Here is a 144,179-nt window from a genome sequence, read left to right as displayed (position 1 = left end):
GGCAAAAGTGCCAATTTATTCATGTCATCAGTCACGGAGCGGGCATTTATGCCTGACGCAAAATGTGACCCACGTACATGCCATCCCACCACCAGTTCTGGCAAGGTGGGTAGCAATAAGAAAGGGGCAGATATGGACAAATGTACGAGGTCCAGTGGACAGGACAGAAGTTTCAGAGACAGTGAGGGAGACTGAGGCTCTGGGCTAGGATCATAGGCGTGATGCATTGAAAAGAAAATCAAGAGGCAGGTCTGCCAGGGCTGAAATGGGGGAAAAATAGCTGGAGCCCTGCACGGGAGCAGCTGCGCTCAAGGTGGACCCCAGGACAGAGGTAAGGAGGTAAGGAGATGGATTTGCAAGTGGCCTCAGTCTGCACAATGACCCAAAGGTGTGGACAGAGAAAAGCGCGTGCCAACGGCCAAGGAGGGATGCTGGTGCCCAGTTTGTGCACGCGCATGTCCTGAGAGGAGGCTCTGCTGTGAGGTTCCTTATTCGCAAGGAGCCTGTGTTGGGATGGGGGTTGAAAACTGCTCTTCTCAGAGAAGGACTTGCTGGTGTCTGGGTGTCTGTGCCACCCAGGCGTCGTGTCAAGATTTTGAAAACTCAAAGGAGCCAAGTTAGGAACTGCAGGTGCTGGGGACTGGGCACTCCTATCACAAACTCTGTGGTTCCTAAGGGGAGATTCTCCCTGTTTTCAAGACTTCATCAGGGCCATTGCGATGCGGCCCCCAGGATGCAGCCCCATGACTGTGGTAGGTGGAGAGCCCCTTCTTTTTTCACCCTCCACAGAGACAGCAGGATTCCTGGACAGGATCTGGGGGTCCTCGTTGTCATAGTCCTCCTCGTCCTTCTCCTCCTCCTCCTCTTCTTCTTCCTCCCCATCCCCCCTCCTCCTCCCTGTTAATATAATTTTGGGGGCCCACACCCAGAACTCCTAGCTCAGAATTCAAGGATCACTCCTAGAAAGGCTTGGGGGACCATCTGGGATGCTGGGGTAACAAACATGTTAGGCCCTGAGGGGTGTTGGGATCAAATCAGGATAGCCATGTGCAAGGAATGTGTCCTACCCACTGTCCTAGCTACTACTGCCTGCTGGGCTTTCTTCAAAGCCAGGTTGTTCCCTGAAAAGTTGAGACATCACAAGACTAACCTGCCTGATTTAGCTGCATCACACCCAGGCACCTTCCTCTTTCTACACCAAATCACAGCACGACCTCAAATTGCTATTTGTATACAGATAATACAAAACGGCTGAACCTTAGGAATCACTTCGCGTGCCACGCTCCGTAGCGGAACACCCTGATTAATTTAGGAAAGCATTTTAACCCAACTCAGTTATAAATGGCTGAAAATGTGCCTTTCCATCTGTTTAGGATGACATTTCATGGGCATCTCGCGCTACATAACAATTTCCATGACAATAAACACATCGACGTGTCATCTGATAGTTGCATAATTGTGGTTTTCTTTGGCTTATTCTCACAGAGGTGGAGTGCTGCCTATGTACTTTTTTGTCACCCCCCCCCTTCTTCATTGCTCTCCCTCTAGGGAAAAAAATGTAAAACAGACCAAACCAGAGGGAAAGAAATAGTCAATATACCATTGCCACATGTAAAAAGCCTTTTGCCAGTTCGCTCTGGGAATTCCGTGAAGCGCAGTGCCTTGCGGGTTCAGCTCCGTGCACGCTGAGTGGCAATGCTCCTCAATGACCACCAGATGGCAGTCACGGCCTCGCAATACACCCGGAAGGCGCTCCCAAGCACACAAGGAGCACTGGAAGCCAAGGTTCTTGCTGCGGTAACTTCCACCAACTCCGTTGACCGCTGGATAAATAGCAGACCCAATGCGAAACAAGGTGCTTGGTCTTTGCAGTCAAACTGCTAGGATTCAATTCCTTCGATGCCACTGACTGCCTAGCTGTGCGACTTGGAACAACTTCCTTAACCTTTCTGGCACTCATGGCATCTTGTGAGCCTTCAGTGCCCGCTCACAATACAGCTTCCCACATGCTGTTATATTTATTGTTATTACTAATGCGATCCCATCCAACCTGTTTATTTTCTCTTTCGGGACTCCAGTTGAAAGGTCTGAAGGGATGGGCCATGACTCAGGGGGAAAGAGGGAGAAGGCTTTGATGAGTCTCAAGTCATGCCAGGAATCTCTGAGTGATGGTCACAGAGACGCCCGAGACCTTTGCACTCTAGCAGGAGAGCAGGGCAGCGGCTGGAAGGGCAGGTGGTGAAAGGCAAAGCCTGGTTTCTTCCCCCCAAAGTTGAAGGGGTGACACAAGCTTGGACAGGAAGGTCGGCAGGCGTCAGAGACTAGGAGGATTCTGGGGCCTTGGGGCACTTGCTGTTCTTCCTAGGAGCATCCAAGTGTGGCACAATTATCTGCAACCCCCCGGGATGCAAAGCCCCACCCCCTCCAGGTTGTGGCATCTAGTAAAAGTCAAAAGGGGGCCCCTGAAGCTTGGGAAGATTTGGGGGGCAGGGGTTGTTTCCCAGCCAGCTCATTAGAGACTAAGAACAGGTGGGTATTATCAACTGTCTCCAGTAAAGGCATTAAAGCAATTGAAATTAGTGCTATCCTTTTGCAGGCAGGGTGCCCTGAGGGGATACAGGACTGAAATTGAGGGTACACTCTGCTGGGAATGCTCAGAAACCTCTGGGAGTAGTTCGGAGGTGGGTTCTCATCAGAAGGGCAGGGAAGGCGGGGAACCTGTGAGGAGTTGGACAGGGTTCTCTATCACGTGATTGCATCGGCTCTCCTTGTCCACTGGTTGTCAATGGGGTCACGTGTTTTCCTTGGGGTCTTGAAATATAATCAGTGGCATGCAATCGATGCCAACTTTCCTAGGTTCGGTTGCCGCCCTCTGACCTGGAGTGCTGGCTGCCCCCTCAGCTGTGTCCCAGATTGACCAGGCTGGGTGAAATGCCCCCTGAAGGAATCCTGGGGTAAGATGTGCAGTATCCGAATCAATTTCTCAGTTGCTCGAAGATGGGTCAGTTCTTGGTTGACTCTGTTGGGGCAGCAATCGGCCTGTCCTGACAGGGCCACTAGCTTCCTCAGCCATCATGGCCATCATCTCACACCATCATCTGGAAAGGAGGTCTGTTACCCCAGTTTTCCAAATGATGAAACTAAAACCCTGTAAGTTCAACTTGTCATGGTCCCAGGGCAAGCAGGATCCTCCTCAGTCAATGGACAGAAAAGCTCAGACACCTGAAAACCTCTTTCCTGAATCTCCAGCAGAGGTGGATTCTAGAGCTCATTTTCAGAAGAGTCAAGGTCAGGAGCAGGAGAGAGAGCACAGCCGGGAAGGCACTCGCCTAGCATGCAGCCAGCCTGTGTTCAACCAACCCCTGGCACCCCAGACAGTCCCCTGAGCCCCGCCAGGAGTGATCCCTGAGCTTCAGCAGGTGTAACCCAAGCTTCCCCTACCCCACCAAAGAAAGAGGAATCCAGAGCAGCAGAAACTTCTATTTCACGGAGAACAGACCTCATCCCCTAGCACCCTGGGAAGAAGCATCTCCTGTTCCTAATGACCTAAGACTGGCACTTTTCAAACCTGTTTCTGCCACCTCATAACTCTGCCATGCAAAACCCTGTGGTTCCTGGGACATGGGTCCCTACGTCCAGCTCAGTACTGAGGACGCCGGCGATGACTGTTACTCTGAGCTCACGCTCAGATCTGAATGGGCCCTCACAGTGCATTGGGGCCGGTGGGATGGGGGGCAGGGGTGCAGCAGCTCAGTCCCGCCAACTTGCCTCGGGTCCTCGATTCACATCCTGTCAAGGGCAACCAGGGCCAGCCCGTCCCCGCCTGCTTTCTGCCTCCCTGCACCCTTCCCAGGGCCTGACTTGAAGGGATCAAAAGAGGCCTGTGTGTTTTCTTAATCTCCCCTAATCCCTGGAACAATCCCCGGAGGATGCAGGGCTCATCACCACTATTTTTCAGATGAAACGAAGGGCCAGAACGTTTTAGTGACAGGCCCAAGGTCACTGCCCGCCCCGGGGGGCTGGTGGTGGAGACGGGAACAGAACTCAGCACGGCTGATCTCCCGGGCCATCCGTCTCCATTAGCCCCTGCTGTCTCACTGAATTCCCCCTGTCGTTTTAATTGAATATCATGTTCTTCTTCACTTCCTGCCGTGAACAGAACAACAGCTGCCACTTACCCTCCCGGCTGGCGGTGCTTCAGTGTGGGTGAAGCTATCCCAGGAGATAAAGCGCCTGTTGCGGATAAAAGTGCCCGAGCAAACGGAAGATACTCACCAAGGTAGAGAAGGGAGGTCCCCACGTGACCGCACTCCCTGACTTTCAAATGACATTGCGTGGGGTTCTTGGAGCCTGGACAGGGACAGCTATGGGGGAAGGTGAACAGGGCAGGCAGGAGGAGTGAGGGGTGCGCGTGGAACTGCATGGACATGAGGTGTCTGGGGACAGGCCCAGGGCGCAGCCTAGCTGCTCAGCCCCGGGTGTCCTTCTGGGAAGGATGCTTCTGGAACTCAGGAAGACAAGCAGAAGAGGACTGAGATTCGTACCATCCCCTTGTACCTCCCGGGCCATTTCAACCCTGTGAGGTTCAGTTTTGGGGGGCGTCAGAATCATTGGGACAGTTAGGCCAGGGCCAAGTCTCCTTGACTGTCAGTCTCTCCCTGCCCCTTGCTGACACTGAGGACCAACCTGATGCCAACCACTGCTGCAAAGCGAGCTCCAGCTCCCAAACTTGGGGCCCAGTGGATCTCCCAGCAGCCCACTCCTCAGCAAAGCCTTTGCCCAGGCCTGGCCTCGGGCAGAGGGAGGCGCCTGTGAGACTTAGGGCCCCCTCTCAACTCCTGGCATGGGCGCGTGCAGGGGAGATGGACAAAGGGGGAAATTAGAGCAGTTTGGTCCAGACCAGGAGGAAATTGGGAAACTTCCCAAGCAGAACGGTGACTTCCTGACAAGATACAAAGCAGCTCAGGGCCATAAATCTGCGGGAACTCCCTGCGACTATCCCCATCCCAGGTCAGACTGGAGGCCAAACGGGGTCAGCGCTGTCTGGATGATCCCCAGGAGGATCAAATGGGCACCAGCAGGCACCCTGAGGCAGAGCTCTGGGGCCAAGGATCCTAGGAGAGTGTTGGCTCTGGCCTTCTTCCCAGAGAACGAGCTGAACCCCGAGGCAGCTGCACCCCAGAGCCGGACCTCGGTAAAGAGCTCAGGACCTGCGGGAAAGGGTGAGTTGGGAGTGTCATGGCAAGGATACTGCTGTGTGCCCCCTTGAGCAGGGAACTCCCATTTCAGGGCCTTTGTATTTCCACAAGCTACTGGATACCCCAAAGTCCTGCTCATTCCTCCCCACCCCCCTTTTTTTTTTTTAAATGAATCACTGTGAGATACAGTTACAGACTTACAAACTTTCATGCTTACATTTCAGTCTTACAATGATCGAGTGCCCATCCCTTCTCCATTACCAATGATCCCAGTATCCCTCCCATCATTCCCACCCCATCCCCCCACCCCACTCCGCCTCTGTGGCAGGGCTTTCCCTTTTGTGCTCTCTCTCTCTCCTTATGGGTATTGTGGTCATCATTCGGTGGTCATCATTTGGTCTATATCTACTTTCAGCATGCATCTCCCATCCCAAGCTGGTCCTCCAAGCACCCCATACTTGGTGGTGCCTTCTCTATCTGAGCTGCCTTTCCCCCCAGCATGTGAGGAGGCCGGCTTCCAAGCTGTGGAGCAATCCTCCTGGTATTCATCTCTACTATTCTTGGGTGTAAGTCTCCCATTCTGTTACTTTATATTCCACAAATGAGTGCAATCTTTCTGTCTGACCCTCTCTTTCTGACTTATTTCACTTAACATGATACTCTCCATGTTGATCCACTTATACGCAAATTTCATGACTTCATCCTTTCTAACAGCTGCATAGTATTCCCCTTTGAAAGTTTCAGTCACCTCCACACTACCTAAACATCCGCAGAAAGTTGTCCTCAGGATCAAGAAATGCTTGATATAGGGTTCTGCCCCATCCTTGAAGTTTGAACATTACAGACTTGGGTGCAGAGGTCATTTCCAGGGGCACAAGGTGAACTTGCTGGTATTTGGGGGTGGGGTAGGGGGTCACACCTAGTAAAGGGCCTTTCTCAGGAGTGGCTCCTGGTGGTGAAGAGACCCATGTGGTGTCAGGAATAAAATCTGGACATGTACGCAGCATGCATAAGATCAGCTGAGTTCATCTGGTTTCACCTCTGGCGCCTCGTAGTGAAACTTCTCTGTTTTGATTACTTTGCCCTGGTAAAGAATGAGGCACACAGGCATCTTCTGTCAGGAAGGTGGTATGGGAGAAGACAGAGAAGATTTAGAGCATTTGAAACTAAAATAAAGCTGGTTGTCCTCAGGGATGGCACTGTGATAGGGGAGAAGTGCTTCAGCCTTTCACACATTTCTCTCCTTAATATCACAGTCATTCCACCCAGGAAGCAAGTCATGATTCCTAATGACCTTGGAAGGATGTTGTACCTCTGACAGAAAGGGAACAAGATCCAGGCCTGCTTACTTCCAATAAAGCAGGAGCCCTGGGCACAAGCTTGGAGGAGTTTGACTCCTCCAAGTAAACGTGAGAAATGGAGATTCCCCATGCAACAGAGAATGGACTCTCTGACTATCTTCAGAACTATCATCACCTGAGGTTGGCTTATATTTATGAAATGATATTAGCTACAAAACAACTGGCAAGCTGAACAGGGCAGGGAGCAGGCCAGCGATGTACAGGAGGCCAGTTGGTCCCAGTACCACACGATCACCGGCAAGCCTTTCCCCAAAATGGGGCCCTTTCTTGCTTCCTGATTTTATTTTTCTTTAGATTGGTTTTCCATTTTGGTTTTCCAAATGTAAAAACTAAATAAAACAAACTATATTTTTACCCTCTTAATGTTTATGGGAATGGGGCATAGTGTAAACCCTAAGGGGTAAGGCAGTTGCCTTGCATGTGGCAGACCCCAGTTCTATCCCTGGCTCCACATACCTGATCACTGCCAAGAGTGTGCCCCCTCAAAAAAAGAGCAAGCCCTGAACACCATTAGGTGTGACCCAACCTCTACCAACATAACCCAACAGTATGCCATGTGCATTGTTGCACAACAGACGATCCAACTTTTCCATCTTCTGTGACCAAACCCATTGAACAACAACTATTTCCCCTGCATCCTCCTCCAAACACTCTCAGTCACTCACAGATATTATTCTTCCTACTCCTAATGGTTTGATTCCTTTGGGTATTTCACATAAATGAAGTCATGCTCTAGTTGTCCTTTTGTGAGGTGTTTGTTTAAGTTCGTGGTATTTAAGTTAGTTCATTTGATTTAGCATAACTTAATATGCTACAACGTGGATGAATAATGCAAAGATTTACTTATGTTGTAGTTTATTTAGGAGTCTCTTAATTTTTTTTAAATGTAGGAGTACTGCTATTTATTCAGCCATTGATTAGCTGATTGAATTTGGCATGAACTCCACAGAGTCTCTTAATTTTTTAAGGCTAAACATCATTCCGTTAAGTGTGTACAATTTCCTTTATTATGATCTTCTCTATTCTCTATCATAACACTTTTAACCACAAAGATATTTTGAATTATGTCACTGTATCACTGTCATCCTGTTGTTCATCGATTTCCTTGAGCAGGCACCAGTAACGTCTCCTTCGTTGTAGCCCTGAGATTTTAGAAAGTGCCACATTCGAGGCTCTTTCAGGGTGAGGAGAATGAGACCCATCATTGTTACTGGTTTTTGGCATATTGAATATGCCATGGGGAGTTTGCCAGACTCTGCCATGCGAGCAGGATACTTTTGGTAGCCTGACAGGTTCTCCAGAGAAAGAACTAGATAATAAGATTTGCGGCTGCGTGCTTCCAGGAGCTGTTTCTTTTTTTTTTTTTTTTTAATTTTTATTAGTGAAACACCGTGAGGTACAGTTGTTGACTTACAAATTTTTGTGCTTGGGTTTCAGTTATACAATGATTGAGTACTCATCCCTCCACCAGTGCCCATTTTCCATCACCACTAATCCCAGTATCCCTCCCACCCCTCATCCCCCCATCTCACCCTGCCTCTTTGGCAGGGCATTTCCTTTTGTTCTCTCTCTCCTTTTGGGTGCTTGGTTTGCAAAAGAGGAATTGAGTGGCAATCATGTTTGGTCTATAGTCTACTTTCAGCATGCATCTCCCATCCTGGGTGGTTCTTCTCAACACCCTTTATTTGGTGCTCCCTTCTCTATCTGAGCTGCCTTTTCCCCTAGAGTGTGCAGCTGGCCTCCAAGCCATGGAGTAAACCCAGGAGCTGGGTTTTATAGTCTCTGGGTCTTGGCTGTTGATAGGATTACATGGCCGGGGGCACTGGGGGCAGTTGGTGGGTGTAACGCTTACATATTGGAAGATGGGGGATCTGGGTGAAGGAGGCCCAGTCTCAATCCAAGCGGGCTTGGAGATCTAAGCCCTGGGTCCTGCACACCTGGGTTCCTCTGCCAGTTCCTTCATGCGTGAGGCTCGTCCAAACGTGTGGTAGGGAAAGTGTGGGAAAATGGTCTCTGCCCATGAAAACTTCTTACAAAAATAATCATAAAATGGGGTGGCTTTTAGGAAAACTTCAGTGGGGTTACTTGCCTGGTAATTGCAAATGCCCTCTCCAGTCTGTCTTCTTAGCACAAAACCCAGGGAGAGAAGAGGATTCTTGAGACATGTGTCTGTGTGTGACCAGAAAGGTTTTCTAAGAGAGCCCTAGAGGGGAACACTAATCCTGCAGTGGCAGTGTTGACTTTAGGGCAGTGGTCTTCAACCAACATGCCACAGACTGGTGTAACTCCACAGATGGGGAAATGTTGAAGAACTCTGTCTTCATGGGCCACCTGAAGGAATATTGTTAGATGCAAGCTTTCACTCACCCCCTTTTAAAAACTGAGGATTCACATTTTTTCTAAACAAATTCCTTAGAGTGGAACGCAGATTTTAAACAGATGAAGGTGACATGACAGTTTACACTACCCCAAGCCTATAGGCAGCATGAAACCAAGAGAGAACGCAAATGTCAACTTTGAATTGGGGAGACACAGGGTCAGTGTGGGTTTGTCTGCTGAAAGTACATCTGCTTCTCTGGTAGGATGTGGTGACAGGCTTTGCATGTGTGGGGGCTGGGAGTAACTGGAAAGCATCAGCTTTCTCAGGGCTGCTCTGAGAAACAAAAGCTTAAACTCATTAGGAAGGTGAGTTTCATTTGTGTTATTTGATTCAATTGGTACTGACCAATTGATTTGTCTTTAATTTAATGGGGAAGATGATAACAAGTGGATTCATTTTTGGCTTTAGGGTTATACCTGGCTCAATGTCCAGGCATTCTGAGGTACTAGGGCTTGAACTGGGGATGCCCACATGCAGTCAGCCCTTTATCCATCTCCTGTCCTAGCTCAAATCAACAAATTCTGAACTAAGATCTAGTTAGAACCTCTGTCCATAGGAAGCAGATGATTCGGAAATTATAATAGGTGCATAAAATAAGTGACTTGTTTTACTTGGCTTTAAAGTAACTACTGAGATGAATTATGTCAAATGCTATTATTTCCTTGAGGTGATAATTTATTACTGTCCCCTTATGGTGTTTTACAATGATCAGTTTTTGTATGCTGAATAATTCTTACATTTGAAAAGGACTGATATTCTTTAAATGTTTGGTAGGGCAAGAGAGATTATATAGGAGGTAGGTTGCTTGCCTTGTATGTGGCAGACCCTGGCTTCATGTGGGCACCACATATGGTGCCCCAAGCATTGCTGGGTTTGACCCTTTAAAAAAATTGGTAGAAGAATTTTTTATAAAGCCTGGACTTTTCATTTCTTAGAGATTTTTGATTATTGATATAAACTTTATTAGTAAGTAATTAGTTCATTCAAATTCTATTTCATAATGATTTAGTCCTAATTAATTGTGCATTTTAGGAATGTATCTATTTCTTTTTGATGATTTGCCAGCATATGATTACTCAGATCAATATTTTTTATTTCTTTTCATTTCTGTGCCATCAGTCTCAATGTTGCTTTTTAAATATCTCACTTCAGTTCTTTGTCGTTATATTCAATTTAGTAGATATGCAACCTCTTTATAGTTTTGAAATTCTTTGACATATCGAAGAAACATATAAGTTGTATTATGAAATACTTAAGACATACTAAATGACACAGGGAAGATGATGAACACCCACCCCACTTAAGAAATGAAGGCATCAGTGTAACAGGATCTCAGGGCTGCTCTGAGAAACAAAAGCTTAAACTCATTAGGAAGGTGAGTTTCATTTGTGTTATTCGATTCAATTGGTACTGACCAATTGAGTTGTCTTTAATTTAATGGGGAAGATGATAACAAGCGGATTCATTTTTGGCTTAAACTCAAAGGCAAAATCTTCTGAAGATCCTCCTGCAAGTGTGTTCTCTTTCCCAGAAGAAACCAGGATCCTAAAGGCAGTGCTTTCACTCAGAATCATTTTATTATACTTTTATTAGTGAGTTCTTAAGAAATATGTTACTCTGTCTGCTTTGTCTTTGTATTAGTTGTACCATAATCTATTTATTGGTATACATGTGACTTTCTTCCCAGAACATTTCATTTGTGACCTTCATTATGTTGAAGAATAGAGGAGTTTCTCATTTTCACCTCTGCACAGGGTTGAACATTTTCACTGATTTTCACTTTATTAAGGAAAGGGGATACCACTGATTTATATTACATTTGTTATATTACATATGTACAGTAGGTGGTTTCCATGATTTTGTATGGATTTAGATTTTTTTCTTTTGTTTGATTTTTGGTTTTGGAGCCACACTCCTGGCTCTGCACTCAGGAATTACTCCTGGTAGTGTTTGGGGGACCATGTGGGATGCTGAGAATCAAACTGGGTTAGCTGTAAGCAAGGCAGACACCTTACTTCCTGTACTATTGCTCCAGCCACAACTTTGTATTCTCCTCCTTGTATTCTTCTGTGAGACATGCTCTAATAGGGCAAAGTGGATGCATCTCTCCACCTAGATATAATGCTGAATCTTCCTTTAAAGTAACCGAACCAATGGATAGTCCTCATAGTAAGGAATACAACATCCCATTTTCAACATCCCTTTTATCACTTGGTAGTATCAGACATTTTATGGTTTATCCCATGGGTAGAAACAGGGGCTTGTTGGAACTTTCACTTGCAATTCCTTAATTGTTAATACACTCAAACTGTATTTGTTTCCCATGCCAGGCAACTCATAGATTGCATGACCAGATCTCACCAGAGTGAACAGCACTATTGGATAGTTTATACTTCTACTCTCACTTGGACCACAAAATGTGTGTGAGCATTATTTTTCTTTGGGTTCATCATTGTGTATTTTTCACACCGGCCATTGGAGATGGAGAATTGTGAGCCTCCCACTAGACAATTAAAACACATTTATCACAGTGGTTGTTGCTGTGCTGATGTGATTTTATCCAGATGGACACTCAATACCCTCTATTGGAAGAGGTCTACCCTGAAGGGAAGTCATGCTCACTAATTCTCATCCTAAAACATCATGCAGTTATAATTCAGGTTTGGTAGAGAAATGTTATTCCTAGTATTTTTCAAAGTTAAAAATGCTAACTTCTACTTAGATATGTGCTATCAGCATAGCCTAAAGAAGCATGCCCAAGGTTGAATTTGAGATTTCTCTAACTGCAGGTTTAGAGCAGAGTGTTTGCCCAAGAAGAGTCAGTAGTGAAGAGGCAAATATAAAACCTCTTTTTTGTGCTAAAAGTTTCTGTGCTAAAACTTCCTACGAAAAATAAATTTTGTCCACAACTGTTGGTTTAAACAAGCCAAGATACAGGAGGCTCTGGGAACCTAGCATGAATTGAATCCACCTTGTCAATATGACTCAATTCTGATATATGTGACTTATTACCAATCTCTGGGAAATTGGTTGTCCCAGCTGTAGTCCAGGTAGATGGGTCTGCAAAATGGAGTCTGGTGTAGATAGGAAGGTTCAGTTTGGGTACATCCCCACTAGAGTAGACTCAGCTTTTGTCATCAAAGTCAAAGTCAAAAGTAGAAATGTGGCATTGGAGAAGTTCATATAACACTCAGGTGGCATAGAATACTTATTTTCCTTCAGCAACTCTTTTGCTTATTTTGATATTTCCTTTTATGCGTCTAAGTAGGGAAAAAAAGCTAAAAGAGGAATGAATAATTGTAAAAAGCAAGAGAAAATCAGTGAACTAATGCAGAAGTACTGAGTTCAAGGACCTTTGTATATTCACCCATATGGGGGCCGTGTGGTTGCCTCATGGCCCTTTGAAAGATTTAATAGGAATATCTCACAGTTGTTTCAGATGTCAATCAGTATCCTAGACACATTCAACATAAGAAATAGAGAAAAGATACCACTAACTAGAGAATTAATAGAAGACTATGAAAAGATCTGGGCAAAGGAAACATTTTAAATACTTGAACCTTGACTAATCAACTCACTTGCAAATATTTGTTAGTATATGCTGTTCAAATTTATATTCTATTGCCAGTTGAATACTCTTTATCTGTGCCTCAGTTTTCTCAACTGCTAATTGGGAGTAATCATATTACTGACCCTGAAATATTGTGGTAGATATTAAATAATACATTTAAAGCATTTTGTATGCTTGCCATATGCTAATTATACAGCCAATAGGACTGAAGAAGACAAATCACAGGCGCATTAAAAACTGAACAACTATAAAGACATCAGTACAAGAGATGTCACGGGTGCTGCTTTCATAATTGCCAAACAAGTACTTCTCACCTTTGAATGTCAAAACCGAGGGCAAAGAGCTAAGAGAGAGCCAAGAGTTTGGTTTCTCTCACTAGCCAAGCACCTGCCTTTTGCACGTGTCTGAGAAACTGTAAACTTGGTCCCTTCAGAGACATTATGGATCATGATGGGCTTTTGGAAAAGGACCCAGAGCTGCCCCTTAGCACAGACGTGGTGTGGCAGAGAACTAGGGTGCATAGCCACAGTGCCAATGAGCCCAGAGTCAAAGCCTAGCTTTGGCACTTACTACTTGCAGACTCCTGTGAAAGTTATTTCACTCTTCAGAGTCTCAGCACACAGAAGAATTATCGAATCTTTCACAGGCTGACATAAGAAGTAAATGAGAGAATTTATATGACAGTCAGAAGATGCTTGAGCACATGCACACTCAAATCACACTTCTCAGATGGATGCTAAGCTAGCTACTTCTTCAGGATCCCTCACCAAAGTGTTGAAAACATCCTGTTGTTAGGAAACTTTAGAGAGTCATTAGAAACTTATGTAAGTCAACATTTAGAGATGAAGAAAGGGAAGTCTAGGAAACCGAAGCAATTTTCCCAAGATTACTTAGCTGGCCAGAGGAAGCAGGGCTGGACAGGATCTTGTCTTCTTGACTCCTGGATCCATGCTCTCCCCACTAATGACTGAATTTTTTGTTTTGTTGCTGGTCTCTTGTCCCATGATCATTGTTAAAGAGGCCATCCAATCTTATAGGCAGATATTCTCAGCCCTACATGGTGTAAATTTCACCAACTGGTAAGTCACCCAACACACACCATCCATCTAACCAACACGGGTTCTAGCTAAATTGTAAAATAAAACAAAAGGTCCTGACATGGCCAGAACATCCCCCTTAAAACCAATGAGAACTGAATCCAGAGAACACAGCTGAGCATGACACGCATTGACCTGTCAACCTGAGTTAGGCAGGCTGCTCCAGACTGCCCCAAGTATATGGACATCACAGAAAAACACCTCTGTGGGGGGGAGACATTCCCTGTCTCCAGAACGAGGACAAGACTGAACAGAACATAGTCAAGTATTCTGTTCCTGTTTGCCAATCTGAGAAACTACTGCCTCCCCAAAGAGTGAGGGGAAGTCAGGAGCATGTGTGTTAAGGGGGGTGGGGTGGAAAAAAGAATTCCCAGTCTTGTTTGTAAATGAAACAGCTAAAGACTTCTTTTTCAAGTTCCACTTCTTTGTAACCTACCCCCCAACCTCCAGCTGTCTACTCATTGCCTCTTCAAACCACTTGAAACCTTTGGCCCCTCTCTATGCTGTTCCTCCTCTCATTATTCCTCCTGAACTGTGCCCTGGGTCCCCTAGACCTGCAACCTGAGAGTGCTCCCTGAACTTTCAAACTGTAGCTTATGCCACTGTGTGGAGCACTTCCTTCCTCACTTCACTTCCACCCTTAACACCCTGTGGGGCAGATTTGTGTGTGTAGTTCATACTTTCCTCTTAGTCCACTGGCACTTATGTTTCCTGAAGGCAATAGTCAGATAAGATTTATTCTGTTGAAGTCTTTTCCATATCTTTGAACATGGCTGGGCTTCTGTGTACATTAAATGACATGTTTTTCATTAAACATTTGACTTGACTTGTTATTGGAGACTTATTCTTTCATTTACCAAACAAGTGCCAGTAGATATAAGGTACTGTGTTAGCTACTGCAGAGATACACCTTTTGCAACCTCTTCTTTGCTGTATCTGAAAGTCTACTTGGAAAGAGAAGGTCTATTCATAAGGCACAGTCTCAGAGGTGCTTATTGATGCTAATGCTTCTCTGCTCTCTTAAAACACCCTACAATGTACAAAGCTAAATCTGGCACTGAAACTTTGGAAATAGGTGTGGTGAGTCCAGAACACATATAGAGGTATAAAGATAACCTGAAATCTTACAGTATTGTAAAAAATTGGTAAGTAAAAAGGCTAAGTGTGCACAATCTTCGATTTGACCTAACATTTACTCCATCTGTGTGTTTGACTAACTCACTAGCCCCGAAAGACTGGGGAATTGGGTTTGGGAAGGGACTTACCCAAACATGCCTAGCTAGTCAATAACAGAGCTGGAACATGACCCCAGGCATTTAACTCCTAACCCAGTGTGGTATTTCATATCAATAATCCAATAGATGCTATAAAACGGAAGGTATTTCCTGAGGGGAGAATGACGTGAACACCCTGTTAGTGCCCCATCAACATCTATCAGTTGTGTGTCTGTGTACCTGAATTTCAATACCTCATGTTTTGGCCCAAGTCTGCCAGTTGATGAAGCCCTGGTCTTTTCTGCCAAAGCATTGGAGAAAGTTAGTGGGAGGTTAGTGACTAAGACAAATATTACTGGACTTAGTAATATTACTCTAATTAATAAACTTAGAGATAGTACAGCAGGTTTGGTGCTTGCCTTGCACACAGCCAACCCTGTTATCCCATTCAGTCCTCTATGTACTACCTGGAGTAATTCCTGAGTGTGGGACCAAGAGTAACCTCTGATCATCACTGGGTATGGCTCAAAGACCAAAAGAAAGCAAAAAGAAAGCAAGCAATGACAAAAGAGAGAAAGGAAGAAAGGGAGGAAAAATGAAGGAAGGAAGGAAGGAAGGAAGGAAGGAAGGAAGGAAGGAAGGAAGGAAGGAAGGAAAACAGACAGGGAGAAAGAAATAAAGAAATTACCTAAGGGGGCGTGTTAGTTATCCATTCATAGTAAGACCTGAATTAGAAAGAAATGTAAAGGTAGCTATGTAATGTTAATGTTTTTGTGGATTCCTGCTGTTCTACCTCTGAAGCTTCAAGTGTTCATACAAATGTTTATATCAAAAACGTCTCTTGAAGACAAAGTGGGATGATAGTAAGATGAGCAAATCTGAGTGGAAATGATCATTTTTTTTTGTTTTAGCCAAAATGAAATTCAAAGAAATGTCATTTGTTTAGATCTGAGAGAATTTGTTCTGTCATCTTAACAAGTGACTTCCACTTCACATCTTAAACAGACTATATTGGGCTATAGAAGTGGGGGGGCACCTTCAGATATCTAAAATTCTATTCTAGGAGAAAAGGTAGTGACAATGCCTCGAGTGCCTCAGTGGGTGACCCAAGAATTCAGAGCAGATATTTCAGGAAACAGACTTAAAGAACTTTCTTAGAATGTTTTTCCAGAAGGTTAAGCCAGTGGTCTTTAACTACTGCTGGTGCTCAGGTATAAAATGGCTAAAGAAGCTGTTGGAGTCTGCCTTACCCTAAAAAAGTGAGTTCTCTGTCATCAAAAGACATCTTCCTTCCTAGCTGGAGAGCCCCATTCTAAAGGGCATAGACAGGAAGACCAACGTGGAGGAACTACAACACTGAGACCAAGATGATGAAACCTGGGTTATTAGAACAGCTTAAACATGGTGGAAGACTGGAGTGATAGCACAGCAATAGGGTGTTTGCCTTGCACGCAGCCAGCCTGACCGAGCCAGGTTCGATTCCTCTGCCCCTCTCGAAGAGCCTGGCAAGCTACTGAGAGTATTCAATATGCCAAACACAGTAACAAGAAAGTCTCACAATGGAGATGTTACTGGGCCCGCTCGAGCAAATTGATGAACAACGGGAGGACAGTGACAGAAACATGGTGGAAAATAAGACCTGAAGAATAGTTGGAAGTGGGGAAAAAGGAGCAGTGTCAAAGGGAAAGTGTGTTCTTATCTCTAGGACAATTTGTTTGGATTTGTCCTTTTACATGTAAGTTTTGAAACAAATGCTATACTTCATAAACAACATTTTCCACCAGAGACAGGCTATGTTCTTTTTCATGGACCTGTTTCTTCTCCCCCCTGGTTCTTTAATTTTCTGATGATGAAGACAGAATTAGTGGTTTGTTACCATGGTCACTCAGATCAGTACTCCTTTGCATTATATGACTCAGTCATGGCCACTCACTTCATTTAATTTTCACAAAAAAGATAAGACCATCATTATCACAGTCAAAGAATCGAGGATTGAGAAAAATTTATTTTTAATGTCTAAAGATAAAGAATACTACTTGGGCCAGAGAGATAGTATGGAGGTTAATGTTCTTGTATTGCATGCAGCTGACCCTGGTTTGATCCCTGATACTAGACGGTTCTCTTAATATACTGGGTGTGAGAACCTCCAGGTTGACCCCAAGTAATTCTTTGCACTGCAGGACGTGGGAAGTATCACATCTTTGGGCATGGAAGTTCTGACCAAGAATCTCTGGGAGGGTCTTCTGAGAATAGCTTGGGGAAAATATCCAGAAAGTAAATATATAATGAACAAATAAAAACTCAACAGTATATCAAATACATCAAATACCAGAAGCTCTGAACTGAGAGATAGTTCTAATGTCCTGAGTCGTCTTGAGGGATTGTGTACACATATGGGAGGGTGGAGTGGGAAATGCCAATAGGCATCCCATCCTAGCTGCTTTGTTCCCCCACTATCCTGAGATACATCTTGATGACAGCTGACACTCAAACTAGGGATTTTCACAGAATCAAAGTTATGGGGTTGAAAGAATTTGTAGTAGCATTAGTATAGTGGTCTGAGAAGAGAGCAGCATTTATTGAAACGGTATACTGCACTGTAGCACTGTAGCATTGTTCTCCCTCTGTCCATCGATTTGCTCGAGCGGGCACCAGTAATGTCTCCATTGTGAGACTTATTTCTGATTTTGATGTATCAAATAGCCACGGGGAGCTTGCGATGCTCTGCCTTGCGGGCAGGATATTCTCTGGGCTCTCTGAGAGGAACTGAGGAATCAAATCCAGGTCGGCCTCGCGCAATGCAAATGCCCTACCCGCTGTGCTATCACTCCATCCCATATACTGCATTGATTTAATGCTGTATACCACATTGTATTAAAATTATAGCTCAGACACCTTGGGGGCTAACCAACTACTGGTGCGTATGCTTGGGAATTAAGCACTATTTTTCTCTCTGCAGAGTTCAGTCTGCTCTAGCTGCTCTGGAAATTTCTGTTGAGCAATTTGTTCAACTTTAACATAGCAAGTTCATTCTTGTCTTGACTCTGGGATTGCTAGGTTACCCAACTTATCACCCCAACTCCAACCATCCTCCATATTCTTTCGTATTTTATTCTTTTCCATGGCACTTAAGATCAGCCAACACACACTAGTTGGTGTGTGCAAATTTGTCCTCCCCTGACCTGGCTATCTATTTCTTGAAGACTGGATATTTTATCTGCTTTCTACCCTGCAGGGTCCCAGATCTGAAGAGTACTCAACATGTATTTATGGGATGAATAAATGAACAAATGCTCTTATAGCATTGTTTCTGTGGACTCTCCCAGGTTCAAACAGTTTACCACCTGACTTTTGGAACACAGGCCCATTCATTTACAGGGACTTTTCTTGACCTTCCTTGTGCATTAATAATAAGATACAGAAGGTCTTTTTTATGAAGTCATTTAAACCTGGTCTCAACTCAGGAATGCCAAGGACACTGTAAATCTTGAGATAGGTCCGTGGAAGGAGACTCATAGAGTCTCTCAGAGCAACATGAAGCTATGTGAAGATTGAGCAAGGCTGTCCAGGGCCTAGGTAGAGAGGCCAGGCACCAACCCCACTGCCTCAACTTGTAAACTAAGACCCTGCATCATATCCAAGGCTAAGACTCAGTTAAGCAGCATGGACCAATGGAATCCAGGGGAGGGCTTGCAAGAGTCAACAATGAGAGTGCAAGAATGAGAGGGGCAGGAGCACAGATGTGCACACGCAGAAGGATGTGCTCAACCCTAGGCCCAGAAAGAATTCCAAGTGGAGAGGAGTGGGACCTCCTCAGAAGTTCTCAGATCAGACTCCTCAGAGGAGGTGAACCAGCAGAGGGTGGGCCTAGCTGACTGGATGGGGCCTTTGAATAGGGACAGAGCCTACAACCAGGGAGCAAGGGTTGCAACCTGGGCCCTCAGCCCGTGCTGCTTCAGAGAGGATCCAGGCCCTGGGAGCTCAAAGCTCTGTGCTAGCCAATCTAAAAATACCCACCCTCTCTATTTTTTTCTTTTCCTCTTAGCCTCTTGCTTTTCTTCTCACTCTACTTCCTATTTTCTTCCTCCGCTGATGATCCTTTCTGGCAACCCTAGGCCTCATTTGCTCATCGCCCCAGGGGTAATCTCCGACAAGCTGGGTGGGCCAAGCCTTGCCTGAGTCCCTCTGTTCAGGTACAGGTTGGCAGCGGCTCCAAAGGCCCCCCACCCGCCTCCAGTGGGTTCTTTCAAATGCCACTTAACAGGTGTGAGCCACGCTGGCCCCGACTAAGAGACCCGTGTCTGCATAACAAGGCAACTATTTTGGCTATCTGTCCCCCGGGGAGCATAAATATCATGGTGTTTGAGCCCTTGGGGCCTGTGGAGTTTACAAGTATGCTGTCAAGATCTCTTCACTGGGCTAGTGCTTGAAGTGCTGCCAAAAGGCCAGGGGATTCCTTTGCTTTCATGTGCTCCCAAGCGCAGGCGGCCCTGGCTCCAGGAGGAGCCCTCTGGGGACGAGTGTCGGTGTGAATCTCACACAGCAAGCTGACATTCCGGTTGGGAGTGTGACAGTGCATGCCTGCGTGATGATGCCAGGGCGGCAGGTGACATGGGTCCACCGCAGAGGGGGAGAGTGACTGGAGTGGCTTCCAGTTACATGTCCTCAGAGTGCTCAAGGATGGCTCAGGGGTCGGGGGTGGGAGGGGGGGGACGGTTATAAAATGAGGTGACAAAATCTGATGTCACATGGGGATGTAACATACAAAAATCCCGAGCGAAGGGAGACCCCTGAGATGAGGTCTTGGAGTCCAAACATTATTAAACAGGGTGGTCAAAAATGGTCCACACCTGGACTAATCAAGAACAGTGACTTTTGGGTGGGAGACCGCTGTCCATCAGGGAAAACACACCCACCCTCAGTCAGATGCACAGAGGAAGAGTCGGCTTCCAACCCATATGTCCGAGATGGTTCTGAAAGCATTGCTCTTCCCGCTGCCCTTCCCCCAGGCCTTATGCAGGCCACTGAGGACCTAACTCGGGGTAAACATCTGAAAACAGTGAGGCTGCCAAGGAGGAGAGAGAGAAGGCCAGGGAGGAATGAGATGGGGTGGGGCATGGCGACAGGAAGGGCTCAAAAGATTCTCAAGTTGGGTGACTACCAAAGGTTGGCTTGTCCCTGAGGGCACTTGGCTGCCCCTTACCCCCACCTCCACCCGCAGGAAAGCTTGGGAGGGGAGCAGGTGTACTGTGAGCTCCTGCCAGGGAGGGCAGCATCTCCTTTGCTTTACCCTTTGCTCCGCTCAGGGTTCAGATGTAGGTGTTCATGGAACCTTTGGTAAAGTTGGTTCCACTGTGACAAGACCCATATCAGAAGGCTGGGACAAAGTTTGTCTCCTCTGGGGATCAGGAGAGAAAGTAGGAAAATCTACAGTAAGAAGACTGATTTGTGGGGGACAGGGGTCCACTCTGATGCTCCCAAATGTTAAGCTTGTGTCATCTTTGCTCTTCAAACTGTTGAGGAAGGCTTTCCTGTTTTCACTAGATTTTTTTTTCTGTTTCTTGTCATAGAAGCCCAGACTATGAGAGGTTTTTACAACTGTGACTGTCCTGTGCATATAGGTATCAGAGAGAGGCAGTGGAGTATACAAAGTCATATATATCCTTAGCTGAGCCAAGCCCATTGGTTCCTTAATAACATTTCTACTCTTCCTGGTCCTCTCAGTCTTGTTTGTATCTTAGTATTCAAGATGACAAATTACCATAAGGAAATAGAGAATATTCCCTCTCTTCTGAAAGGAACTACAAAACTTTGTGATCAGAGAAAGATGCCTTTTCCCTTTGCTGCCTGCTCCTGATTTAGCTTTCGGAGCACCCGTCCATGCCTACTCACTGAATTACCCTGAGAAATGCCCAGATGAGTCTGACAAGATGACCAAAGATGACTAGGAGTCCTGGAACCTCAAATGTCAGGATTTGGGAGAAGCCAGCTTCTCTGCAAAAGCCAGATGCTTGTGGAGGTGAAATAGGAACCTTTCAAAAGGATGATGTCAGTTCTGTAAAGGAGAACTGTCGATGGAGACAGAAAACAAATAATTTCATCCAACCCAAGGAAACAATTTATTTCACTGCTCCTTGGCGGCCTGAGACCACCAAGCTGTATGATCTGAAGGTAGTGTACGTTTCCGAAGGTTCTGGCTGGGATTGTTTTATTGTGCATTGCGTGGCCTCTACGTGACCTAGGGGGGGAGAGTGGAATCTTTGTCCTTTGTGGGGAAGGCCGCTGCAGACAGACTTTTTTGCTGATCATGACCACTTTGATATGTAACTGGACCTTAATTCATCTGGTGCTGGTTGCTGCGGAAGGGCGGCACAGATTAGAGAGCTATGTCTGTACCTGACGAAATCTGCGCCTGGCATGCATTTGTGGGGGAAATTAAAAATAAAATGAAGCTCATCTGAAAAATGCGTGGACTGGAATTAGCCGTCTCCTGACCGGTCACGCATGGAACTTGTCAGAGATGACCAGGACAGAAAAGTGAGACCTGGACAGCAAGTCGGGCTGCATTGCCCGCCAGCCTCTCAGGAGCCTGTCATAATTTATACTGGATTATTTTAGGAAATAGATGAGGACAGCTTGTGTCCAGGAGCTAAAAAGATGACTTTGGTTTAAACAAAAAAGGGGCCCAGAAAACATGTCTCTGAAATGCATGATCTATTGTTATCTGTTCTAGAAGAGAGTGAATACCTTGATTTGATTCAAATTGATTCATCAAGAGTTGGACTATGACTATGGCATTTGATGGGACTTAATATCACCAGGGATTTGGTACCCTTTTGAAGTATGATTAGTGTTTGAGGCTCCTGTTTGCACCCATTGGTATAAGAAATCTGGGTTCTCTCTGTCTCTGACTCTCTATGACTCTCTATGACTCTCTCTCTCTCTCTCTCTCTCTCTCTCACACACACACACACACACACACACACACACATCAGACACAGATCTTCCCTCTCTGACTTTATATACCTTCTGACATTGTTCTTAATGCCATTTTATTTGAGTTCATCAAATGTGATTTCACTGGAGCAACTCGCTCTGACTGCTTGGAGAGGAGAAAGGACCATGGTGGGCACTGACTCTTCTCTGGGCATTGTGTGTGTTCCTTCCATGCATTCTCATTGTTCACCTTCACAAACCCCCTTGGAGTTGCTGTCATCTTACTGATTTTCCTGATGAGGCCAATGAGACACAGATCTATTAGGTGACCTAACAAGGTCTAACATCTGCTCAGTGGCCCTGCTAGGCTTCAAACCCTGATCCTGGAGGCTTCTGTCCTGGAACTGATACTCATGGTGAAGTTAGACTCCTACTGTAACTGGGCAGGCTCTGAAACCCCCATGGAGCCTTGATGCATCAGCCAGCTCCATCTCCATCTTTGGCTCACCCAGCCTTGATGCAGCACCCAGCTTCATTTCAGTCCCCTAATCTATGTGTCTGTTCCTGGAACATTTGTAGGGGGGAAATGCACTTCAAATTTGCAGAGGTAAAGGCAATTAAATATCTCACTTCCCATTGTCAGCCTGCTTTCTCTGTCTTAGTAGAAAGTCTAATGGGATGTTTCACAGGGTTGACAAAGACAGATAATGAAAGTCACGCTTGTGCACAAAGCTTCCTTGAAAGCTTGGTAATTAAAGGCTTTGCATTGTTCTTTAATAATTGTCACCTTTATAATGCCTTTAAATAAAGGCACAAACTCCTCAACCTTTTTGCATTTCAGCCACACTGTGTGAACCGCCTCAAGTTTTTCATTGAAAGGAACTGCATTTCAGCTTGCATTGAAAGAAACACCAAGCGGTTCTTCTTGAAGGCAAGCACTTAGTGTGTCAGACATGAGATATAATCCTTCACAACTAGGCTTCCAGGGAAGCCATGGGGTTGAAAATAAGAGCTGACAAGAAGCCTGGATGTGAAATGTAGTCACCACTTTTCTTCCTTTGTGGCTCTCTATGTCACAAGGGAATGGAGTGCATATGTGTGCATTCCTACAACTCATTGGGGAAATGTCTCATGTCTTCCTCAATAAGACCTTATACAGTCTTTTGAAAGAAGGAAAAGGAGATGATCTTCTACGAGAGATCAGAAACCAAGAACTAAACAACATATTCCAAGGAACTTTTATTCCTGTTAACAAGTGGTCTGAATCCTGTCATTGATGGGGAGAGGAACAGGCAATGGACATCTCGCAGGTGCCCACAGCATGCAGGCACAGTGCTAGGCACACACTCAAAGCTTCTTAATCCTCCTCACCACCCTCTGAGGTACTATTCCCTTTTTAGAGATGAGGAAATTGAAACGAAGAGAGGTTAGGTTACTTGCCAAATGTTACATAACGAGTCTGCAGCCTGAGTCAAGTCCACGTGTGTGAGACTTCCACGCTGAACTTTTTGTCCTCTGCTAAAATATGCCTGCCCCCAGGAAGAAAGGGGGCGGGGGGTAATCTGGCGCCCTTTTACACTCATTTCCACTTAAGTGTAGTGAATTTATTGAAAAATTTTCTGAGAGAGCATGTTGCTTTAAAAACCTGAAGAATCTAGATTCCACAAAAGAGGAGGAAAAGAACCGAAGGAGAGATGGGTGATAACAGACACATGTCAGACTCTTCCTGGTTGTACCAGATCCTACATATCTGTAGGAGGCCTGATAGAGCAGGAAACAGGGGAAGGAAGGGGTGAAGTGCCATGTCTTCAACTCTCATTTCTGAAGAGAGGAGAGAGAGGAAAAGCTCCTACATTGATGTCTGGGAGGGAAGAAGGGGCTTAGTTTACATCTACTTTAGCCCAGTTCAAGATACAAAAGCAACGACCTCATTAGACCACCACACGCACATGTGTCTGCAGAGCTTCTGGCTGAGGGGAGTCTGGAGGTCCTTCCTCCTGCTCCAGTCTTTTCAGCACCACACTCCTGGTGTTGTGTGCTAGAGCACAGTTGAGCTCCAGCACACTCATTTCCAAGCTTCATGGTTTTTATTGCATTACATATTCCCCCTACATTGTTCATCTGCAGGACGACAGTGAGAAGAAATCAGTCAGGGAATATGCGGGTAGCACATAGAAAACAGCAATCAATTGCAACCCTCCATGCTGCAGTCCACATACAAGAACTTGGTTTCATTTGGTGTTTGGGCCACACCTGGGCTATCCTCCTCCTCATTGCTTGGGGTCATTCATAGTGGTGCTTAAGAGATGAGTGGTGCGTGGGCTTCCTGCATGCAAATACTCACTCCTGTCCTTTGAACTATATTCAGCCTCACAAGAATTTTGATCGGAAAGCTTTGGGGTCAAGCTGACCTTAGCCACCAACAAAGCTTTCCGTTGGTATTGGGTCTGAGTGAAGGGGTAAAGGGAAGAACTTTCAGCTTGAAAGTATCTACAGTCCATTATCTCTAAGGAACGTAGTGTCTAAAATTCCACCTTAGGATTTTTTCCCTTGACAGCGGTCATAAACATTCTCTTATTAATTTCTTCCATGGGTGACACATTAAATCAGTGCTGATCAGTCCTAGATGTCCACTGGGATTGTCTAAGTGTTTTTAGTAAATGCTGATGATGCCTTACCCATAGCCCTCATGTGAGAATTTCTGGGAGAGTCTCGGGCATTTAAAAACTCTTTGCCAAGTGTTTCTTTTTTTTTTCCTTTTTTTCCCCTTTATTTTATTTTATTTTTTTTTAAAGTTGTAGATTTACAATTTTTTGTGCTTTGGTTTCAATTATACAATGATCAGATACCCATCCCTCCACCAAGCCAAGTGTTTCTAACTTGCCTGGTGTTCAGCCAAGGTTAGGAGCCCTTGAGTTATTTCACTCCACTAAAATATAAACACCAAGTAACTAAAGAAGACAGAAAACAGTATTCCCCGAGCCATAGCACAGCGGGTAGGGCGTTCACCTTACAAGCGGCCAACATGGCCGACCCGAGTTCGATTCCTCCACCCCTCTCGGAGAGCCCGGCAAGCTACCGAGAGTATTCAATATGCCAGACACAGTAACAACAAAGTCTCCAATGGAGACGTTACTGGGCCCGCTCGAGCAAAATCGACGATCAACGGGAGGGCCTTTACCTTTACCTTTACCTATCATTGCCTTTGGTCTCCAAATAGATAATTTACAAGTTCATTCATCATTGCTATTGTTGAGTAAAATTAATGGTGTTATTAACCCTAAACTCCACTTCACTGAGTGCCAGAGACAAGTTGAGGCAGTTAAAAAGCACAGAGTCTAGCTTATGACAGAAGAGCAAATCACACATCTTAGCAAACAAGTAATTCTCTAATGACATTTCCAACAGGGAAGGACAGCTCTTACAAAAGAAGGCTAAGGGTATAGTGCCGCCAGCAGGCCAACCTGTACCTGCAGGGCAAGTGCATCAGCAGCCTGATGGTGCCTTCAGACTTCCTGAGACTCCCAAATTGCCACTGTGCCTTTGGCCAGACCCCAATAACTTGGGGCCATGTTTACCAAGAAATTAAACAGCCAAAAGTTAGGTATGTGGGAGCCACACCAACAAGCTACCTCCAGCTCAGCTATACAAGCTCATTTATTGGCCTTATTTCAGAGACCCATAAATCTCGAAAGAGATCAAAAACCAAATTAGGGCCAGTGGCACAGCGTGCTGGGGGCTAGCGGGTGCACTCTGCAGGGCATATATCAATAGTTTACTTCTCTGAAAAAGACAGAAACAAGGGCTATGATTCAGAGACACATAAAAGAATCTCCCAACCGAGTATCTTGCTGCAGAAATGCCTCCGGACTTTAAGCCAGGCCAACTTAACTGGGATGCCTCAGAACGGCAGGCGTCATCCCTCCACCTGACCTCTAAAAACTCCAACAGCTGCCAACTTCCAGAACCCAATGATAAGTGCAGGTATGCAGGTTCAGTGACAAGCAAACTTCAGGCCTCAAGGGATAAGGGACCGGCTGGTTCCTCTCACCCACTCCCTCCCCATGGGACCCTGGAGGTCACACCCACAACCTACTTCTGGCTGCTACTTAAGCTCTTAAGGGCCATGATCCAGAGACACACAAAAAAAATCTCCTCAGAAGTTCGCTGCAGTGACTTCTCCAGACCCTAATTATCTGGAATTTTGGAGTTCCAGGAGCCCACAGCCACTCTTAAGGCTGCATGACATCTTATGCTATTCATAACAAGCAATACAAAAGAGAGTATGGGGGAGATTGTCTGCCATAGAGGCAGGGGGAGGGATGAGATGGGGGGATACTGGGGCTCATGGTGGTGGAAGATGTGCACTGGTGATTGATCATTGTATGACTGAAACTCAAAAAGGAAAGCCTTGTAACTGTATCTCATGGTATTTAAAAAATAATAAATAAAAAATTAAATTAACATTCTGAATAAAAATGTAATGTGGAGTTCATGCCCAATTCAATCAGCTTAGTCAGTGCCTGAATAAATAGCAGTACTTCTACATTAAAAAAATAAAAATGAAGGGAAAGATAAATTTTAGGACTTATGTTATTTCTAATATTTCCTTTTGTGTGTTCAAGTTAAAACCTTTGCAATTCTAAAAGAATTCTAAAACAAAAATATAAGAAATAGTTGCGCATTAGGGTATGAACTAAAATAGAAATAAATAAAAGCTAATTTTTCAGTTTAACTAATCTATGATAAAGGGGGTAGAAGGTCCTTAGAAATATAAAGAAATAGCAAGAAAGAAGAATTTCCAACATAATCCTGATGTACAACTGGCCTTGGAATCATTTTATTTGCATCTTAAAACCATTTCCCTGTTTTTCTGACGTCTGTACACATCTTGTTATAGAAGGCCTACTTAAAGGCCTTTGTTGAAGCATTGATGACAAGAAACTGGCATAATCCAGCATAGCTCTGACATCAAACGAGAATAAGGACATAATCAATGGGATTGGAGAATGGAGCTGTTTTTCCAAGATAGCGTAAATGAACTGGGACTAAAACATTTCCAAATGGAACCATGTCTAAGAATTGACAGTGAAGTTACATATGGAGCAAAGACTTCTGCTGATAACATATGGTTATTGCTATTTCATGACCACTTAAAAACCTAAATATTATTAAGTGGTAAGAATAACTTGTGCGGAGAGTGGTCTCAGCATGGTGGTGGCTGGTCCTGGAGGTTTTCGGCTGCCGTAGCCCTGGTCGGGGCGGGGAGGAAAGCTCAACCCGCTCCCCTCCAAGGGACTCCGGGAAGGAACACCCAGGCGCGGGGGCAGAGACTGCACTGTTCTCGTCCGGGATCTGGATTTTATAGTCTCTGAGTCTTGGCCGCTGATGGGATTACACGGCGCCAGGGGACCAGGTGGTGGTGTGACCCCCGCCTACTGGAATTTGGAGGATCTGGGTGGAAGATGCTCGACTCCAATTCGAGTAGGCTTGGAGGTCTCGGCCCCGGAACCCGCGTGGCTTTGTCCCTCTGCCAGTACCTTCATGTGTGCGGAGAGTGGTCTCAGCATGGTGGTGGCTGGTCCTGGAGGTCTTAGGCTGCCGTAGCCCTGGTCGGGGCGGGGAGGAAAGCTCAACCCGCTCCCCTCCAAGGGACTCCGGGAAGGAACACCCAGGCGCGGGGGCAGAGACATCTTAACAGAACTTTTTTTTATGACATCTTATTGTCTTATTCCTACTTTGGACAAACTTGCAGGCTATCGAATGTAGCCTGCCCACAGGGCAGAGTCTGGCAAACTCCCCGTGGCGTACCAAATATGCCAAATACCAGTAACAATGATGGGTCTCATTCTCCTAAATAGCCTTGAATTCTGTTGAGACGGAAGCGGTCATTGAAGCCCTAGCCAATCAGGGCATTCAAGCCCAATACATCAGGATCCTCCGTGAGCTGTATTGCGGATTCACTACCAGGATCTCACCATTCTACAAAGAAGTGATCGTTGATGTCAAGAGAGGGGTGCGGCAGGGTGATACCATTTCACCGAAACTCTTCAGTGCCACCCTCGAGAACATCATGCGCCGACTGGAATGGGAAGGAATGGGAGTGAAGATAGATGGTCGGCAACTACACCACCTCCGCTTTGCTGATGACATTGTTTTAATAACACCAAACATCAGCCAAGTGGCACAAATGCTGGCCAACTTTGACCGTGAGTGTGGAAAGGTAGGACTACAGCTGAATCTTACGAAGACAATGTTTATGAGAAACAGCCTTGTTCCTGACGCCCCATTCGCTCTCAATGGAACGACCATCTCCGAATGCAACAGCTATGTGTACCTAGGTCGAGAGGTCAACATGACAAATGACCTGGCACCCGAGCTGCGCAGGAGGAAGAGAGCGGCTTGGAACGTCTTCAAGAACGTCGAAGAAATAGCTAAGAGGACGAGGAACCTCCGGCTCCGGGCACATCTCTTTGATTCCACTGTTCTTCCTGCATTAACATATGCCTCAGAGACCTGGGCCCTACGCAAACAAGATGAGAACGCCATTCAGGTCTCCCAAAGAAGAATAGAAAGAGCTATGCTTGGAATATCACGTTTCACTCAAATGAGAGAACGAATCCGGAGTTCTGACATCCGTCGACGATCAAGGATCAGGGACGCTGTCTCATTTGCCAAGGTGTCGAAAATCAGATGGGCTGGTCACGTAATGAGATTTAAAGACGACCGCTGGACTAGAGCTGTTACTGATTGGATTCCACGGGATGTCAAGAGACCGCGTGGCCGCCCACCTACCAGATGGTCAGACTTCTTTGTCAAGATCATGAACGATCGGTTTGAGGCCCTCCATGTTCCCGGAGCGAAGAGATGCCATTGGGCTACACTAGCACGCGACAGGGACAAATGGAGACGTTACTGGCGCCCGCTCGAGCAAATCGACGACTAACGGGAAGTTAAGTGATTAAGTGAAGTGATTAAGCCTTGAATATAATCTCAGGGCTAGGATGAAAGAGACATTACTGGGGCCTGCTCGAGGCAATCGACGAATAACAGGATGATGAAATGATGAAATGAAAATGAAAAAAGAATAACTTGCCCAAGACAAGCTTAGGAATAAGCTAAATTCCCAAGTACTCCACCTTACCAAACCTAGGAAGGACAATATAATAGAGGGGACAAAAAATTCCTGGATTGTTCATTAGTCTGTAAACTATTTCTGATCACGACAAATATGTAGGCCATCTTCTTATAATGCTACTTTTTCCCTGACTTTGGGGACACACCTGATGGTGTTCAGGGCTTACTCCTGACTGTACTCAGGACTCACTTCTGGTGGGCTTGGGGCACAGGATGCCTTGGATCAAGCCATGTGCAAGGCAAAAGCCCTACTTGCCGTGTCATCACTCTGGCTCCTCCTTTCTTGCTTTAAAAAAGAAATGTTTCAGGAATCCCAACCAAACTGACATTATGTTTTCTGGGACAGAGTCTGTGAGTTCAGGGAACATCAAGCAAAGCTCAAAAAAGGTTCCAAGGTTGTGGATAAAGCACCTTATCTGGAAGACAATAGAAAATCTATTTCTCAACATTGCAACAAAAGCCGAAAGGCAAGGCAATGGGGAACTGATCCACACAACTGAGTTAGTGTGGTAGTGGTGGTGGCGGGCGGGGAGTGGGGGTGGGTCCTGAAAGGGAGGGACATTTTGTTCCTTGAGGGAGAGATGTGGGTAAACTGGTGATAGGTGTGTTGATGGAATTGTGTGTACTACCAACAGTATTGTAAACCACAAAATTTCAATTAATTAAAAAATAAGCTGGTTTCTCCAGGTGAGTAATGAGTGAATGTACAAACTTAAGTTATTTGTGTATTTGCTTTTCTTTCTATATTTGAAGCTCTTTCAAAATAAAGTTTGTGCTTTCTTCTATTTTATTTTGTTGTTGTTGCCATGACACAGCATAAACTGATGGATGATTGCCAATATACTCTACCAGTGGATACTAGATGTTATTCAGCTCTGAATGTCTTTTAAAAACTACAGATACACCTTTGATAGATAACTATAGATAAGGTTGGGTTTTTTTTTCTTTTTGGGTCACACCTAGCAATGCTCAGGGTTTACTCTTGGCTCAGGGACTCAGGAATTACTCTTGGCGATGCTCAGGGGACTATATGGGATGCTGGGAATTGAACTGGGGTTGGCCATGTGCAAGGCAAACACCCTACTCACTGTGCTATTGCTCCAGCTCCTACGGTTTAATGAATTCCTTTTTGCTATTGTATAATGCCTCCTAATTTGCCAGTCCTCAATTAGAACTCAACATGGTCCTGCACAAACCCCTGTGAGAATTTCTAGTTAAAATGACTGGAGAAATGAATTCCAGAACTTGGGACCTATCAACAAGAATTTCTGGAGTACAAAATAATGAACTAAATTTGTTGTGAACTTAAACCTTTTCTTTTACTAATGTAACAATGTGTATAAATATTATAAATTTTGTTTTAAAGGAAATTCTTTCCTTCTCTCAATACCTTATTTAAATAAATTTGGTCTATAAATTGTCACAAATTTCAAACTCTTCATCAGCAACAAGAACCTACAGAAACTGCTTCTCATCATACCAATCATGGGTTGTTGACTTCTTTGCTCCAGGAAAGGTGGATATGTCTTCCTGATATGCTTTTTGTTATGTTTTTCTGATGTGCATCTGATCTACCCATGAGTCCTGAGAGTCCAATTCTTCCCCTCTGTGTCAAGGTCTACACAAATGCCATTTTCACCACCATTCTCCTTCATCCTTTGACATCACTTCGTTTAAACTCCATGTTTAAACTCTAGTCACAAATCTATAATTGTTATCACTTTTTATCTCTGTTCATTCTGCACAGAGCTCAGTCAAATTAATAGAATGTCAGTATAGAAGATAATTAGTGTTGCATTCTTGCCTCACCCTTGGCACCTAGTATAGAGCTTTACCATGAAATATTTTAAAGAATTGATAAACAAATATCTTGAGATATTTTCTCATTGTGGTGTCCAACCCAAAATTAAACATGCACATTAATTTTATTCTGGGTACAATTATTTAATCCAAAGGAATAAAGCAAGACATTTCAGATAACTCATTAATAATCCATTTTAGAAAAGTAACCATGTTTATCCACTGAAAATATTTTGATGACTCCATAGTTTTACTTACAAGCTCTTGCTACTCTTATTAAATGTCACTCCCACACCCTTTGGGCATATCTCTTTGATTGTTGTGGTAGAAGGTTTGGGTTCCTACAAAGATACTGGAAATAGGCATTGTTAGTATCATTCCCTACTCTTTTTTTTCTTTATTTCTGTTCACCTCATCTATATATGACAGAGCAATTCTTACTTAACTATTATGCTTTCATCTCCCTTTTCAGTAATTAATTGGTTTAGAAGCCAGATAGAATATTACCCATTGAAATATAAGGACAAGGCTGTTTAGGGAATTCTGAGAAAGTTTACTTATAGGAAATAAGAAATAAACTGGAAAGGCGATGTCTCTCCTGACAGATGTTAGATAGATATCATAAGAATCTTACAAATAATAGGAATTTGCATTTCTGATAGATGTTAGTCGTTATAAACTTGTTTGATCTCATAACCTTTGACTTCATTAGTTTAGTCTTTTCAATAAGATAGTAACTGAACTCACCTTTGCTTCAAAAAATTTATAAATTCACAGTGTAGATGTCATTACAGAAAATATATAGAAATGTGTACTAAATAGGATAATAAATGAATAATTAGATTTGTAATGTTTTATTTTATTCATTTAACCAAAAAAAATAACCTCCCTTCAGCTATGATTGCAAACCTCATTTTTTCTGGAGCGATAGCACAGCGGTAAGGCATTTGCCTTACAAGCGGCCAACATGGCTGACCCGAGTTCGATTCCTCCACCCCTCTTGGAGAGCCCGGAAAACTACCGAGAGTATCTCGCCCGCAAGGAAGAGCCTGGCAAGCTACCCGTGACCTATTCGATATGCCAAACACAGTAACAACAAGTCTCATGATGGAGACATTACTGGGCCTGTTTGAGCAAATTGATGAACAATGGGAGGACCATGATTCCGTGATTAGTGAAATACCATTGAAGTACAGTTGTAGACTTACAAATTTTTGTGCTTGGGTTTCAATTATACAATGATCAAATACCCATCCCTCCACCAGTGCCCATTTTCCACCACCACGGGTCCCAGTATCCCTCCCACCCCACCAATCCCCCCCATCCCACCCTGCCTCTGTGGCAGGGCGATCCCTTTTGGCAAACCTCATCTTGAGGAATTATGGACAGCCAAAATTATGTCAAATAATATTATTTTATTTTGTTTTATTTGAAATAGTAGATAAGGAGGTTGCTTAGTATAGTATATCTTAATTTATTGAAGGCAATTGATAGTTTTTAGAATGATAGTTCTTTCTATGAGTTTAATATAAAATAGCAGCAATAAGAATAATTATTGAGATTGTACTTCTCAATAAGTTTAGTTGAAATTTACATAATCCAAAGTTTACTTTCTAGTGATTTTACAATTCCTATTCTGTGGGACAAAATGAATCAGAGATTAAAGCCTCTCTTTAGTGTAAGGTGCTAGTAATTAGTTCTCGCTTTGGAACAATAGAATGATTTTCATTTCTTAGGGTACTGGAAGAGGACAAAGGAGGTTAATATTCAACTGATCAGTTTCAGACGACTCATCAGATTTGGTCCACATGTCACAGTAGTTCCCTTCCTCTTCCCAGAAATGCTCTTGGTATTAATTTTGGAACATTATAAAACAGTTGAACTTTGGAAAGTCTGTACATCATTAGTGTCAGCAGAGTCACAATAGAGTAATCATCACGTGAGTGTAGTCTATCACAGATTGGCCCTCCTTATAAACTCACACAGAAGGAAAGAAGCTGTCATACCGATGGGCTCATCCTTTGGAGGCCCTGCCTGATGGGCAACTACTTATTCTTCTAGGGTTCCACCAACTGGCATTGATTGGTCAGTAGCAAGTTTTCCTTACACTGCTCCCACAACACAAGCAAACAGACACGACTTTTGTTCCACTTCACCCCCACGCCCCAGAGTCACAATTGTCTTCTTGATGGATTGGCTCCTGGAACTGTGCAGCCCCCACAAGCTGATTTCCTTCTTGGCATAATGCCTCCTGGTAAACATCAATGGGGTGAGCAAGAGAATGTGTGGGTACAGAGCCCTGATCGAGGGCTATGACTATGATTATGCTTTTGGTCATCATAGTTTCCAAATTGCATATTATGAACACAGATTGTATTGGAGGGGTTGGAGCTGGAGAGAAAGGCTTTCTATTCTATTTCGATGCTATTTCTGGGAACTGTTATTAGGCTTTACCATCCCCAAACATCTATTGCTTTAGAATCAGAGGAAGAACAAATAGAGTGGGGGCTTCCTCTACCTAAAAAATAATACGAGATTCAACTGTGGCTCAGCTGCATCATCAACCTCTCTCTTTTCCTTTACAAATCTTGAATCCACATTAAAAGACAGACATGATCCCTTTCATGAGGGCAATTTTCACAGCTAGAGATTTTGAAATGAATTCTTGTTTTTATTTATTTTGTTTGGGAGCCACACCTGGTAATGCTCAGGGCTGACTCCTGGCTCTGCATTCAGGAATCATTTCTGGTAGAGCTTAGGGGACCATATGGAGCGCCAGGGATCAAATCCAGGTCAGCGAGTCAAGCACCCTATACACTGTACTATCTCTCTACTCTTATGACGTTATGTTTAAATGTCAATAATGACATCACTCACCCATTTGAAATTTATTCTTTCTCTGAAATAACCCATGAAATTGTTAACATTTTAGGTGTGATTTGTGTTGCTTTTTTCTTTTCTAATACACAGATGAGTTTCCTGCATTTCAGGAAAGATTCAATGTAGTTATTTTCAGATTGCAGTTTCATATATTATACTCTCTCATTTCCTTCTTCCAACTTAGAAAATATTAAAACGTATTTCTGTGAAATTAGATGATATGCTGAATTTAAGAACCAGTGAAAACTTACTCAAATACTTTCCTATTAGATCATGAAAGTCTGATCTGCAAAAAAGTAAACCTAAATGGCACATCAGATAGCCAGTAACTAAAATGCTTACTAAATGAATCCTTGATCTAAAACTCAGATAGAGAAGGACTTGAAGATGTACTGGCTTGATAAATCTGATGTGTGGAAAATCAGTCTGGCAAATGTAACAAACAGCTGTCCAAGAATGTTGAGGCCATTTACAATGCAACCATACATGACTCTTCAGCTATTTAGTCACTCAGTCCTCAGTCTCTCACACGCATTGAGCAACTAGAAGTTGTGAACACTGTGGTAAGTGCTGAGAAGAAGATCTGGGCTTCTTATTGAAAGTCCTAATTATGCGTAGACCTGGGCTATAACTGAACTCACAGAGCAACTAAACAAAAACCATCTTTGAAGGGCTATCTTTTATTTATTTGTTTTGTTTTGTTTTGGGGCCACACCTCGTGGTGCCTAGGGATAAATTTTGGCACTGAACTCAGTAATCACTCCTGGTAGGCTCGGGGAGACCATATAGGATGCCAGAATAATGTCAGCAACATTTAAGGCAAATAAATGCCCGGGTAGGGCATTTGCCTTGCACGCGGCCAACCTGGTCGACCCAGGTTCGATTCCTCCGCCCCTCTAGGAGAGCCCGGCAAGCTACCAAGACTATCTCACCTGCATGGCAAAGCCTGGCAAGCTACCCATGACATATTTGATATGCAAAACACAGTAACAGGTGTCACAATGGAGACATTACTATGCCAGCTCGAGCAAATCAATGAACAATAGGAGGACAGTGACAGTGACAGTGACCCACTGTACTATCACATTGACTCCTTTTAATATCATGTTGACCAGATCTTCTTTTTTTGTCTGTCTGCTAACCTTTAGAAAGAGTCTTCTCATTGCTGATAAGGCTAGTCTCCGGGATGACCACCCATACAGTGCATAAAGGGAATCTTTGTTTTCCTCAGCATGAACTCAGAGGGAGCAACAAAATACCCAGGATAGAAATGAGGTGACTTTGTGACAGTCAACTCCTTCTTTGGCCACCATTTATTGAGATCAACATGACTGAGTCACAGTGGATGAAACCAATGATTGTTTGAATCTGCCTCCCAGGAGTCACTCACTGAGTCAGTGGGTAAACTGGGATCAGAATCCAGCCTTGTCCTATGGAGGTTGAGCCATTCTACTATATTTATCCAGGGTCTCATGAGTCTTACTGCTTTTGCTCTGCCCTCTAATTTGCACTGTGCCTGCTATAATATCTAAGCGGGAAGTTGCCAGCTAAAATGGTCATTATCCGAGAAATCTATTTAAACATGTTTATAAGGTCAAATGAAGTGGGTGGTGGATAAATTAGAGAGAAAACAACAAAAGTCCTAGCTCAACATAGCCAGTAAGGCTAAAGCTATAGAGAGTAGTTAATGTTTTAATGTCAAACTAGCACACAGTAGAAAAAAACAACCTAGCAGAAATTATGTATAAACACAGGAATTAGCAGTTAAAATTTTAGTGAACTAATTGGCTTTTATTTTAAAAGTTGATCAAAAAGCTGGGTTTATGTTAATCCAAGAGGTTAGCATGTCAGTTGGATCCTCAATCCAAGCTTTGGGAAGGTGCTTCAATGAGAATGAAGAGTTTGTATAATTCCTAAAGCTGTCTAGGAAAATTAACCTGGGAAGGAGGTGGGGATCTTTGAGGGACTTAGTAATGGGACATGGCGAGAGCTACAGGACAGAGAGAAATTATAATTGGAGAAAACTCTAGTTTCTCAGAGCCTAATCAGAGTTTCCTGTATGTTTGAAACTTTGAAGAATAGTTTTTGGCTTTAACAAAATCCACATCTCACAGTTTTGAATCAACTGGCCTATTATGTGAACCCCCAGGCTCTACTCAGCTATTTTTGAACGCCAAAAAGGAAGAAGGAAGTGGAGGAAAAGAAGCTGCTTTTTCATTCTTGTTTTTTTAAAGGTGGCTCTGAGTTGGGATTCTTCAGGTGCTAGAGGAGTACAGACCTGAGAATGTTTCCTTCATGTTCTGTAAGAGGTTGGCTGCCAGTTCATAAGGACAGGGATTGAGTTATTAACTAAGTTCTATGCAACTGAAAGAAATCCTGTATGGTTACTATTGGAAAATTTGACACACATGGGAAGGGAGTAATTAAATCATAGAGGAGAGTTAGTATTTCTTTTCTATTACGAATTCAATTAATTTAATGAACTCCTTTCCATACAAAATTCACTTAGAAATATTATTTCTTCTTGAAGCTTGATGTGGTATGGTTTGGGCTAGAAATGCATACCATTGGTTCATATTTTACTTCTATTACACCACAAAATTAATCTTTTTGTCTCCTTTTTTCCCTGATCCTGATCTTCTCATTTCTAAATAGTCCAAAGTTGATTTTATACAGATTATTGTTAGAAGAAAGAAGAGAAAGAGTGGAAGATATTGGAAAAGAAGTTGGGGGGAAGGGAAAAACACTGAAAGAAGGGGGAGACAGTCTATGATCAGAGAAAGGCAGATGAAAGGAGTATTTGTATAATGAAGTAAGGGTCTTCCTGGAGCTGGACTGAGCAGTACCACAACTATTCATGCAGGTGGCTATTGCACATCTGAAATGATCTTAAAGTGTGCTCTAAGTACAATGCATACACTAGATTTTGAAGATTTCATACATAAAAATATGTCAAATCTTCTCATTAATAATGTTGTACTGATTTCAGACTGAAGTAACATTTTGGATACAGAGGTTCCATAAAATACACTATTAAAATTCCATTCACCTTTGTCTTTTGTTTTCTTAATGTGGCTCCTAAGAAGAATCAAAGTGACTTACATTATAGTTTAGACACGGTGTGTTCTTCTTCACTAGAAGTGGTACTATAGCATTCCAGTCTTCAATCCTCTCTCCCACCACAATTCCTGAAGTGTCATCCCAATTCAAGTCCTGACATAACTACAAATTCTTGATAGCAATATCACTGTGGCTATTTCTTCTTGGAAGCAGGTAATATATCTAGCAGTGCCAATATCTAGATCTTGGCCAATGATGGACAGAAATTGTCCAACAGTAAGGCAGTCCTTTCCCTGTGGGATCTGAATATCTCAGTCCTGCTGTCCTTGGCTCTCCCCGTACCAGCTTCAGGGACCCCTGGAAATTTTTGTCTCCTCTACCATCCTCCCATTTCCCTATGGCAGTATTCTCCAATTTCAGCTAAATTTCAATTATTTGCCTCCCCTCTCCCCCAGTCCTCAATCATAATACTCTTGGCACAATTTTGGGCAAACCATAAAAATCTTCTATAGTTCAGAGAATACAATATGATCAAGGAAATATTGGACAGCTCTAGAGTAGGTTTGAAGGGGCATGAACTTGTTGGTTTTTGTTTTTTGCTTTTTGGGAAACATCCATTAGTACTCAAGACTTACTCCTAGGTCTGTGCTCAAGGATCACTCCTGACAGGCTCAGGAGAACATATGGAGTGCTGGGGATAGAATCTGGGTTGACTGCAAGACAAGCAACCTACCCACTGTATTATAACTCCTTGCTGGTGATTTTGAAGCAAGATAAAATAACAGAAGTCTCCAATGGAGAGAGGGAAAGAGAGAGAGAGAGAACTGGAAGTAGAACTGGTTGAGCAAGTACAATGCAAAGACTCCTGTAAGGAGTTAGGCAATTGACCACCTTTAGGACTTATTCACTCTCTTATCTCTATAAACAGCAAGGAACTCTTTCTGGAGAAGCTTCCTTGTTTCAGAGTTATTTGAGTTATAGCAGATAAATATCATCTGCCTCACCCTGAATGGGGATATTAGCATTATGCTCTGGAGGAACCATTCTTCAGATAGAAGATGCAGGGTATTTTTTTAATTTTTAATTTTTTAGAGCATTACTAAGCCATGCATGATTGAATTCCAGTTATATAGTATTCCAACACCCACCCCTTCACCAGTGAAGATTCAGTTTTTGCACTGAGCGCTTTCCATTCCTATAGAACTTGCCTTGTTGAAGCACTGTAAACTTTGTGAGGGAAAGAAGTCCATCTCCTTCATGGCCCAAAGTGTAGTCACCAATATAAGTGCTCCAGTGATCCAATGGTTTATTATAAAGTGAGTTCAATATAACCGTTCCAGAGCTCTACCAATAATTGGGTTATAAATACTCACGTTTGAGGCCAAAGAACTGAGAACCCATCCTCTCTCTATAGCACAGCGGGTAGGGCGTCTGCCTTGCACGCGGCCAACATGGCCGACCCGAGTTCGATTCCTCCGCCCCTCTCGGAGAGCCCGGCAAGCTACCGAGAGTATTCGATATGCCAGACACAGTAACAACAAAGTCTCCAATGGAGACGTTACTGGGCCCGCTCGAGCAAATCGACGATCAACGGGAGGGCCTTTACCTTTACTTCTCTCCATGCTGGGAGCACTCTCCACACACTTGGATGAGCCTCACGCATAAAAGAACTGACAGAGGAACCCAGGTGTGTGGGACCCGGGGCTGAGATCTCCAAGCCTGCACAGTTTGGGACTGGACCTGCCAGAGTTACTGGCAGTTACACCCACCAACTGCCGTGTAACTCCAACAACGGCCAGGATCCAGAGATCATCACACTCAGCTCCTGGGAGAGAACAAGACAGAGTCTCCTACCCTATGCCTGACTGTCTCCACCAGGGCCCAACAGCTGAAGACCATCGAGGCCCAGCCAAGGCCATGCTGGGAGCACTCTCCACACACTTGGATGAGCCTCACGCATAAAAGAACTGACAGAGGAACCCAGGTGTGTGGGACCCGGGGCTGAGATCTCCAAGCCTGCACAGTTTGGGACTGGACCTGCCAGAGTTACTGGCAGTTACACCCACCAACTGCCGTGTAACTCCAACAACGGCCAGGATCCAGAGATCATCACACTCAGCTCACACACATTCGCGGCCGCGCGACATCTTATCATCTCATTCCTAATTTGGTCAAACTGGCAGGCTACCAAATGTAACATGCCCACACGGCAGAGTCTGACAAACTCCCCGTGGTATACCCAATATGCCAAATACCAGTAACAATGATGGGTCTCATTCTCCTAACCCTGAGAAAGCCTTGAATATGGCACTTTAAAAAAAAAAATCTCAGGGCTAGGACGAAGAAGACGTTACTGGCACCTGCTCGAGGCAATCGACGAACAACAGGATGGTCGTGATCGTGATCGTGACTTCTCTCTATGTAACCAAAGAATGGCATTTGATTTCCTTCCAGATTTGAGTTGAGGGTCTTGATATACAGGAACAATTTAGGGGCTGGGTGCAGTAGTATGTCCCATATTATTTATTATGATCCTTTTATTTCTTGTAAGGTAACCATAATTATACTCTAGGAAACAGGGAGACCAGCTGAAAGACTCCGTTTCTCAGTCTCCCTTGCAGTTAGCATATGTAAGCGGTATTGTCTGGTGGAAACTAGTTAAAAGAAGGGAAGATAGCCTGATGGCATATGCCTTTTTTTCCCTTTCTCCTTTTCATTGTATTTCTATTTAAAATGTGATGTGATGGCTGGAGCTTTAGCAACCATCTTGGATCAATGCGGTAACCTTGAAGATGGAAGGTAAGCTCTAAGGATAGTCATGAAAGCAGATGCAAGCTGGAGCACAGATGGTCTCACAGGCATTCATAATAGGTCCAGGCCACCTACCTCTGTCTTAAGCCCTTGTCATTTGTGCTTTCTATTATAAGCTATCTAACCTAATTATAGCTGACACATATAGGTCAGTTCTCCATAAATTAATGCCTGCAATAGTCTCCATCAGTTTGTAAATTTTGTTTGCTTAAAAATTGTTTACAATTGTTACTTATGAAGCTTATGCCAATTTGTATTTTGCTAAAGTCTCTTATACTTCACTTGAAAAATAGGGTAGAATTATTTATACTTTTTTATTTTTGCGGTGTGGAAAATATAATTAATTTCAAGGATTTTATACACAAGTAGGTTTTTTTCAATAAAAAAGATTTTTTTCCTGTTTATTGCCTTTACTAAATTCACAGAGAAATAGCAGGCTATGGAATTCAGGAGACAAACTGTGATCAAAGATACCTGTGATTCACATGCAAATCTTACATGCAGATTCTCATTTGGTGAAAGTGAGTTTCTGTTTCATCTACAAGAAACTACACTTAAGATAAAGTCATTCAAAATATCCATCTTTGGAGAAAGGCTCAGAAGTCTTTGAAACATAAAACATTCAATGAGCTGACATTTAGTAAAACAGCACTGAAAAATACATTCACTTGACAAGTGAATCTAAAGTGATAAAAATAAAAAAGAAAGTGAACAGTATTGAAAGAATGCCATGTATCAAATTTGGTATAGCATTTGTGTTTTTTTTTAGTCTCATTAGGTGACATAAATGGAATTATTTTTAGGAATTCAACACTGTTATAAATGATCTAGTCTTTTCATGCAAATGACTCTTGATTTTTTTCTAAGATCAGTAAAATGGAAATTCTAACATCCTTCTAAAACTTATCTTTGAGGGATAAAAACAGGTGTGAGCAGAGCATTGTGTCTAGTATGATTACTAGAAAATCAGGCATGGTATATCTCAGCACTCTGAGTGACTAGAAAGTGAAGGAACACAAGCTCCTGAACTTACCTGTTTTCTAATTCTGCTTCTCGTGTCCTCTATCAGCCCTAAGTCACCCATCTCTGCTCTGGCTCATCCTGCTACCCAGTGTGCGTATGTGTTGTTATCAAGGCAAACAACTCCCTTCAGCATCAGTCCCTTGCCAACTTTCAGTCTCAACTTTCACCACAGCCCCACCCAGCTGTCTCTCCCACTCCTTCCTTTGCTTTCACAAAAATTCTCAGCACACAGCAGTCAACCTGTCTTGTGACAGTTTTGTAACTGTGAACTTGCCTGTAACCTCCCATTTATTCACCTTAGTAGCTCCAGTGTCTACTGTAGTCATCTCTGGATTGTTTTATAAAATTATTGTGATCTCTAGAATTTCCAGCGATTTTTTTCTTGCTACACAACCTAAAACTTATGAAAATAAATGTTGCTTATGGTATTCAGGGGCCAGGGCCTTCACCTGGTGGTTCTTGGGAGCTCCACAGTGTTGGATTCAAACCCAGAACATCATTCATGGAGGGCATGTGCTGCTCTACCACTTGAGCTACATCCCCAGTCCCAACCAATTTATATTTTTTAATTTATTAAAAAACTATCCCTTCTCTTCCCTCTGCTGATGTTGTTGCTGTGATGACTGAGGCTCTCTCTTTTTCTCTCTCTCTTTTTTCTCTCTCTCTCTTACACACACACCACTAAAAAAGACACACACACACACACACACACACCCCTATGGTGCTAGCACATTAGGTTGTAGTATTTGCACTGTGGGGTGCGGTGTTCTTGTCGGGTTGCACACTTTAGCTGTGGTGCTAACACATGTGTTGGCAGTTCACCCCTGCCCATGGTGCTGCACCAACCTTTTAGTTACAGCAGGGGATTATACCCCACCATTGTACTGCTTGCACACAACTGACTATAGTCCAGCTGGAAATAACTGGTAGTGTTGGGGTTCATAGACAGCAGAGCTTCTGGGCACAAATAACTTACCATGGCCTGCAATGCAGGCATCATCATGGATTTATCTGGAGCTGTCACACTTGTAAGGCCCCAAGTTCAATCATTCATTTTATTCAGATAGCTTGAGTTCAAAGCCCAACTTCCACCACTGGCAAGTCAGATAGACTCTCTGCCTCAGTTTTCTCACCTGTCAAGTGGGAACGACAACAGAGCCTTTCTCAAAGGGTTGTTCTGTGAATTAAATGAGTTTAAGTATAGAAAGTTTTCAAAAGTCCCTCGTAGATGGGAAGCATAATAAGTGTTTACCCACATCTAACAAATATTTGAGTGCAACCTCATGGATGGCACTGTGCCAGGAAGTGGGACACAGCAGAGGAGGAAAAAAGAAAATTCCTGCCTCCTCAGAGCTTATATTACCCTAAGTGATAGCCTCAACTCTCACTTAGAGATTCAGATTCCATTCACATTCTCGGAGTCTAGAAATTAGCATTTTTAGCAAAGTTTTTTTAAACAGTGTTCAAAATTTTAACAGTTTAAGTGATTTGATACAGGTGGTCAGTAAACCAAATTTTGAGAAACACAGAAAACAAATCCACTCTCATTAAAGTAGAATTTAAATTCCTGCTTTAGTTTAATCAAATTGTTAAATACCCTGAACTTTGGGGAACAGCCAATATTTGGACACAGTCTGGCCCCTCATGGGGGATGGGAGTTATCTTTAGAAAAAGGTTTGAACACATGAACATAAGTGACGGGTGAGTAACATTCCCACGTTGCTCTTGGGAAGTGAGTGAGGGTCACAAAAAGGGCAACTTTTCTTAAATGCCTGCCAACTCTGCTCTTCCTTATCTTCCCCCCAAAAGACAGACTTGGAAACAAACTGCTTTTGAGTATGTTTATTTCTAGCACTGTTGATTTTTCCCTCAAAAGAAAAAAAAAACAAATGGAAAGTAGAAGAAAATTTGAGAAAGTTTAGATAGATTGGGGATAGCACATCCATGGTGGAGGTGTTAATTTCAGGGGTGCTTAGGAAGTTCTCCTCACCTTGAGTTTCAGTATTAGTAAGCAGAGCTCTTATCTACACTAGCGACAGTCTGCCTATCTCACAAGCCTTCATTTTGCTGGAAGGAACGACGAACCTTCTGCACCTCTTACAGCAAGAGCAAAGATCCTGTAGAAGTCTCAGGGGAACAAGCCAACAAGACTGCACATTCTTTGTTTTGTTCAGATCTTCCCAGATAGCTCAGTCTCAGTATATTTCAGCCATTTAGCCAAAGTCATTAGCCACTTACCTAGGGACATTTTTGTAAGGTTAGAAAAATGGAATCATCTAATCCATGGCTTAGAGAAATGGGGTATTGTGCTAGGAGTTGAAGATGCTTCCTGATACAGATGCCAGGACAATTGCCCTCACTCTCCCATAAACATCTCTGCTGCTGTGACTGATAATAAAAGCAGATTCACCTAATTCCCCAGTAATGTAGTAAACCGAATGAGAATCTAATACTGCTGAAGCCAGAGGAGAATCTGATGCTTCTTGTTAAAGATTAAAAACCAAAATAGTCTGTGATTTTTACTTCATGCCCTTAAGGTAACATATTACTCTCTTGTTATTTTGATGAATCAAATTTGCTTAACAGAAATATTATTTTAAAAAAGTATCCAGGTACAAAAAAATGAAAGGCTTTAGGAAATATGCAGTACCTATGCTTATAAACTAATAGGATAAGAATTATTTTGTTGCTAATTCTGGAACTTAAAATGATCAGCTATTGTTGAATTATTTCAGACAATATCTTTTGTTAAATTAACTTTCAGAAAATGTGTAGAAACAAAGTCTGTAGTTAATGTGGGACAAACCAACCACCACCCTATTCCCATAAAATGACTGAATTATACTGTCCTGACACTCAGCAGACACTAATGAATCCCCCTTCATGTCCCTAAGGATCCCTCTAAATTAACCTCAGGTGGGGTCACTTGTTAATGGAAATGTATCTGATGGAGAAACTTTTTTCTCCTCTGGACAGTTGAGATTATGTTCACAGACAATTTCTAGTAATTCTGACAATAATGCCACATCATTTAGAGAAGCATAAATTAGTCTCGCCAGACATTAAACAGAATCTGACCCCAGGTATAACTCTAAAATTAAAAAAGTAATAATTTTAACCTTACATTTAGGTATATACAGAGTATTTCAGTAATGGAAATAAATTCTAAACTAGATTTTTCTTACAAAGAAAACCCAACTACTGGTCTTTCTATAAACATTTTTCTTTGGAGGCCCTACACCATTTTTCATCTCCTAATTGCTATTACGAGATAATAAATCTCTTATAGAAAAATAATGTGAATATAAATGTGTGGCATATGTAGACCATGTGTTCTAGTAAATCATAAAAAAGTTCAATTTGTGTTTTGATGAAAGCCACAGCTATCTTCCAAAAGCATTAATCATTTAATTTTGGAAATGTGGGATTAAATACATGACTTAGTTTAATACTGGAATCTAGCTTGGTAAACATCCATTGAAGACTGATTCACTCAACAAATATTTAGCAAGTTCCTCTTAGGCTGAACTTTAACTATGGTGTCTTTTCTAGCAAAAGTGGCATTTTGTATGTAACAATGTGAGCAAAATGAATATAAATGTTAATCATATAACATTTAAAAATGTATCATATTTTAAAGTTTTCTAAGACAAAATACTCAAAAATCAGGCATTAAGAAATAAGTTTTCTAATTATGTCAGAAATATATACCTTTCTGAGATTTTGGTTAAATGCTATTAAATTTAAAAAAAACATTGAGGGGTTGGGACAATAGTGCAGTTGATGTATGGCTGGAACAATAGTGCAGTGGGTATGCATGCAGCCCATCTTGGTTCAATCCCTGGAACCCTATATGGTCCCCAGAGCACTGTCAGGAGTAGTACCTCAGTGCAGAGCCAGGAGTACTGCTAGGTGTAGCCCTCAAACCAAATATATATTTAAAAAACTATTAAAATGAATTATATACTCAAATATATGCATCTTAGGTTAGAAAGTATAATAAAACATCACATGGAATTAGATAAGAAATTGAAAAACGCAGGATGAAATAAAGGGCCACGCATACTAACTGATGCATGTAAATAAAAGTAATTTTTATTATGAAAAAGAAATTTCCTAACTGTTGGAACCAAAGTCAGTTTTTCCATCTTTCAGGGATCATGTGGTTTATTGTTTCTGTATCCACGTCATTGTATTTTTCCTTTTAGCAGCCCACTCCCTTCTCTGCATCTGCTAGAGACACAACTTTACATCATGGTGCACTTCAAAAGTACAGTTGGGTATGATCATTACTTTGAATCCTAGCTCCAAGTTCTGGGAAGAGAAGATTTGAGTGGCTCAACTTGAGTTGGTTTCTCCCACTGTCCCAGTTTGCTTTGATAATGAGAAAAAGTTACACAATAAAGATATACATTTCCCATAGGGGTAGTCCAATCCTGTGAGTGGGGACAAGAAGGGTTCTTAGAAAAAGGAGCATAGATGGGGCAGACATCTCCATTTTCTTTTCTTCACTTGAATTCTACAGAACACATTTTCTATTGTGGTTTTAATATAAAGATTACTTAATTCTAGCCTCATCAGTTTTTAGAAAGTCTGCCCATTGTGTTTCCCTGTGTGGTATTAGTTTCATTCATATTTATTTTATGTGCAATTCATATGGGAGTTTCTTACTTTCTTTCTTTCTTTCTTTCTTTCTTTCTTTCTTTCTTTCTTTCTTTCTTGAAGTTGCCCTGAGGATCACATGGGATCAGGATCATTCTAGATGGTCCTTAGGATATGGCGATGGAACCCAACTAAGGCATGTGTTCTATCAATTGGATCATACTTCGAGGTAATTTTTCATATATATTACTTTTATCCTAACACATATAACCCCACAGAGTTCTTGGCATGACTGAAATGATTTAGAGATTTGTATCAGTAATTGCTACCGTAAAATCCTCAGAAACATTCTTTTGATTCAAATAAAAACCAAGAAATTCTATCTGCCAAAAACTTCAGGTGTACCAGCCTCAGGCTGAGGACTCTGGGTTCTTCTCGGAGTTGCCAGCACACAACCCCCCCCCCCACCCCGCAACCCCTGTACTTCCCGGCAGACACACTTACATCCCACCACCACCTCCATGTACTCATTAATTAGCTCAGTTTTACAGATTCATGGACAAATCCTGGAAGAGATCAACTAATTGCAAATTCACAGATACATTGGTCTGACTGATAACTCTGGTGCACTCTCTGAGTGGCACAGGCTGAGTTCTCGCCTTGCCTCCACTGCCCCATAACCAAGTTCTGCAGAGATACCAGACTGCCAAAAACCTCAGATACACGTATTTCCAGGCTGCGAACTCTGGGGTCTTCTCAGAGTGGGGGTAGACAACCTCTCTCTCCACTGCCCCTATACTTTTGGAAGCTGCAGCACACACACCCATATCCCACAACTGCTGCCATGTAAACTCACCACCCAGTTCAATAATCTGGAGTTCTAGAATGACATCTCCAAATTCTACAATACTAACTTCCCTTCAGGAGCACACCAAATTAGGAAGATAACATAGAAACCAAGTAAACTCAGTAAACAAGAATATTAATGCAGAAGGTTAACTAGAAACAACAGCTTAGTACATACCCAGACACGGACTTAATTAACCCTATGGTTAGAGATGACAATTTTCATAATTTTTCTTTCACTGAAGTATTTTTTGATAATTGTATTAGTCATTTAATTGTAACAAGCAATATAAAATAAATTATATTGTGTTTGCTGAGGGTGCAGGCATAAAGTGTGTTTGGAAAAATGGTAGAGGGAGGATCACACTTGTGGTGAAATTGGTGTTGGAATATCAAATGCCTGTAATAAATGCATCATGAACAACTTTATTAACCACAGTGTTTAAATTTTTAAACCACAGTGTTTAAATTTTTAAAAATTTTAAATGCCCCCTAAACAATTTTCATGAAAATCTTTGATAGTGTGATTAGCAAAAAAAAAAATCTAAGAAATTCTAACTTGCCCCATTTTCCACATTCATATCAATAATTTATACTTATTTTAAGTTTTCCAGTACCATTTTCTAAAAAAAAATCTTTACCTTGTCTCAAAACATTTCCTTTGAATGATTGTTTCAAGGTACTCCTTACATGGTATAGTGACACCCCCCCACCCCCCTCTTCATTTTATGCCTTCTCTATAATCAGAAAATCACATCATGGTTTTTCCCTCATTGCTTCAAATCTTAGAAACTAGTTAAGATTCACCCAATCCTCTCTGGAAAGAAAGATGGCGGCCGCACGGGAGCCTTGTGGACAGCAGGTTTGAGCCGGGGGTGGGGGGCGGCAGGGGCCTCATGGGAAGGGGGGCGTTCTGGGCCGTCCTTCACGCCCGACCGAGGTCACCAGCTGCCCCCCACGAGCGGCTCTCCGGCACGGCCACGACTCCAGGGCACAGAAACCAATCTCTTAACTATCTAACTTTTAATAGAAATTCTTCCAGGGTCAATAAGTAAAATAGAAATCCAGACATCATTTTATTCTTAAACCCAGCTGTAGAAAGCAAATCATTTCACAACGCTGTTTCAGCATGTCTGATTGGGGGGGGGGGTCGTAAACTCTAAACAATAATTGTGCATCTTCTATCGAAACAATGTATCTAGTCAAAGTAGATAGAGTATTAACTAGAACTCATCTGCCTCACAGGAATTGGGAGGGGTGGGAGGTGGGGTTCTATTGGGGTTCCCGGTTAAAAGTAAGTATTGGTAAAGGGAAATGTGTTTGATATTTATATGACTGAGACCTAAACCCGGAAGCTCTGTAACTTTTCCCACAGTGGTTCAATAAAGAAATAAATTATTAAAAAAAAAAAAGAAACTAGTTAAAGAGACTATTACAAAGCTTATAAGACTGGAGATATCTGTAGGCTATTTATTAAATGTAGCTTCTCTCCCTGTCATAAAAAAAAAAACTGATTTAACTTTCCATTCTTTTCAGGCATGAGCAGATAAAAGCAATAGGCCACAGCAGTATTTAAAACAAAAACCCCCTCACACATTCAGGTTAAAAAAAAAAAAAGGAAACACCTTCTCAGGGGCTGGAGAAATAGTTCAGGATTAAGATGCTTGTCTTGTATGTGACCAATCCCCCGGTTTAGTTCCTGCCACTGCGTATGTTTCCCCCATACACTGACAAGAGTAGCTCCTGAGCATAGAGCCATGTGGTAATCACTGAGCACAACTGTGACACAAATTCCTGCCCCTTCCCTGTCACTGTCACTGTCCTCCCGTTGTTCATCGATTTGCTCGAGCGGGCCCAGTAACGTCTCCATTGGAGATTTTGTTGTTACTGTGTTTGGCATATCGAATACATCACAGGTAGCTTGTCAGACTCTGCTGCGCAGGTGAGATACTCTCGGTAGCTTGCTGGGCTCTCCGAGAGGGGCGGAGGAATCAAACTCTGGTCGGCCACATTGGCTGCGTGCAAGGCAGCACCCTACCGCTGTGCTATTGCTGCAGCCTGGCCCCCTCAAAAACAAACAAACAAACAAACAAACAAACAGAATAACAGTGATTTGAGTTTGCTAATGTTTATTAAAAATACTACTTATTGAACTTAGATAAGTTTTTTCAAAACCCCCATCTTATAATCTTTCTTTATTTTTATAACATTCTATGAATGGAATAATAAATATAGAGGGAAAATACTGTCCATTCCATTTTAAAACCAAATCACTCAAGACTTGAAATAATTAGGATTGTAATTTGCATACAACTTCTCACAGGAGCCTTGTTCTGATCTGCAGAACAAAAGGGCTGAATCAGGGTTCCTCAAAAATCCCATAAAATATAGATAATTATTTATTACTTTTTTTTAGCATTCTCTCAAGAGAACAATAGTTTCAGAATAGAGCCAAGAGCCAGAATTCAGACTCTGATCTGGGTTGAATGACTAAGAGTGGAGAAATTTCGAACAAAATTTCTAAGTGACAAATTCAAAGATTTGAAACAGAATTAGAGGCTCCACATCTAAGATTACGACAAAGCCCAGAATTATAGAAGACAGTGTAAGTAATCCTAAGGGTGAAGCTCAGCTTTCATTGGCAGAACCTTAGCAACAAGTGGAGGATTTGTAGCAGTGCACACACAAAAAGTTTATCTTCCAGGCAGTAAAATAGTCATGCTGAAAATTCCATCTATTTCCCAGTCATATGCCCCACACTGAGTCCCCCCATGCCAGTATATCTGGAGCATTTTTTCAAAATAGAAAGGCTTTAATACAAATAACATATTTTTGCAAAGGTTGTTGCTTTTGAGTCACAGCTAGATGCCTGACAGGTCAGTAGCAAAGCCCTCTAAGCTGAGCATGGGAATGCTGAAATGCCACCCTCAAGAGTGTGCTTGATAGGCACTGGGTACTTACCCACAGGGACACTGGGGTCCAATCACCCAGCCTCTGGGCAAGTATGTCACCAGATCATTTTTGCTTGCCCACACCAGTTGTAAATTTGCCATGGCTTGGCAGAATCTTTCACCACCACTAAAACTCTGACCCAAGCCAAAATGCTCTATCCCAAACAGTATTCCCAACATGGAGGGTCTGCCCTGGTACTTTTAGTTATGATCTTATGATTAAAAAATTATTTTTTCTGCCCATAGTGTTCCTAAAAACAGCCCCAAGATTTGTACATCTTAAAATATACCCATTTAAAGTGTATCATTGAATGTGTTTTTGTATATTCAGAGTTATGCAGCCATCTTTATAATCTAACATTAGAACATTTTCATCATCTCAAAATGAAACCTCATACCCACATAACAATCACTACTCTCTAGACCTCCAACTCCAGCCCTAAGTAAACATTAATGAACTCAACGGATCCCTTTCTTTGTAGAACTGCCTCTGAAAAACAGTTTGTGTGTGACTGGCTTCATTAATCAATGTGATGCTTTTAAAGTTCATCTGTATTGTAATCTGTACCAATAGAGTCACATGTCCCTCAACAATGGAGATATAGTCTGAGAACCAGTCATTATGGGGACATCATAGGGTATAATTACACAAACCTTAGTGCTGCACACCTGGCCCTATAGTTTAGCCCAATAATCTTCAACCACTGGACCAGGGTCTACAGACATAGAAAGGAAATCATTAGTCTCCTTGGTTATATGCCTTGGTTATAACTGCTGGTTGACAGACTAGTAAGTAGGACAGATCTTTACGTGAAAAAGGTTGAAAAACATTTGAACAGCCCATTGAAAACACCATTTTTACTATCTATTAGATGTCAACCAAAAACATCATTGAACAATAAATATGTTGTATACACATCATCCGTTTTCATTGTCAAAAAATATCCCATAGTACAAGTACACCAAATTTTGTATATCCATTCATTTCTTGATGAATGTTTGGGTTGCCTTCACGTAGAACTATTATAAACATGCTGCCATAAACTTCACACTTGTAAAATATCAATTTTCAGAACTTTTAAATTATTCAGCAAAAAAGAGCTTTAGAATTTTACACTATAATCGTCAACTTAGAATTTCACCATGCAACAGACTGGAGAAATAGTACCAGATTGGTGCTGGAACAGTAGTACAGTGGGTAGGATGCTTGCCTTGCATTAGCTGACCCAGGTTCAATTCCTGGCACCACATATGGTCCCCTGATCCTGCCAGGAGTGATCCCTGAGCACCGATCCAACAGGAAGCCCTGAGAAGAGCTAGGAATGAGGAAGGAAGAAAGGGAGGGAGGGAAGGAGGGAGGGAGGGAGGGAGGGAGGGAGGGAGGGAGGGAGAGAGGGAGGGAGGGAGAGATGAAGAGAAATCCATGATTCTTTTGCTATTATATTTAATATACTACCTGGTACTTTTGTTTGTTTATTTGGGGGTCACATCTAGCAGTTCTCAGAGATTACTCTTGACTCTGTACTCAGGAATCACTCCCCAGCAGTACTCGGGGAAATATATGGGATGCCGGAGATCAAATTCGGGTTGACCTTGTGCAAGACAACATCCTATCTGCTGTACTATTGCTCTAGTCTCTACCTGGTATTTTAAAAGGTTTTTATTCAATAGGTTTGTGATCAAAGGACTTTAAATCATCACTTACCAATGCCATCTGTGAGTCTCTACATGAGAATCATCAGGGAAGGGAAGTGGCTTGAGGATAGGTCTGGAGCTATCCTACTGGAATACTGAATGGAATAAAGAAAAATGGAGGTGCGACTTTTTTTTTTTAACATCCAAGACTCTGCTATCAAGCATGGGACATGTCTGAGCCTGGTCATCTTCTGGGAAAATGAGAAAAACTCTGTGGCCAGAGTGATAGTACAAGAGGTACAGCACTTGCCTTGCAGATGGCCAACCTATATTTGATTCCTGGCCCCCATATAGTCCCTTGTGCCCCATTAGGAGTGATTCCTGAATGCAGAGTCAGGAGTAAGCTCTGAGCACTACTGGGTGTGCTCTACCCACTCTCCTCCCTGCCCCCACCAAAAAGAGTTCGAGAACATGTGAGATATTCTCATATTCCCATAAGCCCCAGGGAAATTTACATTGCTACTCCAGCTAGGTTACAGTGGGATGCTGAATGAGGAGAGTGAATCTAGCAAGAAATAAATGATAGTTTAGTAGAGTAGCTTTCTCACAGACAAGAAACTCAGATACAAGAACACTTGCTTGGCTGAGCTGGGTTGATCCATGCTGTGTAGGGCTGGGACTAGTGTGTCCATTGCATCATACCAAGCCCCTAAAGAAGAAGCCAGTTATGCTTGGCTGGGTGAGTGGAAATTGGAAATCCTCTTGGTGACACCTGAGACCTAGGCAGAAGAGCTAAGAGAAGACCTGAAGCAATGCCTGATTGCACCAGGCAGGGCTGTGTATGCTGAGGATGGTTCTGCCTTATTGGCTCTCCGGGACCACCTCTATGGAACAGAATATGGCATCTCTTAGGAATTTATCTCCAAGTTCCAGAAAGATTTCAGGAATGGCAGAGTAGCAGGGTCAGAGGACTCACACTCAGTGAATTTCAGCCACAATTACAAACTCCTGAAATATCCTGAGAAAAGGAGGAGAGAGAGAGAGAGAGAGAGAGAGAGAGAGAGAGAGAGAGAGAGAGACAGAGACAGAGACAGAGACAGAGACCGAGACCGACCAGGTTTGGGGGGGCTGTGGCGAGGATATGGAAGGGTATAGAAGTGAGCAGGAGTAGGATAATAGCAACCAGGAGATCAAAGTCTCCAAACCCTACAGTCACAGGTGGCAGTAACAATGAGAACAGGGCGAATTTTCACACTGGAGAAGGGACATGGCTCTGAATCCCTCACAGGTACTGAACCTCTGCATAGCAACTGCAGCCAAGGGTGAGTCAGAGGGCCAGTCCAAGACAGATAAGCCCATCAGATGAATCTAATATAAAAGTCCCACAGGGCAAGACCAGAGAAGCTCATAGGCCAAGTCGTCAAAGGGTTGATGTGGGAGAGGACACACATGACAGGTTGGGGTCTGAAGCCAACCGGAGGTCCATATTGATACAAAGAGCAGTCCTGGATGGCTGTGGAGAACCTAAGGGAATGCACTTTACCACCGGCATGTGGGCAGACAGCCAGGGGTGGGTGAGTTCAGAGAATATAGGGGCTTGTTCTCCCTGCACTTCCAGGTGCTGGTCACTGCAAAGTGCCTTGGGACTGAGAATCTCTTAGGATCTGGCATATACCATGTGTGCGCGCGCGCTGGGGGTTACTGATCCTTTCTGGTTCTCTCTGGAAAGAACTTTTCAAATTTCCAACCCAAAATTCAATCCTTGTAAATCTATTAGAGTGTTTCCCAAAGTTGGGTGACATCACCCCCATTAGGGTTCTAGAATGATTCAGGGAATTGTAATTGGGAAGCACTTTCTGTTTGCTAGCTAAAAGAAGCTATAGATTTTCAAGGAGGTTGCTGAGCTATTATTTTTTCCTTAGACTATATATATGATCACGCACATGTGAGCGTGCACACACACACACACACACATACACATACACACACAGACCCACAGTAATCATAGACCACAAAGTTTACTCTTTCCAGAGAAGACTCAAGGCTGATCTATATAAATCTAACCAGAGTAGAGACAGTTTCTCAGCAAGCAGAGCGGGGTCTGCAGCTCTGCCCTCAGCAAGACTTCTGAGACTGGGACACCAACATTCCCTGGGCTGGAAACCACCGAGATCAGGTTCCCTTACCAAATTTGAAACATTTCCTGGTGGGAGCCTGCCCTCAAGTGCCAGGAGTGCCCTGGAGTGACTGGCCTTTTGGTATTTCCAGCCCTATGTAGGGCTGAAAAATCTTTTTCAAGAACACAGGTCATGCTTTCACAAAACACCCCGTCGAGGGTCATGAGAAAGATTCCTACTTGAATTTGAAGGAAATTTGAATTGTTTCATGTCTTTGCTCTGACTGACTCTCCCAGACTTGGAATTCTGGTCACTGTCAGATCACGGTGACAGTTTTGAGTCTCTGCCAGTGAGGCCTTTTATTTCTTCTTTCTAAATATTCTTTTGGTTTTAGTCTAGGGAGCATAGTTACAATAGTGTTAACTTATATGGTTTTGATTGTACAAAATTATTACACTAAACTTCCCAGACCCTCCGCCATTGCCTTGTGTCACTTCTAATCTACCTCATCATTCCTTGTTTTCCCCGCACTGCATAGTAATCTCAGTTTTGTCATCCAAAGCCAAGGATTGGTCAATACTTGGTAATCTACTCCCTTGTTTTCTTTCTCTCTATACCACAGCTGAGTGTGACTAAACTCATTCAGGGGGAATCTTGAGGGGAACAGCTTCTAAGTGGCCTTTCTAGAGCTGATGAGAAGGCCTAAGAGGGACCCCCCTGAGTGGTGACTAAGTGCTGAGAAGTGGAGCAGGGAGAATTTATGAAGTGTGTAGCTCACCAAAAGCACAAGTCACTCAGAATTCAGGGAAGCAGGTGCTCCATGAGCAGGTCTCAACAGCTGAGGTAGGATGAGCCTTTGTAATAAGAGAAGCCTGTCCTGGGACAGGGGCTGGGGAGACCAAGACTAATGAGGGCTAGTGGTGACAGAGGCCAGCGCTCTGGAGCTGGCGAGCCCACATGGACATGACAAACCTGCGGCTCTGTGGGGAATGCAGAGTGGCCAGGAGGGCGGACAGCACTCAATCCACTTGCCACCGAGGCAGCTCAGGGCCGCTGCCCCACAACAGCAGGCCAGGTATGCAGGATGGGAGTGTTGCAGCCTTGTTTGTCATTGATTCACTCGAACTTGCTTAATGTTCCCTCTGAATATACGCAACCCCAAAATGCCAGCAGGCACTGGCTGACTTTACTAAAGGTTGTCTGGGTTTTTTTTCAAAAAAACTCGAGCCCATCATGAATCTATCTTTGCTTTATTATTATTATTATTATTTGGAAGGGCCACATTCAGAAGTTCTTAGGGTTACTCCTGGCTCTGTGCTCTGTGACCACTCTTGTAGGTACACAAGGGGACCGTGTGTGGTGCCAGTGAGTGAACCAGGGTTGGCCACAGACAAGACTGTTAGGACATGGATCTTGATCTCCTTTTAATGACAAAGAGACTCCAGAGACTGCAAACAGCAAGCAGGGTTTATTGCAAGACTGGCTAGCCAGGGTCGAGCTGCCTACGCAGACACGCAGGTCTGGCAGGATGGGCAAGACCCCGAGCTTCTTCAAAAGAGATCTTATATAGGCTTTCTCAGCCATTACAGCGGCAGAGCCCACACATTTCATAGTCAATAGATTTGTAACAACCCACACCTTCCTGACCAATCCATTTTAAAGCACATCACTTCTTAGCCTATAGTTTAAAGATCAGCATTTGTGTCAGTGCTTAGGAACGCCCTGGTTTTTAGGGCAGTCCTGGGTCTTGTGAGAGACATCTGGTTATCTGGTCTGACCCCCACCTTTCTCGTGACTTGCAACTTGGGGCACCTGTATCTGAATTCCTTGCTCAGGGGCAGAAAAACCAGTTATTTTGCAATGCGGGTTCCTGTTAAGCTAAGCTAAATTAATTCTGATGGTCCATTTTGGGCCTGTCCCTCACAAAGACAATCATCTTAACTCCTGTACACTTTCTCCAGCCCAACTTATTTTTTTTTTCAGTGAAGATCATTCCCAGAGATTTTGAGCCTGAAGGTTCAGAGATTGACCTGAAGAAATACTGGCACGGGTGAGGGGAGATGGATGGGGGACATCAGGGCATACTCAGTGGTGTGTGGAAATCACACAGAGTTGGAAAACAAACTCAGGGCCCATAGATGCTTGGCATATGGGCTATCTCTAGGACTTTCTCCCGAGCCCCATCTTTAACTTTCAATGTTCAGTTCCTAAAGTCAGAAGGAAATGCAAACTTTGGGGGGTGGGGAGGGGAGGAAGGACAGCTGGACCACACCTGGCTGTGCTCAGGGCTGACTCCTGGCTCAGGAATTGGTCCTGGCAGTCCTCAGGAGACTGAACATATGAGGTACGGAGGATCAAACCTAAGTCAGTTGTGTGCAAGGTAGGCTCATTACTTGTGTACTAACTCACTGGTCTTAAAAATGCAAACTTATTTTAAAGCATGGCTTCTTAAAACATTTAAAACACTTTCAACCCCTTTCGCTCTGGAAACATTTACACAACTCTGGGTATATCTAATAAAGGAATACAAATTAAACAGGTATATTAAAAAGTTATACAAATGAAGTATATACTAACAATAAATCACAGCACATTTTAAAACAGAATTTAAAAATGTTACACAACCCCAGTTGGAGTCATGACCCACAGTTTAAGAAGCTGGGTTTAAAAGCATGTCAAGCCAGCAATGTGGGGGACTTACACAGATGATACACTTGGGAGCTGAAAGCACTTCTTAAAAATCAACCAATATGGGGTCTGAGAGATAGCACAGCAGATGTCTCTTGGCTTGCACTCATCGAACCTGGCTTTCATCCTGGCACCACATGTGATTCCTCAAGCCCAGTAAGAAATAGGCCCTGAGTGCAGAACCAGGAGTAAGAACCAAGCACCACCGGGTATGGCTCCAAAACAACGAAAAAAGCAAATTAAAAAATAAATAAAATTAGTCAGTATAAAGTTTAGATGTAGGACATGCCGTAAAAAGCAGCACTGTTCTTCCCAGGGTCCCACCCTGGGCTGCTCCCTTTGTGAGAAGGGTTACTCAGGCTACCTTGCACCCATGAGAGGACATTGGCTGGGACAATTCCTGGCACAGCTACACTCCAGAGAAAGAACAGTACTAAAGAGGGATCCCCCCTGCTGAGCCAAAACTACAGCAGCCTCCAACATGGCGGAGGTTCTTTGCTTTGTGTTTTTAATCCACAGAAAGAGTGTGAACTGCCATGTGTAGCAAATACAATGTTACACACACACTCAGCCTGGGTGGTAACTTGCAGGCCAGACACTGGGAAGAGTAGAAAACTAAGATGTTGTTTTACTCTTTTTGTTTTTCTTGTCTAATCTTTGACTCTGCTTGGAGAGGTCAGAATTTCAGGCCAGCCTAGCCACATAATTTGCAAGGCCCAGTGAAAAAGGACAAAGCAAGGCTGTGTTCAAAGACTCAGACATTGGACATGGTGATAATAGTACATCAGTCAAGTGTGGGCCCCTCGGAGCTGGGCTCCCTGCTTTGGGTATGGCTCAGCCTTTTGAACTTTGGGGGAAATACCTCCTGGCACACAGGCCTCTGTGCTTTCGTGGGGCCAAGCAGTGCTGCGAGGGAGTGCCGTAGAATGCTGCCAGCTCTTGTAGGTGTCACCCCTGGGATCTGGCTAGGAAATTGTGAGGTTTCCGCCACAAAACCAAGGATGCACTGTAGCTTCCATGCCCATACCCACAACCCAGAGAAACCTAGAGTTTCTACTTAATTTCCTAAAAAAGAACATTTGCTGTAGAATTTTTTTCCTTTCTGATTACACACACACACACACACACACACACACACACACACACACACACACGCTCATTGAAAAAATTGCATAGAATACAAAAAAGTTTGAAGAAAATAAAATCAGCAGTAGGCCAATCACCCAATATATAACCATGGTTTCCATATCAGTTATTTTTGGTAATTTTTGTTATGCATATTTTTATATGTGTGTGTTTGATTTTACACACGAGATCTAATTCTAATGCATCATAGTATTTTTCAACTATTTTGATATTTTTCTTTGTCATTTAATATTTGAACTTTGGGGGAAACACCTATAGCACTAAAATGAGATAGCATTATCTCTCTATATGAGAAATATATTTATATACCTCTATATATCTCTTTATGAGATATAAAGATGTATTGCTATAACCCTACATGAGATAAATTAATGTATTTAGCACATTATATATTTAAGTACTTTATTTAAAGTAAAGTAAAGTAAAGTAAAGTAAAGGCCCTCCCGTTGTTCATCGATTTGCTCGAGCGGGCCCAGTAACGTCTCCATTGGAGATTTTGTTGTTACTGTGTTTGGCATATCGAATACATCACGGTGGCTTGCCAGGCTCTGCAGTGCGGGCGAGATACTCTTAGTAGCTTGCCGGGCTCTCCGAGAGGGGCGGAGGAGGAATTGAACTCGGGTCGGCCATGTTGGCTGCGTGCAAGGCAAATGCCCTATCGCTGTGCTATCGCTCCAGCCCGAAATTTTCTAAGGCAACAAATCTTGAATCAAAATTCTCTTCTAGAAAACACACATTTGAAACATTTTCCTAAATTGCATTCTGTTGTTTACAAACAGTTGGTCACCTCATTAACTATGTCCAGGTGAAGTGACCTTCTCTTTAGCCTTGTAACATTCTGCAGAAGTGTGACTGAAAAAATGAGCTGGCAGATTTTGACCCTACAAAATTTATTAAATAAATTTACCTTTATATTTTAATACACAAATACTTATGTATACATAGAAGCAGATTATATGAATTTGGTTTTTTATCACACAAACAAGAAGATATATGTCTAGCTACACTGACCAGAGTGGAAATAAAATTCTCTCCTCTGCTCACTTTGACTCAGGAGGAGTCTAATCTTTTTTTCAATTATCCTCTAAAATGATGGCCAGAGAGGCTGGAGCAATAGCACAGTGGGTAGGGCATTTGCTTTGCACGCGGTCGACCCGGGTTCGATTCCCAACATCTCGAGCACCGCCAGGAGTAATTCCTGAGTGCATGAGCCAGGAGTAACCCCTGTGAAATGGCAGGTGTGACCCAAAAAGAAAATAAATAAATAAATAAATAAATAAAATGATGGCCAGAGCATTGTCAGCTTCGAAAACAATTAAATTTATCCCTTCTTAAATTGACAGACTGTCAAATAGCTTGTTCGCTCAGAACAACTTTATTGGGTCTAATAAATAAGACATCCCTGATACTTCCAAGTGAAGGTTCCTTTGGGAGCTGCAAGCCAGCCAAGGGCCAAGAGATGAGCCCCACAGTTCCTCTTACCCAGAGAGCAGTATCTCTCCTCACTTAGTCACGCAGGCAAGGGTCAAGAGCCTCTAGATTACAAAGACTAACACTGATCACTCCCAGAATGTTTTCAAGCATGGAGAGATGCTTCAAAAGTGGCTTTTCACTTCAACATTCTTTCAACAGTTCAGTCAACTTCTCATAAAATTAGTAGTACATTCTTTTTAAAAGGGGTATGTGTGTGCTGGTACTTTGGTATGATTTGTTTTGTGTTATTGAAAAGTGCTCTGCTATTAATGCCATTCTTCATAAACATGAGCCAGGCTGCTGAGACAGGGCTTTGCACTCCTCTTTGAACCGCTACTCTTTACAGCCTTCTTCCCCCAGAGCATGTGCCTGTGACTGCCAAGGTTGTGAAGTGGCAGTGGAGGCCAAATCTCTCCCTGTAGGCAGAGCTGGCATCGTTCATCAACTGTTGACTTATGGCTCCATGCTCCATGCTAGCACTTATCTCACATGAGCCTCCCATCAGTCTTCATGTTTTACTAGCTTAATTTTTAGACTAGAAACCTGAGTCCGGCTACCACTGTGTCCCATCAAAAGCCACACCACTGGTAAATGGCAAAACTGAGGAAAGAATCCAAGCTTATTGTCCAAGAAGCCTTACTTCTCCAGTAATTTGCCTGTCTCCTCTGAGGAAAAAGAACAGCAGTGCACCTGGTCCATCTCTCTGTAGCAGTTCTGAAAAAGGCTGACCTGTGATTTTTCTAAGTTTGCACATTTGACATCATGAATGAGTGATCAGTACCTCGAAGATTATGACCTAGGCTAGACAATCACAGAGGAGCAAGTCAATATTTTACCCCAAATTTTAATAGTAACTTAAATTTTTGGACTTACCCTAAGAATTAAACAAAGACATGTGAGTGTATGTTTATATGCTCGCATGTGTGTACTAAGAATGTGTACTGGTTCATAAAAGAAGTCTTATGAGGTATGGGACTGTACAAACTGGATAATTCAGGGAACAAAGTCTCTACCTTTGATTATGATTAACCTGAAGGCCTCTACCTTTGATCTATGATTTGTATGTATACAAACTTCACACACCACCACCACCACATGTTCTCTCTCTTTCTCTCTCTCTCTCTCTTTCTATCTTTGTTTTACACACACACACACACACACACACACACACACACACACAAAACACAACATCTATTCTCACATACTTCTCCCCTCTCCCTCCATTCCTCCACCCCGGCCACCAACACACACAATCCGTTCGCCAGATCTCATCTAGCTCTTCAGAGTTCCCTGTCACACTTGTAAACACATCTGTTTCACACCATCTATTTAACATATATGCACATATGAAAAATTATGATTTCTGAAGGGTTACTTACAGTGATTTCTCAAAATAGTCTTTGATCCTTTCCGGGTCAGATTATTAGATTATTTCTGGGGATCAACCCTAGGTTTAGTTGAGCCGAGAGAGGGCTGCAAAGTCAGATTAAGTCAGAACAGTTTCTTGGAAGCACGGACTATGACAGCCACGCCCTTCCCATGCCAATATACATACCCCATTGGACACATACTAGGTTTTCCTCTTTGCACTGAGGTGCTTTACCCAGTGAGAAATCATTAGGGTTTAATAAAACAAGTTGGATTAGGAAATTGCTCTCTTACTTGGTGCCACCATACTGAAGCAAAGTGAAGGTCTGGAAGGTGAGAGGGAACTGATATTTGGTTATGAGAGCCATTCAACCCAACCCAAGGGTGCCCAGAAATACTTGTTTATAAAAGAAATCTTGTGATGAGGAGATGGGACACATTACCTGGAACTCATTAGAAATGTAGATGCTTGAGCCCCACCCCAGAACATCGAATCAGCACTTGAACAAATTCCAAGTGGTGCCACACCCCATAGTACTGAATCAGCACTTGAACAAATCCCAGAAAATTCATGTAAATTTCAGTCTGAGGAGCTGTACTTTTGACTCCAGAGAAGAGGCAGTCAACCCTGGTTACATATTGGAATCATCTGGAGCCAGACCAAGAACTGAACCCCATTGGATCTTGATTTAATGTCAAAGTGTGACCAAAGTAGGAGTTTGTTCCTGGGTGGACTGTGTGCAAAGGAAGTACACTACCCAGAATACTGTATCTTTAGCCTCAATATGTGACATTAATACAGTATATTAAAAATGATAATATGGCATATTAGAAAAGAGAGATTCTAAAGTGTTAACATTTGAAACCCATATGAAGAATACAAAATATTGTAATTTGTCAGTGTTTCGATAAGTAATTTTTAATGTTTCTATAATATGTAATATTAAAAATTAAATATATTTATTTTGCCCTCACATTTGATTAATATAACTTTGCTATAATATTAAAGATTTATTTTCATCAGAAAAAAAAAGCAGGAGTTTGTTTCAAATGCTCTCCAGATAAGGATTGTATATTTTACAAATACAGGTAACCAAGTCAAATTTAAGTTTTAAAATTTAAGCACAAATTTAAGAACAAAACTATTTTACTGTAATAATGCCCTATATAATATTTGGGATATAATAGCATTAAAAATTATTTAGGAGCCAGAGGTACAGCAGGGAGGGCACTTGCCTTGCATGTGGTCAACCCGGGTTTGATACCCAGCACCACAATATTGTCCCCTGAGCACCACCTGAAGTGAATGATCCCTGAGTGCAGAGCCATTAATAACCCCTGACTATCCCCAGGTGTGTCCCCAAAACAAGAACAAAAAGAACCATGTTTAAATTACATTTTAATTTTACTGGGCATTCAGTATTTTTTTATGGCAACCCAATCAGCAGGTAATGACAATACATATTCCAGGGTTAAGGACCTCTGGCATAAAGAAAGCTGATGACTATAAAATGCTTATCTTAGAATTTCTGGAATGGTTCTAATTTCATGTATTCTCTCGTATCATTGTCATGATCATATATTTGGAAAGAGGGTCTTTCTCATCATAACTGCAAGCAACCATGAAGCTGTGGCAGACTAGTTATACTAGTGAACATAGAAATAGACTTTCTAAGGAAGTGACTTGATGGAAGAGCTTGTGCCTTGAATATGTGACTGCCTAGGTTTCATCCCTACCAAGAAAGAAAGAAAGGAAGAAAGAGAAAGAAAGAAAGAAAGAAAGAAAGAAAGAAAGAAAGAAAGAAAGAAAGAAAGGAGGGAGGGAGGGAGGGAGGGAGGGAGGAAGGAAGGAAGGAAGGAAGGAAGGAAGGAAGGAAGGAAGGAAGGAAGGGTTTAGGAATCTATACTGTACATGTAAAATATGTCCTACATCATACATTGACTTTGTTATGACACCATAAATGTCCTGTATTGAGTTATTTTTGAACAAAAATGAATTGGCAGTAATAATTATTCAAATTTAATTGTGTCTTATATTTTTATTTGGGAAGTCTGGCAACTCCATGGAGAAACTACTTTGCTAAATTCTTGAGAAAGTTGTCCTCCCAGATCCAATCTTGTCTCAACTTCTGTTACAGTTTTATTCTAAGACCTCTGAACTTCAGCAGGTCAAATCTGCTGGAAAAAAAAATGTAGCTCCTTCACCAGCCAAGAATTTCAGTTCATTCTTTGCTATTCCTGTTATTTAAGTTGAATTTAATAGTCTGGCACTTATCTCACACATACATCACACATGAGATAAATTAGTATTGACAGACATTTGTTGCTAATAAAATGATCCCAAACTTCTTGGTATGTTTCTTCCTGCATTATCTTAAAGAGAATAAAATTAAGACAAGTAGTGTCTATCTACATTGAATTGAGACCCACAGATAAGCCAGGATAGACTGAAATGACTATTCATGGACTGTTGTTGCCCATGTGGCTCCCTGGATAGTATACACTACAGAAGAGATGGAAAAGTTGATGGATTTCAAGTGTGTTCAGCCAAATTACACAAATATGGTAAAACACCCTCAGGGAGAGTCTTGATAGGGACCCTGTTGGCTGAAGTGGGGAAGAGATAATTCCTTATGCTGGAGAGAGTCTGGGGCACAGCTGCAGAAACAGTCGGTCTCTAGGACTGTTTGTGTCATTTTTTCTCCTTCACGTGTCCTCGTTCAATTCCTATTCTCAGTGTTACTGTAGGCTAGAAAATAGCAGATACAAGGTTGGAAGTTGTTCAGGTTGAATTATCCCAATGGATATCAGGGAAAGGAGAAGAGATAAAGAGAATAAGTTATGAAATCTGAAGAACAAACACAATTTTATCAACATCCCTATATTGGGAATCTCAAAAGGAAAAATAAGAGTAAATAGAGGAAAGTGAAAAAAGGAACAAGCAAATGACAAATAAGCACTCGTAGAAGATTTTAATAATATGGCCATCAGTGCTTATGTATCAGTATAGGTAAAGGTAAAGGTAAAGGCCCTCCCGTTGATCGTTGATTTGCTCGAGCGGGCCCAGTAACGTCTCCATTGGAGACTTTGTTGTTACTGTGTCTGGCATATCGAATACTCTCGGTAGCTTGCCGGGCTCTCCGAGAGGGGCGGAGGAATCGAACTCGGGTCGGCCATGTTGGCCGCTTGTAAGGCTAATGCCCTACCCACTGTGCTATCGCTCCAGCAGTATATATACATATATATACTGCTGGGGCGATATATATATGAATATATATGTATATATTTATCATATATATGAATATATATATTCAATAATATAAAAACTGACATATATACCTTTATTTCCCAACAAATAAAAGTTACATTCTTTTAAGATCACATAACACATCTCAAAAATTGAGCATGTTTTTGGCTGAAAATATATTAAAAATATTTCAAGTCACCAATGCTATGCAAACTAAGTTCCCTTCTTAGATGAAACAAGGTTAAAATTCATAAAATAATGGTTTAAAATTTTTCCAGGAGGTCCAGATAAATGGTCAATAGAGAGAAGCTCCTCTAATTGAGCTTAGCTCCTCTTGCAATCACAATAAATTTGAATTAATTTATGCAGAAACTAACCCAAAACTCTGCTGAACAAAGTTTCTACATAAAGGGTCAAAAGGACAGTATCCAAATGGATTCTCAAAGACAGACGGACACCTCCTCAAGAAATAAACCTCATTATTGTTCAGCAGCTACAATTAGAAAGAGGTTTTAAGTAGCAGCTTTTTACCCAGGGTAGGTGTTGGAGATGGGGGCTGGTAAGAAGCATTGCCCAAAGCATCTGAAATCCCAACCCTATGACCACACATTTGAAATACTGGAATGGAAGACAAGAAACTATCAAATATTAACACAGGTCAGAGACACACTGGCAGGCACCATTTTGACAACCTCTGGAAGCTTTGGCAAGTAGATTACATACTGGATCTCATTGTCCATGGCACTGTCACTGTCACTGTCCTCCCATTGTTCATCGATTTGCTAGAGCGGGCCCAGTAACGTCTCCATTGTGACAATTGTTACTGTGTTTGGCATATAGAATACATCACGGGCAGCTTGCCAGGCTTTCCGAGAGGGGTGGAGGAATTGAACTTGGGTCGGCCATGTTAGCCGCTTGCAAGGCAACTGCCCTACCCGCTGTGCTATTGCTCCAGCCCATTGTCCATGGCAATAGATCTTAATTCATGACAAATTCTTGTTTGATTTTAGGCACCATGATTTACAATATTGCTAATAGAAGGAAGATTTCTTACATAAAGCATTCCAGCATCACGCCCTACACCGGAGTGCCTGCTTCCCTCCACTATTGTCCCAGTGTCCTCTCCCCTGTATTCTTTTCCTTTTGCTATGCCCTCCCCCAACAAAAGAAGAAGTCCTACTGAGAACCAGTTCTCAGTTTCTCTTGCTTTTGGCCATTTGCTACCATGTTTCTTTATATCTGGCATATGAGACAGTTCATTTTGTGTCTGTTCCTCTTCTAACTTCACTCAGCATGATACCTGTAGTAGCATGATAACTCAGCATGATAACTTAGCATGATAACCCTGTAGTAGCAGATTTCATCTTTTTTTTTCTTTGTGGGTCACACCCAGCAATGCTCAGGGGTTACTCCTGACTTTGCACTCAGGAATTCCTCCTGGTGGTGCTTGAGGGACCACATGGGATGCCAGGGATCAAACCTGGGTCGGCCATGTGCAAGGCAAACACCCTTCCTGCTGTACTATCGCTCTGGCCCCGATTTCATCTTTTCTTATAGCTGAGTAGTATTTCATTGTATATATGAATTATGTCTTCTTTATCCAGTCACTTGTTATAAGACATGTGGGTTGCTTTTTGATTTTAGCTATTATAAATAGAGGTAATCTTTCCTGAGAAGATTTTTGGGCCCTTGTGGTATATGCCAAGAAGTGGAATTATTGGATCACATGGAAGTTCAATTCCTAGTTTTATGAGAAGTGTCATGTTGTTTGCCAAAAAGGCTGGAGTGATGAGCATTTCTACCAGTAGTGAATCAAAGACCTCAAGGGCAAATAAAGAGCATTTCACTTACTCCTAGTAAATAGTTGACCTAGCTTAGACAATTATCAGGATTGATTGCTTCAGGCTAGCAGACCAGACCCCCGCCAGTCCAGATAAACTGTTAGCAAGCAAATCACAGCCTGCAAATAGAAACCACCCTGGAGACTTTCCTAAGAATACCCAATTACCAGGAGGCCCATCTGACCTGCTACGCTTTCTTGCTAGTCCATAGCCATCCAGGTTTTGCTTTTACTGGCCCTGGAATATCTCCTCTGCCATTAGAGGGCCAGAGGCCTCAGTAAAGATCCCTCAGCCACCACTCAAGTTTCCATGGTCATGGCAGCCTAGTGGTAGCTGGGCACTGGTAATCTTAAAGTCTTGTCTTGGTTCCTAGTCCCTGCTCAGGTCTGTGTGCAGCACCATACTTAATGAGCAGATAGAGGAACTCACTCACAATAATGAGTCAGGAAAAAATATATGTAGATGACCTAATAAAAACAGATGAATGGTGAAAGTTACCTGAGGAAAACTTAGTATAATCTCAATGAAGCTCACTAAAATTGAGAACTCAGTGGGAAAGAATTTCAACAGTCAGAAAAGGAGTGGGACAATGTGTAAGAGAAATTCCATATAGAAATTATAAGTCTAGGGAATACAGCAGCTGAACTAAAAATAAATAAATAAATAGAGGGACTCAATAGCAGAAATTAATGAAACTGAAAATTAAATCATTGTAAACTTGAAGATAAAATAGTAAAAACCATCTAAAAAAGTATCACTAAGGGCTGAAGAGCAAGTTCAAGCAGTAAAGGACATGCCTAATATGTGCAAGGCCCTGGGTTTGAGCCCTGTGACTCCAGTATGTTCTCACAGAGCACACTGCAAACCTAGGTCTGATCACTGCATTGCTTGAGGACTGAAGCACTAGACTTGCGCTACCTGATTAAGCATCACAGCATCACTGGGAATGGCTCTAGATTCTACTCCCAATTTCACTGGCTACTATGAAAGAAAGAAAGAAAGAAAGAAAGAAAGAAAGAAAGAAAGAAAGAAAGAAAGAAAGAAAGAAAGAAACTAAGAAAGAGCGAACTAGCAAAAAGAATTAAAAGCAATGAAGAAAACATAAAAGCTATATGTAACAGCATAAAGAAGGTACAGGAACGCCATCTATATCACAGGGGTTCCAAAAGAAGAATGGGGAAAGGGACCACCTTATTATTATTTTTGTTTTGAAATAGATTGAAAAAGAACTGTATTGGAAATCAGCCGACAGCTTTGAGGGCTCAAGTCCTCAAAGCAACTATTTTGTTTGTATGGTGACAATGTTGTGGAAAAGTGGATTTTTCCTGAACTGGTGGGTTCCTGAGAATTGTGTAAAATATTTTAATACAAAACTCACATGCTTATGAAGTGAAAATTTATTATACAGTTCAAGTAGAAGAAAGGGTGGGTTTTAGACCACTGCAGGAGTAAAATGAATAATAAAACCACCCCTAGGCTGGTTCCCTGGGGCATGCTCCATCTTACTTACAAACCTAAACAAAGTAAGGACTACTCTTTGGGGGAAGGTTAAACTGAGAATACATGTATCTTTAGGCTTTGGGACAAGAACAATCTACCCTATTTAACATTGATCTTTGGTCTAGTTTCAATCTCCATTGTCAGTTCTGCCTTCTTTATCTATTGAAGTTAGCCTCAAGTCAAAACTAGATACTTCTTGCTGTAATAATCCTTTATCCCTTTCCTCAGAATTCTAACTTAAGGGAAACTGTTTTCTATAAGATATTTCCATTCTATCCTAGGTTTTTTTTTAATTAAAAAAATTTTTTTTAATTTTCCGCTGTCATTTTAAATAATGGTGTGGTAACTCACGCTAAACAGGGTCACCATAGGGTCTAAAGGTGGAAAGAGCAAATGGAATTGATTGGGAAAATATTTCTACAAAGGTAAACACGTTTTTTTATTCATAACAAGGTGCAGAATTTTTATTTGAAGCAATAATAGCTGAGACTTTTCTTAAGCTGAGAACAAAGTTAGTCATTCAGATAGAGGAAGCTCAAAGAGTTCCAAACAATAAATACAAACAGACATATACCAAAACACAATATAATTAAAATAGAAAAAAACCCAACAAGTAAAATTGTTGTTTTAATCCCAAGACCTACTGAGTCATAAACCAGGAATTTAGTATGCTTTCCCATACCTATCCAAATAATTATGATATCTGCTAGCATTTGAGAACTGGAATAGGTGAAAAAATGCAAGGGTTGTAGAATGTAGGAGTGAAGAACTTTATTATTTTAAAAAGATTAATTAAGAAATCCTTACAAAGGTGCATGACTTTTGAACAGAGTACTTAAAAGAGTATAAGGAAGGAAATGAAAAAACAAAAAGATCTTCCAGGCAAATAGAATGGCAAGTGTCAAGCCCTGAGATAGACTCATACTTAATATGTTCAAGGGAAAACGTAGAGCTTGTTGTAGCGGAAGCAAATGAACCAGAAAGATAGTATCAAAGTTGAAATTATAAATTTAAAAGGTAGAGAAAAATGGGCAGATCCTGTTGAACCTGATTTCCCCACTAGATGAGAACATTTCCTTTCATTCTGGATGTACTTTGGAAGATTGGTTTATCTCATTTGATAAGATCTGTAGTTGGGGGCTGGAACAAGAACACAGTGGGTAGGGCGTTTGCCTTGCATGCAGCCAGCCCAGGTTCAATTACCAGCACCCATACGGTCCCCCGAGCGCTGCCAGGAGTAATTCCTGAGTGCATAAGCCAGGAGTAACCCCTGTGCATTGCTAGGTGTGACGCCAAAAAAAAAAAAAACTGTCATGGGGAAAGTTTTATCTTATTATTTTATTTTACTTGGTCTTTGGGCTACACCTGGCAGGGTTCAGGAGTTACTCCTGGCTCTGCACTCAGGAATTACTCCTGATAGTCTTGGGGGACCATATAGGGTCTTGGGGATTGAACTTGAATTGGCCATGTGCAAGGCAAATACTTTATCCACTGCATTGTTGCTCTGGCACACAATGGAGAGAATCTTACATAGAAACATGATTTTAAAAAAATGAAGCATTAGATGTTACACATGTATGAAAATACCTTATTGGAGACAGCACTCTCTCAGATCTTCTATCCTTGCAATGGAGCGAGGCCACGTTGCTAGTGGCTTCACATCGTTTTTGCCTGTCGCTGTTATATAGTTAAGTTTCTTGCCTTTACATCCATGGAATGGAAGGATTTTTGACATGTCCTACATTTGTCCTTCTTTATGTAAAAATACAAAGTAAGTTAATAGAAGCAGTAGCAAGCTGAAGAAGGAATGTTCTTCATATTTCTCTTTTTCAGTCACCACTCTTCTATCTTCTCTATGGGCATTTTTTTGGGTAATTGACCTTTTTTACTCTTTGGGAGTGAAATTTTGACCTTTTTCACACTTTGGGAATCACATTCAGCTGGGAGGGAACCACCAGCAGCAGGGTAACAATTACTTTCTTTGACCTCAAGAATGATGAATTCGATTTTCTTTGCTGTGAACGTCATACTTAGGAGTACAGGATTGAGAGAGAGAACTATGCAGAGATGTCAACTCTGGCTCTGCCAATTACAAGCTCAGACAAGCCAATTAACTAAGTCTCTTTCTCCATGTCTTTAAGATTATTCAATCATATTGACCTCATTAGGATATTTCACGAATTTAAAATAGGTAACATGCAAAGAGTCTAGTAACTTGCTAACATGTATCTCTAATTAGACTACCATTTGTCATGATTGAATTTATTACAAGGGGGACATGGGTTACTTTACTTGTGATTTTAAAATATTTTATTTTAAGATGCTAGCCTGTCTTGTGGAACTTTTTTCCTTAAAAATGTTTCATGGAGCAGGAGCATAATACAGCAGGAAACATGTTTGCCTTGCAAGTGGCCAACCCTGGTTCCATCCCCAACAACCCATATGGTTATCCCAGCCTTGCCAGGAATGATCTCTGAGTGCAAAGCCAGGAATAAGCCCTGAGCACAGACAAGCATAGCCACATAAACCAAAAAAAAAAAAAAATCACAAAATTTATCTTATTAAAGTAGCCACTGCAGAGGGTCTGAGAGAAATACAGGGGATAAGGCATTTGCATTGCAAGTGGCTGACGTCCGTTTGACGTCCATTTGATACCTAACATTTTTGTGGTCCCTGAGCACACCAGGAGTGATCGCTGAGCACAGAGCCAGCAGTAGGTAGGCCCTTAGCATTTATGGCATGGCACAAAAATCAAAATATTAATAAACATAAACAAAAATAGAATAACAATGCATTATAACATTAATTTTAAGTGTGCATGATTATAAATCAAAAATTGATTATAGTTAGAACTAGAATTTTTATTATGGCTTGAAACTAAGTGAGTTGTTAATTTTTAATCAGACCCTTACACTCCAATATTATATGGATCCAAATTTTCTCGTGTACAGTTCCTGAGCCCTCTATAAACTCAAGCATACATTGTTTGAGTTTACATTGTTCACTGCTCTTCTCATCACTGGTGAAATAAGGATAAGGGCAGAGGAACTAGAGGCCTCTGTAGACTGCTTTTCTCTGGGTTTCCAGAATAGATGATTTCTGAATGGGTTCAGTTAGTAGTGGCGAAGAACACAGGGTGTTTCTCCTCTTCCTGTTAAATCTTCAGCGTCTTTTCTTGTAGAGGCTGCATCTAGCTGTAGCTCCATTTCCCTCCAGATAGTTGCTAAATTTCATGAGGTTATCCTACATTTCAGGTGTGGGTAATTTTGTTTCTTCTCTTTGCTCATATTATTTGCATAGTAGTAGTAGTAGTAGTAGTAGTAGTAGTAGCAGGTTTCCATAATTTTAAAATCTTTGGATGATATATGTTCTTTATTTTGCTTCCCCATTTTCCATTCTACAATAACTGCTTCTTGAATTTAGTTCTCTCTAGTGAAATCTGAAGTGATTTCTATATTCTTGGTTAGAACCAAAAAGACATGAATGCTCTCTCATTTATATTTGATCCTTTTGGGGCCAGAGGAGATAATACAGTAAATAAGGTGTTTGTCTTGTACAGGACCAACCCAGGTTTAATTCCTAGTATCCCATATGGCCCCTGTGAACTGACAGGAATGATTCCTGAGTGCAGGGCCCAGAGTAACTCCTGAGTTTTGCCAGGTGTGGCCCTGAAACAAAAACATAAATTGCTTCATTACTTGGGATTTCTTTGTATCCCCCCTTCCTTAACCTCTCTCCAGCTCCAGTTGTGGTCTGGCAGAAATATCTGTATTTGTTGTGGGAACAATTCCTAAAATGTAAAGAAGGTATGACATTTAAAAAGGTACAAGATTTGCTTTGCAGATAAAATCTGTAGTTGATTTATTTCAACTAACTACAAAGGTGCAACAATCAAAATTGTAGTAATGGCATAAGGCATAATTATAAACATATATCAGTGAAATAAAACTGACACTAGAAAAATGCCTTCATTCTCTATATTTATTTTTAACCAGAGTGCAAAGAAAATTTAAGACAAATAAGAGATAAACTTTTTAACAATTGGCACTAAAAAAACTGGATATCAATGTGAAAAAACTGAAATCAGATTCTTATACCCTACCATATGTAAATATTAATTCAAAATTAATCAAGACCTGAATTTAAAGAGTTCTAAAACTGTATAACTCTTAGAGAAAACTTGGGAAAATTTTCATAAATTTGGATTTAGCAACGTTTTCTTCAATATGATATCAAGAAATAATTAACAAAAAAGTAGACTTAATCAATATTTAAAATTTACATACACCAAGGGTATGGTGCCACTAGCAGGTCAATCTGTACCTGTGAGGTGAGTGCATCAGCAGCCTGATAGTGCCTTCAGACTTCCAGATACCCCAAAATTGCTGCTGTGCCTTTGACCAGACCCCAAAAACTTGGAGCAAAGTTTACCAAGAAAGTAAACGGCCAAAAGTTAGGTATGTGGGAGACACACCCACAAACCACCTCCTGCTCAGCTATTTAATTGGAGGCATGGCCTCTTTGGTTCCTAATCGAACTGTTTAATGGTTATTATCCCAGAGACTCAGAAACAAATCTCGAAACTCAATGGCTTTTGGCAGAAATGTGTCCTGTCTCTATAGTAGGTTACTGGCGCCGGGCCACCCCAGGTGGGAATAGGTTAAGTGCCTGGACCTGTTCCCCCTGGCGGCCCAGTGGCTGCCATACTCCAGAGGCCACTGGACAGTCAGGTTTGGGCCCGCAGTGACGAGACACACAGGGCCTCATGGGATGGGGGTGGAGCCAGCCCTTCCTCCCCTTCGCTGCCCACAAACAGCCTCTCTGCCTCCTGATAAGCCGCTTAACAGCCATGATCCCAGAGACTCAGAAATAAAGCTCGAAACCCAGCAGCTTTTGGCAGAAATGCATCCGAACCCTGCAGTAGGTTATTGTCGCCAGGCCACCCCAGAAGGGAAAGGGTGCTGTACCTTAGCCTGCTCCCCCTGGGTGGCTCGGTGGCCGCCATCTTCCAAAGGCCACTGGACAGTCAGGTTTGGGCCTGCAGTGACGAGACATGCAGGGCCTCACGGGATGGAGGTGGAGCTGGCCTTTTCCTCCCCACCCCAACGAAACCCCGAGTCACCACCAACAAACAGCCTCTCTCGCTCCTGATCAAGCCACTTAATGGCCATGATCCCAGAGACTCAGAAATAAATCTTGGAACCCAACAGCTTTTTGCAGTAATGTGTCTGGTCCCTGCAGTAGGTTACTGGCAATGGGTCACCCAGGTGGGAACAGGTTTTGTGCCTTGGCCTGTTCCCCCTGGCGGCCACTGGGCCACCATCCTCCAGAGGCCACTGGACAGTCAGGTTTGGGACTGCAGTGACGAGACATGTGGGATCTCATGGGATAGGGTGGAGCCAACCTTTTTCTCCCCGTCCCAACAAGACTCCGAGTCGCCGTCCATGAATGGCCTCTCTGGCTCCGGATGAAACTGCTTAACGGCCATGATCCCAAAGATTCAGGAACAAATCTCAGAACACAGCAGGTTTTGGCAGAAATCCCTCCAGATTTAATTGTTAAAATTTCAGAATTTCAAAATCATGCGGCCACTACTGCAGCAGTGAGACATCATATGTTATTCATAACCATTTCAGCCCTTAGTACTGGTCTGATTTCTATTGATCTATTAGTAGCACAGGGGCAGAGTCTAACTACCTTGCAGCTTAAGTTTACATTGGACGGGCTTTTGAATCTTGACACCAGCACAGCACTAACCAGTACTGAGGAAAAATAATAGGTTTCTTGACTTTGAAATGATATGTATATATATATATATATATATATATATGTGTGTGTGTGTGTGTGTGTGTGTGTGTATCGAGATAGCTTGCCATGCAACGGATAGCTTGCCATGCTCTGCCGTGTGGGCGGAATACTCTCGGTAGCTTGCCAGGCTCTCCGACAGGGATAGAGGCTTTTGGGGCGGCCTCTAATCACCCTTATAGATGTTCCCATGGTTCAAACCATATTTGAATCTATCAAATATGGTGCAGCAATCCTGGAAAATGGGCATTAAGTGTTTTATGATGTGTCACGCGGCTGTGGTCCAGAAAGCATCCTGGAGCATGGCGGCAGCTGGGTAGTGGAGGTAGTGGATACTTGAGTACCGTTGCATACTCGATATGCCAAAACCAGTAAATACAATGGGTCTCATTCCCCTAACCCTGAAGGAGCCACCAATACAGGAGCGTTGAGAAGGATGTGGAAGGAGAGTCTGATAAAGTCTCAAGGCTGCACTAGGCTGCCAAAACGAAGAAAGACAAAAATAACTGTCTGTGCTTTCAATGCATGTACGCTGGCATCAGATGCATCCATCAAGGACATGATGGTACAAGGGCGAAAGATCAAGTACGACATCATTGGTCTGACCGAGACAAGAAGACATCAATCACATGACGCCATTTTTGACACTGGAGAAGAACTGTTCCTCGGAACATGCGACAAAAGAAGCATCAGTGGTGTCGTTATCCTTGTCAACACGAATCTGGCCATGAGCACTGATTCATTCGAATGCCTAACAACCCAAATCGGATGATTACACTTGAATAGATGTGGCTCACTGCCGGTGGTTTCTATCTTCATTGTCTACGCACCAACATCCAATTATGATGAAGGAGAAATTGAGAAGTTTTACATGGAGCTGGAGAAGTTCTATAAAGAAGACCACATCTTCTACAAGATCATTGTCGGTGATTTCAATGCCAAGATAGGACCGAGAAGATCAGCTGAAGAACTCCACATCGGGTCCCATGGGCTAGAATGGAACGAACAGAGTGAAAGACTGTCTGAGTTCATCATGTCGACCAAAACCATCCATGGTAACTCTCAGTTCCCAAAATTCCAAACGGGATCAAACCACTGTCTCCTTTGTGCAAAATTCTACTTCACAGAGCAGGAAGTAAGGAATGCAAAGCTTAAGAAGAGAAGTCCCAGAACAACCACCAACTGGGAGCTCTTTGGCACTATTGTGGGAGCATAGGAAGATGCTGTCATTGACAACATCAACGAGGAATACGATCGACTGGTTCAGCACCTCCATGATTGTGCAAGGAATGCCAAGAGAGAGATAGCCACAAAAAAAATGCCTGTCTTTGAAAACTCTTGAGCTTATTCGCCAACATGACTTGGCGCAATCCTCAGGCAACCACAAGCAAACATCTGAACTCGCAAAGCAGTGCAGAGAAGCGATAAAGGAAGACCTCAAAGAGAGAAGTGCTGGTAATGCAGCAGAAACTGGAGAAAGCATTTGCCAACTACAAGACTAAGATGACTGCCCTCCGATGTCCTGATGGATCTATCACATCTCCCAGAAGGCAGTGGAGAAGATTATCCATGACTTCTACTCACATCTCTTTGATAGCCTTGTCCACCTGGCTATACCTAGCCACCATACCAAATTCCGCAGGGTGGATATGTCATTCCCAACATTCTCCCTTCCAAAATCCGACATGCCATTTCATCAGTAAAGAAACAAACAGAACCTGGCCCAGACTAGGTCAGACCTGAATACCTGAAGAACCTGCTGTCAGTACTCATCAATATGCTGGCTTGGCTCTTCACATGCTACCTGTCTGAATGCAAGGTTCTGTCCCAATGGAAAACCAGCAGGACTGTACTACTACTGTTCAAGAAGGGAGACATCCATGACATTGGCAAATATCACCTGATCTGCCTGTCATCTACAAGCTGTTCACTTGAGTCATCCTGAATAGGATTGCCAGAACACTAGATGAAGGACAACCATGCAAGCAAGCCAGGTTCTGAACAGGATTCAGCACCATAGACCATATCCACATGATAACCAAGCTCATTGAGGTTTCCCAGGAGTTCAAGATGCCACTCTGTCTAACGTTCATTGATTTAAAGATGGCCTTTGATTCTGTTGAGATGGAAGTGGGTCATGGAAGCCCTAGCCAATCAGGGCATTCAAACTCAATACATCAGTATCCTCCATGAGCTATATTATGAATTCACTACCAGGATCTCACCATTCTACAAAGAAGTGATCATTGATGTCAAGAGAGGGGTTCGGCAGGGTGATACCACTTCATCAAAACTCTTCAGTGCCACCCTCAAGAACGTAATGTGACAACTGGAATGGGAAGGAATGGGAGTGAAGATAGACGGTCGGCAACTACACCACCTCCACTTTGTTGATGACATCGTTCTAATAACAACAAACATTAGCCAAGTGGCTCAAATGCTGGCTGTCTTAGACCATGAGTGTGGAAAGGTCAATTACAGCTGAATCTCACAAAGACAATATTCATGAGAAACAGTCTCGTTCTTGATGTTCCATTCGCTCTCAAGGGAACGATCATCTCCGAATGCAACAGTTATGTGTACCTAGGTTGAGAAGTCAACATGTCGAATGACCTGGCACCTGAGTTGCGCAGGAGGAAGAGAGGCTTGGAATGCCTTCAAGAGCATAAAAGAAATAGCTAAGAGGATGAAGAACCTCCGGCTCTGGGCACATCTCTTCGATTCCTTGTTCTCCCTGCATTAACATATGCCTCAGAGACCTGGGCCCTACAAAAACCGGATGAGAACACTATTTGGGTCTCCCAAAGAGGAATTGAAAGAGCTGTGCTTGGAGTATCATGTTTCACTCAAATGAGAGAAAGAATCCGGAGTTCCGACCTCCATCAATGATCAAGAATCAGGGACGCTGTCTTGTTTGCCAAGGTATCGAAAATCAGGTGGGCTGGACATGTAATGAGATTTAGAGATGACCAGTGGACTAGAGCCGTTACCAACTGGAATCCATCAACGAGATGGTCAAACTTCTTCATCAAGACCCTGAACGATAGATTTGAGGCTCTTTGTGTTGCTAGAATGAGCAGACGCCATTGGGCTACACTAGCATGAGATAGGGAAGAATGGAGATGTTACTGGCGCCCACTTGAGCAAACTGATGAGTAGCGGGATGTCAAGTGATCAAGATATATATCTCACGATCACGATCATCTTCTTGTGCATTGATTGCCTCGAGCAGGCACCAGTAACTTCTCCTTCACCCTAGCCCTGAGATTTTCAAAAGTGCCATATTCAAGGCTCTTTTAGGATTAGGAGAATGAGACCCATCATTGTTACTGGTATTTGGCATATTGGGTACACCACGGGGAATTTGCCAGACTCTGCCATGTGAGCAGGTAGCCCGCCAGGTTGTCCAAAGTAAGCAGGAGATAGTAAGATGTCGCTTCCAGGAGCTAGGTTTTATAGTCTCTGGGTCTTGGCCGTTGATGGGATTACATGGAGCTGGGGGGCAGTTGGTGGGTGTGACCCCTGCCTACTGGAAGATGGAGGATCTGGGTGGAGGATGCTGAGCCCCAATCCAAGCAGGCTTGGAGATCTCAGCCCCGGGACCCACATGCCTTTGTTCCTCTGCCAGTACCTTCATGCATGTGGAGAGTGGACTCAGCATGGTTGTGGCTGGTTCTGGAGGTCTTCGGCTGCTGGGGCTCTGCTGGAGGGGGGGGATGGCGGCGAAGCTCAACCCGCCCCCCTCCAAGGGGCCCCAGCCAGGTGTGGGGGCAGGAGACTCTGTGCCGTTCTCTTCCGGGAGCTGGGTTTTAATGTGTATATATATATGTATATATATATATATATTATATATATATATTTTTTAATAACCCCCATCTTCACTGTTTCTCAAATATTTTCTCTTCTGATTCTTCACTTAAAATTAGTTAACAAGAAACCATGTGGCTTACTGAAAGTTACTTTGTACGGTAATTTGCTAGTGGAAGGTGTAAAACACCATGTCAGGATAGTCCCTGGAGATTGTCGCTTCCCTTCTGATTAGGCCCCCAGTTTCCTCCAAATAACAAAGTGTTAGGAGTCAGAAGATGAGGGCAAGTGATCAAAAGCAATGAGGAAAGGATTCTATTCAACTTTACCTATAAACCAAGGAAATGTACTTATCCTGATGGGGGGTGCCAGTCACACAGACCTTTGCACTCTTTTCTCCCTTTCTGTTTGGAAAGTTGTAGTGTGGGTATTATGATTTTGGAACCTACAGCCATATTGTGACCAAGAGGGAGATGATGACCTTTCAGTATCTATATTGCTAGTCATAACGCCTGAAAAGAAAGTGTGTGAGAGAGAGACAGAGACAGAGAGAAAGAGAGAGAAGTGCCTGTTATAGAGGAAGCGGACAAGGGCAAGGGAAACTATGGACATAGGTGATAGGTGTCGGAACATTATAAGACTGAAACCCAATCATGAACAACTTTGTAACTGTGTATCTCACTGTGATCCAATTTTTTAAAAAACCCACACAGATAGATGGCAGAGAGCAAAGAAGAGCGTGGGTCCTTGACAACATCCTTTAGACACTGAATTTATCCTGGGTTTTTCTCTTCTTTAATTTCTGGATGTAAAAACAAAACAAAGCAAAACACTTTCGTAGTTAGTTGCAAGTGTTCATTGATTGCCCTCACCCAAGGTGGACCAAGATAATGAAGGTCTGTCTGGGGTATGGCTTTTTTTTCTCTCCTGTTTCCCTTCCCTCCTCCACCCTGTATATAAACCTAGAAAGTAAACCTTGGGACAGGAAGGAATGAATTCTAATAGAGCCTTTCTCTATCTTGTTACTGACAAGATCAGTTAATTTACAAGTTTACCATGATTCTAAGAACTAATGAGATTACTGGAAATGTTTTGAGACTTCAGATTCAACAAACTTCAGCTCTTTTCTGGGCTCACCGAACCTCTTTCTGAAAAGGCCACTGATGATAAGCATCATAAATTGGAACCATCTGGTCATGTAAACTTACAGAAGGGTGGGGAAAAAATCTGAAAAGGGACTAGAGAGGTATTACAATGGGTAGGATGCTTGTCTTGCATGCTGACAACCTGTGTTGAATCCTTGGCATCCCATGTGGTCCTGGTGCACTGCCAGGAGTAATTCCTAACTGTAGAGCCAAGAGTAAGCTCTGAGCACTGCTGGATGTGAGCCCCCCTTACCCACACCACCACCACCACCAAAAAAAAAAAAAAAGGGTAGAAGAGAAAGTAGAATGAATGTCTAGAAGAAATTCATTTCTTAAGATTTGAACCTTACTGCTATCTTTTCTTATTATTAAAAATAATTTTTAATGGTGAGATTTTTTTTCTTCACATAGACTTTGATTATGAAATTGATCACAGGGTGCTGGAGCAATAGCACAGAAGGTCGGGTGTTTGCCTTGCATGTGGCCAACCTGGGTTCGATTCCCAGCATCCCATATGGTCCCCTGAGCACCGCCGGGGTGATTCCTGAGTGCAGAGCCAGGAGTAACCCCTGTGCTTCGTTGGGTGTGACCCGAAAAGCAAAAAAAAAAAAATGAAATTGATCCCAACTTTTGAGAAATCAAAAACTGCTTAGCCTCAAACAAGTTTTCTTTAGAAGCATAAGGTCTCCTTCCTCGGAACACCAAGAATAATTTAATGCTAATAGAAAACTTCATAAGCACACAAACTGTGACTTCCCCAGAGTTTGCACTCACATAGTTAATCTTTGATAGGTTTATTTCTTAGTTTTCATAAGGGAAGAGTTTTCTTTTCCAAGTACTAATCAGCAGCTAGTGGTGAAAGGCAGGGTCCCCAACTCCCACATAAGACAAAGGGATATTTTTAGTACTAAAGGATAAGTCTGTAAATCATATTTAATGAAGGGATAATTATAAGACTTTACATAGAGCGTTGTGGGGTTTATTTTAGCATTCTTTTAGGAAAAGATTCACATCTTTGGCATACTGAAAAGGCACATGAAACATAAGCAAAAACCATTTACATCAAGGAAATGTTTTTATTTGATTACAAAGCCATTTCAGTACCTCAGGAGCAGTCTGGGTTTGCAGGGGTTCAGAGTAGGGACAGGTGCTTTTGAAAAATTCACATAACCAATACGCTAGTCAATACATGAGTGATGGAAAAGACAATTCGGGTTATGGACGACAAATGCAAATATATGACTACTAAATATATTCAGCAACTTGCAAGTTTAAAAGTAAAGAGAAATTAAAATTATGCAATGAAACATATTTTTACTTACCAAATTTTGAAAAATTTAAATATATAAAGGAATATTTATTTAAATAACTTTAAGTGATTTTAATTTAATTTAAATTTGTCATATATTAATTTAAACAGTATTTGAATTAAGTAGAATAATTTACTGTATAGTGGTTTAAATAATTTGGTGAGATCTAAATAATTTGGTAATATTTAAATAATTATACATAATAATTGATGCTACGTACATGATTATAACATAAAAGTATTTTTGAGAGTGTATGTAAATTGGTAGAGCTGGCGAGAATTTTGTCCATTTCTATAGAGAACTGTTAACATACCCATCCTTTTCTGATCTAAGAGTTTCATTTCTTCATGTAGTAAGCAGGTTTAGGAAGACGCCACACTCATGGTGCTTCTCCTGATGACCCTGTGCATTTTTTCTGCTGACTGACCCAGGATCTGACTTCAGTGGGTCACACTCCATCTCTGGCAGAGGAGACAATTAAGCACACAAAAGCCCCTTGGACCCTGCCTTCCTGAGTCTAGTTTATCTACAGAGGTCTTTATAAGCGGCTCCTACCTCTTTTCAATAATAGTTATGCAAAACAAACAGTTATGATATACCTTCACAATACTCCTTGACCCAGAATTTCTTTCTTCCTTTATAAATCTGGTATGTGTGGGGCTGGACCAATAGTACAGTGGCAAGGGCACCTGTCTTGCATGCAGCCCAGCTGGGTTTGATCTCTGACACCCCATATGTCTTCCAAATCCCACCAACAGTGATCCCTGAGCTCAGAGCCAAGAGTACGTGCTGAATATTGCTGGGTATGGCCCAACAACAATACTAAAAAAGAGAAAACTGGTCTGCAAAATTAATCTGATATTTGTACATAAAGAATACTGGGATTATTTAAGATATTTTAGAAAAACAGAAAAATTAAGATGTTCAAAGATTGGGGAATTATTGAGTAAATCATATTTTAGTTATACTTTTAATGAAAAGTATAATTTATTTAATTTTTAATTTTTATTAGTGAGACACCATGAGTTACAGTTGTAGACTTACAAATTTTTGTGCTAGGGTTTCAATTATACAATAATCAAATATCCATCCTTCCACCAGTGCCCATTTCCCACCACCACAGATCCCAGTATCCCTCCTACCTCCCATACCCCCCCAAAAAAGTATAATTTAAAGTGATGTTTCAAAAGAAAAATCAAATACAAAATTATAAAAATTGCATGTCAAGTGAAAAATAGTGTGATGTCAACTCCAAGTTTTATATGCATTCACTTTAAGATGAATGAAAAAAATATAAAGCACCATTGAAAGTCTGTTCCCAACTCTGCAGTAATACTGTCTCATAGTATGAAATTACCATAAAATGATGAAGAAAATGACAATATTTATGGAACATCACAGCTCTATTGTTCTTCCAAATGGCATGTGTTACAGTCAGAGCAAATCAACTAAGTATTAGAAATTCACACATTTATATCCATTATCTTGGCATTACTTCCTCGGATAAAATCCTAGAGGCAGAAAATGATAGTGCCTTGTCCCTGGTTTCACCTGTAATCTAGCTGAAGCCATTATCACCTTCTTTATTTGTTTTATTTTCCTTTTCCTCGGATTTACTGAGACTAGTCAAATAAGTACAAAAGAAATAGGTACAAATGGGTACATTATACTATTGTATAATGGTTGTACAATTTTTTTGTTTTGCCTTCTGATTTTAGAACTTTAGATTCTGTTCCACTTTCAGGGATTGGGGGGGGGGAGGTTTAGGGGAACACCAATATTCTGTCTATAGCAAGTTGTATTTTTATTTCCCAGGAAAATTTTTTATCAGGCACTTAGTGATAATCTTATCTTTGTTCATTTTTTTCTTTTGGTTTTTCGGTCATACTTGTTGTTCAGGGATTATTTCTGACTCTTCACTCGGGAATTATTCCTGGTGGTGCTTGGGGGACCACATGGGATGTCAGGGATTTAACCAGGTTTGGCTGCATGCAAGGCAAACTGTCTACCCACTGCATTATCTCTATGGCCCCCCTTTGATAGTTTTTATATTAACATCTGAGTTTAACAAGCAGAACACATTCATGTAAGAAGTATCTACCCCCTCAAAAAAGAAAGAAATGCAATGAAATAAAATAAACTGAGACAAATACAAGAAGACCATTTTTCTACACTATCCCTGTCACTGTCACTTTTCTCCCATTGTTCATTGATTTGCTCGAGCGGGCCAGTAACATTGTGAGACTTGTTACTGTGTTTGGCATATCAAATACATCATGGGCAACTTGCAAGGCTTTTCTACACTAAGAAAACTTATTTTCTTTTGTCTTTTTGAAGTTTTGGGATTATAACAGTGACTATTACCTTTAGAGTCAGAAAAATATTTTTGTGTCTATGTGGAGAGGTGTGCTGGGGATTGAACTCAGGATCTCATTCATACAAAGTGAGAAGTTCACCAGTGAGCTGCACCCGAGGTCCAGATAGATCTATTTTAAAGAAATAGAATTAGGCAAACTCTTTGCATTCATCTGGAGTAGAATGATGAGTGCAGTTTAGTCCGTTTGGGACAGAAGTCTCCAACTGGTTTATCTGATTATCTGCCTAATTTTTGCTTTGACTTTGATGATGAATTTACTTTTCTGTTGTCAAAAATGAGCTAGTTCACCACATGTTTGTTAAAAAGCATTCATGTTTCTTTATGTCCTACCCATGAGAGACATCATTCTGTATCTGTTCTCCTATCTGACTTCAGTTAGCATGATAACCTCCAATTCTGTCCAGGTAGTGGTAAATATTGCCTGGCTTCATTTTATCTCGTAGTCAAATAGTAGCAATAGGTTTACAGAACTGAGCTTATACCAAGGGTGGGGAAAGTGGTTATGAGGGGACCCAGAGACAATAAGGGGGGGGAGTGGAGACTCTGCTGAAGAATGTAGTGTTTGAAAGTTGTATACATGAGACCCTATCATTAATACAGAACTTCAAAAAATAATCACAGTACTTCAAAAAAGTTTTTTTCTTGTTAAACTCAAATGTTAATATAAAAACTATCAAAAAGGGGCCACAGAGATAATACAGTGGGTAGACTGTTTGCTTTGCATGCAGCCAAACCTGATTAGATCCCTGATGTCCCATATGGTCCCCCAAGCACCAGATTCAGCAGTGCTCAGGGTTTACTTCTAGATTTGCACATAGGGATCACTCAGGGGACCATATGTGCAGACCAGATCTGCACATAGGGATCACTCAAGGGACCAAGCAAGAGCTTGAACCCTGGGTTGGTCATGTACAAGGCAAGTGGCCTACATGCAGTACTATCTTTCCAGCCCCTTCAAAAAAATTTTTAAACAATGTGTAACTAGGTTCCTGGGATTCTGACTCCATGATTTCACAGCCAGTTGCCAGCAGGTTCAGTCCCACTTATGTCATGAATTAAAAAAAAAAAATCACATTGAACTAGGCTCCATTGGACAATGAAGGTCAGAGGATTGAATTGTATCATTGTCCATGTTGGCTAATATGTCACTTCAGTGATTTTCTTTTCTTTGCCATGATTGATCAAACATCTCACTACTCTTTCTTGCTCCAGGAAAAGTAAATAGTATATAACACTACAGCCTATCTCAGACTATGGCTTGTCATGCCTTTGCCATTTCCCTTGCTCTATCTCCAATGCAAATTTTATGATCAGTTGATAAAATGTCCAGGTGTTGCTTACCTGATATGTTGCTTGTTACAGCACGGGAAAATATAAAACTGTATCCCTGCCCAGATGATTCTAATCTAATTCATAAACAGGGAGAGGTGAAAAATTGTTAAGGTTCCCAGGTGATTTTATCAAGCATCATGGGTACAAAACCCATGAATTTCTTTGGATTAACTAGACAGAATTAAAACCTAGTGAGTAGTAATATAAAGTAAATTTGTTATATGCCTGAGGGGGCAAGCTGGAGTTGGGAAGGAAACTGGGGACATTGGTGGTGAGAAGGTCACACTGGTAGTGACAGAGCACTAAATGTCTTAAAACAATTCTATTATGAACAACTTTGTATATTCAGTGTTTCAATAGCACCGTAGCACTGCCATCCTGCTGTTCATCAATTTGCTTGAGCAGACACCATTAAGATCTCCATTGTGAGACTTACTGTTGTTACTCTTTTTGGCATATCGAATATGCCACAGGGAGCTTGCCAGGCTCTGTCGTGTGGGCAGGATACTCTCAGTAGCTAGCCAGGCTCTCCAAGAGGAATCGAATCTGGGTAAGCCGCATGCAAGGCAAATGCCCTATCAGCTGTGCTATCACTCCAGCCCCAGTGTTTCAATAAAAAACAATTTGCTCAAGCGGGCCCAGTAACGTCTCCATTGGAGACTTTGTTGTTACTGTGTCTGGCATATCGAATACGTCACGTGGAGCTTGCCAGGCTCTGCCGCGTGGGCGAGACATTCTCGGTAGCCGGGCTCTCCCAGAGGGGTGGAGGAATCAAACTCGGGTCGGCCGTGTTGCCTGCGTGCAAGGCAAACGCCCTACCGCTGTGGGCTGGAGCAATAGCACAGCGGTTGGGCGTTTGCCTTGCACGCAGGCAACATGGCCGACCCGAGTTCGATTCCTCCGCCCCTTTCGGAGAGCCCGGCAAGCTACCGACAGAGTCTCGCCCGCGCGGCAGAGCCTGGCAAGCTCCCCGTGACGTATTCGATATGCCAGACACAGTAACAACAAAGTCTCCAATGGAGACGTTACTGGGCCCGCTCGAGCAAAAAACAATTAAATACTTTAAAAATAAAACCTTTTGAGTATACTGGAATCTAACTTAACTCTTCAAACTGATGAAAGAGAGTTATCTGTCCATTTCAGACATATGAACCAGTGCTTATGCATAACCATTCATGTCTTTAGCTTGTCTACCCCTATTACTAGAACCATTTCTTCATTCCAAAGATCCAGACTACATTACTATGTGGCCCAGTGACTACCTATCTACAAGCCAGTTCCACCAATCTTGCAGTTCCACACATTCCAGCTAATAGGTGGGCCAGCCAGTCTCTCCCTCACCTCCTTCTATTAGTGCTACATCAATGACTATAGTACCATCCATGCCACTCCCAAGCTAGACAGCTCAAATTCATCTCGCTTTTGTCTAATTCTAACATCAAATTCCATGGAACCAGGGATTGTATATGCACATGCTTTCTATAGTCAGGTTGGAAATTTAAGGGAGAGTCAGTGTCCCTGGGTAAAAAAAGTGGATCCTCCATTAAAATGCAATCAAAGCTCAATCAGTGCATACAATATTTCTGGCAATTCCCACTTTTCTGAAGTCTCAACTTTTGTTTCTTTAGGGTTTTGTTTGTTTGGTTGGTTAGTTGGTTTGGGGGACCAAATCCAGAGATGCTCTGGGCTTATTCCTTTCATTGCACTCGGGAATCACACCTGGTAATGTTCACGGTTCCATATGGGATGCTGGGGATCTAACACAGGTCATCTGTTTGCAAGGCATATATCCTTCCTGCTAAAGTATTACTCTGACCCCTGGAGTCACTACATTGTGTCTGTTTCTTCTTCTTCTTCCCTTCATTCTCTTTGCCACTGACCTAGTCAGACCCTTATTTCTTCACCGCTATCCTGATACAAGCTGAGTAGTTCCTGAGCCACACACACCAAAACCCTGCTATTCTGAGTGCTCAGAATCTATCTGGGTTTGGCTCCCACAACCACAATTAGCAGTACTCGTCTTGGACAAATGACCTAACTTTACTGTGCTCCAGTTTTCTCCTTCGTAAATTAAAAAAATAATTTGGTTACTTCAACAAGTGACCCTAAAGACAAAATCTAGTCGCCGTATAAACTTTCTTGATACAACATAAACAATATATTTAAAATATAATTTATACGAATAATATCTTATTAAAGCTCAGCTTCATTTAAAAGTTTTCCAGGTCCTCCACACTTTGGGGTCTTCTAATTTCCTGTAGAATCCTTTACCACAGTATTCTTTTTTTTAAAATGGATGTTATATCTTGATATTGCCACTGTATATAACTATTTTTTATTATTTTTTTATTTTTAGTGAAACACTATGAGGTACAGTTGTAGATTTACAATTTTTTGTGCTTGGGTTTCGATTATACAATGATCAAATACCCATCCCTCCACCAGTGCCCATTTTCTACCACCATGGATAATATCCCTCCCACCCCCATCCCTCCCATCTCACCCTGCCTCTGTGGCAGGGCAATCCCTTGTGTTCTCTCTCTCCTTTTGAGTGTTGTGGTCTGCAAAAGAGGCTTTGAGTGGCAAACATGTTCAGTCCATAGTATACTTTCAACATGCATCTCCCTTCCTGGGAGGATCCTCCAAACACCCTTTGTTTGGTGCTCCCTTCTCTATCTGAGTTGCCCTTTCCCCTAGAATGCCTGGCTGGCCTCTGAGCTATGGAGTAATCCTCCTGGTGTTGATCTCAGCTATTCTTGGGTATTAATCTCATACTTTGTTACTTTATATCCCCCAGATGAATGCAATCTTTCTATGTCTATCCCTCTCTTTCTGACTCATTTCGCTTAGCATGATACTTTCCATATTGTACCACTTGTATGTAAATTTCATGACTTCATCTTTTCTAAGAGCTACATAGTACTCCATTGTGTAGATGTACCAAAGTTTCTTTAACCAGTCATCTGTTCTTGGGCATTCAGGTCTCTTCCAGTTTCTGGCTATTGTAAAGAGTGCTGCAATGAACAAACAAGTGCAGATGTCACTTCGACTATACATTTTTGCCTCTCTGGGATATATTCCCAGGAGTGGTATTGCTGGGTCAAATGGGAGCTCAATTTCTAATTTTTTGAGAATCGTCCATACTGTTTTCCAGAAAGGCTGAACCAGTCGACATTCCCACCAACAGTGAAACAGTGTCCCTTTCTCGCCACATCCGCCAGCATCGTTTGCTTTTGTTCTTTTGGATGTGGGCCAGTCTCTGAGGTGTGAGATGGTATCTCATTGTGGTTTTGATCTGCATCTCCCTGATAATTAATGATGTAGAACATTTTCTCATGTGCTTTTTTGCCATTTGGATTTCTTCTTTGAGAAAGTTTCTGTTCATTTCATTGCCCCATTTTTTGATGGGGTTGGATGTTTTCTTCTTGTGGAGTTCAACCAGTATTTTGTATATCCTTGATATCAACCCCTTGTCAGATGGACCACAGTATTCTTACAATAGCATTTCACACATTGAATTGCTCATTTATGAGTTCATGCTTTATAGCTTTTACTTACACTTTGTTGCTGTATCCTTATTGCTGTCTAGAGAAATTTTGTGAATTTATGATTTCTTTATATCCAGATCATAGGCAAACTTATTTTTTTAATGTGTGGGGTGGTGAGGAGGAGTGGGGTGAGCCATACCTGACGGTGCTCAGGTGCTAATCCTAGTTCCATGCTAGGAGTGACCCCTGGTGGTGCTCAGGGAATCATATGTGGTGCTGGGAATTCAACTGGGTTGATGAGACTCAAGAAGGCAAACTTATTCTTTTTATTTATTTATTTATTTATTTATTATTGAAACACAATAAGGTACAGTTATAGACTTACAAATTTTTGTGCTTGGATTTCAGTTATACAATGATCAAGTACTCATCCCTCCACCAGCGCCCATCCTCCACCACCACGGGTCCCAGCATCCCTTCCATCCCCCATCCCCCCATCCCAACCTGCCTCTGTGGCAGGGCATTTTCCCTTGTTCTCTCTCTCTTCGTTTAGGTCCTGTGTTTTGCAAGAGAGGCATTGAGTGGCAATCATGTTTGGTCTGTAGTCTACTTTCCGCATGCTTCTCCCACCCTGGGAGGATCCTCACAACACCCTTTATTTGGTGCTCTCTTCTCTATCTGAGCTTCCTTTTCCCCTAGCACGTGTGGCTGGCCTCCAAGTCATGGAGCAAAATTCCTGGTACTAATCTCAGCCACTCCTGGGTGTTAGTCTCCCATTTTGTTGCTTTATGTTCCCCAGATGAATGCAATCTTTCTGTGTCTATCCCGCTCTTTCTGACTCATTTCGCTTAGCATGATACTTTCCATGTAGTACCACTGGTATGTAAATTTCATAACTTCATCTTTTCTAACAGCTACATAGTACTCCACTGTGTAAATCTACCAAAGTTTCTTTAACCAGTCATCTGTTCTTGGGCACTCAGGTTTTTTCCAGATTTTGGCTATTGTAAAGAGTGCTGCAATGAACAAACAATTGCAGATGTCACTTCGACTATACTTTTTTTGCCTCTCTGGGATATATCCCAGGAGTGGTATTGCTGGGTCAAATGGGAGATCAAATTCTAGTTTTTTGAGAATCGTCCGTACTGTTTTCCAAAAGGGCTGAACCAGTCGGCATTCCCACCAGCAATGAAAGACAGTCCCTTTCTCGCCACATCCATGCCAACACTGGTTGCTTTTGGTCTTTTGGATGTGGGCCAGTCTCTGTGGTGTGAGATGATATCTCATTGTTGTTTTGATCTGCATCTCCCTGATGATTAATGATATAGAGCATTTTCTCATGTGCCTTTTTGCCATTCGGATTTCTTCTTTGCGAAAGTTTCTGTTCATTTCATTGCCCCATTTTTTGATGGAGTTGGGTGCTTTCTTCTTGTGGAGTTCAACCAGTACCTTGTATATCCTTGATATCAACCCCTTGTCGGATGTGTATTTGGCGAATATCCTTTCCCATTCTGTAGACTGTCTTTGTATTTTGGTCACTGTTTCTTTGGAGGTGCAGAAGCTTCTTAGTTTAAGATAGTCCCATTTGTCTATCTCTGTTTTCATTTGCTTGGCCAGTGGTGTGACATCTTTGAAGATACCATTAGCTTCAATATCATGGAGGGTTTTGCCAACTTTGTCTTCAATGAACTTTATGGATTCCGGTCTGATGTTGAGGTCATAAATCTATTTTGATCTTACTTTTGTGCATGGCATTAGGCAGAGATCTGAGCCCACTTTTTTGCATGTAGCCATACAGTTTTTCTAGCACAATTTATTAAAGAGGCTTTCCCTGCTCCATTTCACTTTTCTTGCCCCCTTATCAAAATTAGATGATCATATGCTTGGGAGGAGATGTCAGTATATTCAACTCTGTTCCATTGGTCTGCAGCTCTGCCTTTGTTCCAGTACCATGCTGTTTTAATTATTACTGCTTTGTAGTAGAGCTTGAAGTTAGGCTGGTTGATTCCTCCCATTTTCTTTTCCCAAGAATTGCTATAGCTATTTGTGGGGGCTTATTGTTCCATATAAATTTCAGGAGTGTTTGCTCCATTTCTTTGAAGAATGTCATGGATATCCTTATAGGGATCACATTGAATTTGTACAGTGCTTTGGGAAGTATTGCCATTTTGACAATGTTGATTCTCCCCATTCATGAATAGGGGATATCTTTCCATTTCCTCATTTCCTCTTTTATTTCCTGAAGTAGTGTTTTGTAGTTTTCTTTGTTACAGGTCCTTTACTTCCTTAGTTAAGCTGATTCCCAGGTACTTGATTTCCTGGGGCACAATTGTGAATGGGATTGTTTTCTTCATGTCACTTTCTTCTCTTTCACTATTTGCGTATAGGAAAGCCATTGATTTTTGGATATTGATTTTATAGGCTGCCACTTTACTGTACAAGTCTATTGTTTCTAGGAGTTTCTTGGTAGAGGTTTTAGGGTTCTCTAAGTATAGTATCAAATCATTTGAGAATAGTGAGAGCTTGATTTCTTCCTTCCCTACCTGGATGCCCTTAATATCTTTTTCTTGCCTAACTGCTATTGCAAGTACTTCCAGTACTATATTGAACAGCAGTGGAGAGAGTGGGCATTCTTGTCTTGTCCCTGATCTTAGGTGGAAGGCTCTCAGTTTTTTCCCATTGAGGATGATGGGCAAACTCATTCTTGACCCTTTTATTGATGCCCCTTCTTTCTCCACCCTCCTCCTCATGTCCAAGAAATTATAAGTTCCTAGAGATCTGGTCTTGTCCTATTTGAAAATCATTGTAACATTTAAAATTTTTATTTTATGACTCAGCAATTATTGAAGAGCTTGGTGTAAAGAAAATTTTGCTAAAGTTTGTTGAGAATTGTCAAATGTATATAGATGTTCTCATCTCTATTCCAAACTGAGATAGACATTTCTCAGATCAAAATCATCTAAGTTTCGAGTGATAAGACCTAAATGTTTAGACTGATGAGACTCATGCTACTCAGCTAAGGTATGCATTGTTCTAAGTCTGTTCAGAACCTTTGGTTGTAATAGAAATCTGATTCAGATTTAAACAAGGGAGGAAATCTGGAGCCACCAGACCATGAAATAGAAAGAGCCATCAAGGGTGTTCAATCACTGTATGAGTGAAACTCAAACATGAAAGTTTTGTAACTGTAGATCACAGTGATTCAACAAAAAGGAAAGAAGAAAGAAAGAAAGAAAGAAAGGAAGGAAGGAAGGAAGGAAGAAAGAAAGAAAGAAAGAAAGAAAGAAAGAAAGAAAGATCAAAGTTTGCTCTTGTAATTCCACAGTGTCACCAAAAGGTCAACTTCACATGTTCTGTAATCTGTCTTCTGAGTGGGAGTTTGAACCCTAAGGCTGACTGCCCTAAGTACCATAAGGTGATTGCCAGCAGCTTCAGGGGAGTCTATGCTCCCTCACTCATGTCCATGGGACAATTCACCATGTGTGCTCCAAGATGAATCCTATAGAACCAAATTAGGCAAAATGCCAGTGGTGCTCCTTGGATTTGGAAAATGTAAAGGCTCCATCCACCAGAAACACAGACTCTCTAGGTGGCTTCCATAGAAGAGGAAAATTCTTACTAGAAGTATTCAGGAAACAACTTAGTATATTTAGATTCCATTCTTCTACCAATAGAGGTAGAGAGTAGGGCTATTTGAATGATAGCCTCCATGCAAACATAGCAGACACCAGGCTAACATGTTTCAGAGATCTTAAGATATTGTTAAAACTAAAAAGATGGCAAATGACTCAACTAATAAGCAGCATAAAATAAACTATGCCCCATGCAATCTCTGATACACACACAGAATGTACATTTAATGTGTCTACAAATCTTAGAAGAGTGTAATATTTATTTACTCAATAAATATTTGTCTGCTATATGCCTGAGCCAGTGAACATTAATCAGTCTCTGCTTTCTAGGATTTAGTAGTATTCTATCTTTTCCTTCTGTCTTTCATTATCAAGCTGAAGTAGCTAAACCCATCCCTTATCTTTGCTATAAACTCTTCAAATTCTACACTTCTGTTAGGCACTTTTGTTTCACCTAGATGACAGCTCACAGAATCCCCTTTAAGCTGTCAAGATATCTTTGGGGATTGAAGTGCTAAAATAAAGATGTGTCTGGCCCAGGAGCCTTCTCTCTAAGGGTGTCCAGAGTCATGCCAGCAGCAGAGAAGGGATTGTTCAGGTTGACCAGAGGCTGTCATGGCCCCTCTGAGTGGCCCTGGAGAGGCACTAAATATCCTATAATCATTCCAGCCATTCTTCTATATCATTACTTATCCAATAAAAGTAGTAAATTGGTGCCAGAGTGATAGTACAGTGGTTAGGGCACTTGTCTTGCATGTGGGTGAACTGGGTTCGATCCCTGGAACCCCATATGGTCCCCAGAGCCTGCCAGGAGCAATTCCTGAATACAGCCAGGAGTAAGCCCTGAGCATCATTGGGTGTCATCCCAAAACAAAGAGAAAATTGGTAAACTCTTTGAAAACTTGTTTTATAAAACGATCTTTAAATTATTTTATTTAAAATAAACAATTCAGGGTCAGGTGAATTCGGGTCTCCCAAAGAGGAATTGAAAGAGCTATGCTTGGAATATCACGTTTCACTCAAATGAGAGAAAGAATCCGGAGTTCTGACATCCATCGACGATCAAGGATCAGGGACGCTGTCTCATTTGCCAAGGTGTCAAAAATCAGATGGGCTGGTCACATAATGAGATTTAAAGATGACCGCTGAACTAGAGCTGTTACCGACTGGATTCCACGGGATGTCAAAAGACCGCGTGGCCGCCCACCTACCAGATGGTCAGACTTCTTCATCAAGATCATGAACGATCGGTTTGAGGCTCTTCATGTTCCCAGAGCGAACAGATGCCATTGGGCTACACTAGCACGCGACAGGGACAAATGGAGACGTTACTGGCGCCCGCTCGAGCAAATCGACGACTAATGGGAAGTTAAGTGATTAAGTGATTAAGTGAAAATAAACAATTCAAAAACAGTCCTTGATGCTCTTTATATATATATATATATAACAAATAAAAATAGCTTCCCAATTTCTAATGTAAGAAATATGAATTTGTTCCTAGCTGCCACTAAATTTCTCTGTCCTTTTTTTAAAATCTTATTTTTACCACTAGAATACTCACCAAGACAAAATATTTTTTTCATATATATAACAAAACCTAGAAACGGGTATCTAGATATTCATCTAAAATTATCTCCCCAAGCCTTAGTGCTTATGGAAAGAGGAAAATTTCATTTCATTAGAAAAGATTTTTACAAAGAATTCAAAAAGTTAAAACTGAATCTCCAGTTCCAGGAACAACAGTAGTATAGACTTCAAAAAAAGCAAATAATTAAACAAAGTTCAGCTTGTTTCACTTTGGGAAAATACTGGGTTTTGTCCAATTCCAATATAGGAGATAAAATATGACTTGGGGAGTTATATTATAATTGTCATTACAAAGTAAAATAGAGTGATGGTAAAAGAAAAAATATAGAACAAAAGATAACAAAGACAAGTTGTTTTGAATTTAGACTCTAATGCTCAGGAAAGTTGACTAGGGCTGAAATTCTTCAGAGCCGGTATCATGAAATCCAAGATTGGCTTAAAACCAGTGGACACCACTAATAAATATCAGATGGCCTGCAGTGTTTATAGCATTAAAAACATTTTTAAATGATCTATAAATTTCTATTCTGAAAAGCAGTAGATTAAAATAACATGGGTCATCCAATCAGTTATGAAGTAAAGGCTTCCTCCAAAGAGAATTAACTTAGCAGAAATTTCTCTTGGCAGGAATGTCTTAGAGTAAATGAGATCAGACTCTCAGTCCAATTTTAATAAGACTTCTATTCACCCCAGTTGTAGGGAGTAGTTCTGAGAGGGCTCCCACACAGAATGTCTTAGAAAATTGCTTCTCAGAGATATAAAAGTCTATATGTTTCACTTTTCACCCCATCCTACCTTGAGTAAATATTTTACTTCTGCCTGAGAAGTAAAATATTTAATTTTAACTGAATAGTTAAAATGCTACTAATATAGTATATTTAATAGTCTCTAGATTTTATTTTTGGGCACATAATTTTCTCAATCCTTATATTAAAATTTAACAATATGCCTTAATCATTATGCTATGTAAGACTATAAATCTTGTTCTTCTACATCTTCTATAGGAAGAAATGGCACTCTAAATATCCTGCAAAATTACCTAGTGTGTTTTGGGTGGGACCACACCCCTCAATGCTCCTGGTTCTGAACTCAGGAATTACTCCTGGAGGTACTTAGTGGTTCCAGAGATCAAACCTGGGTCAGTCATGTAGCATGTACAAGGCAACTGCCCGACCTGCTGTACTATTGCTTCGGTCCCATACCTTGTATTCTTGACTAAATATTGGAACAAACCATTCTACTTCGATATATTCAACAGAAGTTAACTAGTCTTCAACTACATCTTCCAAAATAACTCCATTAACATCCAAAGTATAAAATAACCAGTTAAAACATGGAGGAAATAGGACTAGTGAAATACTTATAAGGTTTTTAATAGAGAATTTGTGCAAATCCAACAAAAATATTGTATTCAGACAGAACATGTCATCTTTTTACACCCATCTAATTTCTCTTTGGAAATACCACTAATATGGACAGAGCATTGGGTTCATTCTTTTCTAACCATACTTTACTTCCCATTTCTCCTAGTGACTTTTGAACTGTCCTCATAATCCCTCTGTTCCCAAGATCTCTTATTGATCCCATCTGCACACAGGTACTCATTTCTAGATTATTAATTTCTCTATGGCATCTTCCATGGAAAACCCCCCATAATAGATCAATATATAAAAGACATAGAAGGAAAAGTTGCTGTTGAATCAGATGCTTAAAGTGTGGAAAGACTCTGACATCACACATCACTGGCATCATGAGTGAGAGCAGTGCATTATGTCTGCCATCAGGTGCAGAGTAGAGTGAATAAGACAGCAGTAACAATGGCAAATAAGTCTGTTTTCACTAACTCTTTGACCTGATCAGGAATGACCACCAAAGGACACTTAAATTCTGAGAAGCTGAGACACTGAAGTTGGCCAACTCTGATATAGATTTTATTTTTGTTAAATCACTGTGAAATACATAGTTAGAAAATTTTCGTGATTGGGTTTCAGTCATATAATATTCCAACACCCATCTCGTCACCAGTATACATTTTCCATCGCCAATTTCCCCAGTTTCCTTTCCTCTGATAAAGATTTTAAAGTAATTCTTCATATAGATCATGAAATCTATATGAATATACTTGTCTATATTACAAGAATTCCATGCAGGGGCCAGAGTGATAGTATAGTAGGTAGGGCATTTGCCTTGCACATGGCTCACCCAGGTTCAATGCCCGGCATCACATATGGTCCCCTGAGCAATGTCAAGAGTAATTCCTGAGTGCTGCAGAGTCAGGAATAACCCTGAGCATCACTGGGTATTACCTAAAAAGATAAAGAAAAAGAAAAAAGAAGAATTCCACACATAATCACTCAACTTTTCACAGAACTATATAGTAAGAACAGTTTATTATTGAAGCATTTTACTGCAGAGCTTGATCAAAACCCAAGTTTTACTGGATCAGATCTGACAATAATTTAACATCTGACAATCATTTCACAATGATTGCACAGATCTCTCATCTACAACATTTTCCTGGTCTACATCAGATACAGCAACTTCTCCAAAATAGAATTGTGTTGGGAGACATCTGACTTGTTCTTCTCTAACTTTGTTTTTCTGACTATGTATTTTGAACTTAAAAGAAAAGAGACCATACAGAACACTTAAGGGTCTCCTCCTTAAAAAGCTGTACCCACACCCATAGGAGTGTGCTGCCAAGGTGTTCTTCCATTTAAGTGCTTGCAGAGTCATATTCTTGAATACCTTGGAATTCTGCAGCGAGTCCAACTCGATTCTGGTTTCTCTGTGTTGGACAGACTCTGCTTTTCTTAATACATCTACATCATAAATATCTGCCAGGGCCAGCAATATTTCCTGGCCTCATGAGTGTATTGGTCTTCAGACATCATTGAATTTTTGGAGTAACTGTTAATAATAACCAGAAGAAAAGGGATATAAACACTGCAGTCTGCATTTCAGTGCAGAGTTGAGTTCGAAATTCATGTGAATCCCATCTATTCTCCAGACAGTGGAGATGGGAATGCCGAAGCAGAAAAGAGGCCAAGATGTGGAACTCATACTAGAAAGACTACAGAAAACATACCATTACAACTGGGACCGACCCAGCCTCAGTCCCTGCCCCCTCACTGAGACACAGGAGGTGCCTTGCTAGTGTGTGAGATACAGACCAGTTTTTTAAATGAATGGTGTATTTATATTGGATCCCAGGACTTTTCAGACAGAATTAAAGCCATGATTTTTCCCATGTGGAGTAATATGTCTGACCTCCAAGAAAGTCCATATTTCCAATTTTATTGGAGTTAAATCTATCAGATGGAGCTGAGGAGACCAGAAGTCTGGACTCTGTCATTTATTACTGATTTTACTCTGAGCAAGTCACATCACCTCTTTATCGTTCAACTTCATTAATCAACAGCAGGATGCATAAAATATTTATTGGGTGCCTGTTATGGGCCAGATTTTGTACTGGATGCTCAGGATGTAACCATAAGGGGACTTCTTTTTTTCACCTGCAATGTAAATAAGAGGCCTTAATTAGACTTCACCCCCCTCCCCCCCACCGCTTTAAATACTTGGGAGACAGAGAAGACAGGTAAGTGTCCCCAAGGTCTGTAGCGGTTACTCTTCAACAGTGGAGTGCGATGATCCTGGAGCCCACTGCCAACCGTCATAACCACCTCTCTCCTTCTCAGTGCTGGGAACGCACCATCAGGGTGCTAATGCATTCTGCCAAGACCTGCAGACCTCTGCCTTGCACTAATTCATCATTTAGTTTATAGATTAGTAAGTTATAAATATCCTATCCAAAATAAGTCATATATTCTCCTTTCCTTAAAGTATATTTCCAGAAAAACAGGTGTGCTTTATCTCCTTTCATATAAACATCAGAGCCTGACCCTGTAAGTTCATTTTAAAAAAAGAAATCATTGGTGGGTGGTAAAATTCCTTTTGGACTCCTGCTATTCATGGAGTTGATCTCAGAGTGATCAGTGATCATCTGGACAGCAAGGGGAAATTCATCACTTTGGAGGTTTGTCGACTGCTATAAACCAACCAAAGATAATGGTGCCTGCAGCAGCAATAAGGCGGGAGGGGCAGGGCAGTGTGGGAGCGGGAAAGGGCTGGCGCTAGGAAGCTGGGTTTGTTGGAGTTTCTACCACCTTAACAAAGAGAACCTGGGCATATCATTAACATGTCTGAATTTTAATTGTCTTATCTGAAAAATGGTTATACCTATTTCTCAGAGTTGTTATTATGATTCCAAAAGAGAGTATGTGTGAAATACACTCTACTGATGTTAAATTCTTTTCAGTATTAAAAGCAATTTCTCTTCAAATAATGTTGAAAATACCCGCTTGAGCAACATTTTAAAACCATAGGCCATAGACCCCTCTGCAGGTCCCTAGAATATCCCAAGGATGTCATAGGTAAAAATTGTATAAATAATGATGGGGTGGGTGGGGTGTGGCATAAAACTAGAAGTCCAACCAGTAAGATCAGGGTGTCGCAGGAAGGAAACAAGTTTGGAAGAAGGCCACAGTCAGAAAACAATGGAGAAATATCACTCTAGAGAGATGCTAGTTATCAATTAGAATCATAGAATTTTATTTTTTTTAATTTTTTTCTGTTTTTGCTTCTTTGGGTCACACCCAGCGATGCACAGGGGTCACTCCTGGTTCAGGCACTCATGAATTACTCCTGGCGGTGCTCTGGGGATCATATAGGATGCTGGGAATTGAACCCACGTCAGCAGCATGCAAGGCAAACGCCCTCCCCGCTGTGCTATCGTTCCAGGCCCTAGAATCATAGAATTTTAAATCTGACATGACAACTGCCCAGTTCACCTATGCCATTTTAGAGAAACCAAAGCCCAGAAAACCCGAGTTCATCATTAATAGTAGGATGAACTGTGCAAAGTGCACTATTTTAGAATGCCTTCTAAAATAGAATATTCAGACCCTCCCACCATATTGGCAAAATAGTTGCCACAGTGGTTAGGAACACATGCTCATATGACAAAATACAGGCATGAGGAGCAGTTTATGTGTGGGGGTGGGGTGGGGGTGTTAGGCGGGGAATCTTGCACTGCACATCTTTTCCTATGAGTGTAACTTTTCTCAGAGGTTCCTTATAAACTTTCCCTGAGGCCTCAGGATGGTGTCACGTACTCACCTCTATACCAATTATTGACAAAAATGAACTGGGATTAGCATTAGATGGCTAGATGGTTCATTACATTTTTACTGGAGTCTCCTTTAATGAGATAGTTGCTGATCCATGCTAAATGAAATCAGTTTCTATAACTAAAGAAGACATAGGAAGTAGTTATTGGGCTTGTAGTCAGTAGTGCCTGACATCTTGTCAGAATACCCCCATCATTATTTCTTGATTTGTTACCGATGGTGACTATAACTGGTGTCACATAAAGAAATAACCAACATATTCACAACCTACTTTCTTCTAAATACAGATGAATTTCCTCAAAAGTTTGTAATGTTTTAAAACACACATAAATATTTTGTTCTTATTTGTTATTCTTCATATATTAAGAAATGCAAGATTAAACTCTGAGATTAACTAGGAACTTAACCGAAATATTTATTCAAAGATTTAAAACTTAATTTTTTTATTAAGGCACTGTAATTTATGAAGTTATTTATAGTTAAGTTTTAGGCATGCAGTGCTCTGGCACTAATCTCACCACCAATATCCACTTCCCTTCACCAGTGTCCCCAGATTTCCTCCCACTCACCCACTTCCCTCCCACCTGTCTTCTTCACAGGCACATTTTAAGTTTGACTGCTATAGTTTAGATCTCATTCTTTCTGTATTGTTGGTTCTGTGGTTTGGACACAGAGCTATACCTCTCCTCTCCACCTCCAAAGTACCATGGCCCTTGATTTCTGCCCCTTGTTATTTCCCATCTATCTCTTCTTGTTACTCCCTCTATTTCTTCCCTCTATGGCCTTCTCCTTCTTATATTCTGGAGTCAAGGTATTGAGTTATAACCTCTATAACACCTTGAATTCTCTTATCCAATTTTTCTATATACACAAGTTCAAAACAATTTTTCCAGTTCTTACTAAGCACTAAAAACTATTCTTAGTGTGATTTATACATGATACTGGGATAAATGTTCAACTACATGAAGAAGTAAAGTAAATAAATGTCCAAGTCCATCAAGTGTTTAAATATTTTTGTAGGGGGAGTATTTCATTACACCCAGAAATGTTCAGGCTTACTCCTGGATCTGTGCTCAGGGATTATTCCTGCAGGGGTGCTGCAAAAAGTATGTAGCCTGTCTGAATGGAGTCTCTTGACAGGAAAGACATGAAATTTGAAAACCTCTTAGAATCTCAGGTTGTAAAAATATAATAAAAAAAAACTTCTAAGAGGTGCTGGAGTGATAATACAGTGGGTAGGGCACTTGCTTTGCACAAGACCTACTGGGGATCAATCTTTGGCACCACAGGTGGTCCCCCTAATCCCTGCCAGGAGTGATGACTGAGAACAGAGCCAGGAGTAAGTCCTGAGTGAGTATTGCTGGGTGTGACCAGAGGCCCCCCCCACTAGAATCTTTAACAAAGAAAGATGCTTGTAAAAATATTAGATCTATTCAAAACAGAACAACAAATGAAAGAAAACAATAAAACAAGGGGGAAATATTTTACTTTTTCTCTTCGTCACAGATTTGGTATTATTTTGAAATATCAAATAACAGTTTCTCTTTCAGCTTCCTCACAATCCTTTCCCATCTTATGCTTCAACAGCAATGCCTCAATGGCAACATTTTTGCCATCAATGGAAGTTTCCTTTATAGTAAATTATGGTTGATGTGTTTATGTACAAAGGATAAAAAGTTCCTGTTTCAAATTAGACTGGGGTGTCAATATGATAAAGATCAGGATAATTAAGCAGATATGAGAGATTCTTGCACCTCTTGTATACACACACACACAAACACAAACACACCACATTCTCCCTCTCTCTCATGTTTCCTGTCTGGAATGGCTCTGAGAACCTAGAATTTGGATCGGAGAATGAAGAGTAGAGAAGATGAGGAAATCTTGTGAGATATGTCTCTGAATTCTACTCTCTGTTCCCCACCCACTTTCCCAAAGGGCTTGAGAAGCCATTCTCAAAGGATTTCTTTTGCACCCCTAGTTGTAATCAGCTGTAGGCTTTCACGCTATAATTATCATTGAATGAGAACAGGTGTGTCCCAACACAACTTTATTTACTCAAAGTGCTGGAGCTGAGAGAGGCCGAGAGTTTGATACTGGTTACTTAGCATGGGCTCTGAGCTCCACTGGAGATGGCCCTTGGTGCCCCTCAGCACCCCTGGACCTTGCCCCCGACCCTGAACCACTGTGTTTATACAACCAGACTAAGTATTAATTACTTGCAGTGGTCCTGAGCCCCCAAGTACTATTGGGAATACATTCTCTCCAATGAAAAGCTTTACAGAAAAAGTAGGTGTGATAAAGCCTAAAAGGAAAGGAAGGAAGGAGGGAGGGAGAAGGAGTCAAAGGGAGAGGGCAGGGGAACAGAAGGGTGGGGTGGAAAGAAGAAACTGTCTGCATGAAGGTAGGTTGCAAGGTGGAGCAAGGAGAGGGAAACTGGGACCATTGGTGGTGGAAATATACGCTGGTAAGGCTATGGGCATTGGGTCATTGTATGACTGAAATCCAATGTGTAACTGTATATTTCATGGTTATTCAATGAAAAAGTGGGGGAGGGGGACAATAGGTGTGATCTGATTCATAGTTTGCTAACTCTTGGCATCCAAAGTTGTAAAGATTTACTTTTGGTTTTGAACATTTATTATGATCATTTTTATAGTTCTAGATCAATTTGGAGTTAGTTTTTATAGATGTCTTGATGTTTGAATCAAGGCTCATTTTTTGTTAATTTTCCTTTACTTTTTTTACATTTTTGAAGACTATTCTTTTCCACTTTGAATTATTTTAGTATATTTATTAAAAGCAATTGACCATATACATATAGATCTATTTCTGGACTCCTTATTTCAATTGCATTTTATCTACATATTTATCCTAATATTAGTATCTCAGGCTGGAACGATGGCACAGGGGTAAGGTGTTTGCCTTGCACATGGCTGGCCCAGCCGAGCCAGGTTCAATTCCTCCGCCCCTCTCGGAGAGGCCGGCAAGCTACCTAGAGTATCGCACGGCAAAGCCTGGCAAGCTACCCGTGACGTATTCCATATGCCAAACACAGTAACAACAAGTCTCACAATGGAGATGTTACTGAGCCTGCTCAAGCAAATCGATGAACAACGGGAGGACAGTGACAGTGACAGTGATCTTCATCCCTTCACACAGCCCCAGGTATTCTGCTGTAGAAGGGTCCACAATGCCAGGGCAGTGGGTGGCTTTGGAAGGGCATGGGGAGAAGGTTATGTGTACATGGTCAGGTGCTAAATATAGCAGTGCAGAGAAGGGACCATGTGGTGACAGGGCAGGAGAGAGAAACTCACAGGCACCCCTCAGAGGGTTCCATAGAAGGTTCCTAGATGGGAAAACCTCAGCCATCATCCCAAGAATTTTATTTTATTTATTTGTTTTTTGCTTTTTGTGTCACACCTGGCGATGCACAGGGGTTCCTCCTGGCTCTGCACTCAGGAATAATTCCTGGTGGTGTTCAGGGGACCATATGGGATGCTGGAAATTGAACCCAGGTGAGCCGAGTGCAAGATAAACACCCCACTCACTGTGCTGTCACTCCAGACCCCATCCTAGGAATTTTAATCCTTCACTGGCACTCGAAAATGAAAAAGAAAAAGTCATGAGTGAGTGAAACAAAAAAGAAGCTTGCTGGGGTGGGCTCAGAACTTTGGGGGGTGGGCATGGTGGGGAAGAAAACATTTGCATATCGTCTTTCTCTCTTCTGACACAGGACTAGGAATGAAAGAAAGTCAAGGTTGTCACTCTGCTGGCAAAGAGCATAATAAAACTCACAGGCCTGCCGAAATTTTCTTCTAGACTGTATCACTGTCATCCGTTGTTGGACGATTTACTCGAGCGTCTCTGTTCCTCCCAGTCCTGAGATTTACTGGAACATCTCTTTCCTCCCAGCCCTGAGATTTTAGCAGCTTCTCCTTACTTGTCTTTCCCTACGACTGGAGGCTCTTTCAGGGTCAGGGGAATGAGACCTGTTACCATTACTGTTTTTGGCATATCGAATACGCCATGGAGAGCTTGCCAGGCTCTGCCCATGCGAGTGGGATACTCTCGGTAGCTTGTCGGGCTCTCTACTAGAGAGCATAGGTGACTGGCTGAACTGAAATGTGAACCTGGGGTGCTGGTTCTGTGGCAAATATGTTTGCCTGTGAACCACTGTGCCCAGGTGAGGGTATGCCTGCTTCCTCCTACAGGAAGATTCTGGGTGGAGGCTTGGAGCAGTAAGGCTGGTGGCTGATTTGCTTTGCACCCTAATTGCAGAGACAAGGGTGGCCGTCCAGGTACAGAGCAACGTAGAACCTCCTGGGAGGTGGTTCAGTTTGAACTGAGTTTCAGGCAGCTACAGGAACAGACATGAATGAGAACACACTCTTCTCCAAAACTCACCTCAGCTTGGATCACTGCCTCACTTCCCAAGGCAGTGGATAAAGTACACTGATACCAACAGTGGTCCCGCAGACATTAGGAAGGAACAGACTATAAATGCCACAAACATCCAGAGTGGTACACACTGAGCAGGGGGTCTAAGTCAGCAGATAGACAAGACAGAGAAGTTAGCGAGCATTAAGAATTTTACAAAAAAGGTTTATGACTAGCACGGAATGCAGACTGTGTCAAGAGTGGGGTCTGTCAGTAATCAGGGTCAGTGTTAGAAACAGAAAAATCACGTTTTCATCAATCTTTAACCTAGTGTCAAGTAACTGGATAGGTGACTCTTTTTTCTTCTCCTCTAGTTTTACTTTTCATAAAACCTCAATAAATCAGATTCAAACTGACTTGTAAATTTCCAGGCAATCCACATGTCACTCCCCACCCCCTCCACCTCCGGAAACCACACAAACACATCAACAGAAGCAGGTTCCTCTCAAGGGCCGCTGCATTCTTCAGATTACTACAGCGTCATGAAAAACCACCATTGTCCTGGTGAAGGCATTTGAGCCGCCCAGACTGACCACGTCTCTTACAGAAACGTCCGTTTCAGGCCAGAGTGGGGGAGAGCACCAGTGTAAAAGGAGGCCAGCAGGATGGGGAGGGGCGAAGGTCACTAATTTATCTTATTGCAGTGCTAACTTTGAAGCACACTGAAGCTACTTAAATGTTAACATTTCGAAGGGGAAAGCACAAACACCCAGCTTTCAAGCCATCAAATTTTTCTTTTAAGAGATAACCACTTCTGACTCAGAAGACAGATATTAAAAATAAAAATACCCAATCCAAACAAAAACCAGACCAGCTCTCCACCATGCATGCAATCTTGGTGGTCTCCAGGTGAAAGAAAAAGTTGTGTGCGCATGCATGTGTGTGTGTGTGTGTGTGTGTGTGTGTGTGTGAGTACAGCCCAGCATAAGTTTTCTTACGTTTCTAAAAATAAGATTTTTTTCCTTTCAGAGGTCAGCTAAATTATACAAATTCCTCTAACCAAAGCAAATCCCATGTATAAGTGGTGAAATGTGGACTTATGAAAGATAAATAGAAAAAGATATATCATTAGCACAAAGCAAAACAAAACAAAACTTTCACCTAATCCTAGATCCAGTAAAGGAAAAACTCTCTTAAGGTATTTAAGCAATGAGATCCAAGTCACTGTTGCCAGCTTTAAAAGTTATTGTTCTTTCCCCTTTGCTCCTTTTCTGTCCTCTCCACAACCACCACACCCCAAAATATACAGGAGAAATTTACAAAAGAGAACAAAATTGGCATTCTTTTTTTCCCAACTTTCAAAACTAAGTTGTTTGACAACTTAAAACAACTTCAGTTGTCAAAGACAGAGGATAAACTTAAAGCTGGTGATTCTAAAGCCTGGGTTTGGATATTTGCACCCTGCCAAGGTCTCTATCTTGGAAACCAGTTCTCTCTCACCCATGGCCTCTGCCTTGGGTGGGTGACTCACCCCTAAAGACAAGCTGCACCCAGCCTGCTTCTCTACCAGCCAAGTTTTCCCACCCTGGAGGAGTGCCTGGCCTGTCAGCTGTGAAAAAAAATATCAGATGTAGAATGAGACCTTGCTTAGAAGCTGAACAAAGTGAGATAAGCTTTCTGTTACAATAAGGTGGATTGACCTAAATAAGTGTCTTGGGCTTCCCTGAATCTCTGCCACTATTGTTAACTAAAAGCAGAAAAAGTAGAGGAGTGGGAGAATCTTGCACTGTGAAGTGTGCAAACATCCCCCAAAAGATTTGAAAGGTTGCAAAGTGGAATACCTTAATTCTTATTCATAAGTATTGCATGCAGACAGTCCTTAGAAAGGGTTCTTTCTAGCCCAGAGACTGAATATACAGCGCCAGCTTTGCAGAACTAAAGCAAAACATAAAGTCGGCCTTTGGTGGCTTTTTCCTCTCTCTTAATTCACATCCTTCTCCAAACAAAATTCTGCCTCTTGAGACCATTTGTGGAAGGAAAATGCTAGCCAAACAAAAACTCACCCACCTGGGTTTGATAGAATTTTCAAATGCAGACATCAGGAATAATGTCATCCACAATGTTGAAACCTGCCAGCCAACCTGCTCCCTCACCCTTGCTACCCACACCCCCTTTCTTGTTTCCTGTGTCCTTTTTTCATTAGCTATTTTAGTCAGGAGATTGAACTCTAGTGGAAATCTGGGGCCAGGTGTGAGGTATTTAGATTGACCTTGGCAGAGAGAGCAAAGATTAATTTAAGAATAATATAAGTTGGCAGAAGACATTGCAGTAGATGTTCCCCAAGAACAGGATTAACAAAGAGAAATAAAGAGACATTGCATCCGGCATATTTCAAAGACATGAGAAAACACATGGGTTGTATAAAATAAGAGTCAGCTCCAAATTGGCTCAATTCATAAAGAATTAAAGAGGCAGCTAGAAAATCTTGAGGGACAATATAAAAACAACAAGATCCATTCTTTATTCTGCACCTCTATCCCACAAGTACACATATACACATATATAATTCTGGAATATTTTGGGGAGCTTAACCTTTTCAGGATACTGGGGCCTTTCTATTTCTCTAATTCTGTAGCTTTCATATCTATTTCTATCCAGTCAAAATTTTAAGACAATTTTTCTTAACAATGCTCTCCCTAGACCAGTTGTTCCCAAGGTTGACTGCATGTTGGAATCAACTGAACAGACATAAAAATACTGAAGCTTGGCACTCACCCTCCAAGATTATTCTGATGTAATTTTCATGGTTATAGTGGTATGGCCCTCTTGTTATTAGAAAGATTAGAAAGGCATTGGTAGCTTTAAAATTCTTAAGTGAGGGGCTAGAGCAATAGTACAGCCGGTAGGGCATTTGCTTTGCATGGAGTGAGTCTGTGTTCCATTTCCAACATCATGTGATTCCCTGAACAGTGCCAGCAGTGATCCCTAAGTGCAAATCCAGGAATAACTTCTGAGCACCACTGGGCATGAATTGCTCCCGACCCCCCAAATGAAATAAAATTCTCAGGTGATTCAAATAAGATGGATAATTTAAGAACCTTTGGCCTAGGCAATTTTATTCTAATTCCTAACTCTGGGAAATTTCCAGCTGCTCCATTCTGCATTTCCTTCCTAGAACAGTTGAATCTAACTGGGAAAATCTACGTAACACAAATACTCACTATTTGATTCCTATGATGTCTTGCTGGAACTAAGGGTAACTTAAAATTCATCAATATACTACTTCTATGTTACACAGTTCTCTTCCAATTAGCATGATGCCTAAATTCCACCTCTAATTTAACAGGGTAACATCCATGTTGATTTTATTCCCACAATAATTTTTAAATAATTCTCTTCTATTCAATTTCATTCCCTATTATCAGTGCCCTAGATCATTCTGCCATTGTCTCTGTTTAGCAATTTCAACATATTCTTCCCTGCTTACCTAGCCTCCTCATTCCAAATATGCAATCTTACAGTCATTTCAATTCTATACAGAAATATTTAGTGACCCTCATATTAATGAACAACTAAAACACAACTTTCCCACCAATAACCCAGTACGAATCCAATAAGTCCAACTTGCTTTTCTAGCTTTATGCCTCACTATTCTACCAATTTTTGACCAAACTGGGAATAGAATATATTTTCATTATTCCTTTTTGGGAGGATGGGATAGATTTTGAGGATCAAACCCAAAATCTCATGCAAGACATATGCTCTACTACTGAACTAAATCCCTTACTCCCCGTATCTCTGTATATAAATTTACCACCTACGCCTATATGTCTTCCCAAATCTTACCTTCTTTCTAGGTTGTTCTCAAATGCGTTCTTTTCTGTGATGCCTCCCTGGCTTTCTGTCCTCAGACTCACAGTTGTTGCTGGTTACCCAAAGAAAACTATCTCACCCTGCCCTGGACAGTTTACAGATACATGGGTGTCTATATATCTTCTTGAGGAGCTTAATCTGTAGTTTTGTATTCCTAGAGTAGTTTTGTTTTCCATAATATAGAAACCTAAATAAATGTGTGTGCAAAGACAAAAACAAAGATTAAAAAAAACCAGCCGGATCTGACATTTCCTTTTTCTACTTGGCCCTTCATGAGTGAAATGCTGTCACCTCTCTGAGTCTTGTCCTCTTACTTGAGAAAGGTCTCAGTTCAAATGCAATAAAATTCCTGTTAGCTGAATAAATTTGTGAAAATACTGACAAGCTGTTTTTCACTTCAATAACAAAAATCTTCTGGTAAAGGTAGTTTCAGGAAGCTTCCGGTCATAGCACCATCGCCATCAAGTCTGATTGCTTTGAGTAATATTTAATGCGAAAGGTCTGAGGAGCTAGGTTGTGCTCCCAGTGCTGTCTGACATCTCCTGACCCACCCATCCTCCCAACAATTTTATGCACCAATATTTAAATGGAGTGTTGTTTCCCCAAGACTTAAAATGAATTCCACAGAGTCCCCCTTTCAAAGAGTTATTGAGTCTGGTGAGCAATGATGACAGGATCAAGGTCTGCCATTTTTTACTTTTTAATTTCATTCCCTTAGCCAGTCTCACCTCTCTCTACTTACCAAGTCCAAGGGTAAAAGGTGACCCCTACATTGAAAGTGACATTTTATTTATTTATATGTGTATGAGCCCCTACTGCAAAGAATGAAGCCCTGCCATTTTGATGCCTAAAGGAAACACGTATTTTATTTCATCCTTTTTACTAAACTATAACCAACCAGCTGATAGTGTAAGGGACATATTGATTCCTGCAGTGGCAATGAACATTATGATTTGCTGATGAATTTCTTGGGCACATCATACAATATTAAATGTCTTATTACATAGATTATGTGCATGCTAGTGTAATATTAACCTAAAAGGTTCATCGGAAAGAACAGAAAGAAACTAGAAAAAGTATGACCTTTTGGAAAGGCTCTTGAGCTCCATGGTTCTTAGTAATAAAACTTTCGAATTGGACAGTGCAATAACCAGAACAATATTGCCTGTACTCTTTTTCGGAACACTGACTTGTTTAATCCTGGCAGCTCTCAATTAAGTTTAATCATTTATTTAAATGTCTTTAAATTTAAATGACTATTTTATGCAATTGAATTGAACCATGTGTTAAATCTCATTTAATTCTAGCAGAGTCAGTGTCATCATTTCTATCCCCCAGCGAAAACATAAGAGGACCAAATTCCAGTTTACCTGTCAAATAACACTGAATCAGGTCACAGCCACCAGGTAGGGGCTCTGGGTCCAGGTCCTGTCATCTTGCTATGATATTGTCTTTCCTTAAAAGGCAACTAGAAAATACTAATTCAAAAATAATTTGATTTAGAAATAAGAAAAAAAAAGAGAGACACAGACTATGCCAAGACCTCCCACCTAGGTGGGGAGTGAATGGGCAAAACCCAGATAATGAGATTCCTCATACAGAAGACTGTCTCTGAGCACCAAAAGGAAATAAATTATAAAAAAAATGTTGTTGTTATGAGAAGGCATTAATCATGTAAGACCAAAGGAAATAAGTATGCTGCCAACAATCCACTTATGTACATATACTTTGGAAAAATCTCCATGATAATTAGCAAGCAACAATGCTATTTGAATAATTAAGATAATAATACTGGTCCATAAGAATACTGCTTACTGCTGCATTCTAATAAAATATACAATTAAGGTTAACTTTATCAATGTTGTAACATTATAAATTATATATGCAATATGAATAGCAATACATAAACCATATTATAAAATTTAGTGATCATATATAATAAATGTATTAATTACACATATTTTGATAAAATATTATCACATATTACAAATATTTTGATCCCTCTATTAATCAACAATTCACCTTTTTCCTAATACATAAAAATGCTAAATGGAAAATAGTAGAGTTGATGAAAATAGCTTTCATTTCTTGGGTCAAAGAATGCAACAAAAAGAATAAAAGTTTACAAACAACACAAACGTAGCCATTATGGAGGTACCTTTTCATAGAGAACAAAAGAAAAGTAGAACTTATATAGATGTATTACAACAAAGAACTAACAATTAAAGCAAATATACATTCAACTTTAAGAGCAATGCAGAAATGCAAGGTAAAGTTCCTCACACACTACTTACATTTATCAACCACAATTTCTTCATGCGACCATCTAGAGTTGTAACAGGATTTGGTGAGGGGACTGCTCCCTGGATATTTAAGGTCATGAAACAGTCCAGAATCTTCATTCAAGCGACTCCTGACATTGATTGTTTTTTTTTTTTATCTTCCTCCGCCCCTCTCGGAGAGCCTGGCAAGCTACCCAGAATATCTCTCCTGCCTGGCAAAGTCTGGCAAGCTAACCGTGACGTATTCAATATGCCAAAAACAGTAACAACAAGTCTCATAATTTGTTGTGAGACATTACTGGTGCCCGCTCAAGCAAATTGATGAACAACGGGAGGACAGTGCTATAGTACTAGAGTGCGATTTTGATAAAATATAATTTGTATCTTTACATATTGTATATGATATATAGAAGATTGTATATAGAAGATTCTTTAGCTTAGTTGGCTCGTGTACTTAAGAACTTTGTTTGGTAACACTCATCTCTATTATTTCCACATATTTGTAAAATCACCTTTATTTTAAATCTCTCTTGTATTTCATCATATTGTTAAACAGACAAAAATTAGGCAAAAATAGAAAGTAGGTCACTTGTATGACTTTAATTGGCATTATTCAACCCAATGTTAGCCTTCTCCTCTTCGCTTTCCAGTATCTTCTCAGCATCACTGACATTAGGTTACCCTGCTGTTCTGCATTCTTTCATATTGTTCTTTTATTCTGTTTCTCACTCATTTATCATAAAAGGCCCTGCTCGAGCGGGCCCAGTAACATCTCCATTGGAGACTTTGTTGTTACTGTGTCTGGCTTATCGAATACTCTCGGTAGCTTGCCGGGCTCTCCGAGAGGGGCGGAGGAATCGAACTCGGGTCAGCCATGTTGGCCACTTGTAAGGCGAACGCCCTACCGCTGTCATTTATACCCTGATGTACCACTTTCTATCCCCCAAACACATAGCCTGTATAATTTTAACTTCAGTGACTGTGATTGCTATTTTTTTATGCTTAGTATTTCCTCCCCACCTTAACCTGCCTAACAAAACATCACCTGTCCTAACTGTGCTGAGTTATGTCTCTGAAACATTTACTTGTTCTTTCAACTCGAAGGGTGCCCTTCCTCTGTGCTTTGATGAGTGTTCTGTGCATACCTCTCTCTTAGTCATCAACATATTTCATTTTCCTAACCCATTTATATTCTGTTTAATGAACCAGAATAAAGTTGGCTGAGACTGTTTACTAGTTATTAATAACAAAGAGTTGATAATTAATGTTGGAGCATTGAAATACAAATTGCCATTTCTGATGATGACTCACATAAGTAGTACTTCTTGTAGAAGATTCTTTAGCTTAGTTGGCTCGTGTACTTAAGAACTTTGTTTGGTAACACTCATCTCTATTATTTCTACATATTTGTAAAATCACCTTTATTTTAAATCTCTCTTGTATTTCATCATAAATTATGCCACATCTTTTCATCCCTGGCACACTATTCTCAGTTTCATAATCTGATACATTATGACAAGGTTTGATCACTTGATCACTTGAGATCCTGTTATTCATTGATTTGCTAAGCGGGTGCCAGTAACATCTCTATTCATCCCTGTTGCATGCTAGTGTAGCCCAATGGCGTCTGCTCACTTCAGGAACATGAAGCACCTCAAACCATTCATTCAGCGTCTTGACGAATAATTCTGACCATCTCATAGATGGGCAGCCACGCAACCTTTTGACATTTCGTGGAAACCAGTTGGTAATGGCTCTAATCCAGCGGTTGTCTCCAAATAGCATTACATGTCCAGCCCATCTGATTTTTGATGCCTTGGCAAATGAGGCAGTGTCCCTGATTATAGAACATCAACAGAGGTTGGAACTTCTCTCATTTGAGTGCAGCATGATACTCCAAGCATAGCTTTTTCGATTCCTCTTTGGGAGACCTGAATAGCGTTCTCATCCTGTTTTCACAGGGCCCAGTCCCTGCGGTGGCGTATGTTAATGCAGAAAGTATGGTGGAGTCGAAGAGATGTGCCCAGAGCCAGAGGTTCTTCATCCTCTTAGCTATTTATTTCTTCAATGCTCTTGAAGGAGTTCCAAGTTCCAGTTCTCTTCCTCTTGCGCAGCTCAGGTGCCAGGTCATTCGTCATATTTAGTTCTCGACCTAGGTACACATAACTGCTTCATTCAGAGATGTTCGTTCTGTTGAGAGAAAATGGAATATCAGGAAAGAGTCCATTTCTCATGAACATTGTCTTCATGAGATTCATCAGCAGTTCAACCTTTCCACACTCACGGTGGAAGTTGGCCAACATTTGTGCTGTTTGGTTAATGTTTGGTGTTATTAGAATGATGTCATCACTGAAGTGGAGGTGGTGTAGTTAGTTGCTGACCATCTATCTTCACTCCCATTCCTTCCAATCCCAGTCATCGCATGACATTCTCGAGGGTGGCACTGAAGAGTTTCGGTGAAATGGTATCACCCTGCTAAACCCCTCTCTTTACATCGATGGTCACTTCCTTGTAGAATGGCGAGATCCTGGTAGTGAATCTGTAATACAGCTCACAGAGGATCCTGATGTATTGAGTTTGAATTCCCTGTTTGGCTAGGGCTTTGATGATCACTTCAGTCTCAACAGACTCAAAGGCCTTCTTTAAATAGATGAATATTAGACAGTGGCATCTTGAACTCAGAGAAACCTCAATGAGCTTAGTCACTGTGCGGATATGGTCAATCGTGCTGAATCCTTTTTGGAACCCAGCTTGCTTGCCTGGTTGTCCTTCATCTATTGTTCTGCCAATCCTATTCAGGATGACTAGAGTGAACAGCTTGTAGATGACAGACAACAGGCAGATCAGGTGATAGTTGCCAATATCGTGGATGTCTCCCTTCTTTTACAATAGAACAGACCTGCTGGTTTTCCATTGGGATGGAACCTTGCATTCAGACAAGTAGGCTAAAACTATTTTTTCATTGAAAATACATTTTCTTTAAAAATCCCTTAAAATCATTTTAGATGTCCATAATAATAAATAAAACTTATTTATTACTTATAAAATTTGATTTTCAGGGACAATAGTTTGCTTGAAAGTAAAGTATTAGTGATACCCTTGATAAAAATTACATAAGAGGATTTATATTATATCATACTTTGGGTAGGGCGTTCGCCTTACACGCAGCCAACATGGCCGACCCGAGTTCAATTCCTCCGCCCCTCTCGGAGAGCCCGGCAAGCTACCGAGAGTATTCGATATGCCAGACACAGTAACAACAAAGTCTCCAATGGAGACGTTACTGGGCCCGCTCGAGCAAATCGACGATCAACGGGAGGGCCTTTACCTTTACATACTTAAAAATAAATGTTTTGAACACATTTTAAAAAATAAAATAGAAATTATTATGTGTTTGGTATACTTCTTTAAGGATCAATAATTGCCTGCTTGTCCCCCTCTGTCCCAAATAAACTTTCATGAACATAGTATAACAGAACTGGCAGAGGAACCCAGGTGTGTGAGACCCGGGGCTGAGATCTCCAAGCCTGCACGGTTTGGGACTGGACCTGCCAGTAACTAGACAGTTACACCCACCAACTGCCGTGTAACTCCAACAACGGCCAGGATCCAGAGATTATCACACTCAGCTTCCGGGAGAGAACAAGGCAGCCTGCACGGTTTGGGACTGGACCTGCCAGTAACTAGACAGTTACACCCACCAACTGCCGTGTAACTCCAACAACGGCCAGGATCCAGAGATTATCACACTCAGCTTCCGGGAGAGAACAAGGCAGAGTCTCCTACCCTGTGCCTGAATATCCTCGCCAGGGCCCAAACAGCTGAAGACCTCCAGGCCCCAGCCAAGGCCATACTGAGGCCACTCTCCACACACTTGGATAAGCCTCAGGCATAACAGAACTGGCAGAGGAAACCAGGTTGTGGGACCCGGGGCTGAGATCTCCAAGCCTGCACGGTTTGGGACTGGACCTGCCAGTAACTAGACAGTTACACCCACCAACTGCCGTGTAACTCCAACAACGGCCAGGATCCAGAGATTATCACACTCAGCTCCCGGAAGCGCGCGGCCGCATGATAAGATGACATCTTATCATCTCATTCCTACTTTGGACAAACTGGCAGGCTACCAAATGTAACCTGCCCACACAGCAGAGTCTGGCAAACTCCCCGTGGTATACCCAATATGCCAAATACCAGTAACAATGATGGGTCTCATTCTCCTAACCCTGAAAAAGCCTTGAATATGGCACTTTTAAAAAAAATCTCAGGGCTAAGACGAAGAAGACGTTACTGGCACCTGCTTGAGGCAATCGATGAACAACAGGGTGGTCGTGATTGTGATCATGAACATAGTATACATTGTGGTCATCTTCTAAAGAAATTTGTCATTCAGACATTTTTCTTTCCTACCACCTAAAACCCTGCAATTCCACCCTTGTCATTTTGCTAATTTATAGGTAGGTCCAGTCATATTGTCTCCAATGTCCAAAGACATGGCACCACATTTTAATACACTTGCTGAGGTTGACCGGCTCTGCCACTGCACCCATCATGGGCTCTGCCACCACTTTCAGAGTGCTTCGGCTTCCACTGGTATTAACAGGCTATGGTTTTAGAGAAGAGTGTCTGCTATGGTGCAGAAGGGCACCTCTCCACATAGTGTGCCTTTGTATTCAATGTTTCACAAAGTTTTGATTCACAGTCTTCTTGACCCCAGGACTTAGACATGATTTTATGGAGGGACTAAGTGCTTCTATCCTCAGAAAGATCCAAGTATCCTGCTTCATTCTCCTCTTACATAAATTCTTCCCAAGCAAGGGTTTCTATTCTTTGTGCATGTAGACTTCTGCAAAGGACTCAGAGGCACTGTTAGAAGCATTTAAATCAAGGATACTTCTTAAGTTCTTCTATGACAAGGGATGCTGCACAGATAATTTTATCCAAAATTTTGTCCAGGGGCGAAATGAATCTTAGCACATTGGTAAGCATAGCAAACAGGGCCTTACATTTATCATACCATAAGCAGGTTATGTATTTGTTTTAAAATATCTCCAAAAGGGCAGTTTTCTATGAAATATGGTTTAAAAATTTTTTTATTGAATCACTGTGAGGTAAACCATTACAAAGTTGTTCATGATTAGGTTTCAGTCATACAGTGTTATAACACCCATGCCTCCACCAATGTATATTTGCCGGCACCAGTGTCACCAGTTTCCTTTCTTTATCCCCCACCCTTATCCCCCACCCTTACCCCCAGTCTGCCTCTGTACTCTATGACAGGCAATTTTCTTCTGTCTATCTGTCTGTCTCTACACACACACACACACACACACACACACACACACATACACACACTTTTGGGCATTATGGTTTGCAATAAAGATACTGAAAGGTTATCAGGAATATCCCTTTATCTACTTTTAGCACTCAGTTCTTGTCAACATGATCATTTCCAACTATTATTGTCATACTTTTCCCTTCTCTCTTACTTACCCTCTGCCCTACACATACTTGGGGTTGATTCCAATCATTGACCATTCCTCCTAGCCCCTGTTTTCCCTGGCTATTAGTTTTCTAATAGCCGGATAGTTAGTTTTCTAATAGTGGATATTAGTTTTCTAATATATATACTACAAATGAATGCAATCATTCTATATCTGTTCCTCTCCTTCTGACTCATGAAATGTGATTTTTATGTAAAAAGTTGCAGCATTTTCAAAAAGAATTTGCACACGTGACTCTGAAGAAAAAGTAAAAGAAGTTGGCACAGAAAATATAAACATTGACAGGATTCAATCCAGATGATCTTAACCGTTAAGATAATTACATAATGGCCATTCTCATGCACTTTTGTCACTCTCTATTCAGTTTTGATATGGTTATACCAGTTTTGCTGTCTTTGATTATAGATGGAGCACTACTGGAAAATTGGGAGTTTGAAAAAGGGCAACAATAATAGATGATTGAAGGGCAACAAAGACTGTATAAGAAAATGTTTACAGAGATAAATATCTATATTTAAATGAATATATTTAGCATAATTCACATCTGAAATATATATGAGCATGTATACAGAATAGCTACTGATAAACAAATATTTCACTTCTACATATGACATCAATTATGTGTGTTTCTATGAAAGACTAGATGTCAGGAGCAAGGAGAGACTGAAACAAACCATTTAATTCATTTGCCTCCATTTAGGCAGGTCCTCTGCACCATGCATGAAATCTTAGATGATGCACTTAAGCAGTTCTCCAGCTTGGCAAATTGCTGGCATAATCACACAAACTATCAACTTCCTCTATGCTTATCCTAACCCACAAGCATTGCCTTGGTGTTCTGTAGGCAGGCATAACCACAGCTAGATATATTTCATACTTTTCAATCAATAAGCTTTAATTGCCACCCTATGTAAAAACTATCAAGTACAGGGGATTGAAGACCCTAGTAATAATTCCTTAATCTATATTTTATTTATCTCTTACAATCTTTGAGCTTAATTTTGCTTTTTTTATTCCTTAAAAGAAATTCTTGTGACAGCTAAGTGAAATAACATGAGAAACTTTTATTTACATATATATTTATATGGTAAATAACTTGTCCAACTACCCCACAATGACAAAATTGATACTTAATTGATATCTGAATTGAAATTGACTATATCACAACTTTCATAAATGTTAAGACTCCCCATAATGTTCGTCCCACCCTATAAGAAATTAAAAATCCCGAGGCAATTATAAGGCATGTTCATAGTAACTGAATAATGAAGTGATAATTGACAGAGAAAAAGAGTGAGCTGGAGAGATAATCAGACGCTAAAGTGCTTGCCTTGCACAAGGCTGACCCCCTTTCAAACCCCAGCACCCAATATGGTCAAAGAAAGAAAGGCAAGACAAGGCAAGGAGAAAGAGAGAGAGAAATATAGATTAGGGAACAATTAATTACTTCAAAGTAAATTAGGAGGAGTTCATGGAAGAGGCAAACTTTGATTTGGAGTCTGAAAGATTGGTAAAACTTTGAACATTGAAGATGAAAGGACATTCCACGAAGAGCTCTCAACATTTGAAACAATAGGTTATGCTTAGCAACAGTGTGGGTGGAATTTATATTTCTGAAGCTTTACATTAAAATGGATCTAGATAGTAAGGTCCTTTAATAATAGGAAAAAGAATTAAATACTCATGGAAAGTTTTAGAACAAGATATTCCTCCTGGGGCCATGTGGAGCAAAAATGTGGAAGGAAATTCAAATAGAAAAAATGTTGAAGGTCTATTATAAAGTAAAAACAACAATAACAACAACAAAACCCACAAACTTATTCTAGAGAATTAACTGTGAAGGAAAGGTGTGAGTGGGGAAGAAGGAATGATCCCTTGAAATAATTAACTAATTGAATAGATTGAATCAAAAAAGAAAATAACCAAAGATTCTAGGATGTTGTGCCTGGAAGAATGAGAGAAAACTATAGAAGAGAAAATGTTCATTTAAAAAATAACATGGTAATTATGTTTTAGGGTAATGTCATTGTCTTCCCGTTGTTCATTGATTTGCTCGAGCAGACCCAGTAATGTCTCCATCGTGAGACTTGTTACTGTGTTTGGCATATCGAATACATAACATGGGTAGCTTGCCAGGCTTTGCCCTGCAGGCGAGATACTCTCGGTAGCTTGCTGGGCTCTCCGAGAGGGGCAAAGGACTCGAACTCGGGTCGGCCATGTGGGCTGCGTGCAAGGCAAATGCCCTACCCGCTGTGCTATCTCTTCAGCACATGTTTTAGGGTAACTTAAGTTTAATATAGCAGCTTAATTGTCATAAAACATTTGGCAAATAATAAAAAATGAGACCAGATCATAGACAATAGGGTGGGGCATGAAATTTTCTATTGAATAAAGTCTGCTTAAACTTTACAAATTAGTCACGTAAATAAATTAGGAGGTTATAAAAAAATCATATTGAGAAGGGAGGAGAAGGGAAATGAAGAGATGGAAAATAATCCTCAAAAGTGGCTTAAATAGAGGCACAGTAGTCAGGAAGGAGTCTATGAAGCAATGAGCAAGGGGCAGTAGATCATGAAAATTACTTATAAAGGTAGTCTAGGGAAAACAAGCAGAAGGATATCAAGGCTGCATGTGAAAAGTAACATCACATTATGAGATTCTTCCTTCCCCAATAACTCCTCTTTTTTTTTCACTTTTGAATCACTGTGACATACAGTTACATGATTTACTTTCAGTCATGCAATGATCAAACACCCATCCCTCCAGCAGTGCGATTTGCTTTCAGTCATAAAATGATCAAACACCCATCCCTCTTCCAGAGCACATTTTTCACCACCAATGTCCTCAGTTTCCCTCCTGCTAGCCCCATCTCATCCTATCCCCTGCCTCTCTGGCATGTATTACTCTTTCTCTACTTTGGGGCATCATGGTTTGCAATATAGATACTGAGAGGCCTTTATGTTTCCCCAATAACTCTTGAAATCACCAGAATAATACACTGAAAAAAAAGTCACCAAACTCGCACATCAGCCACGAAACTAGAGAAGACTATATCCATATGCCATAAATGTCCAAAGTAATTATCAATCAAAAATAGATAAACTTATGCAGTGGAATGGAACAATTAGCAATAGAAAGATCCCTAACTCTGAATGCCCTGCCACAGAGGCAGGGTGGGATGAGGGTTGGGGGATGGGAGGGATACTGGGATCCATGGTGGTGGAAAATAGGCACTGATATAGGGATGGGTACTTGATCATTGTATAATTGAAACCCAAGCACAAAAATTTGTAAGTCTACAACTGTACCTCATGGTGTTTCACTAATAAAAATTAAAAAAAAAAGAAAGAGTCCTAACTCTGTCCCAGGAGTCTTATGGGTGTACCAAGAGGGTTCAAAAACATCAGAGAAACATCCCAAGATTGGGAGAAAGATTTGCTGAGAAATTACCTCTCTGAAACAAAAGTCATAGAAAATATTGAAGCATGTTAGGAATGAGCAATGAATTGTAACTTTTCTAATGGCAATGAAAGTATTAAGATTAAACATGAAATTAGAAAATAGATTCCAAATTTAAGGGTATCTTTCCATATAACTGAAACATATTTCTCAACTAAAAAATGCCTTGTCCATGACATTAGAAATGACTGCTGAGAAAAGTCTGCACATGGCCTCACCTGGGCTCAGTCCTACACTGTCATGTTTATTAAAAAATGGGAATATGAAAGATCCAGGCCTAAAATAGCACCTTGTCAGGAAAACAGATATGGATCAGAAGAGAAAAAAGACAGGAAGACTTCTATATTTTAGTAAAGCAAAACATAGGTATGAAACAAGAGGATAGAAGAGCAAAATGAACATTTGCATCCAGGCAATCATACAGACAGACATAAACATGAGAGACAAATATAATTAAAAGAAAATTAAGAACAATATTAAGAACAAAATTAATGCAACAGAAGAGCAATATTTCTTAAAGAAGTTTAAATATAGATTTAAAATAGTGCAAGTGATAATACATGTGAATTTGACTGCAATATTGAAAATATTGAATCTGCATATCACACGACTCTGTTAAAAAATACAGAGACAACTTTCTTAGATGGATTAGATAGTGAGATTCTAGGAATTAAATCTCTTACATATCCAGGGAAAGAGAAAAAAGTCACCTCACAGGGGGAAGAATACTGAACAATATTTTCCAAGACCCTACTTGATACTAGGAGATAATGTAAAAATGTTTGTGAAATTTTGAGGGAAACAATAAAGTCTTTCAAGATTATTGAGAGAGACAAGATGTTGCTAAAAAGGACAAGAAATTTTCAAATGTGTGAGAATTTTTACCATACTGCTTTTAAAAACTATATTTTTAATGCTAATAATGTCTTGGTAAAAACTAATTTATATAGAATATAATTCATGAAGTTTGGAAGCTTGGTATATTTGGGCCATGTAATTATCATTCTGATCAAATTGTAGAATATTCCAATAACCTCAGAAAGGTGTCTGGTGTTCCTGACCAGTTAAATAATCTTGTTTTTATTTTTTATTTATAGAAACATAATGTCCATTCTTAACATTCATATAGATAAAATATTAGTGCTATATCATCTAGTTATTTAGTTTCTTTTCATTTATTTATTTATTTATTTTTGTTTGGGGGCCACACTCAGCTTTGCTTAGGACTTACTACTCCAGGCTCTGCACACAGGAATCACTGCTCTTAGAGCTCAGGGGACCATATAGGATGCCAGGGAATGAACCTGAGTCTGATGCATGTAAGACAAGCACCTTACCCACTGTACTAGTACTCTGGCCCAGTTCATAATTTTCAGGTGTGTGTGTTGTGTATTACTTATGTGGTATATGTCTTTAGCTCTTTTTTTCCCACTAAGTGGCATTTAATAGCATTTCCATTCTAATGTTGCTGGATATGTGACTTGTTCCCAATTTGAGGGCTCATATAAACACACACACACACACACGAACACACATGCACACACACATACACACATATACACACATGTACACACATCAGTTCCTTTCTTTGGCAACAAATGTAATAGAAATTCTATATTTGGGGGTAGATATATGCTTAACTTTATTATTTTTTGTACTATACTGATTCTATACTATAACTCTTGCTTGACCTCCAGAACAATCTGAACTGATGTGTAAGATAAAATGCTTTATTATTTTAATGGGAAAACAATAATTCTCCATCATGTCTTATGTTAAGTCTGTATAAACTCTTTTTATCAAATTGGAAATGCTCTTCTTCTATTTCTAGTTCTCCAAGGGTTTTTATCTTAGAATGGTTTTGAGTTTTTTCTAGTGTTTTTTTCTATATCTATTAATAGCTTACAGTTTTTTCCTTATCTCTTATGTGGTAAATTACATTGATTTTTGAAGGCTGTTCTAAACTTGAATGACCCTACTTGCTAATGTTACTTTTATTTTTCTATATAGCTATATAATGCTGACCGACTTCGACCGTGAGTGTGGAAAAGTCGGATTACAACTGAATCTCAAAAAGACAATGTTCATGAGAAACAGTCTTGTTCCTGATGCTCCATTCACTCTCAACGGAACCATCATCTCCAAATGCAACAGTTATATATACCTAGGTCGAGAAATCAACATGATGAATGACCTGGCACCTGAGTTATGCAGGAGGAAGAGAGCGGCTTGGAATGCCTTCAAGAGAGTTGAAAAAATAATTAAGAGGACAAAGAACCTCCAGCTCCGAGCACATCTCTTCGATTCCACTGTTCTTCCTGCACTAACATATGCCTCAGAGATGTGGGCCCTACGAAAACAGGATGAGAATGCTATTCAGGTCTCTCAATGAGGATTCGAAAGACCTATGCTTGGAGTATCACGCTTCACTCAAATGAGAGATAGAATCTGGAGTTCCGATCTCCGTCAACGCTCAAGAATCAGGGACGCTGTCTCATTTGCCAAGGCATCAAAAATCAGATGGGCTGGACACGTAATGAGGTTTACAGATGACCGCTGTACTAAAGCCATTACTGACTGGATTCCACAGGGCATCAAAAGACCGCGTGACGCCCACCTACAAGATGGTCAGACTTCTTCCTCAAGACCCTGAATGATTGGTTTGAGGCTCTGCATGTTCCTAGAATGAGCAGATGCCATTGGGCTACAGTAGCACGCAACAGGGATGAATGGAGACGTTACTGGCACCCGCTCGAGTAAATCAATGAATAACGGGGTATCAAGTGATCAAGTGATAGCTAATTGCTAATACTAGTTTAGATTTCTTTTCACTAACATTCATGAGCCTTATGGGGATCAATAGTTTTCTAGTTCATGTTTTTTTAAACAGTTTGGTTAGTTTGGTTATTAAGATTTTTTGTGGTTTCATAAAATTAATGGGAAAATATTCTCTCTTTTCTAATCCTGTGATAGAGCTTTATATCTGTATATTGCTCACTTAGAATTCCCAAATGAAGCCTTTGCTTTCCTTTGTGGAAAGATTTATAACTATGGATCTGGATTATGTAGCAAATCCATAACTATTCTCATGCATATGTTTCTTTTGATAATTTTAGAATATTTTTTTCCAAAAAGATTGTCTCACTGCTATAAATTGCTAAATGTTAAATCTAATTATTTATAATATTCAGTTCATTGTTCTTTTAATGTCTGTTGAATCTGCATAGCTCTTACCTAATTTGTGGTTCTCTTTTATGCTCAGTAATCCTATGGGCTTATTCATTCAATAAATAGAGAATCAACTTTTGCTTCTATTGATTTTTATCATTTTTGCCACTTTCTTTTCAATTAAGTTTTTTCATTTATTTTTTCCTTCTACTATATGTTTTGAATAATATATAAGCCATTTTTACAAAGGACTTAAAAATGAAGAGGATAAAAAAGTAAAATTAAATGATGCCAAATATTTATAGCTATTTATAAAAGAAGAGACAAAATAACTAATATAGCACTGTAGCACTGTCTTCCCATTTTTCATCAATTTGCTCAAGCAGGCACAACTAATGTCTCCATTGTGAGACTTGCTGTTAACTATGTTTAGCATATTGAACGCACCACAGGGAGCTTGCCAGGCTCTGCTGTGCGGGCAGGATACTCTCGGTAGCTTGCCGGGTTCTCTGAGAGGGACGGAGGAATCAAACCCGAGCCGGCCGTGTGTAAGGCAAACACCCCACTCACTGTGCTATTGCTCCAGCTGATTAATATACACAAATTAAAATTTTTTAATGACTGAAAACTTTCATTATATAAAGAAAAGACTTGAAGTCAGACATATTTGAGTTCTGTACTGGAATTTCTCTTTTAAACCATTCAAGATATGACAAATTTGAGTCTTTGCCTTTACACACACACACACACACACAGTGATTTTTAAAGGGAGGCAAAACCTGTATTTCACTATGCACTGTAGCACTGTCTTCCTGCTGTTCATCGATTTGCTCGAGCGGGCCCAGTAACGTCTCCATCATGAGACTTGTTGTTACTGTGTTTGGCATATAGAATACGTCACGGGGAGCTTGACAGGGAAAATTCCTGAGACTTGGTTTCACCAGAGACCTCATAGACAGGATGTAGACCCATTGTTCTAGGTTCTGCTAATCAAATATATCTATCTAATTCCCAGGGAATACAAGAAATCCCTCCTGGTGGTATCAGAAATGGCAAAACTATGAAGTTCTTGGTGCTGATGGGGGCATTCAATATCCATGTGGTAGAGTTGGCAATATCAGCAGTAAGAACTTTAAAAATCTAGTAACTGTTCTCACTCATCCACTTCTGACAGAAGATGAGACATACCTAAGTATAGAGCCAGAAATTCTATGTCTTTAGACTTGCCTGAGGTGCACCAACTGCATAAAATCATTTCCAAATCATTCTTTACTGAAATCAGTCAGTTTCAATTGTTTGTTAGGTGTTCTACGTTAAATCCAATTGCCACACTTACTGAAAGGTTGACTTGGACCAGGTTGTTCAATATTCTTGAGCAACTTTCTTCTCAACAATTAGATGAAGTGGTACCCAATTCCATGCAGTTGTGGTTATTAAGCAAGTCACCTAATATACAGTTGGTACTAAATTAAGTTCATTCAATGAAAAAAATTTTTTAAACGATCACGATCACGATTGTCCTGTTTTTCATCGACTGCCTCGCTCAGGCACCAGTAACGTCTCCTTCACCCTAGCCCTGAGATTTTAAAGTGCCATACTCAAGGCCCTTTCAGGGTTAGGAGAAGGAAACCCATCATTGTTACTGGTATTTGGCATAGTGGGTATGCCACGGAGAGTTTTCCAGACTCTGCAGTGTGGGCAGGTTACATTTGGTAGCCTGCCAGGTTGTCCAAAGCAAGAATGAGATAATAAGATGTCGCTTCCGGGAGCTGAGTTTTATAGTCTCTAGGTCTTGGCCATTGATGGGATTACACGGTCCGGGGTGGGGGGGGGAATCAGTTGGTGGGTGTGACCCCTGCCTACTGCCCACTGGAAGATGGAGGATCTGGGTGGAGGATGCTCGGCCCTGATCCGAGCAGGCTTGGTAGATCTCATCCCTGGGACCCACATGCCTGTGTTCCTCTGCCGGTACCTTCATGCTTGTGGAGAGTGGTCTCAGCATGGTTGTGGCTGGTTCTGGAGATCTTTGACTGCCGGAGCTCTGCTCAGGGCAGGGAGGGAAACTCAACCCATCCCCCTCCAAGGGTCCCCGGTGAGGACAGCCAGGCGTGGGGGCAGGAGACTCTGCATTTTTTAAACATTATAAAAAAAATTGATGTTTTTTAAACATATATAAAAAATACCCCCTGGTAGATCTAAGAAGTTTTATCTTAGTCCAGAGAGATAGTAAAGCAGGTAACTTGCTTGCCTTTCATATGGTGGACCTAGGTTAAACCTCTGGCACCACATATGGTCTACTGAGCACTGCCAGAAGTAATTCCTGAGCATAGAGGCAAAAAGTAATCCCTGAGCACTGCCTGCTGTGGCCCCAAAAATAAAATATAACAACCTTTTTGTCTTTTTACAAAATAGAAGACCTAAGCTTCTTCTTTAGGTAACAGCTAGAAGCTAATAAAGACATGAAAATTAGGACAGAAAAATCTTTAAAGATACTAAGGTTTTGAGTTAGAATGATTTTTGGTTTTCAAATGAAAGAAAATAGAGAATCTTACATACTAGTTCCTATAAGGTACAAAGAACAAGAGGTATAATCCAGGTAGGGGGGGGAGAGTTCCTGTTTAAGTTAAATCTATACATACTCTGTATCTTGTCATCATAAAATTGAACTGTTTATTGAAAAAAGCAAGAAGCTCTTTTGTTATTTTCTGCTTTTAACCAGAAAAGTTTTATAGTAATCTCTAATGGAATGTAAACTTTGACTACAAAGATATGATACCTGCACACTGTCCTTTAAATAGTTGTAAAAATTATACTTGAACACAATGTATGTTGACTAAAAGTAAAAGTAGTATTTGCTAGAATATATTTGTTGTAGTAAATGGAATTTACTTTTCTAAATTATCTTGTATACCCCAGCTTTGAGTTGCTGATTTTCTCAAATTCACTACTACTTACGTGGCAGACCATTTTGTGTTGTTTTTCTCATAAAAATAAACCTGGTTTTAAAAAATTAAATATGTGGTTCTGACAGATTTTCTCCTAAAAATGATTTGAAACTTATTTCCTTATTTTCCCTCTTTCGCTCAAGGGAATAGTTTGGTAGAGTCATGAAATAAGAGCCAGACTAAAAAGTTTAGAAAGAAAATTCCAGTGAGAAACACAATTAGTCACCTCTTAAAATATCAATGGTAAATAGTAAGAAATGAAGATAAGATGCTAACTCAATAAAAGTAGGGGTTAAAATAAAAATATTTTAGGTGAGGAAAGTCAGCATTCATAAGACAAGGAGCAGGAACTCCCAAAGGAAGAATGATTGAAAGCTCAAGAAGAAAATAATGACACATATCTTAGGGGAAAGAAAATAAGAAAATGCAAGATCTAGAAAAAAACACAATATAGGACCAGTGTTTGAAAGAAGGAGGAACATTTCCTCCTCTGAGTGCAAAATAAGAAAAGAAGTAACAGATCATGGAAATTTTGGGATGGATAGAGAAATTCATGTTAAGATGATTCCAATGTAACACTGAAAGATAGGGGCAGACAAGTTAGAGCAGGGATTGGAGGAGAACAGAGTTTGGAGATTTTTCAGAGGAGATGGAATGGAAACATATCAAGTTTAATAAAAAATTATTTAGCAGCAGTGAGAATATAAATGAAATGCCAGTGGATCCAATTAGCAGTATTCTTTGAATTTTTCTAGTTATACAGTAGAGAATCTCTAAAAGGAGTTAAAATATTAGGGACACTGACCTTCCCACAAAAAACCCAAAGCTTTTGGAAAGATGCAACAATAAAACAGAATTGCCTAGAATTAAAGTAAAAGAATGAGGATGGACCACTGGGGGAAAGTGGGGTCTCTGGGTTGATCTCCACGAAGAGAAATGGCTAGACCATCTGTTGATTGTACTTGATGGTAATATAGTGTACCATAAGATTTTGAAATAAAAATAAAATGTTTTAAATATTTTGAAATGAAAAAACAATAGACAGGTGAAAAATGTGAGAAATATGTATCGTCACCTTAACAGAGTGACTCCCAGGTCTACCAGACCAGATTGTGTTATTTTACTAACTGTGTTGAGGATGCATCAGTTAAATTAATAAAAAGAGATGAAAAGAGCACATCTAAGGGGCAGGGTATTTTTTGAGAGTGGAATTTGAGAGCTTAAGTCCTACAGGTAAATGAAGTGATGAGTGATAAAGTTGACCTCATATCACTCAAAGATTACACTTGATCTTAGCCAAAAGGCCGAGAAGTGATTATCACTCAAAGATTAAATCATCTGATTTGGTGCTGACCTAGAGACAGTGTCATCATCATTAAGCTTCCTTCGGTTGTAGGTCTTTCCACAAGGAGATAATATGGAAGTTCTGTGACACAGATATTGTAGTCATTGTGCAAGCATTTTCTTGTGAGCAATTTTATCTATCCATCACCTGAAAGTGATTAATCTGAGTCCACCACTGAAAAAGAAATCACTGAGTGAGTTGACCATAAATCTCTAATCCCACCATTCTGAGATTATGAAGAATTCATTCACGTATGGTGACACTCTTCAAATTTTCATGAGAAGCAATCTTTTGACCTTCTTCGGACAAGAACCCATGTCTGCATAGCTTTTTACACTTTGAAACAAAAGTTGGTATTTAGTAGATTGTACAGAGTCTGGTACATTTCATCCTCATTTGCCATATGGATGTCCTTTACAGGCCTTCCAGATGGTTCTGGACAGTAGCGTTCTTACTGCAAATGGAAAATACCCTGTGGCTGACAGGGCAATTACAATCCCAAAATTGGGTCAATATCATCGTGTGCAGCCTTTGGGGAGCCAGTAGTCAGCAGTTTTGTGTTTTTCTTTTATATTTTTCTCCTTTCTTGGTAATACTCCAGACTAATGACTCTAGATTAGGCATCTCTATCTTTGTGCACTTAACATTTTGCAGGTAATACAGAAAAAAAAAAAAAAACCCGAATAATTCCCTCAAAAGGCAGACAACAGTTGTACTCCTGAAAAGTCTTCCAACCACAAGGTACATATTTCTCTTCAAGATCTAGGAGATTTTTCAGACTTTGGTTTTTTTTTCTATAGGAAGTAGGGATGCCTCAGAGAAGGGGTTCAATTTTTAATCTTGAGTGTTGGTATCTTTGGGCATGACAGCTCTTTTAAGTCTTTTGCCCTCCTCAAAAATAAATGCAGGGTGTATTGCATCTGAAAATGTGTATCCATCTGGACTTCCTCTCATTTCCTCCATCTTTCACACTGGAGATTTTATGTGTATTATGGCATCAGCTGTGAGAAAGAAGGGCATGGAGGGAGTGTGTTTGTTAAAGATTAAAAATTTGATTGATCTGCTTGACATTTTTTCTTTGTAATAAATAAAAGGATAAGTGAAATGGAAATGCTTAGTTTGTGGGGGACAAAGGCAGAATTTTCCTCAGAGAACCTGGAAGGTTTAAGTGTTTTACAGGAGCATAAGAGGCAGTTCAGGAGCTATGGTCCACAAAAGCATGAAGATAGATGCGGAAAAAAAGGCAAAGGGAAGCTGAGAGAGCTGTTTCTCCCACAGGATGGTCAATAGAAATTGGATTCTAGAGAAAAAAGAAAGGAGCTGGGACCAAAAGACCACTCAAAGGAGAGAAGGAATAATTAAAATCCTAACAAGGAAGAATGAGAAAGCAGAGAAAGACATGTCCCTGGATTTAGCTTTGAAGAGACAGTGAAATCAATTAACACAGATCCCAGTGGGAAGTTTGATACAGGCTCTTTTGTGTACAAAGTTTGTTTATCTTATATAGTGTATGTGATCACAGATATGTTATTAACAAAATAATTTTGTGATAAGCAATTATAAAATATGTCAATTCAGGGAATCAGGACAGTATGACGGAAATTAAAATTTACATCAAAATTAGAATGACTGGGGGCTGGAGCAATAGCACAGCAGGTAAGGTTTTTGCCTTGCCCACAGCCAACCTGGATTCAATTCCCAGCATCCCATATGGTCCCTGGAGCACCGCCAGGGGGTAATTCCAGAGTGCAGAGCCAGGAGTAACCCCTGTGCATCACCAGGTGTGATGCAAAAAGAAAAGAAAAGAAAGAAAAAAATTAGAATGGATTTTGTTGTCATTGAATACAGGAACCGGGGCAAGGGAGGGCAGGAATAAAGCAGGGGGTCAGAAATGGTCTGTGATAAAGAGTGGGATTTACCACCCTTCTGACTCTGACAACTCTAGGGATCCTTCTGAGTCCCCATGAAACCTACTGTTCAAGGCACAGGAGTGGCAATGTCTAGAAGACTGACAATCTTTATAGGGATCTTCACAGCTCATGCCAGACATCTGACAATAAGCATGTCAGAGACCACTGTTGATACTCAAGGGGACATCTCATTCAGATTACTTCATCCTAACAACACTGGATGTTTCAAGAATGCGGCAAAATGGTGACAAACAAGAGTGCCTAGAACGAAACTTTGGTTCCTGCACTAAGTCACTAAAGAAAAACAAACTCCAATAGCTTAAAAATACATACAATACACACATCCTAAGTGCCAGAATCAGTGTCAGTCATTTTCATGTTTATTTAATAAGCCTAACTGTGTCATTTAACCTCTAGTACTAAGGTTGATACCCAAAACGTCAACTATGATTGTTCTTATTTAACAATCTGAAATGAACAGGTTTAAAATGTATTTGACATAGAATGTTAAAGTTATAAATATCTTAGGATAAACTGTCCTCATTTTGCAGATGATGTAAATATATTTAATGTGCTTCATTCCACCTGAAGAGTTTGTTATTTTTGAACACTGTCCCCAAATTAGGCATATGAACACTTATTTTGCCAATAATAAGTTCCTACTCCTGTGACCTCTAGCCAGCTATGTCAAATAAGGGATGTGACACCTACTATAATAATCTCAAAACTATAATCCGTCATGAATACCATGAAAGGAGTAAATGGAAATATGTTACAATAACTGAATGCACCTAGTGTATATCCCAAAGCCTGCATAAATATTTCCCATTTATGCTATTTTGAGACCTGGCTTCTAGCCCAGTCCTGACAACACTGTTTAAGATTAAGTGGAAATCCATAACGAAAGCACAATCTCCCCACCCCACCACCAATGCACACAGGTTATGTTAGTGATGTGTTCACATCCTTGTGTGTGTGAGATCTTCTTCTGAGCATTTATGAAATAAGGATTCTATAGTTGTTTCACATACTGAGGAAAAATGTATGCCCTATTAGTTTTCAAGAAGACAATGATATGTTGTCTTTAATCAGCCTTCCCTCCAATTCTACAAAAGCTAGATGAAAGTTCCTCCTTAGACTATCTCTCCCTTAGCATCCCCCACTCCTAAAAAACATAGTTTTTTTCTTATTGAATCACTGTGAGATAGTTACAAAGCTTTCATGATTGACTTTCTGTCATATAATGATCGAACACCCATCCTTCCACTAGTGTGCATTTTCCAACACCAATGTTCCCAGTATCCCTTGTGCCACCTCCATTCCATTCCACACCCTGCCTCTCTAGTAGGCACCTTCCTTCTTACTCTCTACTTTGGGGCATCATGGTTTGCAGTAAAGATACTGAAAGGCCATCATGTTTGGTCTTTAGTTTACTTTCAGCACACATGTCCCATCCAGAATGATCCCTCCAACCATCATTGATGTAGTGGTCCCTTATCCATCTCAACTACCTTTTCCTCAGCATGTGAGTCATGGAACAATCCTCCTGGCCCTTGTCTCTACTGTCCTTAGGTGTTGGTCTCATATTATGTTATTATATATTCCACAAATGAGTGCAGCCATTTTATTTCTGCCCCCCTCTTTCTAACTAATTTCACTCAGCATGATACTCTCCATTTCCGTCCACTTATAAGCAAATTTCATGACATCATCTTTTATAACAGCCGCATAGTATGTACCAAATGTACATAGATTTACCAAAGTTTCTTTAACCAGCCGTCTATTTTTGGGCACCTGGGTTGTGTCCAGATTCTGGTTATTGTGAACAGTGCTACAATGAACATACAAGTGCAGATGTCATTTCTACGGTGCTTTTTTGCATCCCCAGGATATATTCCCAGAAGTGGCATTTGTGGGTCATATAGAAGCTCAATTTCTAGTTTTTGGAGGAATGTCCATATTGTTTTCCAAAAAGTCTGGATCAGTTGCATTCCCACCAACAATGAATGAGAGTCCCTTTCTCCCCACATCTGCACCAGCACTGGTTGTTCTTGTTCTTTTTGATGTGTGCCATTTTCTGTGGTTTAAGATGATATCTCATTGTTATTTTGGTTTGCATCTCCCTGAAGCACCCCCACTCTTGGCAAAGACAGTCACTTTGCTCTACCCCACCTGCTGCTGCCAGTCTCATTAATGTCCACTGGCCAATACAATAGATTGCCACAAAGACAATACAAAGTCAGCTCAAGGAGCAGGAGCTCAGTTCTTAGACATAGTCCCAGTTTGGTGAAATACCTTCATTTTCAGCTATAGTCCATCATAGGACCAAACCCAGTGTCCTCTGATCACCTGATACATTCATTTGTCTGGAATGTTCTGAGAAAGATGGTCATCATATTTTGGTGATTTTTATTAATTTCATCTTCCTTCTCACCCCAGCATGCTTCTGTATCTAGTCTCAAACTTAAAAGAAAGGAGAATATTGAGGATGATATTATCCAAGATTGAACAGCTGGCTTATATCTATGAAACTGCAGCTTTAAATAGACATTTTCTCTATTTTTTCCATCAATCAAAATAAATCAGGTACCAAAGACCTGGAAAAGGGATTTGGGAGTTCTTCTAAGTTGTACACAAGGGTTTCCAATTTTGAAAAAAGTGAATGTCAATCTAAAATAACTGAGTGTGTATGCCAAGGAAATTCTATGGATTCTTGAGTGCATTTATGCCTTAGATTCTCCCAATTAGAATGAACTAATTTGCTGCATCAAATAAAATTAAAATGTCAATGTCAACTTGCAGCATTAAATAAAATAATCAGAATAAAAACTTCATTTTCTGACATAATTCAATGTGTTTTCATGATTATGGGATAAGTAAGTAATCCAGTTAGTTGTTCCACTAAGTGCTCATTTCAGTACCTAATCCATTCACAAGTTATGCCAGGAATGATATATATGGGTTGTCAGTCCCTCACCTCCTGCCCCAACTTACATCTGTATTAGTGAAACTAGTGGCTCAGGAAAGAGATAACTTCCAAGTGCAATCAGAAATGGGCTAATTTCTGCAAAGGTCCTATATCTCTAAAGGAGGTCACCTTCTTTGTGTGCAATACCCTGATGGAAAGGATCAAACAGCATGTTAACAATTCTTCACTGAAGTCCACTTGCACATCCAGCACCAAGGCCCACACTACTGGTAATAATATCAGAAAACAGGAAGTTGGTAGTTTTTTTTCCTTCGAATTGGTAGCTTTTCACTGCAAACTTTTATTCGTTTTGGTTTTGTTTCTTAAATTATGCAGACATAGCCAGAATTTGAACCTGCATTGGCTGGACAGGACCATGAATTACTGTCTTAAATGGGAAGATGTGCCAAATTCCAAGATCATTGCTCTCTATCAGCTCCCACCCCAACAAATGGCTGTGCTTCTTTCCAGTGAGAGACCCATTACAATTTGGCAATAATGTTTCCTACATTTTCTGGCAGGGAAATATATATCTATGGAAAATGAGTATATAATTTTTTTTCTCAGATTATTTTTCAATCCTCGAGTTTTCAGGATGGAATAGTATTAACTATTCCAACTCTATTTATGAGCAAGGTCCTAGGATTCCTGTACAAATTAGAGCTTCAAGGCCTAATTCCAACAAGCTTTGTTGTTGTTATTCTGCCAATGAGTTTCAAAGCCATAAAACAAGATAGGGACACATCCTTGAAAGTGGAATTTGTTCCTTTACTTGTAATTCTATAATTGTTCAGGCTAATGGTGTGATGGATACACACTAAAAAGGAAAGTTTATTTAGCCTAAAAAATAAGAAGACAGGGGGAAGGTAATAAAATACCAGTCTGGGGGTGATTTAGAAGAGGATTAGCAGCTGCCCTGTCTTCTTTGATGAAAGGGTTTAACTGACTAGCAAGAGGAATTGAGGATATATACATCTTAGGAAAAACTTCCTGATCCCTATAAACCTTGGCAATGTCTTACCAAAAGGGATTGCCCTATGAACCTCAAGATTTTTTTAGTATAATATTATCTTTGTAAATTTGAGTGTCTGTTGTTACTGATTCTAAAAAATAGGAGTTGCAGTCTTGTATCTCTTTATATTACTCACACAATACATGTTCATTATAGAAATAAAAGGGAAAATACTGATAAGCAATGAGAAAAAAACATTATCTGTAATTCCACTGCCAACAGAGATAAGCTTGTTATTGTTCTCAGACATGTCCTTTAGACATTTTTCTCTAGGAGACTGGTGAAGTAAATCCTGTTACAGTCATAAAATGTGTTTACTAAAATGATACATATGTGATGCACTGGAGACTAAGGACTCAGGGATGTGGCCTCAGGATTTGTCCAAATCTGTTCTTTGGTGTTGTCTCTTTCTTTGGTCATGGCCTTGGCAAGCAAAGAAATTGAATGCCAACTTCATCATAAGGTAATCTTGAAGTCACAGATGTTCAGTGACTGTGATAGAACAGATTGCCATTGTATCTATTTGGCAATAGTATCTATTTGGCAATAATATAGCAGCCTGAATAAAATAAACTTAGGTTTTAAGTTGTTATGTGATTATTCACTTAAGATATACTTAAATGAAGGGAGCATGGTGCTGCCAGCAGGTCAATCTGTACCTGTGAGGCAAGTGAATCAGCAGCCTGATGGTGCCTTCAGACTTCCAGATACCCCAAATTTGGCCAGACTCCAAAAACTTGGGGCAAAGTTTACCAAGAGAATAAACAATCAAAAGTTAGGTCTGTGGGAGACACACCCACAAACCACCTCAGGCTCAGCTATATAATTGGAGGCAAGGCCTCTCTGGTTCCTGATCAAACTGCTCAACTGCCATAATCCCAGAGACTCAGAGACAAATCTCGGAACCCAGTGAATTTTGTCAGAGATTTGTCTGGTCCCCGCAATGGGTTACCAGCGCCAGACCATCCCAGGGGGGAAAGGATGTTGTCTGTCCACCTGCTCCTCCTTGGCGTCTCAGTGGCCAACATATTCCAGAGGCGATTGGACAGTCAGGTTTGGGCCCGCAGTGACGAGACATCCCTAACAGGATGGGGGTGGAGCCAGCCCTTTCCTCCCTGCCGCAACAAGACACCAAGTCGCCACCAACGAATAGCTTCTCTAGCTCCTGATCAAGCTGCTTAATGGTCATGATCCCAGAGACTCAGAAACAAATCTCAGAATCCATTGTCTTTTGGCAGAAATGCATCCAGTCCCCGCAATAGGTTACTGGCAATGGGTCACCCCAGGTGGGAATAGGTTTTGTGCCTTGTCCTGTTCCCCCTGGCAGCTACTGGGCAGCCATCCTCCAGAGGCCACTGGACAATCAGGTTTGGGCCGGCAGTGATGAGACACATTGGGCCTCACAGAATGGGGGTGGAGTCATCCCTTTCCTCCCCGTCCCAAAGTTGCCACCCACAAACTGCCTCAATGGCTCCTGATCAAGCTGCTTAATGGCCATAATCCCAGAGACACAGAGACAAATCTCGGAACCCAGTGACTTTTGGCAAAGATGTGTCTTGTCCCCACAATGGGTTACCAGTGCTGGACCACCCCAGGAGGGAAAGGATGTTGTCCGTCTACCTGCTCCCTCTTGACAGCTCAGTGGCTGCCATTCTCCAGAGGTCATTGGACAGTCATGATTGGACCTGCAGTGATTAAACACCTGGGGCCTCACAGGATGGGGATGAAGCTGGCCCTTTCCTCCCCACCCAAACTAGATCCCAGGTTGCTGCCCACAAACGGGCTCTCTGGCTGCCAATCAAGCTGCTTAACGGACATGATCCAAGAGACTCAGGAACAAATCTCGAAACCCAGCAGGTTTTGGCAGAAATCCCTCCAGATTTAATTGTTAAAATTTTGGAATTTCAAAATCACACAGCCACTACTGTGGCCGCACAACATCATACGTTATTAATAACCAGAAATAGAAAACAAATTGTCTACTGTTGTCTTTTCGGCAGATATGAGTGTTGGGGTAAAATCTCAAATAATAATGGTGGGTCCGGTATAAAAAAATTGAATGTAATCAAAGTAGAGAGAGAGTAATATGGAAATCATCTGCCCCACAGGTAGGGTGTGGGATATACTAGGGTTTTTGGTGGTGGAAAATGGGCACTGGTGAAGGTACAGGTGTTTCATTATATGATCAAGACTTAAACCCAAAAGCTTTGTAACTGCTCACGGTGATTCAATAAATAAAATTGTCTGTCTGTTCTCCCATTGTTCATCGATTTTCTTGAGCGGGCCCAGTAACATCTCCATTTTGAGATTTGTTGTTACTGTGTTTGGCATATTGAATACATCACGGTAGCTTGCCATGCTTTGCCATGCGGGCAAGATACTCTTGGTAGCTTGCCAGACTCTCCATCCCTGAGCCTCCCATGAAGTACTCGCAGAAAATAAATTCTCTAAAAAGCCAATTCTGCCCAGCCTTTAAACTTATCATTTTATGTAAGTAACATGTTGAAATTATTCCTATAGCTCCTAGTCCTATTTGGACAAAGATAAGGTATCTTTGAAATTTTCTAAAGCAACAAATCTTGAATCAAAATTCTCTTCTAGAAAACACACGTTTGAAACCTTTTCCTAAATTGCATTCTGTTGTTTACAAACAGTTGGTCACCTCATTAACTACGTCCAGGTGAAGTGACCTTCTCTTTAGCCTTGTAACATTCTGCAGAAGTGTGGCTGAAAAATGAGCTGGCAGATTTTGGCCCTACAAAACTACTTCTGTTCCTCAGGCTGGGACAGCTCACTGCTCAACAGAGACGTTTATCTGCTGGGGTGGTTTGGTCTGCATGAAACAGAGATCCTTATTCAAAAATAGCCCTTTAAAAAGTGGAGAAGGGAAAGGGAATGTGTTATACCACACCCCTGAAGATCCTGAAGTTCATATTTGCTTAAGGAACAGGCCTTATGCGGGGTCAAGAACGGCAGCAGTACCTGGCATCTCATACCACTGCCCATCTTATTTAGCACCACCAGCACCATCCTGAGCCTCCCTCTTTAGATTGCCAGGACTGCTCCTAAACTGTCAAGTGCTCCTAAAGTCCGCTGCTGCCGTCCAGATAAGAAAACAGGCTTTGACTCTAGAGTTCCCTGTCCAGATCAGGGAGAACATCCTACCAAATGTGTACCTATGGGACCTGTTCCCTTCCACAAACTTTGCCACTCTATTTTTATTTATTTATTTATTTTTTATTTTTCTTTCTTTGAGGGCCATAGGCAGCTGTGCTCAGGGATTACTCCTGACTTTGTGCTCAGGCACACTCCACATAGAGCTTGAAGGACCCTGTAGGGTACTGGGAACTAAATCCAAGTCAGTAAAACACAAGGCAAGTGTTCTACCCTCTGTAATATCTCTCTAGCTTTGTCTGTTATTTTTTTAAATGGTTCATGCCAATATCTCTGAAATCAGTAGAAAAAAAAGCTTGTGACTTAAGAATCTTGGTTTCTTATCTTTAAAGGTGCTGTAAGTTATTTGTTTTATGTGTTTTATATCAATTTTAAATATGTCTTATGACCAAGCTTTATGTATGTAATTTTGTAGTTCTTTACTTATTCAGTCTCATTTCTGCTACTCACTGTATAAACTTGGAAAGTCACATGAAAATTCTGCCTCAATAGCTCCATTTGTAAAGTGGGGAAAATAGTACTTGTAGTATCACATGGGTCCTATAAGGATTAAATTAGGTAATGATTATAAAATACCTAGTACAGTAAACATAAAAGTACCTGAATAGTAGTGAGTGATTTATTTTATTGTTACCTGTGTTACAAAATATAAACTTCATTGCAAAGGGCCTAACAATCACTGATATGAGTAAGCAGAATATAAAAGATTCAGAGAAGAGACCAATGAAATTTTTAAAATCAAATTGATTATTTTTCCAAGTTATTATACAGTTAATAGCATAATACAAATCCTTGTGTAGGGCAGGTGCTAAAAAATAATTATTTGAATTATTTTTCAAATAATATTGAATTTAAATGCCTTTCTCTTTGTTCATAACCAAGATGAACTGAGAAAGAAAACTTCAATAACAATGCTCCAAAAGAGGTGTAATCAATAAATTAATATCAATATTCTTGTTTGAGACTCATGATATTTGTTTTCCCCTATGATCACCACATTTTAGGTTTACAAATATTGAGGGAAGAGTATAGATAATAAAAATTCTTAAGAATTAATAGATCATTAATTCCATTTTCTTGAGATTTGTGCTTTATTTAAGCATTTTTAACCACAGAGTAATCATTTTCTTTTACATCTACCATATGCTTGCACATATGTACATACATACATATACACAACTCACAAACAGACGTTTATTGACATTTAAACTATTCCAGATTGGTTCAGTTCCAATTACTCATATTAAAATATCAAGAAAATTAAATATTTTATTACGAAGCAATCTGGTCCTTCTTGAACTTACTTGTTCTTTAAAAGAAAAAAAAAAAGATATGGCAGGGAGTAGCTAACATACTGTCTCCCCCTTTCAGCAGACAATAATTATGACTTCTTGCTTTTATTCAAACAACCTCTATTACCATGTGTGAAAAGATATAGAAGACAACATTTCCAGTTTATTTGAGTGAAGGTGTGGTGTGTGCTCGCTCTACTTTACTCAGTCTAAGAGGCAAGGGCAAAGCCACTGATAGTCTCTCAACTCTGAATCACCTCAGAGTGCTTCTAGCACTTAAGATGTTAAGCCAAAGAAATATTAGGAACCAAAATATTAAAACCATTCCCATGTGAGTATGAAATTCAATCATCTTGATTTTTGAAGGAGAGATTTTTCTTTTACAATTATACCATTTTCAATGTGGTAATTGCACACTGAATCAAAAGACTGATGAGGATGGAATTGGAAACCTGGAGATTATTTAAGAATAGCTTAGGTAACTAGACCCAGTCTTTTAAGAACTCTATGGGGGAGGTCTTAAATGATCTTAAGTCTTGACCACAATTCCTTAGACACCACCACAGAAAAAGAAAACACTACTTGTGTTGACATCGCATTGGAAAATTCAACTGTGTCTGCTTGATTTAACTTTTTACAGCTACTTTCACAAGTGACATAAATCACTAATTATTCAGCAAATATTCAATTCCCATTTACTCCAGTTATCTAGGGGAAGTGAAGTGGACACATAATGCATCTAGCAAAGGATAAATTGGAGAATTCCTTTAATGATCCTGAGACAGATTCCTCTGCTCTGGTGAATCAAATAACACACCAGGTTCGATTCAGAGTATAAAAGTAGATATATATCCTATTAAATATATATCCTTACTTATTACACACAATTTAAAATAAACTTCTCTAGTCAAAGAATATTCTTCTAAAGATTTTAAGAAAGAAAATGAATGTATGATGACCATGTGATGATAAATGAATGAGAAAGAACAATCTAAGAGCCCCCTAGTGAAAATATTATAGGTATAAAATAAAGTTTATTTGCTTTCTCACAATTCATTTTGTTATTTATATGTTCCATAATTTATTAAATGTTATTCTATGCAGTGGGGAATAAAATACTGATTCAGAAAACATTTTTTTTCTGCCCTGAATTCTAGTTTATTAGAGTTCGAGTTCAAGTCTAGTTCTAGTCTATGGGAGCATATTGCCCATAGTCTCACACATGTAAAATTCATCATAGAGGAAAATAGCTATACTTGATGAGGCAAACAAGATCTGAGAAAAACCCAGAGAGACCAAGTAAAAGTTATCTAAGAAGTAATACTTGTGGTAAGATTTTTAAAAAGTAATATGATAACTATTAAATGAGGAAAAAGAAAAGAAGATACATCATGTGGAGACAACAGCATATATGGGGCAGAATGATGGGAAGAAGCAGAGAATAGATTTTGTTTTTTAAGTTAATGGAACATTGGGAAGAAGATAGAGCTGGAAGGCCCATGTGGAGTTTTGTCTGCACCTTTGGGCTGGAGTGAAAGTATAGCAGATAGAGCACTTGCTTTGCATGCAGTTGATTCCAGTTTGATCCTCAGTACTCCATATGTTACCCAGTGTCTAACTGGGAGAGATCCCTGAGCTCAGAGCCAGGAGTAAGACCAGAGCACACTGCCTGGTGTGGCTCAAAAAACCAGAAACAAGCAAAAAAGGACAATGGCTATCAATTGAAAGAGTTTTATTTATTTGGGGGAAGAGGTTGGGCCACAGCTAGAGGTATTTAAGACTTTCTCCTGGTTCTGTCCTCAGGGATCATTCCTAGCATTGCCTGGGGGACCATTTGTAATACCAGGAATCGAATTCAGATGGGCTGATGCCTTATGCTATCTCTTCAGCCCCAACTAAAAGAACTTAACAGGAAGGTGACATGGTCAGAATCTCATTTCTATGAGTCTGGATGCAGCACAGGGAATAGATTAGAGCAAATCCAAGGAGGCTATGGAGAAACTGATTAAAACAGCAGGATCAAAAATAAGCTGTTTTTTTTAATTGCCAATGATTATGTCAAATGATACTTATGGAATTGAATCAAAGGAAAATTCATAAAGACTTGAATTAAATTTGAAGAAGGAAAGGAGAAAATGGAATAAGCATATGCAGTCAACTGAACTTCTTAAAGTGGGGGAAAGGGATTTAAAACAGCAGTACTTTACAAAGCTAAATACTGCTCATGACTCAGACAATTGGCATTCTAAATCTAAGTAAGTTTTGTGTACAGAATTGTGACTACTTTGTGCTGCCCTGAGGCCTTACACTTTCCTTCCAGAGCTAATCCAAGGTGAAAGACTAAGAAACTATAGGAGTTCTACTTCTGGTTAAGCTATACAATAGCATAAAGATATCACTTCAATCATAACGAAAGCAAATAATAAATTATTACATTTGTCCCTAAAGCATCAAAGACTAATACATGCAGACATACAAGACATCTACAAAAACACATTCGAGAGAGGTGGATTCTTTTTGAAAGAGAACAATAAGTGAACTTTTTCAAGCTTAAAGAAAATTGCCTAGTATGAGTATAGGCAGATAAAAGATGATATAGAAAGAGTTTGTGCTTCAAGAGGATAAATAAGCTAAATGTGTAATAATTATGTCTGCCAGTATGGAATATTGAAATCTAGAAGAGGTCCAAACACAAAAATACATTTCTCAGAACAGCAATTCTCTGTAAGATATTTGCTGAGTCAAATATCCCCCCCTCCCCCCAAAGAACAGAACATAAAGTTCCTATGAACAAATGATTTAAACTTTCACAGTATGTTCTCTCCATAATGAAATACAGTTAAAAGCCAATAATGAGGGCTGGAGAGATAGGACAGTATGTAGGGGGCATTTGCTTTGCATATGGTCAACCGCATATAGTTCCCTGAGAGAAAGAGAGAAAGAAAAAGAGAGAAAGAAAGAGAAAAAGAGAAAGATAAAGAGACTGAAAGAAAAAGAGAAAGAGACTGAAAGAAAAATAGAAAGAAAGAAAGAAAGAAAGAAAGAAAGAAAGAAAGAAAGAAAGAAACGAATTAACAAGAGGTAAATTGAAATAAATTAAAGCTATGTCCTGGTATCAACTCAGTCAGACTCATTATAAAATGAAGATCATTCTTTTTCCAAGTTCAAAGGAAAGAAAAGATCCTAGGGACTGAGGGTAGGAGATTTGGTGAGGAACAAATAAAATATACAATCTAGTTCCTATTGGTATTTCATTTTAAAAATGCCTAACATGCAATAATAATCAGAAGAGAGGCAAAAAAGAATAAAAGGATGATCCACAATCAAAGAAAAAATTTTCTTATATAGGGAGATACAATGATGATCAGCAACTATCCTAATCAGCAGACAGCATCTCTAAAATATCCACAGTTTACCTCTGAAGAACAACCTCCCCAAACCCCTTAACTACTAACAGCCTTTTGGTGCTCAGAAGTCATAAAAATAATAACTGATTAATACTTATTTTGCGTGTTACATATATTATGTATTGTGTTTTACAATAAACTAGAAAAAAGAAAATATGAATAAAGTAATAGGGAAGAGTATATATTTACAGTATTTTATTTACACATATGGCAAATTAATATCATCTGTTCATAAGAAAATTTGCAAGTAAGTAGACTCAAGCAATTTAAACCCATGTTAGTCAAAAATCAATATGTATTTTAAATATGCTTAAATTATTTTACATATGGAAAGAATAGAACAGAGAATTTTATCGGAGAAAATAAAGCTCTAAAGAAAAACCAAGATAAATTTTAAAATAGGAAAATATACTACTTGAAACAAAGAATGTAAACGAAGAATGTAATCCAAAAGGTGAAGAGTGGAGTAGAACAAAATAAATATCAGTAACTTTAAAGATAAAATAGGTCATCAATAGAAAACAAGCAAAATGAATTATAAGGTAAAGGCCCTCCCGTTGATCAAGCGGTCCCAGTAACGTCTCCATTGGAGACTTTGTTGTTACTGTGTTTGGCATATTGAATACTCTTGGTAGCTTGCTGGGCTCTCCGAGAGGGGCGGAGGACTCGAACTCGGGTCAGCCATGTTGGCCGCTTGTAAGGCAAACGCCCTACCTCTGTGCTATCGCTCCAGCTGGAGCAATAGCACAGCGGTAGGGTGTTTGCCTTGCATGCAGCCAACATGGTCGACCCAAGTTCGAATTATAAGAAGGAAAAAATTTAAATGCACAGGGCCAGAGAGCTAGTTCATTGGGTAAGGCACATCCCACATTGTCCCTCAAGCACTGACAGAAATAATTCCTGAATGTAGAACCAGGAGTAACCCCTGAGCATTGTGCCCCACCCCAATCCGCACCCCCCCCCCCAAAGAACAGAACATAAAGTTCCTATGAACAAATGATTTAAACTTTCACAGTACGTTCTCTCCATAATGAAATACAGTTAAAAGCCAATAATGAGGGCTGGAGAGGTAGGACAGCATGTAGGGGGTATTTGCTTTGCATATGGTCAACCGCATATAGTTCCCTGAACTTCTCTAGGTGTGATCCTGAACTCAGAACCAGGAGTAAGCCTGAGTATCATTAATAAAATAAGAAGAAAACCCTCAAATATTTAGAAATTAATTAATGCACTTTTAAATAAATCTTGGATGAAAGAAGAAATGAATTTATGAAATATTTTATACTGAGTATTATTGCACTGTAGCACTGTCTGTAGCACTGTCCTCCCGTTGTTCATCGATTTGCTCGAGCAGGCACCAGTAGCGTCTCCATTGTGAGACTTGTTGTTACTGTTTTTGGCATATTAAATACGTCACAGGCAGCTTGCCAGGCTTTGCCGTGCAGGCGAGATACTCTCAGTAGCCTGCCAGGCTCTCCAAGAGGGATGGAGGAATCAATGGCCTTGGAATGGCCCTGGACCCTCGGAGCACTGCTTGGGAGGCTTCAGTTTAAAAAGGAACCAGTTCTTAATTTCATTGATTCTCTTGGTTTTCTTTTTGGATCACACCCAGGGATGCATAGGGATTACTCCTGGCTTTGCACTCAGGAATTACTTCTGGCAGTGCTCGGGGCAGGGGATGTTATGGGAAGCTGGGAATCAAACCCGGTTCTGCTGAGTGCAAGGCAAACAAACGCCCTACCTGCTGTGCTATCGCTCCAGCCACTCTTGTTATTTTTCTAATCATACTTTCATTGATTTGTTTTTATCTTTGGGTTCTATTTAATTTTTGGTGTGTGGATTTGAGTCAAGCAAACTCACAATTCCCCCAGGGTCATCCACTTTTTGCGTTCCTGGCAGAACTCACCTGCTCTGTAATCATGGGTAATTCTTGGTGGAGGGGTTTGGGATGGGCAAGGGCAGGGCAGAACAGTTCCGTTCAGAAAGGGGGTCTGCCACAGCTGCACACCTTACCTGGGATGCTGGGGACTGAACTCAGTGGGCCACATGTAAGACATGTGCCCTACCGGCTGTACTGTGGCTCCAGTCCCAGAATTTGGTTTTCTGAATTTGGAACCGAAAGATGGTGAACTATGCCTGGGCAGGGCGAAACCAGAGGAAACTCTAGTGGAGGTCCTTAGCAGTCCTGACATGCAAATCGGTCTTCTGACCTGGGTATAGGGGCGAAAGACTCTCCAACCATCTAGTAGCTGGTTCCCTCCAAAGTTTCCCTCAGGATAACTGGCACTCTCGCTCGACCACCCACATAGTTTTATCCGGTAAAGCAAATGATTAGAGGTCTTGGGGCCAAAGAATATAGTTGAAAATATAAGAATTTGTTAGTTGTAACAAACGTAGTTCTATCACAAATTATTCTAAAAAATGAAATAATCCCAAACAAAAAACTCCACATTTAGTGAGATGTTTATGTGGTTTTAAGATTATGAAGTGGTATTAAGATATTATGTTTAGTGAAGAAAAGCTAATAAAAATGAATAGACTTCATAAATAGACCTGTAAGCATATGATCAATAGATTTTCAGTAGAAATTAGTACAAATCAAGGGAGAAATAGTAATGGTACTTTAATATTTAAAAGGTGTTCCAACGAATGGATATCTATATAAAGATTCAAAAAAAAATTTCTCATGTTCATTTCCCTAATTATAACACCCACCAAAAACTATTTGGGGATAACATGGATAAACATACAAGACTATATAAATATTTTAGAAAAAAGTAGCCCTTTATGACTGGGATGCCAAAAAATTACTTAGTGAAGAAAAATAATTTTATTTAAAGAAATTTAGCACAATGTGAGGTGTGGAGAGAGAGACATGTTCAGAAAAGAAATTAGGCTTCTCCAGAGTAGAAAAAAAGCATAAAAGACTCTTAGTTACCATACAAAAAGTATTAAGATAGAAAAAATTATGTTTACTATTATCAAAATTAAAATTTTTGCTTATAGAAGGTACTATCAAGTATGTGAAAAAGGCAAATTACTATGAGAAATATTCATAAAACTCTATGAAATTCATTTACAAAATATGAAAAGAAGTTTAACAAATCCATAATTTAAAAAACAACTCTATTGAAAGTAGAAAAGTATTTAATCAAGTATTTCCCATGAAAAGGCATAGGAATAGCCAATAAGCACATCATACAGCAATCAGACCATCAGATAGCAGTATCTGAAAAAAAATGAAAGCGTGACCATATTATGTGTTGCTGAGGGTGTAAAACAATTGGAACTCATACATATGTATAAAGATGAAAGGATAACATTACTTCGGAAAAGAGTTTGAGGCTTTTATAAAGTGAAGTACACCTTAGTTTACAACACAAATCCCTTCCAAAAACATCTACAAAAAATTTGCGGACAAACGTTTACATAATGTCAACAGATCCAGATGTCCCTCTAAAAGAATTAATAAGTCAAGTGTGGCATATTCATTTAATGGATATCTATCAAACATTAAAAAGAGAATGCATGTAACAGAATGAATGAACACATGAGGAACACCAAAAACTACATATATACTTTTAAAAAAAAAATTCTGTTAAACTTTAGAGCAGGTCTAACAAATACATGAAGATAGCAATATGAACCAGGAGGTGTTACCTCTGGAAGTGGGAGTGTGAAGGGGGTGGGAGTGGAGTGACACCAAGGTCTTTTCAGGATAATGAAAACAAATGACAACACACGAGTACATACAATCATCCAAACCCATCAAATTGCACACAGAGATGTGAGCATTTTACCACATGTGGATTATAGCTCAGTGAGAGAAAGAAAGAAAGAAAGAAAGAAAGAAAGAAAGAAAGAAAGAAAGAAAGAGAAAGAAAGAGAGAGAAAGAGAAAGAAAGAAAGGAAAAAACGAAAGAAAGAAAGAAAGAAAGAAAGAAAGAAAGAAAGAAAGGAAAGAAAGGAAGAAAGAAAGAATCATGAAAGCAAACATTCTTAACCACATGAAAAAAAGCACAGATGCACTAAGCTGCAGATTCTATACTCTATTCAGATCATTAAATTAAATATAAAAACATGACTTCACAATACTAGAAAGCACACAATGTAAATAGTGTAGAATTAGGCAAATTAATAAATTTTATTTTAAAAAACAGATATACACAAAACAAGTTTCCTTGAAAGGTTAATTTTTTCAATACCCTCACTGAGGAAGACCCCTTATCTCTAAAATCTACCTTCACCAATTAGCATTATTAACAAATAGTTTTAAGGATAATAGAGATTACTACCAGACTAAAATTCCATTTCTTCAGAAAAAATGAGTAGAGTAATAATAAATTGACTCTTAAATAACTTTTTTTAAGTATTGGTGTAGTTCCTTAGTATTTTTCCATGTCAAGTTATATTTTACCCACGCTGTTCTTTATCAGCTGGGCATATCTCTGACTTTATGTATGCTTGTAAAGTTTGAAGAAAATCTCATGAAGGCTCATGTATGATATGAACTCCAAATAGGATCTCTCAGGTTTTATTTGTTGGTCCCCTATACTTCAGAGACCCTCGGGATTGCAAAGGGAGAGGATGACATTCTCAGGCCACCTCCTTCACAGCATTGCCTGCTGAAAATCTGTTAGCTCTATCCTTTTTGTGTTGTTTGACTTCACTACTTCGAAGATCCCTGAATGAAGGGTTGGAGAGCTCAAATTTGAAAGTATTTTTATGTTGAAATTAAATAGAACTTTCAAACATTCCTGCAGGAGTCCTTATCTGTCCTTAGAAGTAAACAAAAATTCCTGCAGTTCCCCTTCCCCACCAAGGTCTTCCCCAGCATCGTGAAGGAACCAACAACTTCACTAATCCCACCACCCCAGCCAAGATTGTCCTTATTCTACTTCACCCCTTAATATTCCTTCAAAATTCTCATAGCTTGCAAGTAAGTTTGAGTATGCCTTTCATTATACAAGAGAACAAATATTAACTCTAAAGAGGGACCACTCTAAATTGTCTAATTTATGGCTGGTTCTCCACCCCCAGCACTTGGCACAAAACTAGCACTTTATGGGAACATGGCAGACATTGGGCACATATGAGTGTTTATCTTTATTGGGGGGCAGGATGAGAGGTGGGAGTGGGGGAAGGGTGGCACACCAGGCATTGCTCAAGGGCTACATTCAGGAATGATTTGGCCTGAGTTCAGGAGTGGTTCCTGGTTCTGCTTGGGGGACCACATATGGTGCTGGGGATTCAAACTGGGGCCAGTGGTATACATGGCAAGTGCCTTCACCTTGGCCCTACATCTCCAGACCCCAAGAACATGTGCTGTAGATATTTACAAATAGTTCACATTCTCTCCTTCTCCTTCTATGACCTGACCATGTAGCCTATTCCTCTGGAGAGCTTTCAAATTACAAAGCCCCTGAGTGCAAGCAGGTTTTCAATCTTTATAAACTGGGTTGGCATAAGCAAGAAGCAAAGAGGTTGTGGAACTCACCAGAGCACATGTATTGCCCAAAGGCACTCAAATTCTGGAAAAAGAAAATTAACCATGAGGATTAGTGAGCATACTTGGTTGTGGCTGAGCTAGGCCTGCAGGCTACCATTTTATAAGGCTTCCTCCAAGCCTTCTTCCTTGAACATAGTTTCCAGATCCTTCATTGGCTTCCCCTGGGAATATTCCAGTGTGTTGGTGTTACTTGTTGACCTGCAGTGCTAGCAGGGCAGGTCCAGAGTACATGGGACTGTTCCCTTGTGTAGTCTGCAGAGTAAAGGGATCTCCTATTAGCCCACAATGCCTGAAGTCTCTCAACAGATGTCTACGTTGTTGTTGGCTCCAATTGAGTTTACAGTCAATACATCTTTTTTCCCCATGAGCTGCTGACAAGCCACTTAATGATAATAATATTTGTGAAACAGCCTAAACAAAGATCTCTGGCCTTGGAAGAATTCAGACCAGGCATTTCTTGATGATATTTTCCTTTAACTCAAGTCTTGACAAGAGTAGGATTCATCAATTCTGATCTTTCATAGACAGTTGAGGCCCCAGCAAATCAATCCAACCACAAAGGAATAATCCAGTCTGTTGTTCTTTCTGACCAAAATAATTAAACTAGGCCAGTAGTTCCCACACCTAGCTGCTCAGAAGAATCAGCTCTGGCCTTCTCCCTGGAGATTCTGACTAAGCAAGTGTGGAACATCAGGAATCTGTACTGTCAACAAGTTCCCTCAATGACGTGGCACATTCAAGGACTCGAATTTGGGAACTACTGTCTAAACTATCAGTATCAGGACCACTTGCAAATAATCAAATTCCTCTAAGTAAGCATACTAAGTAATGAAACAGTGCAAAAATCTGAGAACCAGTGATATAGACAGGATAGACAAACTTTTTACTAATGAGTCAGATGGCAAATATTTTAGGCTTTGTAAGCCAAGAAGTAAAATTGAGGATACTGTGTTGGTACCTAAATAACTTTAACAGATAGTCATTTGTTGAGAATGAATTTGTTTCCCATATTCTAGTACCCCACATGCAGACTTGTTTATAAACAGGATCTCTGAAGGAGAAATCAAGTTGAGATTAGGTAATTAGAAGGACACCTAATCCAAAGTGACTGGTCTCTTAGAAAAAGGGAAATTTGAAAGCAGAAACACACACAAGTAAGGCAATGGGTGCATTGGAGAGTATCATCTATGAGCCAAGAAACTCCTACAGATGTGTAAGCGAGGAGTAAGGAATGGAACAGATTGTCTGCCCCAACCTCTACAAGAATGAAGCCTGCTGACACCTTGATTTCATTCACAATGTCAACCTATAAGACAATAAATCTGTTGTTTTCATCACTGTTTGTAGTACTTGGTTATGGCAACCCTTGAAAACTAATACAGCATTGAAAATGTAAAAACAGGGGCCTGGAAAATAGCTCAAAGGGCTGGAGCACATGCTTTGCATGGGGAAACTCCAAGTTTGATGCCTAGCACCACACAGCCCCAAGGCCCACCAATAGGTATAGCAAGTACCTAAGCATTGATGGGAGGCGCCTCAACAGTAATAACGAAATGTAAAAATAATTATCATCAAAAATATTTAAAAAGACAGTCAAAAATATGGGACCCATTTAATTATGTCCAACTATCCTGATTCATTATCCTGGCAACCAACCAGGATAGTGAATAATTATGATTGTTAATAATCCCATAGAATTCCCAGTCTCAGGTTCCTGAGTTCCATTAAAATATTATGTATATAAAGAGGTTTTCCTTAGCTACTGCTTAACACTGACCCTGAAGGGATACTGCCATTGTTATTCACTAACACATAACAACTTCCAATAATTAGCTCATTTAAGACAGATAACCAGAAGCTTTCAGCTGGAAATGACTTAAGAGTGTAATCAACAAGGTCCTTCAGTGTTCAAAGTGGGAACTTAAATCTTAGGGTTATCAGAAATTGCTCCAAGTGAAATGGCAGAAAACAAGGACTAAAATCCACTGGTCCAGACTTTCAAACAAATAAGCTAATTCTATACCATCCCCTCTAAAACACACCTGTGTATTTACTAAAGAGCCGAGGTGCTCTATCTCTCTCGCTGCCCAGGTTTGGTCTTCTCTGTTGCTTACCCCACCCAGGAAGCTGATGGCAATGAGCAGGCGAAGAAAGAAAGCCAGGTTGGTAGGTCTCAACTGCTGTTTATTAATCCCATCTCCATTCTCCTCTGATTCTCCCTCTGCTTCTGCCTCCTTGATCCCCCTCATCCTCCTCTCTGATCCTGCTGCTTCCTACTTCTCCTTCCTGCTTCTGCCTGCCCATTCTACTTCATTCTCCTTCTAGATCCTACTTCACTCTCCTTCTCGCTCCCCCAGCCCACTCTTACTGCCTAATTAAATCCCAAAGCATGAGGTT

Source organism: Sorex fumeus, unplaced genomic scaffold (genome assembly GCF_029834395.1).
Source record: "Sorex fumeus unplaced genomic scaffold, SorFum_2.1 ptg000015l, whole genome shotgun sequence".
In the NCBI taxonomy this organism is placed as follows: Eukaryota; Metazoa; Chordata; class Mammalia; order Eulipotyphla; family Soricidae; genus Sorex; species Sorex fumeus.
The sequence above is the reverse complement of the archived record's forward strand: the minus strand, read 5'-3'. Positions refer to the sequence as shown.